The sequence below is a fragment of the Centropristis striata genome, chromosome 5, assembly GCF_030273125.1.
Source record: "Centropristis striata isolate RG_2023a ecotype Rhode Island chromosome 5, C.striata_1.0, whole genome shotgun sequence".
Classification (NCBI taxonomy): Eukaryota; Metazoa; Chordata; class Actinopteri; order Perciformes; family Serranidae; genus Centropristis; species Centropristis striata.
The window spans coordinates 15,719,895-15,824,749 of record NC_081521.1 but is presented as its reverse complement, the minus strand read 5'-3'; the positions used below and the strand labels follow the sequence as shown (position 1 = coordinate 15,824,749).

Here is a 104,855-nt window from a genome sequence, read left to right as displayed (position 1 = left end):
TAAGTGCCGACTCGGAGGCTGGAGAATCGGAAGCCATGACCTGCTGACTGTAGATTATCAGGTCAAGTCAACGTTATTTATCAGTGCAGCCATATGTACAGGATATACATAGAATTGAAATTGTGTTTCTCTCTTATCCCAGCAAACAGCAATAATATGAAATATAAGTACAAGATATAAAATATAAATGTAATAACATATACAAGCAAGAAGACATCGACGACAAGACAGTGGAAAATCTGGAAGATGTAGATAGTATCAATATATTCTAATTATTAATAGTTTCGTCTCATCAATGTTTATCAGCATTTTGTAACAACTGAGATAAGATAAATAAATAACATAAGAGATAAGATAAGATATGACACAGACAGATATGGAAAACAGAATAAAGAATATAAACAATAAGACACATGTACAGGTGCATCTCAATAAATCAGAATTTCATAGAAAAGTTTATTTATGTCAGTAATTCAATTCAAAAAGTATAAATAACACATTATATAGATCAATTACACACAGAATGAAACATTTCATGTCTTCATTTATTTAATTTCTTCTAATTATAATGATTATGGCTTACATTTAATGAAGACCTACAATTCAGTGTCTCAAAAAATTTGAAGATTACAAAAGACCAATTTTTAAAAGTATGTTTAATATGGAAAATGTTGGCCTCTGAAAAGTATGTCCATCTATATGCACTCAATACTTGTTTGGGGCTGTTTGACTTGAACTGCTGGAAATTGACTTTTATATACTATTTTATTGAGATGATCCTGTATAATAAGACATATATAATGTCAAATCCACTCTGTCAGAGTCGGTCAAATTAAGAATGTGCTAATTAAACCATTTGATTCCTATCACAGTTTTATTTATTTTATATGCATCCTCCTAATTTCATCTTACCTTGTTTTTACATTATGTAACTCACACTCTCAATCGAAAATAGCTCAATATATTTGCTGAAATAAATTTACAATGTGGATGCAACATGCAGAGGTGGGACTATATTTTACTACCTGCCAAGATATGAATCTTTCCTTTCTCAGGTGAGTATTAAATATCTGAACTGTCCACTCAAAACAGTCTAAAATATGAGCTGGTAAAAGCATTTAACTCCTCGATGTCTAGAGACAAAGTTATGCATCCATTGCTGCAGGTCGTTGTTCAGGGAAATTAGTTTAGTCTCCAACCAATGGCATAAGTGGGAAGTTTAAACCAGTTTACTGAAGTGGGAATGTTAACAGTGGTGGAGTGGCTGCTGTGTGAATCCTGGAGATGAAGTCAGAACACAAACAGGAGTAAATGTAAAGCCTGTCCTCTCGTCTGTAGTTTCCACATGGATGTAGGAGTGATGAAAGTTAAACTCGTGATGAAGCCAGATGGATTTTTTTGGGTTGGATTCTATTTTTTTTTTCTGGCGGCAAGAAGAGAAAAGAAACAGAAACAATCCTGGCAGCACTTCAAATTAAAAACAAATCAATGTTTTCTTTTGGCCAAGTGAACTCAGATTAACACACATTCAGGAAAATAGATACAAACTCTAATTTATTAATCAGATAAAAATGTATTTCTTCTCAATAGCAACTGAATATCTTCCAGTTTCCTTCAGACTCATCAGCAGCAGCATAAAAGCTGCTCAGACACTTCAAGGGAAAAGATCTTTTTTTTTTTTATGGAGAGGTCAATTTTGTTTCCATAAAATGTCTGCTTTCAGACAAGGGGAAAGAAAACATGAAATTTAAGTGATTATTTTACTATTTACACTTTTTGTGCGTGATTGTAGATTATTTCCTAAATCCACCACATGTTAACATCAGATAATGAATCATTTATATATTTAAACAAAGTTTAAGATGATCTACATCTTTCTATGCATTAGTTTGAATCTGATCTAGTTTTACCTTCACAGGACGTTTTCTCTGCACTTCAGCAGCACTTTCTCTATATTCTGGATATTATTAAAGAGCGGTTTGTTCTTATAACAATCATAAACTGATTTAAATCAACACTTTATTCTTTAAAACATGGCCAGAATGGCTTTTTTATGGTCGATTTGTGGAGTGATAATAAGAGATTCTCAAAATGTTCTCTGTAAAAACTCTAATATGACTCAGGACATCAGAAAAAAAACTTTAAATAGTAAGTAAATATTGGGGGGGGGGAAGGTGTCTTCCTGTGATGCTTTAAAGTTACATATTTTACCTTTAAGGATGATAAAAGTCCAATAAACTGAGACTTGCAACGGTCTTCTTCTTGTGTGTTTGATGATCTTATTTCTTACTTTTTGATCTGAAATGTCTCCCTCTGAAACAAAACAAACAGACCTCAGTGGGTTTAATAAAGATGAAATGAACTGATGAAGGAATCATCCTCTGAGGAACATGAATGTTTATATCAGCCCTTTTTATCTCTCTGTGTTTTTTTTATCTCTGTGAACAACACGTCCTCTCTGCAGCAGAACATGAAAATCCATAATTGTTAATCTAACTGCACACACACACACACACACACACACACACACAGCGTCCTGGTGCTTGACCATCTGGCCGACTGGATCTGCAAAAACACAACAGACACAAACAGAAACAGAAACGTGAATCTTTCAGAGGACGACCTTGTAGCTTTAAACAGCCTCCTGAGGCTCTGAATGACTTTTACTTTCTATCAGTGACATTAATGTTATAGCTGGATAATTATAATGCTGTGCACTTTGCTAGTGATTTTATCATCTTCTTATCACAGATTTACAAGGCAAAGTTTGGGTTTTCAGCTCTCATGTTTAGGCTTAGTAACTCAGATACTGTTAGAACAACACACACACGCACGCACACGCACACACACACACACACACACGCACACGCACACACACACACACACACACACACACACACACACACACACACACACACACACACACACACACACACACACACTCACTCCTTCACAAACTCACACACACACAGTCACACACACACAGTCTGAGACACACACACACAGTGAACAGCTGTTACCGGCCAATAGATCGGTGTGGGTACGCCCATCTTTGTACGGGGGGCAGGCCGAGCCCAAGAAGAAAAACATGTAAATTATTATAGTGATTAAGACTCACTCTGATTGAATTCAGCTGCATAACTTTACTTTGAATCATTTATATTTGAATTTCAATTGTGAGAACTGATTGTTCAGTTACAAACTAATAAATTCAAATTCAAACGAGGCCTGCAAGCAGGACTGAACGGGACCGAGCAGAGTGGAGCCGTCGGAGGAGGCCACGTCGGGCGCGGTGCTCTGGGCTCAGTCCCTATGCGTCTCAAATGGCGTGTCTGTGTAAAACATGTTACTTCCTGTAGCCAGTATGTGGGCTGGCATGCCACGCCCACATATTCGAAGGTCAGTAAAGGTGTTGATAAGTTATGTTCCCAAAGGGATTGTTATGGTATTGACCAACTTAGAAGTCAATGGGATAAAATTTGTAGGCGGAGTTTGGTAAAGTATGCAACGTGGTCATTTTATGAAAGGAGGCGTGGATTAAGCATAATGGGCGGGGATTTATGAAATATTGTTATTTAGAAGTGTTAAGCGCTGGACTCTTATGAAGCATGAGAAGTTTTGACCAGATGGGACAAAGTATGTAAAAGTTGTGTGGCAAGACGCCATATTTTGCCTCCATGCCACATCCACATATTGTGACAGTCGGTTAAGCTTTCAATAACTTTTGATCCCAAAGTACAAAGCCCTTGTGATACTGACCAAGTTTGAAGTCCATGGGGTGAAATCTGTCGGAGGAGTTCGTTAAAGTATGTGAGGTGGAAATGGGAAAAAGCGATGAATTGTGTGATATTCAAACCAAGAAAGACTTCCAGTTGGGTTTGAGGTATGGGTCCAAGAGGCTTTTTGGTGCGTCTCCACATGATTCATGTGTGTACCAAATTTCGTGTCTCTACGTGAAGCCTGCTGCTAGGGCTAAGTATAAAACATGTGACTACCTGTTGCCAGCGGGGGGCACTCTGACTGAGTGTCAATATTGATATGTGGGTGTGTTCAGGGCTGGACCCTCATCATGTATGAGAAATTTGGGACAGATTGGACAATGTATGGTCAAGTTATACGGTCTCGTGTGTTGTGGTGAGACGGCATAATTTGACGCCATGCCACGCCCACATAGTGTGACGGTCAGTAAAGCTTTTGATAACTTTTGATCCCAAAGGCCTTGTGATGGTACTGACCAACTCTGAAGTCAATCAGGTTAAATCTGTAGGAGGAGTTCATTAAAATATGAAATGTGGTAATTTAATGAAAGGGGGCGTGGATATAGCATAAGGGGCGGGGCTTTATGAAATATTATGATTTAGAAGTGTTAAGGGCTGTACTCTGATGAAGCATGAGAAGTTTGGAGCAGATCGGACAAAGAATGGAGAAGTTATGATGATCTCGTGTTTTATGGCGAGACGCCATATTTTGCTGCCATGCCACGCCCACATAGTGTGACCGTCGGTAAAGCTTTTGATAACTTTTGATCCCAAAGGCCAATCTCTTCTTGCTGCCTTCTCATCTTTGGTCTCAGCTGAATAAAGCTCTTTCTATCAGACCAAGATCCAATCCTCATTCTCCAACCCCAAGAAGCTCTACTCCATCTTTACAAACCTCCTGGTCCTCCTACCTCCTACCGACCCACTTTGTCAACCACTTCCTGAAAAAGATTGAGGACATATGCTCTTCATTTACCCATCCAGTCTTACAACCTGCCTCTCCTCCCTCCCCATTAGCGTCTCCCTCCCTCTCAGCATTCACTCCACTGTCTCCTCCTCAAGTGCTCAGCCTTGTAACCTCTGCCCGTCCTACCACTTGTCAGCTGGATCCTATTCCCTCCCACCTGTTCTCTGAAAGAAGCAAGGGTGAATCCTCTCCTAAAGAAATCCACCCTCGACCCATCCTTAGTGGACAACTACAGACCCGTCTCTCTCCTGCCGTTCCTCTCCAAAACTCTGGAACAGGCTATCTTCAATCAACTATCCTGCTATCTTCATGGGCACAATCTCCTTGACCCTCACCAGTATGGTTTCAAGAAGGGCCTCTCAACAGAGACTGCCCTTCTCGCTGTGACTGAACAGCTTCACAAGGCGAAGGCGGCCTCTCTCTCATCTGTGGTGGTTCTACTGGACCTTTCTGCAGCTTTCGACACTGTGGATCACCAGATCCTCATCTCCACCCTTCACCACCTGGGAGTATCAGGCTCTGCCTTGTCTCTGCTCAAGTCCTATCTCAAGGACCGCACCTTCCGTGTAACTTGGAGGGGTTCTGTTTCAGAACCCTGTCTACTCACCAGCGGGGTCCCTCAAGGCTCTGTCCTTGGTCCGCTCCTCTTCTCGATATACACCAACTCCCTTGGCTCCCTCATCCACTCGCATGGCTTCTCCTATCATAGCTATGCCGACGACATCCAGCTAATCTTCTCATTTCCCCAGTCTGAAACACATGCATCAGCACGTATCTCTGCATGTCTGGCCGACATCTCCCAGTGGATGTCTTCACACCACCTCAAACTCAACCTGGGAAAGACTGAGCTACTCTACCTCCCAGGGAAGGGCTCCCCCACCACTGACCTCCACATCACTGTCCAGAACACGGTGGTTGCCTCCACAGAAACCGCCAAAAACCTTGCCGTAACTCTTGACAACCAACTGTCCTTCTCAACAAACATCACCGCCACTACCAGATCTTGCAGATTCTTTCTGCATAACATCAGGAGAATCCGCCCGTTTCTCACTCAGAAGGCAGCTCAGGTCCTGGTCCAGGCACTGGTCATCTCACGCCTGGACTACTGCAACTCCCTCATGGCAGGTCTGACTGCCAAAGCCATCCGACCTCTACAACTTATCCAGAATGCAGCTGCTCGATTGGTCTTCAATCTTCCCAAATTTTCACACACAACACCCCTCCTCCACTCCCTCCACTGGCTTCCGGTGGCTGCGCGGATACGCTTCAAGACTCTAGCTCTGGCGTACTAACGTGCCACGCCCACATAGTGTGACGGTCAGTAAAGCTCTTGATAACTTTTGATCCCAAAGGCCTTGTGATGGTACTGACCAACTTTGAAGTCAATCAGGTTAAATCTGTAGGAGGAGTTCATTAAAATATGAAATATGGTAATTTAATAAAAGGGGGCGTGGATATAACATAAGGGGCGGGGCTTTATGAAATATTATGATTAAGAAGTGTTAAGGGCTGTACTCTGATGAAGCATGAGAAGTTTGGAGCAGATCGGACAAAGAATGAAGAAGTTATAACGATCTCGTGTTTTATGGCGAGACGCCATGCCACGCCCACATAGTGTGACTGTCGGTAAAGATTTGAATAACTTTTGATCCCAAAGGCCTTGTGATGGTACTGACCAAGTTTGAAGTAACTCGGGTAAAATGGGTTAGGGTTAGGGCTAGGGTTAGGGTTAGGTTCAGTTAGGGTTAGGTTCTGCTGAACCTAAACCTAACCCTAACCCTAGCTGATTCAAATCTTTACCAACAGTCACACTATGTGGGCGTGGCATGGCGGCAAAATATGGCGTCTCGCCATAAAACACTAGATCGTTACAACTTTTCCATTCTTTGTCCCATCTGCTCCAAACTTCTCATGATTCATCAGAGTACAGCCCTTAACACTTCTACATAACAATTTTTCATAAAGCCCCGCCCCTTATGCTTTATCCACGCCCCCTTTCATAAAATGACCACGTTGCATACATTACATAACTTCTCCAACAGATTTAATCCCATTGACTTCAAACTTGGTCAGTAGCATCACAAGGCTTTGGGGAACACAACTTATCAACACCTTTACTGACCTTCACAATATGTGGGCGTGGCATGGCGGCAAAATATGAATTTGGAATGACAAATGTTTTTGTGTAGGATTTATTCTATATTTGCATCAACGTCAATAAATCTTATAAAATCACCAAAACCATCACAGTTAGTCTGTCTATTAAAACGTCTTTATATTAGTTTAGTGACACGAAGCTTCAGCCAGAGAATAAAACGCTGCATGTCTCACTTACAGCATCCTTAAAGGTCAAATATGTCGTCATTTAAAAAAAAAAAATCTAAAAATTTTGAGTATGTCGAAATATTGAAAATATGTGTCATTTAAGATTCAATTTAAAGATTAAGATCAAAGTAAAACTTTAAAGAGTTTACTTTATTCTTGAAATGCATAAAACTTGTCTCGTCATTTTTTCCTTTTGTTTCGCTCTGATAGTCTCATGTTAAAGGTTTTTAGAGAAGAGATATTAAGAATCTGTTATCACTCCATAAGTAATTAGATTACTCACTTCAATTAAAGTACTGACACCACACTGTTAAAGGACTCCACGGCAGTAAAACTTACTGAAGTTGAAGTTCCAAACATTCTGCAGATTGTTTTATATACTCCAAATATATTACTGGAATATTTATGCATTTATATTCGCAGTAATTTAACTTTCTCATGTTTTTCATGTTAAATCTCAACCTGAAAAGCAACTAAAGCTCTCAGCTAAAAGTTGTGGAGTAGAAGTATAAAGTTACATAATCTTAAACTTGTACTTAAGAACTGTACTTGAGTAAAAGTATTTAGTTGGTATAAGTCAGTAATATCAGACTTTATTGACCCTCACAGACGTCAGAATCAGGAGATATTTGTCAGATATCTTCGGGCTATAAAACACACATGTATTTATTGTTTTGGAGGAGAGCTCTGACTGAATCCTCACAGACTCCATGTAGGTTTTTCAGTGTGTTAAACTCTTAAATGTGCTGTAATTAATGTTAAGTTATTAACAACTCATGACAATAATGACATCGTTCAGATTATTTTTGCTGCTTTGTTTGACTGAATGTGACGACTCAGCAACACAGACGGCAATTTAAACATTTTAATCAAAGCTAGAATTCCTCAGAAAACTTTTATTCTTCATGCTTAAAAACAAAAATAGAAAATGAAACATGGAGTTTGTAGCTGGATGTTTCCTTCAGACGAGCAGCTGCAGGTGAAATGAAGAGGAAGTGAAACAAACGGACAGAAACTCCTTCTTCTTCTTTTGCCAAAACTCTGTCTGTCAGCGTCCTGAAACACCGACTGGACTCAGATCAAACCTTTCTATGAAAATAAATCTACAGCTTTATACAGTTAGTTTCCTATACAAGTGTATAAAACATCAACTCTGACATATTTACACTGAAAGTTTTGCTGGTTAATCTGACTGGAAACAGTTTGTCAGACTGGCCTCGATAACAAACTAAGATGAATTATTCCTACGTACAGAGTGAGTATGTGAATATGTTATTACGAGTCCTCTCTAAAATCTAAAAGATGCCAAAAGCTCAGAAACACTAAACGTAAAATGTTTGTTACAGATATATCCTGAAGATCAAAAATTAACTCCAGCGCTCGTTAAAATCTCCTTTTAGAGAAGACAGAAGTCAGAAAGAGACAAATTAAAAAGCCCAGATATAAATCTAGAAAAGTAGAAGAATTCACCAAAAACCTGAAGAACTAATATCAAAAGATAGAAAGATATGAAGTGAGGAGCTGAAACACAATAAATGGTCTTTACATGGAGCTGATTATCAGGTGAAGTTAGAGATTAAATCTGGATGAGTTTCACTACTGCAGCGTGCACAGTTCATCTGATCACACAGCAACAATCGGCTGCACAATCTGTTCAAAGGATCTGTTCAGTCTGACAGCAGCAGTGAGGATGCAGAGGAGCTCGTTCTCAGTTTGAACCTTTAATTTAACTATGCAAACTTTTTATAGTGACCGAGCTAACGGATGTCTCACAGGGACAGTTTGAGGCTGTATGAGGTGAAATTTCACTGAAATATTGTACAGAGAAGAGTTTAATTCACATTAAAGTGATTATTATTATGCATAATTATTATAAACCTGTCAGAACCTGCCTAATATATGATTCCACGATGGTTCTTTCTGCATAATAAGTACTTTTACTTTGATACTTTAAGTTTATTTTAATGCCAATTTGTCCTGCACTTCTTAAAGCATTTGAAGTTGTTAACAGTGTCACTCATTAAAATATGTGGATACAGTGACTGTAGCACCTCATACAGCCCACTATGAATCCCTCCTGACAGACAGTTGGAAACCTGCTGGTGAATGAGAGGAAACGACAGAGAGAGAACCTTCAAAGAAACAGCAATCCCCCCTGGAAAAGATTTTAACGTCTGTCACTCGCTGCTAAAACTCTTCCAGTCTCACAGTTATGGAGACCTCCGAGATCCTCACATGGCAACTTTGTTTTTGTGGCGTTTAGTGAAACGTTTTCTGCTGTTTAACCCTCTGAACCCCAACAAGACGTTTCAGGGTGTTTTTCTCTCTGTGTCCTTGTGTTTCACTGCAATATATATAATCTAGATAAATCTACAGTCATGGAAAAAAATAACAAGTTTCTTGTTCATTTTAAATAGCTGATAAGAGTTTAATTTAAGAGCTGATATCTAGACATTTTCCATGTTTTACCTGATAATAACCAAAATCATTTTAAAGAAAACCATGGAAAATGTCTAGACACAGCTCTTAAATGAAACTCTTATGAGCTATTTTTGTTATCATTATAATTATCCAAACAAAAGTACCTTTAGATGTAACAGGCATTAAAGTCCTGCAGCTCTATCGAATCAGCACGATCAGACCAACTCAAACATGTCTTTGTGCAGAATAACACAGTTAGAATGACTGAAACCAGAAATAATTAGTTGATTTTGTCTGATAACTAATTTTTTTAAATTATAAAAAATATGGAATTTAGATATAAACACTTAGTCTTTTAAATGAACCATTCAGAGGATTAACATGTGGTTAATAAGTGTAAAACATATATTATACACAGGATGACATTTGTGTCTCTGCAGGTTATGCTTCTCTAAAAGTGGCAGCAGACTCAGTGGATGAAACGACAGAACGTCTCTCTCCCAGAGGGGATTCTCTGTTAGGGGTCACACAGATTTGACAACTTTATGAAATTAATTTTACTGTGAGCTGAAGTTCTCAGACAGACGTGAAGATAAAACTAAAGTTCTGTTACGAATTGTTTCCCGACAGCGTGGAAGCCAGCAGCCGATTAAAACCAAATCACATCAATCAGTAATCAAACCTGTGGCCTCCGTGTGTGAGACGCCCGGCGTCCTGCAGGAGGCGCTAGAGAAATGTCTGTTATCGTCCTGGTCGTCTGCTCCACCAAAGGGCGCCGTGCTGCGACCGGACTCAGAGTCGACTCGCTCTACGACTCGCTCTACGACTCGCTCTCCACTAGTCCGTCCGGTCGCTGCTCGCCCCCTAGTCTGTCCACAGCAGGGTCAAAGGTCAGGAGTCTTTGAATGTGAGACGTGTCAGCGCCACACAGACAGGTGTCTCACAGTGCACAAGTCGCGCAGCAGCCGCCTGATTCGCTGCTTGAGCTGCGGTAGGCGGGACAAAGGGTCCGGAGGCTCCAGCTCCCCCGAGTGGTCCAACCAGGACTCCAACACTGAGGAGGGAAGAGACACTCTTTTAAAAACGCACACACAGAGAGACACACACACACACACACACACACACAGTGTGTTAAACTGTAACTGAAGTTAAATGTATTTACGATGTGACAGTAATCAGATCTAGAGGAGGATGCTCCACCATGACTTAGTTTTGCTCAGAAAGAAGCAGAACTAACTGCAGAACACCAGACAGGCAGAAACACTTTCCTTATCTTAACATTTCACCAAAAACAATAAAAATATACTTTTTTATTGTTATGTGGCACACACACACAGACACACACAGACACACACACACACACAGAGACACACAAAAATGATGCCCTAATTTTGTATATTTGACTAAAACTGACAAATAAAAAGTAAACAAATATGAAAATTATATATCAATGTGTTGGTAATCATAAAATTGTTAATCATAATTTTCCATGTCCTAAAACCAGCCTAAGGTCATGGTGTCTGTGTGTGTGTGTGTGTGTGTGTGTGTGTTACCGTCCAGGTCGCGTTCGATCAGGTCCATCCTGGCGCTGATCTGATGGTGCAGAGACTCAACGTGCTCCAGCAAGTTCAACTGACACTCGGCCTGGGACACGGGGGGAGGCTCCGCCCTGTGAGCGTGTGTGTGTGTGCAGCAGTCTGTGTGTGTGTGGTTCTCTCTTTTGATGCTGGGTGTGTCCGTGTGTGTTGCGGCTTCAGCTGGTTTCTGTTCGTCCACATCTTCGAGCTTGATTTCCTACAAAATACACAATCAAAATATTACACTTCAAAGACCAACAAATCAGAATCTCTTTATTCTACATGTGTCATTTAAAATAAAGCGTTTGCACTAACCAGATCATGTTAAATACATTAAATTCTGCTCCTCAGAGACACTGAAGACATTCTGCTGAGACCAACGGTCACGTGACAAATATTCACTGAAAATCTGTTTACACAGAGCAGAGAGGAGAGGACAGGAGAGGAGAGGAGGTTTACACAGAGCAGAGAGGAGAGGACAGGAGAGGCCCGAAACATGACAATACTTCAATATGTGGAGAAAACTGGTTATTCCAATGTTTAATTAAAAAAATATATATAATAAGATAAATTTAATTTGTTTTTTCTTTTCTCTGATTTCTGTCATTATGGCCACGGGCCAATCGCACCGAGCACTATTGTTATACTGTGGATTTTTTCTTCTTCCTCCTCCGGACGCAATTTCGTCTCGCTACTAGTCCTACAACTTGAAGAGTTGCAGGACAAATTATATATCAAAACGTGCGGTTTGATCGGGATCGGTGTGCTATTACTTTTCCCTACAGAATACGAATTGCCCAAAATTTTGCATTGAAAGGAATGGGATGGCCGAAAAAAAATGAATGAAAAAGAACAATAATTGGAGATTTTTAAACGTCTACTTCTCCGGCATAATTTCACCTAGAGACTCCATTTAAACTTTAAACAGTAGACACAAGTCTTGTGTATCGGTGTATTAATCCACGTTTCGATAGGTCATATAGTTTTTTATCAATCCCTGTTCAATGACCATGATCATTTTTGGAGAAATTCTGAGATTATAATGGGTGTGTATTGCACGGAATGTTCGTGTCACAGTGTGTGACATCATTGCCAGAGTGTAGAGGGAGAGAAAAAATTGTCAAAAAATAAATTTGAAAACTGCGCTCCAGGCCGCAAATTCCTCTACAGAAATAATTTATACATAGAAACGTAGGAAAATTTGTCTTCTCACTCACAATCCTCTGATAAAGCTGTCAGAGTTATAGTTTGGGCATAGGACGCACAGATGCGCCACCAACACGCACCAACAGCCTCATTGGCTCCCATATTACAAACGCAGGAAGATTTCTGAAGAAGGGAGATGCAACAGTTTTTTTAGATCACTCTAACAAAGCTATTTTTTCATTTTTCTTAAAAAAAACATATGTAGAGGTTCAGGAAGAACTCAGGACGCTCAAAGTGAAGTCGGATCAATGATAGGTATTATGGTTTTGCCAAAAATGCTTTTTGTTCGAGGCCAGAAAGTCTGTTCACCTCTGGCTGCTGTCACTCTTCCGGGACATTGGCAGGGGTCAGTTAATTCTGTTGATCAAAATTATCTGCCAATGGAAAATTAAAAGGATCTAGAAAAATCTAGAAAATGATCTAGAAATGCACTTGTAAAAACTAGGAAAAAAATCCAGAAAAAGATTTTACAAAATCTAGAATATGATCTAGAAAACAAATCCAGACAAAGATCTTGAAAAATCTAGAAATGCTTTTGGAAAATCTAGAGGATTAATAAAAATCTAGAAAAATAATCAAGAAAAATCTAGAAAAGCTCTAGATCTCTAGATTTTTTTCAATATCACATCTAGAGTTTTCTAGATCCTTCTCTACATTTTTCTAAAGCTTTTCTAGATATTTCTAGACTTTTTTTCAATTTGTTTCCTAGTTTTTCCTAGAGCTTTTCTAGATTTTTTCTTGATTATATTCTAGATTTTTCTTGATCCTTCTTTAGATTTTTGAAAGCATTTCTAGATATTTCTAGATCTTTTTCTGGATTTTCTGGATTTTTTTCTAGAATCTAGAAATGCTTTAGAAAAATCTAGAGAAAGATCTAGAAATGCTCTTGTAAAAACTAGGGGAAAAATCCAGAAAAAGTTTTTTTTAGAAATCTAGAATATGATCTAGAAAACAAATATCTAGAAAATCCATAAAAAGATCTAGAAATATCTAGAAATGCTTTCGAAAACTCTAGAGAAGGATTAAGAAAAATCTGGAAAATATTTTGAAAAATTCAAAGGATCTAGAAAAATCTAGAAAATGATCTAGAAATGCTCTTGTAAAAACTAGGGGGAAAATCCAGAAAAAGATTTTTTTAAAAATCTAGAATATGATCTAGAGAACAAATATCTAGAAAATCCAGAAAAAGATCTAGAAATGCTTTCGAAAAATCTAGAGAAGGATTAAGAAAAATCTAGAAAATAATCAAGAAAAATCTAGAAAAGCTCTAGATCTCTAGATTTTTTTTTCAATATCACCTTCTAGGTTGTTCTAGATCCTTCTCAAAATTTTTCTAAAGCTTTTCTAGATATTTCTAGACTTTTTTCTCAATTTCTTTCCTTGTTTTTCCGAGTATGTTCCTGTCACAGTGTGTGACATCATCGCAAGAGTGTAGAGGGAGAGAAAAAATGGTCAAAAAATAAATTTGAAAACTGCGCTCAAGGGTGCAAATTCCACTCTACAGAAATAATTTATACATAGAAACGTAGGAAAATTTGTCTTCTCTCTCACAATCCTCTTGTACAGCTGTCAGAGTTATAGTTTGGGCGTAGGGCGCACAGACGCGCCACCAACACACTCCAACAGCCTCATTGGCTCCCATATTAAAAACGCAGGAAGATTTCTGAAAAAGGGAGATGCAACAGTTTTTTTAGATCACTCTAACAAAGCAATTTTTTCATTTTTCTTAAAAAAAACAACATATGTAGACGTTCAGGAAAAACCCAGGACTCTCAAAGTGAAGTCGGATCAATGATAGGTATTATGGTTTTGCCAAAAATGCTTTCTTTTTGAGGCCAGAAATTCCAGTCTGTCCACCTCTGTCCCGGAACATTCGGCATCTCATCATAGTGGACACACACCGGCAGTAGCCCCAAAGGCCCTTTCAGAATTTCCCCTGAAGAAATTTTCTAGTTCTAACTGTTATTCTGCACAAAGACATGTTTGAGTTGTTTTGATTGTGCTGATTCCATAGAGCTGCAGGACTTATAGATTTATAGAGATTTTATATGTTGCAGTGAAACTCAAGGACACAGAGAGGAGAATGTAGAATGTGGAATTTCTTAGTGCAAAAATAAATAAATAAAAGAATTGAGTTCTGCAGGAGGAAGAAGTGAAGAAATGGAGAGCAGGAATTGTTTTCAGAAGAAAACACAGTGTCTCTTTAAGCCCTAACACTCAGCAGGTAAAAATAGTTCCACATCGATGAGAATGAGCCTCAAACTGGTTCTCAGCGTCTCATAGCAACAGCAGCATCCTGCTCAGCGCTGCACCACTGAAGCTCTGAGACGAGCTGCAGTTTGTTTTACAGCTTCCCTGACGTCACCTGACATCCCCCAGAGGAGAGAGTGAAGATCACTCCGTGGTTCATGTGAAGGATCATTAAAAACCTTCATAAAAATAAGCTCTCTAAACTAACTGACGAATGGATTGTTGACACAAATAACACCATCATCCACAAAAACATTTAATATTCTGTGGTCATGGTGTCAAAGTGCGACATCATGGTGCAGGATTTTAGGATTTTTTTGTTTTTTTGTGTGTTTTTGTGTTAAAAAGTGAACAATAAGGATCAGGTCATAAAGGTGAGGCTGTGCTGAAAAAATGATTCCAACATGGGAAACATTTTTCAGGCAGGATGATGTCAACAGGAGACATGAGAGTAGATCGCTGCAGAACATCTGAACAAACACACAGAATTATTCTCTGACGTTTGTCACACGTGTTCAACATTCAAACTAAAGCCACCCTAACACTGATATTATCCTATAAACCTGTCAGTCATTTCAACTGTCATTGATTGTGTTTGTTTTAAAGCAGACTTTTCCAAACACAAGAGAGACGAGAATCCCTCGCTCTGTTTCCAAGTCAAAGCGCATTTGAAGCAAAATGTTGAAAATTTGCAGAACAAGTAAACAAAGCTGCAGTAACGTCCTTTGGTCAGCAGGTGGCAGTGTGATATGTTGCTGTAGGCTAATCAGTCAGTAAACAGGAGAAGAAGAAGAGAGAAAAACAACAACAAAAAGAGAGAAAATGGAGAGAAGTCTTCAGAGGAAACAGCTGATTAGTCATGTGAGAACTTATTCAGAAAAAATTTCCATCTCCTGTTTAGAGCATTGGAAATACTCAAGTGCATCAAAATTATACTTAATTACAGTACTAGTAAATGTATTTAGTAACACTCCAGCAGGTGTGACAGCAGCAGAGAGTCAGACGTGTTGTTTCATTGCTCATTGTTTTTACTATTTTAAAACCACATTTTTAACACTTTTTTTTCCTGATTCATATTTGACCAAAATGACCAAAAAAATATGTAAAAATGACACGAAAATACACAAAATTACAAAAAAAGCCAAAACATGTCAGAAAAAGATGAATAATTACCCAAAAAGTCATTAAAAAAGCAAACAAAGACAGAAAATGACAAAAAAAGATGTAAAAATGGCCCATATAAAACACAAAATTCGACAAAAAAAATACCAAAAGTCATAAGAAGCAACAAAAGACTAAAAATTACCCAGAAAATACAAAAATAGAAGACACAAACTTACAAAAAAGACAAAAAAAATACCAGAAAAAGAGAAAAAATGAAAGTCATTATTTATTTATTTATTTAATTAAAGTCATTAAAAGTGACAAAAAAATGAGAAAAAATTACCAAAAAAAGAGAGACAATAGACATGAAATGACCAAGTAAATATTTCGTTTTAGCATTAACAGTTTATATTTAGCTCTTCCACAGTCAGATCTGCTCCCTGCTGGTTTCAACAGACAAAGATGGAGACAGACATAAGGCTGAACTCTCCAAACTTCCACAAACCAACGGGGGAAGTCACCGTTACGACGGCCTTTACTTATATTCAAGCAATAGCTCACCTCAGGCCGTGGTATGTTGGGACTATACCACGGCTAAGAGGCACTGTTCGGCCCAATGTGAAGTGGAGGCAAATATCGCTGAGTAAATTACAGCTATCAGCAAGTCGGTGCTGCTTGACGCTGTCCGCGGTGCTGAACTGGGTGACGGCCGAGACGCTGACAGGAGATTTCTCTCTAAGAACATTCAGTGATACACAAACAAAGAGTGAAAGGATCTAGATTTTTTGGAGGTCCCTCTCCATTTAGTCCATAGCTAGGCCATCACGAAGGTTGAAGTTGTCCATAAATGTTTCCATTGTGTAGCTAGAAAACCAGTTTGATACTAATGCTGTTTTGGTTGCTTAGTAACAGCAGGAAGTCCCAAGCACCTCATATAAAAACATGAAAGTCGAGAGCTGTAGAATAGTGACAAGGAAGTGGAAGTCATAGCTAACAACGAATCAGATTGCTTGATTCGAGCCATCTATTTTATAAATACTAGTGCAGTGCCTGTAGGAAGTATGTATTCGTACATTACATGCACTACAACGTCTGCAACTCCTTAAAACACTTATTTTCATAAGGTACGCACACCATCCAGCACATACACATTGAACATTGATATTCGCTGGAAACTATTCGAATATTATTGGAAAATCGAACCTTGTAGCGCACTTTAAAACTCTGAAAGATAGGTAGGCTAAATAGACGGATGAGATGAGTCAGGCGTGGAAATCCAGAGTGAATTGTGTTACTGACCAGGTGTAGGCCTATCACACAATGGGGCAGAGCTCCCCTAAAAGGCCTCCGATCAGAAACACGTCGACACAAGAATGCCGCAACACGTCCTACGTAAATAATGATATTTTGAAAAATGAATTCAAAAATCTTCAAAATCGAGGATGCACACCTTCGTGCCATGCGCAAGCCACATACGAAATCTGAGGTCAGTCTGACTAACGGTCAGCGAGATATGCCCTAGACACACACGCTTCTTGCTTTTATAGATAGATATAGCATAACTGTATCCCAAAACGGACATCGTTCTGCTAAGATTCTATCAAAAGTTCACATTAACTATAATATAAATTATCATGTTATGCTTCCAATTAATTAAATGGTGTGAAACTAAAGTTTAACTTCTTTTCTTTGGAACCGTATATTGTTTTTACCGTGTCTGTTAGCCTCGGGTTAACCAGAGTCCGCTAAAGGATGCTAACGGCTGTGAAATAGCTATGCGCTAACTGTATCCCAAATCGGACACTTTCATCTGTTTGGTGAACAACTATAAAACAATAAAACAATGGGGGCTGCTGAGTTTTTTGGGGGAAATTGGATGTTTCTGGGTAAGCCAAATAAATAACACCGTTATCAACCAGCATTACCAACACCCCTGGACAGTACTTCTGTCCTTCACAATAAAAGACAGTACAGTAAAAATAAAGATACACTTTTAAGATCATTGCCCGAGCGTTCTTACTGCTTTCTCTCATCAAAGTTACTTTCCTTTTATAATTAAACATGTAAATCTGCATGTACATAAATTAAATTTCACACATAGATTGTTAAATATGTAAAAATCAATTATACCTACACTGGTGGTGGCGATCTTATTTTAAATGACTGTGAAAACACCAGAAAGTGCGCGTTTGTAGATGTGTCCGATTTGGGATACAGTCTCTATACAGTGTGTGTTTTTACCTTTTGCTCCGCGTCCGGCTCCTGCTTCACTGCAGCCCTCTCCTTTTCTTGCTCCTCTGCCTTCTCCCATGATGCTCCAGGCTTCTGGTAGCAGTGCTCGCTGCTGACATAGCAGACTGGAGCGTCCCCGCTCAGGCTGGACGTCAGCCTCGGCCCCTCCTCCTGTCTCCATGGCAACCTCCACAGCTGCAGGTCAGGGTGGGACGGAGAGCTGCAGGACAGACGGAGGGACAGACTGAGTTCATGTCTCTGTGGACAGACACAGATAAAGAGACGTGGCGGCGTACTCACTGCAGCAGGCTGACTTTGAGCTGCAGGCCGCAGAGCACCTGGTGCAGGCCGTGGGCGTGAGCCAGCAGGCTGCTGGTGTGAGAGATCTTAGAGGAGTTCACCTCAGAGTAGTTCTCCTTCACACACGACAGGCCGAACATGTGACCAGAGATCAGCAAGTCAGGCTCCGACAGGAAACGCTGAGCACGCCTCCATCCTACACACACACACACGGAGAGAAAGAGAGAGAGACAAAGAGAAAGAGAGAGAGACACACACACACAGAGAGACACACGGAGACACACACGGAGAGACACACGGAGAGACACACACGCGGAGAGACACATGGAGACAGACAGACCCACACATGGAGAGACACACGGAGAGACACACACACGGAGTGACACATGGAGACATGGAGACACACACACACACACACGGAGAGAGAGAGACACACACATAAACAGAATTTAGTTCATATAGATTATACGTAATAAAAAACGTGCTTACATGTTTAATCGTTACATTTTAATGTCCATTTGTGTTTGACAGATCGCCAAAAATCCAGCATTTAACGTAGAAAGGAACTGTAAAAACGGGCATTATCGTCACTACTTTCCGATGGTGACCACCTTGTTTTTTCTTCAGTTTCTTGTTAATTTTAATGGCTGGTACAACTAAAGGTACATTTGTTTGGACAAATATAATAACAACAAAAATAGCTGATTAGAGTTTAATTTAAGAGCTGATATCTAGACATTTTACATGGTTTTATTGATAGTAACCAAAATCATTATCAAGAAAACCATGGAAAATGTCTAGATATCAGCTCTTAAATTAAACTGTTTTTTATATTGTTGTTTGTTATTCGTCCAAACAAATGTACCTTTAGTTGTACCAGGCATTAAAATGAACAAAAAAATGAAGAAAACAAAGACGGTCTAATAATTTTTCCCATGACTGTATATACATTGTCTTATTCCCATTAAAAAAAACAAAAATTATCAGAGAAATGCAGCTTATTTTTTCTGATTTCTGTCATTTTAACTGCGTTATTCTGATTCCATAGGGCTGCAGAACTTATAGATTTATATAGATTTTAAAATGTTGAATATATAAATGTATTCAACATTTTCTGTCTGAAACATAAACTGTGTGTTGTGATAGTTACAGGGTGAGATGAGTCGTACCTGCAGTGTGTCTGCAGTAGTAGCAGGTGTAGCTGTGAGGGACGTTGTCTTCATATAAACCCATACAGGTACCGTGCTGCCAACACTGACACGACTCACACTGCACACACACACACACACACACACACACAGAGGATGGAAACAACTTCAGACTTTAAGACAGATTTTAAATTTCTTTTGTGTGTGTGTGTGTGTGTGTGTGTGTGGGTCGTACCTGGATCATAAAGTCGTTCTCCTCTTCCACCTCGCACACACACCTCACCACCTCGCACTCCTCCGTCTCCATAGCAACAGGCCAAGAGGGCGTGTCCCCGCCGCTCTCTGCCGTCAGCGTCGACCAGTCGCTGCCGTCGTCAGCTGAAACCACCAGAGAAGAACCACAACACACTGATTATGGTGTGTGTATAAGTTTGTGTGTGTGTGAGAGAACGTGTCAGTGTCTGTGCTTATGAGTGTGTGTGTGTGTTTGTATGTATCTGCATCTGTGTGTGTGTGTGTGTGTGTGTGTAAGTGTGTGAGAACGTGTGTGTCTGTGCTTATGAGTGTGTGTGTGTGTGTGTCCACCTGGTATGTGTGTGTCTTCGTGTCCTGTGGACAGTTTCAGCGTGATCTTGGGTCGGTCTGAGTTTTCCTCGTCGCTGCTGCAGAATCCTGATGAGGAAACAAAAAGACTCTTATTCATCAGGAGGTTTTACAGCGATAACACGTCACATTTCTGCATTAAAATGTCTAAAAACAGCTACAACTATATTGTAATGTGAAATTAACTGAAATAATAATTATGATCTTACAATAATAACAGTGATTGTGATTTGCAGCTTCTTTATGATCGTGCTGAAAGATGTTTATTCTATTTGGACATTTCCTGTAAATTTTGAGGGATTTTAAGTGTTTTAAACTCTCACCAGACTGACTTTTCTTCTTCTTCTTCTTCTTCTTTTTCTTCTTCTTCAGTTTGACTCTTAAGAAGTTCTTCCTCTCCTTCCTGTCCTGTTCTCCTGGTTCCTCCCGCTCCGATTCCAGCTTCACTACTGCTGACAGACAAGTCCAAAAAACCTCTTTATGTTACACTTTTAAAAGATTAAAATATTAAGTTTGGGCATCGTTCTGTTTATCAAATTTAAATCTATCACAGAAGTTATCTTGTTGATCCTGTTTGTCAGAACACAGATTAAGAACTCCACATATTTATTAAAACAAAAACAAACAAACAAAAATATACACACACACACACACACACACACACACACACACACACAGTAGTGTTCAAAATAATAGCAGTCCAATGTACCAGATTAATCGAGGTTTTTAGTATATTTTTTATTGCTACATGCCAAACAAGGTAACAGTAGGTGCAGTAGATTCGCAGAAAACCAACAAGACCCAGCATTCGTGATATGAACGCTCTTAAGGCTGTGCAATTGGGCAATTAGTTGAAAAGGGTGTGTTCAAAAAAACAGCAGTGTGGCATTCAATCAGTGAGGTCATCGATGTAGTGAAAAAACAGGTGTGAATCAGGTGGCCTCTATTTAAGGATGAAGCCAGCACTTGTTGAACATGCATTTCTCTTTGAAAGCCTGAGGAAAATGTGTCGTTCAAGACATTGTTCAGAAGAACAGCGTACTTTGATTAAAAAGTTGATTGGAGAGGGCAAAACTTATAAAGAGGTGCAAACAATTATAGGCTGTTCAGCTAGCATGATCTCCAATGCTTTAAAATGGAGAGCAAAACCAGAGACACGTGGCAGAAAACGGAAGACAACCATCAAAATGGATGGAAGAATAAGCAGAATGGCAAAGGCTCAGCCAATGATCAGCTCCAGGGTGATCAAAGACAGTCTGGAGTTACCAGTAAGTGCTGTGACAGTTAGAAGACGTCTAACGCAAATCAAAATAGTTTTGGCTCACTGAAAGATGACTACAAAAATGGAAGCGTCTGTCCTTTTGGTTGTTTAACACGGCTGAAAATTATCATCTATTAATGGTGATCCCGCTCCTGCCCGCTCCCGTTAATTGTTACTCCCGTCACGTCCCAATCACGGGATTAATAAAACTTTGACTTCCATCCCGTGGTAATCCCGCGGGATTCATGTGACCCGCTAGCCTGGCAAACGCCAGACTAATCACAAATGAGATTCGTCTGGAAACCAGCCATTCATTTCTCCGTAGGGGAGGCGTGGTTTACGATCCTCCAGAGCCGTTTATTGGGCGCTATGAATGTCTATCAGTAGGTAGCTCTTAGCCAATCATATCAGTTATACCAGATGACGTATGTAGAGCGATATAAATTGATGTTTACATAGCCGGACTAGCCCATCTCTACTTTGAGACTAAAATGCTCAATTCTGCTTCTGCAATGTTTTTCTGCAGCATATTCTGGCTCTGGCTGCTCACAGTCTACCGGCAGTGTTGGTGTGTGTGTGTGTGTTTGTGTGTGTGTGTGAGAGAGTGTTGCTTGCTGCTTTGCTTCTCCAGTTCTCGCTTTCTGCAAGATTATTTATTTTTACGCCTTATTCCCCCCTCATGTCATTCAGCCACACACATCCACTGATTTCATGGGCAATAGATGAGCTGCTGCGGGTCTCTGGGCGGCTCCGCTGTCCCCCGGCTCGTATCGAGATCTCCGGCATTACAGCAGCGAGCGGTAGCGGGGCTAGTTGGTAGATTAGGCTTTGGCCAAATCCTGTCGGAAGCAAGGCTAAAACATCCTTTTTCGTGGTGAAACAGGAGTTTATAGTCAAACGGTATTCTTCTTTTAAAATCAACTTTCGCTCTAAACTATTTAAAACGCCGTCTAAAGCTAAAGAGAGCTTCGCATCTTCTGCAGCCATGTTGGATCCGTAAGAAAACTACAACTACAATCGTACGTCGAGTAGTACGCATCATGCGTCTTGCCATCCCTCCCCGTTCTGTGATTGGATCCCTAAAACAGGGCTAAGAAACGGCCGTGGTTGCCAGACCGCGTGCAGGTTTGAAATGAAATCGAGCACACAAGGCAGTCTGGGTATACCCAGGCTAGTGACCCGCGGTAATTCCCGACAAATGTCATCCTCTAGTGTGTGTGTGTCCGCCTCACCTGTCCCCACGACGCTGTGCTCTCTGTCGTCACGGTGACAGGTGCTGTTCAGGTCCTCGCTCCTGCTGTCCGACAAGAAGTCGCTCCCTTTAGAGGAGGACCTCTTCCTCCTACAACAGAGTCCCCAGTCAGCGTCAAAACAAACCAAAAACACATAACTTCCCTCCAGCTAACTTCTTGTGAAGCTGTTTTTTTACGGGACTGGAAGCGTGGACCCACCTCGCTGCCTCCTGCTCACCGCGGTGCTCCTCCAGATGCTGGTCGGAGTGGTAATACTTGATGTGGTAGTGAAGCAGACTCGCCTTCCTGAACGACTTACTGCAGCCGGACGATGGACACTTGAACGGGTTATGGTCCAACTCGATGGAGAGAATAGGAGGAGGCTGATTCTTTATCACTCTGTAGACTAAGAGAGTAAAGAAGGAGGGAGGGAGAGAGAGAGAGAGAGAGAGAGAGAGAGAGAGAGAGGGAGGAGAGAGGATGGAAGGGAGAGAGGAGCAAGGGAGAGAGAGAGAGAAGAGAGAGGGGGAGAGAGGGAGGAAGAGAGAGGGAGAGAGAGGGAGAGAGAGAGGGAGGGAGAGAGAGGGAGAGAGAAAGAGAGAGAGGGAGGGAGAGAGAGGGAGAGAGAAAGAGAGAGAGGGAGAGAGATAGGGAGGAGAGAGGGAGGGAGGGAGAGAGGGGGAGAGAGAGGGAGGAGAGAGGGAGGGAGAGAGAGGGAGAGAGAGAAGAGAGAAGGGGAGAGGGAGGAAGAGAGGGAGAGAGAAAGAGAGAGGGAGAGAGGGGGAGAGAGGGAGGAAGAGAGGGAGAGAGAAAGAGAGAGAGGGAGGGAGAAAGAGAGAGAGGGAGGGAGGGAGGGAGAGAGAGGGAGGAGAGAGGGTGGAAGAGAGAAAGAGAAAGAGAGAGAGGGAGAGAGAGGGAGGAGAGAGGGAGGAAGAGAGGGAGAGAGAAAGAGAGAGAGGGAATACAGTGTTTGTAATGTGTGCAGGATATGGTTTACAGCTTAATAAAACTATACGTAAGGGACTGTGCATGTGTCAAACAGGAATTTACAGTGTGTGTGTGTGTGTGTGTGTGTGTGTGTGTATTCCCTTACGAGGCTCTCTGCTGAACTTGTGTGTGGTGGGCAGGTGGGCCTGACGCTCCAACAGCACATCTGACAGAAAGAGAAATCGAGCTGTTAAAGGTTTTTAACAGGATCTCGTTAGTGCAAACACTTTATTTTGAGAAGTGATTCTGACAAAAATATCAACATTTTAAGCTTCATGTTGGTCACTTTTTATAAGATTCTTAACTGATGATCTGTTAAAGGACCGTCGGGAAGTTTGAATTCAGCCGTTTCAATTTTATTACTCTGGCCCAAATATAGGATGCATTTTTGCTTCTTTTGTCTCAGAAACTACACTTCAAAAGTTGCAAACTTCTCACTCAAATTGAAACATTTATATTGATGCATCTTTGCCTCAAGTCACACCACTCAGACTGATTTTACATCTTTTTTTATATTCTAGCCAACAGAATATTAATGCAGCAGATGATGTTTACCTCTGTCGACGTGGGCGGGGTTAGCAGCTGGCTGGGAGGAGTCTGCTGTGAATGGCCGATTGTGACCTCCGCTGTTTCTACCTGAGAGAAGAGATGTTCACTACTGTATTTCACTGCAACATTCAAAATCTATATAATCTATAAGTCCTGCAGCTCTACAGAATCAGCACAATCAGAACAACTCAAACATTTCTTTGTGCAGAATAACACAGTTAGAATGACAGAAACCAGAAAAAAAGAAAATCAAAGTGAATAAAATTGAAAGACTTTTCTCCACACATTAAAGTAATGTGATGTTTCCAGCCTCTCCTGTCCTCTCCTCTCTGCTGTGTGTAAACAGCCTCTCCTGTCCTGTCCTCTCTGCTCTGTGTAAACAGCCTCTCCTGTCCTGTCCACTCTGCTCTGTGTAAATAGCCTCTCCTGTCCCCTCCTCTCTGCTCTGTGTAAACAGCCTCTCCTGTCCTGTCCTCTCTGCTCTGTGTAAACAGCCTCTCCTGTCCTGTCAACTCTGCTCTGTGTAAATAGCCTCTCCTGCCCCCTCCTCTCTGCTCTGTGTAAACAGCCTCTCCTGTCCTGTCCTCTCTGCTCTGTGTAAATAGCCTCTCCTGTCCCCTCCTCTCTGCTCTGTGTAAATAGCCTCTCCTGTCCCCTCCTCTCTGCTCTGTGTAAACAGCCTCTCATGTCTGGATCTTAACACAAGTTTGGTCACTTTTTGTAACAGAAATACTCATAATGCGTTCAAGGATCGTTGGAAAGTTTGATAATGCTGCCTTTTTTACAGTTTCTATGACATGGTGTGTTTTTGCCGATTATTAAAAGAAAACAGTTTGGGGGTTAGAGGGTTAAATCTCAGCATGAAGAGGACTTGTGAGGCAGTGACAGCTTTGTGCTGTTTCATGTGACTTACTGTCATCTGTTTTCTTCTTGGCTGGTTGATGTGAGGATGAAGGTTCTAACTTTCTCTTCCTCTCCTCCTCTCTCTCCTCAGCTCCTTCTTTCTCTTCTGATGTCACTTTCTCCTCCATGTCATGCTCCTTCCTCTCCTCCTCCTCCTCCTCCTCCTCTCTCTCTCCATCCTCCTCCTCCTCCTCGCTCTCCCCTTCCTCCCATCCCTCGCTTCCCACCGCAGTCTTCTCAGATCTGGATTTCTGTGTCACCACAAACAAACAAACAAACACTTCAGATGTGAGGAGCTGTAATTGGTGAAGTGGATGAGATGAGGACCAATAGGAGCGCAGGATCTTTTACCTCCTGGAAAGGTTTGATCTTGGTTGGTTTCACAGTCAGAACCACGCCGTCGAAGAAACGCACTGTGTAGGACTCTGGGACACAGAGAGAGAGAGGGAGAGAGAGAGAGAGAGAGAGAGAGCGAGCGAGAGAGCGAGAGACACACACACACACATAGAGAGACAAACACACACACAAACATATATATATATATATATATATATATATATATATATATATATATATATATATATATATATATATATATATATATATATATATATATATATATATATATATATATATATATATATATAGAGAGAGAGAGAGAGAGAGAGAGAGAGAGAGAGAGAGAGAGAGAGAGAGAGAGAGACACACACACACACACACACACACACTTATATAACTGGCAAAAATACAAGAATTTCATGCATTGGCCTACAATGGGAAAATGGTAGAATTTGGTGATATACAGTGAAAATGTCAAATATCACGTTTCTTCAAAATAAAATGCTGACATTATAGAATGCATGGGTTCATATCAAAATGGCATTGAGATAAAAAAAAAAAAGTGGTTTGAATGGAAGTCAATGAGGCATTTTTGGCCACGAGGGTGTCCAGCTCCCTACTATTTATCATGTGGAAAATTCTTTTTTTGTATTTTCTTGGAAGAAATTATGGAATAATTCAAATATATAAACTGCAGGGTTCGTACACTTTTTCAGTGGTCAAATTCAAGCACTTTAAGGACTTTCAAGGTCAATTTTCAAGCTTTTCCAGTACCTTTCAACGGTTGTAAATGGCATGTTTTAGATCAGCTATACTCAACCTTGGGGTCCTACCCCAGTTGGGGTCACGAGATGATTTCTGGGGGTCGCCAAATCATTTTGGAAGTCAGCTCTGTCGCCACAGTGTTCATGTGTTAATGTGTTTTAGTCTTTTTGGTCATTTAATGTCTTTCTTTTAGGTCATTTTGTGTCTCTTTTGATCATTTTATGTCTTTTTTTTTTTTTAATCATTTTGTGGTCAGTTTGTGCCTTTTTGTTCCTTTTTTTTAGTCATTTTGTATCTTTTTTTGTCATTTTGTGTCTTTTTTGGTCATTTTGTGTCCTTTATGTTCATTTTGTGTCTTTTTTGATCATGTTGTGGTCAATTTGTGTCTTTTTGGTCATTTGTGTCTTTTTTTGATCATTTTGTTTCCTTTTTTTTTGGTCATTTTGTTTCTTTTTTTAGTAATTTTGTGTCTTCTTTTGGTCATTTTGTTTCTTTTTTGTTTGATCTGAACTGTGAGATTCTGTTCAGTGAGTGGGGGTCGCGGACAGCATGCATGTTAAATTGGGGGTCGTGACTCAAAAGGTTGAGAACTACTGTTCTAGATGAGTACTTAGATACTAAAAGGGGTAATTTCACTTAACCATACCACCAGCAATGGCATTACAATGGCATAAAGTAGTTTGCTAATCTCATAAAACAGACTCGTATTGGAATCTAGGGGCTAGGAGCAAAAGTAAGCTCACAAAAATCATCAACCAGCAGCTGGTGGAACTATACACTAGCCAAACTAGGAGGAAAGCCCCACAAATAGGCCTACTTCAGGACCCCTCACATCCATTATGAATTTGAAAAACTCCCTTCAGTAAGAAGATACAGTGTAGAGCAACAAGAAACACCTCAGAAATAAGAAGACATAGGCAAGACACAGGCGAGACCCAGGCGGAGCGGTCTTCATTTCAGATAGGCTATAGGCTATTTAGTTTGGGGTTTTTTTCCATTAAAAACGCAGTTATCTATAGTCAGATTGCAAGAGAAATACAGTAAGAATTGCAAGCATTTACAAGCACTTAATCCAAAATCCAAGCACTTCTCAAACCTTGAAATTCAGCATTAAAATTCAAGCATTTTCAAGGATTTCAAGCACCCGTACAAACGCTGAAACTGGCATATAAAGGGTTAAAATGCTGAAAATGATTGAATGTTGGTAGTTTTGAACACGTCTGAAGTTGTTTAAGAGATTTTTGGAAAAAAAGAGAAAAAATATTGATTTATGGTGATTTAACAGCAGTTGTTGTGTGTGGACATTTTTGGCCACAAAGATCCCCGGAGGGAGTAAATCTGAGTAGGACAAAGGGTTAAAGAAGTTCATTACAAAATTGTTCATAATATTTATCCCACCAATTCATTTATCTATAAGATTTGTGGTCATTTTGTGGTCGGAATTTAGTTTTTAAGTATTTGGAGTTCATAAAAATTATAGAAAATAAAAAACGTGCTCATATGGTTAATCGTTACATTTTAATGCCTGTTTGTGTTCATTTATTAAATAAGATTACCCTTTTCTTTTCTACTTTGCCCCTTTAACATTATTTACAACCTGATGCTATGATGTCATGCAGGTCTAAACATCAGTCATGCCTGTTACATCACTGTATTCTTGCCTCCATTGTCTAAAATGCAAGAAAAATAACAACAAAAAAAAAGCCTGTGATGTCTGACAGACTGTTCTACGCCTCACCGTCCCTGTTGACTCGCAGGATTTTGGCCGGGTAGAAACGACAGTCGGTCCAACACGCCAGAACCTTCGTACCTGAAACAAACATCTGGTGCAGAGATAGAGATAGAGAGAGAGAGAGAGAGAGAGAGAAAAGAAAAGTCACACAGAGTAAACACAGAAGACAGACACTGCAGCATGCACGCTGGGGATGTAATGATGTATCGAGAGTCGGTTAGAAAAAACGTACAAATGTGTGACAGTTGAAGTCGGTTGAGATGAAAAATGAATGGCGAAACCCTTTTTAAACAGCAGAGGGGGCAATCTACTTTTCATTTCACCTGTACGAAGGCATACGTCACTGTCAAAAGTTGGGGAATCCTGCACAGCCGGAGAGCTGCAGTTTCAGCCCCTCATTCTTTTGCTACAGCACCATGTAGTTTGGTGGATAAACAAGTGCATTTCTCCAGAAAACATGGCTGAAATTCAAATGGCAAGCCAAGGTGAATTGATGTGTATTATAAAAAAATATATAGTGTCTTAAATTGCACAGTAAAATTAATGTTTTACAAAAGACCATTTTGTTAAAGAATAGCCTTCTCTTTGAACACAAGAGAAACCTAGGTCACAATCGCTAAACACCAGCTGGTGTTTTTTTTGTTTTTTTTAACAAAGATTTCAGCTGTTCCAATGTCTAGTTGACATCTTGCAAACCAAAGGCCATAGCATTTTATGTGAACTTTATTTTACCAGATCATGTTGTGATTATGCTTATAATAAATAATGATAAATGGAACTACCAACTAACTAATACTAACAAAAATAAAATGATACATTACTGCATTTCACCTGTTAACACTTGTAGATATATAACCATATATTAACACAATGTATCCATATAATAGTTATATCCATATATTATTATAGTTGTTATTGCTATGATATCATAGTATAGTATAGTATAGTATAGTAGGTCGAAAGAATGAGAGGCATTAAACTGCAGCTCGCCGATTGTGCAGGATTGTACATTGACCACATCTCAGCCCCGCACCACTGCTCTCTGTTAACTCTGAATCTGATGATCTGCTGATCTTCATGTAAAAAGAAAAAAATGTAAATAACAAATGAGAAACACATGCAGGCCTTAGTTTGTTTATTTTAGGAGAATTTATGTGAATGTATTACTCATTTACCGGTAGTAATTTTGATGTGAGGTTAGTTTTAAGAATCTAAATAATTTTTTTGCTATTTAACATTAAATATTATTTTGAGTTGCAATTTTAAGAGGACATGTGCTTTGTTTTGCACAGTTCACCTCTGAGGAATAAAAAGGGATTCTCTTCAACTTGTTAAAGCTGAGAGGAGATATGTTTTGTAGTTTCTATATTTATATAGATTTAGTTGGCGTTTTGCAGTTACACTCTACCTCAAAATGTTGTGGAGTTTTTGGTCTGAAAAATAATTAAAAAATCTTTTTCAGTCAGAATTTATGTGCATTCTGTTGGGAAAAAAATAAAATTGTGAGAAAATCGTAACATGAGCACCGAATGCAAAATCGCGTATCGTTACATCCCTAATGCACATACAGGCACAGATTAATGAGGAGGTTTCTAAACATTCAATCCTCTGAGAGCACACTGTTAAAAATCAGGACACACACACACACGCACGCACGCACACGCACTCTCACACACACACACACACACACACACTGACCGGCTGGGAGCAGGGGGGGTTCAGGCCCTGCCTCCTCAGGCTGACCCGCTCCTGTGGACGCAGGTATGGTGAGCTCCAGTGGAACCACTCATTGTGCCGGCGGCTCCACTTGCGGTAGCGGACCTGGATCCGCTCTTTGTCGTAGTCGATTTTCTCGATGGTGGCCGAGTACCTGACAGGAAGAGATGTTACCAACTGTCCTGAAGATAGAGTGAGCAGAGGTTAAATTAACCATCCTCTTATCCTTGGGTCCAATTCAAACAGCTTTTAAATGTTTTTGTATCAGAAATAGGTTGTTGTTGTTTCTAGAGTTTCTACTGATGTTTCTACTGTTGTTTCTAGAGTTTCTACTGTTGTTTCTAGAGGTTCTACTGTTGTTTCTAGAGTTTCTATTGATGTTTCTAGAGTTTCTACTGATGTTTCAAGAATTTCTACTGATGTTTCTAGAGTTTCTACTGATGCTTCTACTGTTGTTTCTAGAGTTTCTACTGATGTTTCTAGACTTTCTACTGATGTTTCTAGAGTTTCTACTGTTGTTTCATGAGTTTCTACTGTTTCTTCTCGAGTTTCTACTGTTGTTTCTAGAGTTTATAATGTTGTATCTAGAGTTTCTACTGCTATTTATGGAGTACTTTTATTAAATGTCTTGAGTTTCTACAGTTTCTGCTGATGTTTCTAGCATTTCTACTTTTAGTCTAGATTTTAAAGTTGTTAAGTAGAGTTTTACTGTTGTTTCAACTGATGTTGTATTTGTTCATAAAGCATAAGATGGCAGGCACTATATGAAAGAATATATATATATTGTGTGTGTGTGTGTGTGTGTGTGTATGGTCCGCACCACTTCTTGTGGCGGTCTCGAGCTTCTAGCTGAGCTCCGACCTCAAAGGTGATTCCTAACCTGTCCGGGGGAGTCTTCATCTGCAGAAACAGAGAAAAAAAGTTACTACAGTCATTGCTCTTTTTATTTCGTTACATTTACAGTCATTGACTTCCATACAATGTACCTTTAAACGTTAAATATTCCTGTTTCAGTGGGGAAGGGTTAGGGGTTATTAACTCAAGCACAAATTTAAGGTACTTTTTACATTTTTTTAACTTACATTTACTGCAACGCTATTACTGGACTCAACATCTCTTTAAACTGCACTACATGTCTGTGACAGCTTTAGTAACTATTTTTAAATGACAAGGTGAAATGTGTGTTGACAAAATTCTTCTCCTTCATCAGCTAAATAAACTGTTTAAAACCACTCTTGTCTCAGCTGGAAAGGTCCACGTCACAAAGCTGAAAACAGCTGTTTGTGTTCTTACAGGACAGCCACGCTACAAACATGATGATCTTATAGAATATGATGCATCACTGCAGTTTAAACTACCCAACAGGATATACAGATGCATCTCAATAAATTAGAATATCATAGAAAAGTTTATTTATGTCAGTAATTCAATTCATTATACATACATTATATGGATCCATTACCACAGAATGAAACATTTCATGTCTTTATTTAATTTCTTCTAATTATAATGATTATGGCTTACATTTAATGAAGATCTAAAATTCAGTGGCTCAAAAATTTTAATCTTACAAAAAAACAGTTTTAAAAAGTATGTTTAATACAGAAATGTTGGCCTCTGAAAAGTATGTCATCTATATGCACTCAATACTTGGTTATGGCTATTGACTTGAACTACTGGAAATGGACTTTTCCATCATATTCTAATGTATTGAGATGATCCTGTAAAAAGGGAGTTCATACATCTACAGCAGCAACAAACACATTAATGAAGCAGGAATATTCATCCAGAAACATCAGATAGAATCAGGAAACATTTTTATTGCACACAATTTTACTGATTACATACTTTTACTAAGTTAGCTTTTGTATGCAGAACTTTTACTTATTGTGTAGTATATAGTGCGGTATTAGTATTTTTATTTGAATAAATGATCCTAATACTTCTTCCAAACCTGCACTGTTTCATCTGGACCAGATCGGATTTCAGATCAACATGCATTTATATCAATGATTTCCCCTCAAAGCGCGCGACCTGAAACAGCTGTTACATGTTGGCCTCGCGAGCACGCGCATCGCTTTACTTCGTCCTCTTGTAGAAGTTAAAGGAAAGCTGCCGTTAGTAACGGAGAAAACTTCTACAGGCATACCGTATATAGTTTTAATTTGTTGAAAAAATTTAAAAAAAGACTGTATTAAATGCCGCTTATGTGAGTAACTTAACGGAAAAAGATAACGGCTGTAGTCTAACTTTTTAGTTAACTTTATCATAAATGACCATTAATATGGCCTGAATTTGAATTAAACCTAAATATATAAAAACTCAAGCAGCGTGTAATCAATGAAAAAATCTATTTATTTATTTTTTTTTACATTTTTGTTGCTGAGCCGTTAACGTCCCCTATGAACGGAGCTAATTGGCCGACGAGCAGTTTATCGACACCGTTATCAAATTCTCATTGGGTGTTGCTGCTGTCAGTCAGAGAGAGTGTCACGCCCCCCAGTAGCCACTCAGATATTTGACAGTGGCTGAAAAATGCTAATGCTAATCTGTGTTAGCTCCCAAAAAAAGCAGCAAAAAATGACAAGAAAACGGAGCGCAAAATGCATCAAAGTAACGGGTTTGCAAACTGCGCCTGCTTCGGAAAGCAGACAGCGCCATGTTTGAAGTTGTTAATGTAAAGCTCGTCCAGTTTAAACACAGTAGTTGTCCTTCTCCATTGACTGTGAACAGACGAGCTAGCGCGGCTAACCGTTAGCCTCCAAACAGTCCCAGTGACAGCGGGTGTTTAAAGCCGCCCGCCTGGCTGTCAGGGCGGCGAACACCTTCAGTAAACTGTCCCCGCTGTCCGAGTGTTATTACGACCATTAAATGTGTAAACGAGAGTCAGAAAAGCTTGTTTACCTCTGGCGCTGCTGGGACACTGCACTCTTCATTTTACTGTCAGGGCCGCAGAGCGCATGCGCGACCAGAGACGGCCGTCTGGTCTGTTTATCCGTCAAACAGTTTCAATTAGAGACAAACATCTGAAAATATAAACAACAAACAAACATGTTTCAGCCTCTTCAGATAAAGACTGGACATGAAAGTATAGTTCATGTTTTTTTTTCGGATGTAAAGATGTTTCACAAAAAGAATAAAATCATAATAAAAATATTATATCACTCATTCTAAAATGTGCTAACCGTTTATTAGCTACTGTTATTTGTTTGTTTCGTTTTAGGGATATTTCAGATTCATAAAGCTACATTTTTAAATGTAATTTATTTTTATGCATGTCAGATATACACAAAATATAAATAAACATGCATGTTTCAGCCTTTTCAGATGCAAGACTGGACATGAAAGTTAATTCATGTTTTTTAAAGACTTTGAGATTTATGTATTGTACAAAACAACAATCATTTTGAAGGTAAACATATTTTCACTTATTTTAAATGTGATGAAAACAGTTTATGAACTACTGTTAACTTTTGTTTCGTTTTTTGGGAAATTTCAGATTCATAAAGCTATTTTTTTTATTCAACACTATATTCTAGGTTGTTTTATTAATTTAAATTGAATGTTGTTTGGAGTCAATATAACAAATGAGAAATGTATGTCAGATATACACAAAATATAAACACACATGCATGTTTCAGCTACTTCAGATGCAAGACTGGACATGAAAGTATAATTCATGTTTTTGAAAGACGGAGATTTATATATTGTACAGACACACAAAAACTAAACTTTCTAATTCGACCTTATCTTTTCGGTTGTTTTTAATTTAAATTGAATGTTGTTTGGAGTCAAATGTTACAATGTCAGATATACACAAAATATAAATAACAAACATGCACGTTTCAGCCTCTTCAGATAAAGACTGGGCATGAGTGTATAATTCATGTTTTTAAAGACTGAGATTTATATTTTGTACAAAAACATAAAAACTAAATGTCCTAATTCAACCCTATCTTTTAGGTTGTGTTTAATTAAAATGGAATGGGAAACACAGAAAATAGATGGATGGATTAATGTTTATTGTTTTGCAGAAGAAGAAAAAAAGATTTGTGTGTAAAAGACTTCTTGCTTGTGGTTTGTTCCAAAGGTGTTACAAGAACAGACTAAATACTAAAAACTAATATATATTTAGCACGCAGTGTGGTTATAGGAGTTATTCTCTCGGTGTTTAAACTTAACAAAACATATCCAGCTGATTCAGTCTGGTCTTATTTTCACACCGTGGAACATCTGTCAACACAGAGCAGCTGGAGATGACTCATCCAACACAGACGGACTGCAAAATAAAGACACACAACACAGGGAATCGAAGGAAAAAACAGAAGATTTCTCAAACATTCTCGATAAGAAAGTGCGTACATGTTAAATTTTGACACACTCCACATTGTGTTGATAAAGAGGGCAGGTGTGTGGCTCAGCGGAGCAGGTGAGGGGCCAGACGGGGATCTTGTTTCAGCTTCAGATCAAGACTTTGGTACTTCTGAGGAGCTGATTCCTTGTGCCTGGAACAAACACACATAGATCATCACAAATAATCATAACCACACTATTTCTGAAGTGACAGTGAGCCAGGAATGCTTTAGCATCATCATATGACTTTAACAGTGGTGTAGTGGTTAGCAGTCTAGCAGTACCCCCGCGTGGGTTCTCTCTGGGTACTCTGGCTTCCTCCCACAGTCCAAAAAATTGCACTTAGGTTTAATTGGTGACTCTAAATTGCCCGCAGGAGTGAATGAGAGCTATTGTCCGTCTCTATATGTCAGCCCTGTGATGATCTGGAGATCTGTCCAGGGTGTACCCCGCCTCTCGCCTAGCCTGGGTATACCCAGACTGCCTTGCGCGCTCGAATTTGATTTCGAACCTCCAGCAAGTCTGGAAACTAAGCGATTTTGCTAGCCCTGTTTTAGGGATCCAATCACAGAGCGGGGAGGGACGGTGAGACGATGACGCGTACTACTCGGCACTTGGAAGCTTTCCGGATCCAACATGGCTGCTGCAGACGCGAAACTCTCTTTAGCTGTAGATGGTGTTTTAAATAGTTTAGAGCGAAAGTTGAAAGGCGAAAGGTCTCTCGGCAGCTCCGCTGTCCCCCGGCTCGGAGCCAGATCACAGGTAGCGGGACTATTAGCGCCGCACGGGCGGTTTCTGCGGCTCGTTGCGCCGAGCTGCCGAGACCGCCGGTCACCGCGGGTGATCTGGCTCCGAGCCGGGGGACAGCGGAGACCCGCAGCAGCTTGTTTATTGCCCATAAAATCAGTGGATGTGTGTGGCTGAATGACATGAGGGGGAATAAAGCGTGAAAATAAATAATCTTGCAGAAAGCGAGAACTGGAGAAGCAAAGCAGCAGCAACACTCTCTCATAGACACACACACAACAAACATCCATTTCTGTTGCTCTACTACGTCATCTGGTATAACTGATCTGATTGGCTAAGAGCTACCTACAGACGCTTTGATAGACATTCTAAGCGTCCAATAAACGGCTCCGGAGGATCGTAAACCACACCTCCTCTACGGAGAAAAGCATTGAAGGTGTCCAGACCTAATCTCCAATGAGATTTGGTCTGGTGTTAGCCAGGCTACCTCTCGCCCACTGTCAGCTGGGATCGGCTCCAGACCCCAGCCAGTGCGGATAAGCGGTTAAGGATAATGAATATGACTTTAAAAGCTCTGTCTCACTCCCAGCTCATCAGATCCTGACGCTCAGTGTTTGATACCGACGCACCCGGCACCCTGTGGTGCTACAGCATTTCTCCCAACTTAAAATGCCAGGTGCTTTTCTGAGAGTTCCCAGCTGGCGGCGCTTGAGACAATTTGAAGGCACAGTGTTTGCTGTGACACAGATTACCATGGAGCTGGAGTACGTGACTGTGTGGAGTAAGAGATGCTGAGACGCGTAGAAAGAGAGGGAGCTGCATTCTACCAAAAATTCCAGCAGGGGGTGTTAAGTGTGGCTGCAGAGGCATTTGTGTCCATTAATTTCAATACAACATGAGAAAACTTCTCACTTGATTTATTAACTCCGTCATCAGGAGAGAAGCATAACAATGTGTATCCACGGCAACGTGTCAATAAAATTATATTTAATGTTATATACATATAAAAAAAGGATGTTTAGCAGTTTGATGTTATAACTTTGACCCTTTCACTGTATTTTCACTTAATGACAGTTTATTTGAAAGTTTTGTTCATTAAATGTCTTGTTCAGCATTTGGTTGGACTAAAAGACACTCCAAGGAGTCGCTGTCCATTTTTTTGAGGTAAGTAACGTACATTTGTTTTTGTTTTTTTGCTAGCCAAAATTAACATCCCAGTTAATGCTCCAGTTAATGCTAACATGAGTCAGTCAGGTTGAGGTGTAGAGAGGCGTGTAGTCAGTGATCAGATCCCTCTCGCTCCTCCACAGTCCAGATATGGTCTGCTCCCCGTATCGGAAACAAGATGGCGACGAATGTAACGCTGAACTCGATGCTTCCAACGGGCCACAAACCAACTGGTGACGTCACAGTGACTACGTCCATTATTGATACAGTCTATAATAAAGTATTTCTGATTCTGAGTGGTCAAACCAACCCTGGACTGTGACTCAGTTGCTGCTGTTTGTGTCCCACGTGGAACCCAAACTGCGTCCAGTAGTTCAGTGCACGAGTGTTTGTTTTTCAGCTAGATTTGAACCTGAGACGCTTTTGTTGTGAGGCAAAGTGCTAACCACCTGTACTAGGCATGGGAATAATTAATTGATGATGGTCGATAAATTAATCGATAAATGGTCGTTAAGAATTTGGTCGATCACATGGAATTTTTAATCGATCTGTGTATTTTTTAATTTAAATTTGATTTAATTTTCTGAGCTGAAACACGGCAAGCGTTCAGTTCTGAAGAATGAAGAGTATTAATTTGAGCAAAACTAGCTCACCTTGCTAGCATGGATTACTGAGTTTAATTTGATCCAAAAGTTATTTTTACACAAAAAACATTTAAATATGAAGATTACTGTGAAAACTAACCTCATGTCTCTTCGGGGGCTAAAACATAAAACACTGAACTCCTTGATGTTATCTTTACAGTTTAATCTCACTGAGTTAGTTTAACCATCAACAGGATCAAGTCTTTTTTTGTCCTTTCAAAATAAAAGTCAAAACAGGCTTTTGTACAGTACCGTATATATATATATTTTATTTTGCCCATGTATGCATGTTTTTATGCATACTGGAGTATGTATAAAAACAGCAAATAATAGATTAATTGATCATTAATGTTATAGATGCTGAGTTGGCAGCTTTCTTCCAAATGCATGTCTGTGTGTGTGTGTGTGTGTGTGTGTGTGTATGTGTGCGTGCGTAGGTTTGTGTATGTGAGTGTGTATGTGAGTGTGTGTGTGTGTGTGTCTGTGTCTGTGTGTGTATGTCTGTGTGTGTGTAGTACATGCTGAGGCGTTTCCTGGCGACCCCTATCCTCAGCATCTTGTCGGAGCAGTAGTTCTGGTACTCTGTCCTCTGCAGCTCCGTCATGTTGACCTGGTTCTTCTGGTACAACTGCTGTTTCTTCTGCAGCTCCTCAGTCTCCTGAACACACAGTTTGTGAATATGTTAGCATGCCCAGGAATTAAATTTTTTTTAAGTCATAGTTGTTGTATTGTCACTATATCCTTTTGTTCATTCCAACTCCTTTAATTTCCTGAAGTCCTCTGTCCATCCACATTTAATAAACTACAATATTTCCTGCGTTGGGTTGGTTCTCATGCAGAGACTGAGGTTAAATAAACTCCAAAGATAAGTATCCTTTAAAACGTTACTTTGGTACATTTAACCCTCAGATATACATAAAGCAGCAGATTAAATAAACAGACAACATGTGACTTGGAAAACCCATTTTGTCTGCAGGAGCAGAGTGCCGAGTCCCACACGGTTCCTCTCATATGTTTCAGGTGTGGACATTATACATCATATAACAAGGACTTTAAAGAAAAGTTTAATTCATATCATGGACATTCAACTATTAGATTAGGTTACAATATTATTATTATACTTCTTGTAGAATTAGATTCCAGAGGTGGCTGTGTAGGATCCTGTGAGCCAAACATTGTGAATAACTCCAGAGCAGGAAAGATCAAAAAGCCTAAAGGGCTTATCAGCGACCCTACCTCTTAAACCTATAAATAAGTATACTTTATACATTATATTATTCCCATATTAAAATCGACCTTTACTCTTAGTAAGAATTCAATGTTTCTTCCCCAGCTTGGTCTAGTTAAATGATAGAATATAATTTAACGTAAGATCTCATAGTTTTCATTGTCTCTGAGTCCAGCATCTGCAATCTCCACAACAGCACGATCAGCATCGCTAGTCAGACTGAGCCAGAAATCTGTTTGTTTATTAACATTATTCTTTATTCATTTCTCATATATTTTCTGAAATGAGCCGTATGGAGCTGAGAGCTGCATCCTATCACTGATCCCTAAGTTGACCTTATATTCGTCCTTATAATCGGCTTTATCTACCTGCAGCTCTCTGCAGACACTAATAATCTCTCTCTCACTGCGTGTGGCTGTCAGCGCTTTTTGCTGTGAGGCTCACTTGCATAGAAAAGGGCTGATATTGCACCAAATGTTTGCACATCCTTTAAATATAGAGTTTCTACAGTTGTTTTATAGAGTTTTTACTGTTGTTTCTAGAGTTTCTACAGTTGTTTCAAGAGTTTCTACAGTTGTTTCTAGAGTTTCTACTGTTATTTGTAGAGTTTCTACTGACAGTTAGAGGTGCAGTTTCCTCTTTGAATTTGTTTGGTGGCCGCAAAAGCTGCACAATCCTGTGAATTTACCCCAGAGAGTTTTTACATGTTCCTGCAGTTGAAAGAGGACATAATATAAATGTTGAGTAAACATGTCTTGAACCTTTTCGTAGCGTTCCTGGATGAGGTCGGCTTGCTCCGTCAGTCTCTGTTTGAACTCGGCCAGACAGTCACGGTGGAGCTGCTCGGCCTGTTGGGCGCTCAGAGGCTCTGGGCCGTGCCGGATCAGGAGCGGAGCCAGGAGGTCCTTCTCCTTCTCCTGCAGCCACCGCTGCTCCTCCACGGCCCGACGCAACTACAGCGAGCAGAGGAAGCGCAGACAAAAAATAACAACTACACTGCTTTAACCATATTTAAACATCATCTTTTATTCGTGGATTTATATTTGAATTAATGATTTGAATATTGAAAAGTAGTGGAAAGTAACTAGAAACGAAACCTGCCAAATCACTGCAGTGGAGGAAAAAGTTCACTATTTATACTATACTATTTATCCATTTCTACAATAAGAAAATTAAAATACTAGTACGAGTAGGTCTGAGTAAATGTTTGTTGGGTAGAGAAACAATTCATAAGTAGTTTAACTAATGTTTCTAGAGCTTTAACTGTTGTTTCTAGAGTTTCTCTAGAAACTAGCAGAAACTTTACAAATATCAGAAGAAAATCTAAAAAATATATGAAGCCCTACAAACAACAGTAAAAACTCTATAAACAACAGTAGAAACTCCAAAAACATCAGTAGAAACTTTAAAAACATCAGTAAACACTCTATAAACAACAGAAGAAACTCTATAAACAACAGTAGAAACTCTAGAAACAACAGTAGAAACTCTAAAAACATCAGTTAAACTAGACATGTACTGTTTCTCTACCCAACTGTTGTTTCTAGAGTTTCTACTGATGTTTCTAGAGTTTTTAAGCGTTGCTTCTAGAGCTTCTACCAATGTTTCTAGCACTTCGACTGATGTTTCTAGAGTTTCTACTGTTGTTTCTGGAGTTATTACTTTTGTTTCTGGAGTTTTTACTGTTGTTTGTAGGGCTTCATCTATTTTTTAGATTTTCTTCTGATATTTGTAAAGTTTCTGCTGTTTCTTCTGGAGAATGTTGTTTCTTCTGTGATAGAGTTTCTATTGTTATACTTAAAGTACTGCGTCGATGCTTCTTGAAATTCCATTGTTATTTCTAGCGCGTGTGTGTGTCTCACCATCTCCTGTCTCTTGCTGCGAGCTCTTGCAGCTCCGACTGTCGTCCAGGGGGAGAAGATCAGCTGAACGTCTGCCTCCTCCTGCTCTCTGCACCTCACAATCTCACTCACCTGCTCACACATGAGTGGTGGAAGAAGGATTCACTCCCTGAACACTTACTGAAGTAAAAACAGCAACACAATGTCCTTATTTCTGAAAGAAAAGCTTTTTTTTTTTTTTTAATTAAAACAACAGACATACATTGTAGACATAGTTAATGTGGTAAATGACTATTAAAGCTGCAAATGGCTGATTTTCTTATGGAAGATCTATTATATATAGTCCTGTGTTCCAGAAGCACATTGTGTTAATCATGTTTATAGTGTTAAAGACTCATTGATCATTATGTTAGCACAGATGATAACTGAGCAGCAGTGAAATGATGCTTCCTCAGGCCCCGTTTACACGAGGAAGCTTGCGGGTAAAAACGACAAAATATTTCATCGGAAGTGCCTTTCGTTTAGACGTTGACGGCGTTTTTGGGGCTTAAAACGCAAAAATCTGAAACCACTGTCCAAAGTGGAAAAGTTTAATCCGCTCCGCCGTAGCGTGTCCGTCTACACGGCCAAGATGCAAAACTCTGCTCAGATCTGCTCACGTCATGTACGTGTTTACGTCACATACATGCTCCAGTACAGGAAAATAAACAAACATGTGGGATTATTTCCATGCGTCGGACCTTCAAGCTGCTCTGGCAGCTCTAATAAACTTACAGGAGTCTTTCCACCAAATGTACAGGATATGTACAGATAATTTCAACCAGATGCGTTTGTATCTACATGCATGAACAGATATCTATTTATTTACTAATGTTTCATCTTATTATTTTATTAAGCTGTGAAGCCTTGGATGGGAGGGTGGGAGGGATAGAAGGATTGAAAGGTATACATTTGTAAAACGAAAAACTACAAATAAAGTATTTAAAAAAGGGAGAATAAATTTTTTTTTTTTAAATTATTATTCTTTAAAAAAAGAAAGAGCAACACCACAATACTCTTACAAGTATCAGAGAACTTTCCCAGGCTCATCACAGTCATTCAGTTTTAGTCCAAATGCACCAAAAGTTTTAACCTAATTTCAAGAAAATAAGCAAAAGAAAGGTCAAATGAACACTTGTTCCCATCCACAGCTCACAGTCCCTCCACGAGCAGGACAGAAACTGAAACAGTGTGAATGGCAAAAGACTGTTTATTTGAAAATAAAATGTGAGGTCTCTCTCATCTGCAGCCTGTTGGACTCTCAGTGTCTCTGGGTCGGTTTCTTCACTCTGAGCTTCATGTAAACAAATGTCCACAATCTGTGAGGGAAAGAGCTGACGCTTTTTCTCATTTTTTCCCCCGTAAATTTGTGATTTATTTTTTTCAGTAATTTGTGGGTTTTTTGTGTAAATTTGTGATTTATTTCTCGTAAATTTGTCATTTTTTTTCTCGTAAATTTGTCTTTATTTTCTGGTAAATTTGTCATTTTTTTCTTGCAAATTTGTGAATTTATATCTCATGAATTTGTATATTTTGTTCTCGTTAATTTGTCATTTTTTTTCTGGTAAATTTGTGAGTTTTTTTTTAGTGTAGTGACCTTTGATGTCACAACCCCCGGTTGTGACTTGTCTGTGGCATGCATTACTGCTGGGGGGCGTGGTCTCGGCAGCTCCAGCCTACACACCTGCAACGCATCTCATCAGTCCTGCACTCCGGTTTCTCATTCCACAATCAACACTCCTATAAAAGACCAGACCAGCCTTCCAGTCCCCGCCGGATCGTCGAATCAGTTTGTATGAGACTCACCAGCAACTTAGTAGGAACTCTGTTTTTGTGCCTGTTCCTAACCTTGTTTTCTCTGCCTCGCCTCAGACCATCGTGCCTCAACCTGTTCCCAGCCCAGCTCACCAGCCAGCCGAGAGCTCTGGATCCGAACCCGCTCCTGAATTCCCAGCGCCCCCTCTTCGACCTGTTTTTCCTTTGTGAAAAATCCAAATAAATCATCCATATCTCTCTGATCTCTGGTCTGCGTCTGAGTTCTGGTCACCGGTCCTGACATTTGACCTTTCCTGTTGAATGCACTGATGGTGTGTTTTAAATCTTTGTTGACACTTTGTTGTGTTTTTATTTCATATATAAACATAAAATTAGATGTATATATATATAGTTAAATAGTGAGTTTATGTAGACCACACATGGCACAATTTTCACTTAAATGTGCAATGGTCCGTCTGTACTGCATATACTGTTGCAATTTTTTTATATCCTCTCGTTTAAATTATAACTTTTTTATATTTTTTGTTGTTTATGTTTTTTTACTATTGTTATTTTTATTGATGATATACACTTTTGCTGCAGTTTTTTTTATATATATATTTTTTGATTACAGTAATTTAACATGTAAGTGATCACATTATATACTTGATATAAACACATTAGTTATAATTACTGTATTTTGGAAGACAAAGATAATTGGTATTATTGGTTCCCACACCTTTTTTGGAAGCGTAAATCAAATCAACAATCAATCTATTTTGTGTATTATCATTATTTTCAGTATGACCAGTTTGCTTTCTTTTTACATGTTTGAAATAAACTAGAATGAGTAAATCACAGTTACCTCTTTCTTAGACTCCTTGACTTGGAGAAGCATCTTCTCCTCGTCCTTTATCAGAGCGTCCAGCATCGAGCACAGAGCCAGCGTCTGGAGAGGCTTATCGGCCGGCTCCACCTGAACACACACACACACACACACACACACACACACACACACACAGTTAGTACATGACACAAATTTGTGAGGTTTTTTTGTAAATTTTTTTTTTTTTTTCTCATAAACAAGTCATTTTTTTCTCGTAAATGTGTGGTTTTTTCATAAATTTGTGAGTTTTTTTCTTGTAAATTTGTAAGTTTTTTCTTGTACATTTGGGTTTTTTTTCCATAAATTTGTGAGTTTCTTTCTTGTAAATTTGTGATTTTTTTCTTGTAAATTAGTGATTTTTTTCTCATAAATTAGTAATTTTTTTTCTTCTAAATGTGTGATTTTTTTTCTCATGAATTTGTGAGTTTTTTCTCGTAAATTTGTGAATGTTTTCTTATAAATTTTCAAACCCCCACACACAGACACAGATGTTGTTAGTACATGACAAGACTTAAAAAAAAAAAAACCTTATTTTGAAGGGCTGTGTTTGCTGCTGTCTGTACCTGGAAGCTGGAGACCATGTCAGGTGTGAACTCCTCCTTCTTCTTGTTTTCCGTCGACTCTCGCGGTTTGATGAAGCTCATCTTTGACGGGACGACTCGGTAATCCTCTAAGTGGAAGGTCAACTCGATCCGCCTCTGATCCACCAGGAACACTCGCTCAGCCACGTCTTTGCTCGCTGGTTTGGATCTGTTCCTGTGGAAACACTCCACCACTTTCTGTAGCACGCACACACACACACACACACACACACACACACACACACACAAACAGACACAAGCATTTTCTCTAGTTTATAAACAGGACATATATATATTTATGTACAGATATGTTGATAGATGTTTTTCTGTTGTATTTGGAACATTGTTTTAAAAAGGGCTGAGCAGCAGAAGGTGCTGAACTCCAGTGACTCGACCATTCAAAATTACTGATTTTTAAAACTATGTGTGTGGAGGAATTTTGGAATTCAATGTTTCTTCCCATCTTGGTCCAGTTAAATGATAAAATATAATTTAACATAAGATCTCATAGTTTTCATTTTCTCTGAGTCTAGAGTCTGCAATTTCCACAACAGCATGAGTGTGACTGTTTGTCTTGTTTACAGATGTTTACCAGCAGCGGTCGGTCTTCCGGAGTGTCTGCAAACGAGACGCGTTGATCGAACTGGACGTGCCGGTAGTACAGGAAGTCACTCCGGCCCTCGAAAAACTCCGTCAGTTCACTCGGTGCATCCACCCGCCGCACCAGGTCATCCACACGAGCGCTGCTGAACTCCATCTCATGCTGCAAGTCGCTGCTCAGGGACGTGAACCTGTGGACTGAGTCACCAAGACAACACCGACTTCACTAAATATTTGTTTGTTAATATCATTTCCCCTTCAAAAAGTTGCTCTGGTGTCCTTAGAGGACAAAAATGTCTGTAACATTTTTTTGATATCAATATTATTTTCCACTTTCACTGAGTAAAATCTTTTACCAAGAGTACTGTACTGGGTCACATTCCTACACTGCTGATTATAGAGGCTCACTTTCAAACCTTTGCAAAAATGTATGCAACATGCATGAATACAGCCTAAAATGATTGAAAAATGTAAAAGCCAATAATGCCCCCAGTGAGGCACAAAGGTTCCTTTTGATACTAATAAATATTTGTTTTCAAATATCCCCATCTGTGAGATTTTATGTAATGTAGCAGCTGACAGGAGGAGGATGACGGTGAAGGAAATAATCGAAGGGAATTTGATCCCACACCTCTGTCCTCCTGCACAGGCAGTGAAAACATGTTAATGGAGATGTGAGGTTTTAACAGGACAGCAGCAGAAAGCAGATTTACGTAAAAGGTTGAAGGGTCGTCCACGTCTGAAGCGCTCTGTGGTGAGCGTGTTGTCCATCTCCCTCTCCTCCAGGTGGTCCTTTCTGTACTGATACCACTCCTTCACCATGGTGACCTCGGTGCCTTCAACACACACACAAACACACTTCTATGAGCATTGACGCAAAACTCTCGATATAACTATAGAAACTCTATAACAGTAGAAACAACAGTTTCCAGAATCAACAGCAGAAACTCTACAAATATTAGAAGAAACTCTAAAAAACTGGAAGAAACTCCAGAAACAAAAGTAAAACCCCTGACGCAACGGTAGAAACTCTAAAAACATCAGTAGAAACTCCAGAAACACCAGCAGAAACTCTAGAAACAACAGTAGAAACTCCAGAAGCATCAGGAAAAACAACAGTAGAAACTCCAGAAAGAACAGTAGAAACATCAGTAGAAACAACAGTAGAAACCCCCGAAGCAACGGTAGAAACTCCAGAAAGAACAGTAGAAACATCAGTAGAAACAACAGTAGAAACCCCCGAAGCAATGGTAGAAACTCTAGAAACATCAGTAGAAACTCCAGAACCAACAGTAGGAACATCAGTAGAAACTCCGGAAACAGCAGTTGAAACATCAGTAGAAACAACAGTAGAAACTCTAGAAACAACAGTACCAAATCCAGAAACAACTGTAGAAACTTTAGAAACATCAGTAGAAACTACAGAAAGAACAATAGAAACATCAGTAGAAACTCCAGGAACAACAGTAGAAACATCAGTAGAAACTCCAGAAACAGCAGTTGAAACATCAGTAGAAACATCAGTAGAAACTCTAGAAACAACAGTAGAAACTCTAGAAACATCAATAGAAACTCCAGAAACATCAGTAGAAACTCTAGACACAACAGTAGAAACTCCAGAAACAACAGTGGAAATATCAGTAGAAACTCTAGAAACGACAGTAGAAACTCTAGAAACAACAGTACCAAATCTAGAAACAACGGTAGAAACTCTAGAAACAACAGTACCAAATATAAAAAACAACTGTAGAAACTCCAGACATAAAGGCAGAAATTCCAGAAACAACAGTAGAAACTCTAGAAACAACAGTAGAAACTCTAGAAACAACAGTAACTGTCCTTATCCTAAAAGCTTAATGTGTCCTTGTATTTCTTCTCCACGCCACAGTTTTAAACTGAAACTGAGAGAAGCAGTGTTTCGTCATAATATTATGTTGCAATAGCCTTCTATGAAATTAGGAAATCATGTTAAGTTAAACTCAAGCATGTTAATACATCTGCATTGAACATCATGGTACATTTTATGCTTACCTCGTATACTCTTCTATAATCATGTAACTCTTTTATAAGCATGTCTTGTACTACTTAATATATATTATAACCATGTTAATATACATTATAATCACGTAAGGATGAATGACTTCATGTTATTCTCTGTATAAATGCTGTAATGATGTAATTGTGTAATAATTGTTTGATTTAATGTGGAACCCAGGAAGAATAGTCCTCATCTCTATGAAGACTAATGGGGATCCAATAATAGATAGAATAAACAATAAACTCCACAAAAGTTTGTCTTCAACCACTCACAGTCCGCGTCCTTGTATGTAGTCTGCCGTGTGACCAGTCCGTCTTTCCTCAGATACGCTGCAAACGTCTCCAGTTTTGATTTTCTGTAGCGGGTCACCCTCTGTCCTCCGGGCCAGCAGGTCTCCAGGTCTGAACAAGGGAGGAGATGTGGAGAGATGGAGAGGTAGGTAGGTAGGTCGATGGACAGACAGACAGACAGACAGACAGACAGACAGACAGACAGACGGACGGACGGACGGACGGACAGACAGACAGGAAGAGGCAGCGTTTGGTTATCTGACGGCATGAGTGTCAGACTCATGCTGGATATTGGCGCTGATCTATGTATGCATCTCTCTACACTTCATGTGTTATTAGACTTTTTATGCCATCACTCAGTGCTTTTAGTTAAATATTTTTGACCCTTTTCAGGGGGCCACGGTGTTGTTATTGTCACTTCCTATACAGACATATCAGATGGAGCACGACACGTCTCCTGAACACGCAGCAGTCAAAGCAATTCACCATAAACAGATGCACAAATGAAGTGATCATCTCCCTGAACCTTCTGGAGGAGTTTTTGAAATGTCTCTTAAGCGAGCCTAGAATAACCGGGCTTCATGTGATGGCAGCACCACGGCCAGGACGTTCAGACCAATGTTGGTCTCTTATCTCCGCTGTCAGACTGAGAGGTGACCAGCTCATCCATATAACATATCAAGACAGATATCCTCCAGTTATTGCAAGACAAACAAAAACGACAAAACAATAACAAACAGGACAAACAATGCTACTATTCATAACAATAACTACACGGTCGCCCATAAAGTTGTAATAAAATATTTTTTTTACCTTTTTCCGTGAAATGATTGTGACAATGTGATTTCTTCTTGACACATAAAGTGTATATCTTCTCAAAACTTTATTGATCAATCTCTTCCAATCATTTGGATAATAATAATAATAATAGTCCAGGGGTTTCTGCCTCGTTGTGATGTGTTTTTAGGTTTTGTGTCCACAGTTAAAGGTCCCGATGGACCATGATGTTGCTGTAAAGGCTGTAAAGGGGGGTTGGGAGCCGTCCGTGATGATCTGGCTCCCTCTGCACTTTCACTTTGTGTTCTGTGTTGTAATATATTAGTGGAGTCAGAAAAGTCAATTGTTGACTTGCTCCTATACACATTGTTACCTTATACACATTGTGACCTTTAACCACCTCAGGATGAGGATTCTGCTGACACTGAAGTTTGAGTTAGTTTGAATGAATTCGCTTTGACTTTGCAAGCATAATGGTGGGGAAAGTGACAGCACTCTTCCCCACCTAAAGCAATCCGCACACTGTTGATGAATGGGAGTTGGTACTTTTTAAGCAATGATCATATCACGACGTTGGGTCGAGTGGTTGACAGCTGTCAGTGTTTGATGGACACTGGGACTATGGGTGTGCCATATCATATTGTTCACGATTATACCGGTATTTTTTTTTATGAGTAAAATGCAGATCATTATATTAGCAACATTCCTACTTCTTGACGTAGAGACGTAAGGGTTTCCCATTAACTACCTAGACTGTGGCGGCCCACCAGAGTCTCTTATGCTGCACTAACGTCACATTTCAAGCTACTGAAAGTATATTTACACTATTCATAATAAAAAACTTATTTTGCGATGTGTCTCTGCTCAGCAGAGTGTCAAAATAAGATGCCTTAAATAAAACATACAAGAACCTTAATTCACCTTTACAATATTTCATTTAAATATGCAATGATTAAGATCAGTGTTTATGATGGAATAGTGGAATAGTGTGAGAGGCACCAAATTTGGGCTTTTAATGGAAAGAAATCCTGTGAAAGATGTTATGTGAGGTGATCTGTCTCATTTAGCTCTCAAAGTGCACACGATTGATGCATTTTACTTAAAAATATACCAAATTTGGCAGGCCCCCAGACCCCCTAGATGGTTATTTTTTATTTGCTAATACTCAAGAGACAAGAGTACATTTTTTGTATTTGGCAAGAGTAGAGACTTGCAATTTACACTACATTTTAGATTTATGATTGATTTTTTTTTTTGTTGAACATTTTTTATTTATTTATACAGACTAAAACACCATATTTTCCTATATATTTTTCAGTATTTTGTAATATCATCAAGAATATCGTTATCGTAAAAATACCCTGAACTATTGTGATATTTTTTTAGGGCCACATCGCCCACCCCTAACTGGGACTTCAGGTTGTTTTACGATTCTGTCTTGACGCTTTTACATTTTATCAGTTTTTATATCTTTACAGATGTCATGACAGATAAACATTAACTGGACCTTGAGGTGTCAGGACAATGTAGCATCACATGCTAACAGTGCTCAGGAGGAGTTACTGTACCTTTCTTTGAGATCGTAATGTAGCTGACCCAGGATCGTGGCATCTGAAAAACTTTTGGCTGCTCTTCATCCTTTAAAAACAAACCACAGTCCAGGACCTCAGCTGGAAAATCAGGATCACTTTAGGTATTTACAGATTCTAAAGGACAATGAAAGAGGAAATTCTTGTAATCTTTGAAAAGGCCTAGAAAGATGCCTCTTATCAAGAAGTAATTTCTATATCTTGCCCTCCAAAATGTAAAAAGAGACCATACTCTAAATATGAAAGCCAGATGAACAGCAGGGGGATTCAAATAATTCAGCTGGACGAATGTGACTCGACTCTTTCACTTTAATCTGTGACCTGTGGAGATACAGCAGCAAAGGCAGTCAACAGATAATGGATCAATCACCGACATCCCTCATGGCACGGAAGAAACATGTGACCCTGTGCAACAGTGTGGCTCAGCGGCTGGGATACACACACGCCACCTGTTAGTCCAGACAGTCACTGTTGGTTTGGCACTTTTAATGGGATTAACAATAATACATATATAATATACATATTTATGTCATTTATCTGTTTGCCTGCCTGCTGCTTTAGTCGTACCTGCTCTACGTCTGCGTCCTGCTGCTGAGTCTAAATATCCACTCCTTACAAATATAAACATAAAGATTGAGATTTAGTTTTGCACACACACACACTAAAACAGCGAACACACACACACACACACACACACAAACACACCTCCTCCTCATTGATTTTTTTGCTGATCATCTGTCTCTCCTTTTTGTCTAAGACATCAAGAATCAGCTGCTTCTTGCTGGTTGCACCGTACAGGACTGGCTCCCACATCTGTAAATCTTCCAGATCATACACCATACCCTACACACACACACACACACACACACACACACACAAAAACAGGAATGCACAATGTTATTGGCCGATCAAGAGCATAATATATAATGCAGAAACACTGCTTGTGGTGATTTAAACATTTGCGTTAACTATTTAATTATTTTTATTTACTATTTATTTAAATGTTCAGCAGTTGACTGACGCTGATTGAAGAGGATGAAAGTTTGAGTTATTTAACACATTTGGCGCATTATTTGGCCATAAATGAACTGTTTTATCACTGTTGTAGAGGAAAACCTTTAATGAATGCATTTTTAATTTGCTATGCATTTAGCTAAAATGTGTGTGTTTGTATTGTCTGAGACCGACATCATTTGTGCTTACGAAGGGTCGAAGGCAGTTCTACATTTCTTCGCAGAGTGCAAACAAAATCAGGGAGAAAAATACTGATTAATCCAGATTTGTGTGTAAAACATTTGTACATAGACTTGTGCGTACAGGCTGTTTGTGAATGAGATGTGTGGAGATCTGTGAACTCACAGCGCAGCCGTTCCTGCAGTCCTGCATGTTGACGTAGTAGTTGAGATTGTTCCACACGCTCTCGATGCCCAGAAAGTTGTCATGGTCGGTGGCGTAACCTTTCCCACTCAGGGGGTCGATGAAGAAGTTCTGCCGGACGCTCCGACTCCCTGACAGCACCAGCACCCAGCAGTGCACCCGCAGTCCTCGCAGGGGGTCGGCAGGTCGCCGCTCACTCTCCTGTTCATAAAGACGGTGTTGGTGTTGACAGGGGAGGGGGAGAGCTTTGAACTGTTTTTCAGTAAAAACATGGCGTTACCTCGTGTAGTTTTTGTTTCTGCAGCAACGCAGCCTCTGCATCCTGTTTCTTCTTCTCTTGCTGCGTCAGAAAGTGACTCTTCAGCTCCCTTGGAGGTTTCACTGTGTATTTATTCTCCTGTAGCTCCTGCGCTGAGATCACACTCTGCGCATACAAACACAAAGCACAAGCAAGCACACACGTTCATATCTCTGCATGTTTCCTCGCCCTTTCCTGTGGAAGTGAAAGTCCACAGTAACATGTTCTTATTCTAATATTGAGACTGAGAACACACTTGTTCTCGGAGAGTTAGCCGTCCCTCAGTTTGATTATAACTAACCTGATGTGTGTGTTTCAAACCACACATTGACCTTTGATATCAAGTTATATTCCTTTATGTCTTTATATTTAGATGATTACGATTACTTTTTTCTTGTTGTGTCAGATTTCTGTCTTAGTTTATTTTTAAACGTCTTCATCTACTGTGCACTTTATTTATTGTCTACTTTAGTGTTAGGATAGGTTTGTCCCCATTATAAGTTTGTTCTGTGCACTTTACTTTTCTTACTGTTAACTTTAAGTGTTAGAAATGTCTTGTCTTGTGTTCATTGTGGCATAGTTAGAAACATAATTTTGATTCTTTTGTATGTCTGCTACATGTGAAGAAAATGACAATAAAGCTGACTTTAACTTTGACTTTTACGTTCTATCAGTTTTTGCGCTATGGTCCGTGACATCTCCATCTTTACAGATGTAATGACAGATAAACATTAACTGGACCTGGAGGTCAGAGAACACACACCGACCTTTGATATCAAGTTACATTCCCTTATGTCTGTGATATTTAGATGTTACTAATTACATTTTTTCTAACTGTGTCAGAATACACTTTAAAGTAACCCTCCCAGCCCTGTGTACAGTAATGATGCAGTAATGTACATTGCACAGGGAGCAGCACTTACATTGAGCTCAGTGTCCAGCAGGGGGCGCTCCTTCAGGCTCTGCTCCAACACACACAGCTCTTTGACAGCATAGCCGCTGACACAGTACGCGTCGTAGTGCGAGCCCAGCAGCAGGCTGCACAGCAGGGTGGCAAAGTCAAAACATGTGGCTTTCTGACTCTGCAGCACCGAGCTGGAAGAGAACAGGTACCTGGGCTGGGACCGCAACACACACACACACACACACACACACACACACACACACACACAACAAAGTGTCAACAAAGATTTAAAACGCACCATCAACGCATTCAACAGGAAAGGTCAAAGGTCACCACACTAAAAAAACCTCACAAATTTACCAGAAAAAAAAATCACAAATTAACGAGAACAAAATATACTATAAGATATAGATAAAAATTCACAAATTTGCAAGAAAAAAAAACAAATTTACCAGAAAATAATGACAAATTCACCAGAAAAAAATGACAAATTTACCAGAAATAAATCACGAATGTACACAAAAAACCCACAAATTATCGAAAAAAATAAATCACAAATTCACACACACACACACACACACACACACACACACACCTTTCCTTTCAGTGTATGTGTGTGTATTTATGGATGTGTGTGTGCATGTCAAGTCTCCGTTGCACAACGTTCCTTTCTTGTCTTTCATCCACCTTTCTGCTGAGCATGACCATGTTGCTGAGGTGAATCATTTCATAGGAGCAGTACACTCATTGTACATCTCCACTGACGGCTCCACTGTGCTCCCTTCTCCTCACATCCGTAACCTTGCTGCCACCTTCGACCAAATTTACTCCTTCGACAAAAGCATCAAAAACATCACTAAAACAGCCTTTTTCCACCTCATGAACATTGCCTGCCTCCGTTCATCCCTCACCCTTCCAGCTGCTGAGAACCTTCACCCACGCCTTCATCACATTCAGACTCGACTACTGCTACAGCCTACCCCCCCCAAAAAACCCCTAAAAACTCACCTCTTCAAATCCGCCTACAACCACTGATTTTTAAACATTTTTATTCTCTTCATTTTTTAAATTCTCTTCATTTGTTTATTTATTCCGTGTAAAGCGCCTTTGAGTGTTTAGAAAAGCACTGCTTATTTACAGCTTATTTATGTTCCTTTACCGATATGAGTCTGTGAGAAAAGTCTTTCTGGGCCAAATACCAACAACACCACGTGAAGCACCTGGAAACTGTAGTTACACCGTTTCACCACTTTGTCAAATCAGCATCAACACACAATTTTGACTGTTTTTTAAATAATCTGTCTCTCACAGTTCCCCAACTTTAGAGAAATCCTAAACAGCTGTAGCACCATTAGAAGGAAACAACTTGTGATCCGTCATTTGACAATTAAAGACAGTTGTATGATTGTGGAGTTAGTGGTGTCGGGGTACAAACACACTGTGCGTGGGCACTATAGCACTATATCCATTTTATTTTATTACTTTTAACAGTTATTGTAGTTATTGTAACTTCTACATGGTCTGAATGTGGCATGATGAAAGAAACCCTCTCTGCAGCCTTTTGCCACAATGCCATCATCCACTGAGCAGAAGTCCAAACAAAAAGTCTGTTTAGATCATCAGGAAGTTAAATGACATTCCAACAGCTATTGAACTAAAGTGGATCAAATGATTATCACCAAACTAGTGTAAGCTTCCTCACCAGGTCCACGGGCGGCTCCAAAGGGTCCAGAGACAGGAAATTAGCCACAAAGGAGGCACAGCCCTCCCAGGTGAAGAGCTCAGGGTAGACTGTCGGTGTGGGCCGAAGAGTCGTCGACACAAACTTCTGAATATTACAAAAACATACACAGTAACATAAGCCCCTTTCATAGTGCAGTTCCGCAAAAGTCCCACTATATTGCCGGAAAGATCTATGGTGGCTTTTTTCGCCTTCGGTCATTCATAGTGATCCAGCGAAGGCAAAGTGATATTCTGCCCTTTCATAGTGCGGTCTGGTGTCGCTGAACGAGGTGGAGGAGACGCACAGTGCTAATAGGCTAACAGTTAGCTCTGTAGCAGTACAGTGTGTTTGTGCTGCAGCAGCATGTGTTTACTAGGCGACCTCCGTTTGTTTACAACAAGCACTGGACACTCCGGTTTGTTTACGATCAGTGGCGGACACCACGTGTACAGTTAGCCATGCTGGTTTATTTACAATAAGTGGTGGACGCTGTGCACAGTTAGCGACGGCGGCCGCAGTTGTTGTGCAGCTGAACAGTGATTGGATGACTGTCGGACCAAGTGGGAGGTGTGTGTTAGACGTCAAATATCCCGCTTTGCCACGATGGCCCATTCATAGTGGCCCTGCTTCCAACAGTCTCACCACTGTTTCTCCTCTGTGATCTCTGGAGGCGGAAAATTGGTGGGATCTTTTGATCCCGGCATCACGCTTCGGGCGCGTTCATAGTGGAGGTGAGATGTTACAGAGCTGTAAATGTCCCGGCATGAAACGGCACTATGCAAGGGGCTTTGGACAGACATCTGTATAGCATGTGAACTGTTTGAGGATCTGAGGATGGCATGGTGTTTCTCTTCCCAAAGAAGGAAAAAGAGAAGAAAAAAAAGGTGAAAACGGAAATGGAAACAGTCCAGTGAGTCGAGTCGAATCGTTGCTGTTACCTGAACACCACATTCGTTGAAAGGGCAGAGCAGAAGCGGTTTGCGGTCAGGATACAAGTGTGAATACTGACGCTGGAAGTTGTCGGCTACGGCCAACAGTCGAATCTCTGCTGGGGAGTTAACCCTGTAGGACTCAGGACTCAGGTCGTCTGCATTGTCCAACTTCAGGCTGGTGAAGGACAGAAAGACAGTGGACGATTACAGCCACAAAGTCTGGTAGCACCATCACTGACTTTATGTATGAGATCAGATATCTGGACCCTGAGGAGCCCAGAGGGTGGACACTGTGGAACATTTAGTTCATTCTGCCTGGCAGAACATTGAAAACTGACTTGCTGTGAATCGGATGAATGCTGCTGAAACAATTCATCACTTAAAAAGCAAACATCTGTTGATTGTTTATTATTATTATTATTATTAATAATAATAATAATAATAATAATAATAATAATAATAATAGTAAACTTGATTTGTAGAGCACTTTTCATACATGAAATGCTGCACAAAGTGCTTCACATTGAACAGACATAAAACTGAAGAGATTAAAAACATAATAAAAGCATTCTATTTATAAAAGTCATCTTTAACACTTAGTTTTTAAGTCTTCTTTCAAGCAGAAATTAAAAGAACTCTCTGGTTCCATCTTCTCAAATGTGAGGATTTGCTGCTTTTCTTTCTTATGGAATTCATCGTCAATCATTATCACTGAATAAATAAACTAAACAATTCATGGCAAACATTTTATTAAGTTATAATTACTTTAGACCTAACTGACAGTACTATTAATGTTGCAACTCAAACAGTACATTATGAATATGAATTGTTGTCAATTAATTTAAGCCAATCAATTAAATGACTAATTGTTTCAGCCATAAATGTATTAATAGATCATCTGAATGAACGATGTGCAGACAAGCCCTGTCCTGTGTCAGTGTGTGTTTATGAGTCATGGACACTCACACATGCTGCCGAGGAGCTGAAACATGGAGAGGTCCCTCCAGCTTCATCGCCTCTCTGTCCTCCTCCTCCTCCTCCTCCTCCTCCTCCTCCTCCTCCTCCTCCTCCTTCCGTGTCTCTCCTCCTCCTTGCTCCTCACTCTCTGACTCCAGAACAGTCTCCATCTTCTATAAGAATATTAAACAGATGTGATCATGTTTGCAGATGTGGACACAGTGAACCCGATGAGCAGCTCATGATGATTGATTACTGTCCTGTCACCTGTTTGTGAAGCTATTCCAGGTATAGTCTCTCTCATTTAAAGAAATGCCACGGTGAGGATAAAGACATGAAAGATTCAAACAACAAACTATTCAGCAGTGATGTAAATATCACTGGTCCAAAGAGAGTTATATAGTAAAACCCAATAACACAGTGTCATCTAGTAAATGTAGGGTTAATACTAAGTGCTTACTGGCTAACTTTACTGTCGCCATGGAAGTGCAAACCAAGACAAGAGATTAGTAATACAGTTTTTTCCAGTGAGTCCGGTGATTGTTAGGTTAACGTGACAGATAATATGGGGTCAGAGAGCCAATACTGTAATTGTAGTCTTCAGAATAATATGAACAATACAGATAAATACACTGTTAAGGGTTTAAATATAATACTAAGCTGCTAATTATTAAGTATGAATAGTGTCTATCACTGCTGCTGGGGAGAACATTTAGCTTTAAATCCTATGAACCCCAATGAGTCGTTTTCAGGGCGTTTTTTGATAATTTTACATCTTAATCATCATGGGTTTGTAATTCACTGCAATATATAAAAGTTGAATTTCTTTGAAAAATGATTTATTTAAAAAATTGAATAACATCGAAAAATAAAAATCATGAATGTTGCAAAAAGAAGAAAAAGGTTTGATCCACATAATGTACATATTTAAGTATTGCCACGTTCCCAGCCTCTCCTGTCCTCTCCTCTCTGCTCTGCTAAAGAGATTTTTGCTAACTTTGTGTTACGGCTACTCTTGCTTTCAAAAAAGGTAAAAAATATCAAAGTAGTCTGTGAGGAGGAGGTATACAACTCACTAAATAATAAGAACTCATGGAGTTTCAGTTTTAACCAAAGGTGGTGGGATTTATTTACAAAACAGAAATATACTCCGGGTTGACTTCCAACAATAAGCAAAAATAACAAAAGTAGTGGTTGATAAATTGTTTCACTCCTCACTCCCTTCTCTCATTCAACAAAAAAACAATTATAATCAATATTAATAGTTAACCTACAATAGTCATCAGCATTCCCAAAATACAAAGAATGAATAGGCTCCAACACTTTGGTTTCTTTGTATGATAAACTGTTGCAATCTTTGACAGAAAACCATAGACTGTATGAAAACACACTTTTCAAATGTGACTGGTTGGTGGGTTTCAAAGAGTGCGACTGAAAACTTGTTGGCATTTTTAAAAATGGTATGACAATTAAATAGTTATGTGGTTTTGGAGTCCACTGTAAAGTCCATATGTTGATTTTTTTTAAATCTACCTTAGCTGTAACCGTTAGCGTTTATTAACTAACTGTGGATGTTGTTGAATTTAAATCCAGTCAGTGCTCAGTTCACTGACCAATCAGCTCCTGTACCTGTGTCAGGTGGGTTCAGATCCTGCCACGCCCATTTAGGAAACCAGCAGCAGGTCATTGATTCCAATGGGAGAAATGAAGGCTCAGGTTATGACCGAGTCTTTTGTCCCAGAGTCACCAAGTCTCCAAGTAAATGTTGGACCCATTTTTTTACAGGACACATGTCTTCTGAACATTCTGACACAAAAATGTCATTTTTCTGACGGACAATTCAGGAGAAAATTAACTGTTCCAGACCAGGCGGCAATCTCAGTGACTGTACATAAATGCAGATACTGCATCCCCATCTGACGTATATAAATTAATTAACAATAACTTTAGCGACTGAGACGGCATTAATTAACTTAACCGGCAATGCATCAGCTCACTCTCGCGAGATCTGCCAACAGAAATAGTCGCCCAGTCTCGCGAGACTGTGTCATGTCAATGCTTGTAACGCTAAATGTGATTGTTAGTTCTGTAAATATCTCATGTTAGCGAAGGAAACATGAATAAATAATTCTTGACGTCCACGTTTTATCAGCATTGTTGAAGCTCGTAATACGCCATCTTCCTTATATCCAGTATCTTTGACCAAGCTTCGCTAATGTAGCTAACAAAGGGTTAGCGTCAAGTTAAAATAAGGCGTAAATGAGAGACTGGCCTTCAAAAAAACACCTTCTCAAATATATTAACTTTTCAAAGCTGTACTCACCCAGTTCTACAGAAATTAACGGGTTTTGTTTGAGAATTTGTTTAGTGAACTAACGTCAGCTCCTGTTGAACCCTGTATCCATGGTAACAGACAAACGCGATCACGTCACATCAACGTCTCCGTTCACGTCTCCTCGGAAAAAAATAGTATTTATTTATTTATTTACATTATTGACACACATTTACACCAGACAAACTCTCGCAGAGCACACAAATAAAACAATAAATAAAAGTAAAAATTCTTAAAAAACAGTTAACATATTATATATATATATATATATATATATATAGAGAGAGAGAGAGAGAGAGAGAGAGAGAGAGAGATAGATAGATAGATAGATAGATAGATAGATAGATAGATAGATAGATTCAGGGGTTATTATTACAAATAATCAACCATATTCAATTAAAAAGGCAACTATAAAACAACAAAAAGGAAAAAAGGAGCTAGGACTCAAATAAAGACAATAAATGAAAACAGCTGGAAGCAAAACGTCTCCACACAAATCTTTCCTGCTTTATTACTAACATGCATTTTATTTAACTGATGAGAAAAATGATTTATAATCATTCATAAACAGCAGGCACAGTTAGTAAACTATTATAACCCTTAATAAAGCCCCAAATAATTTAAGTTTATAAAAGATTAGAGATCAGAGGCCATTTATTGTTAAAATCAGCAGTATTATGTGTACTCTATTATCTCCATGATAAAGAAAATACCAAATAAATCATCACACAAGTAAACTGTGACAAATTTAATTAAACAACAATATGTGAATTAAAGAAATGTATTAAATTCATTGCAGACATTATTGTTATTTCATCATACATTTTCACAACATTATTTTGATGAATATTATTTTATCTCATTATGAACTAATTTCTATTAAAATATGTATTTTAATATATTTTATTTCATAACCGTATTGTTCCCAGTGACGCTTTAATTTCTAAACCAAAACATATTAAATTGAAGGAACCAGATATCTTATTGCCGAATTACTTATTAAATATATTTATTGCACCTTCAATGTTAAAATTATACTATTTATACAGGTTTATACATCTAATTTATTTAATTTATGCATTTTAACCACCTCTGAAACTATTTTTAATCACATTTTTAACGAATAATCTGATTTAAATCAAATATCAACAATAAATCATTTCTACCAATCCCTCCAGATCTAATAAAAATGTTTCTAGCGAACAATCTTCATTTTTACAATATCTTGTCACCTGAAATCTGTCATTTAAATGTATCATATATATATATATATATATATATATATATATATATATATATATATATATATATATATATATATATATATACTACTGCCCCTGTGAAGAAGCCCTTGGCCCCTGCTGTGGCCCCTGTGTCAAATTAATAATAAAATGATCAAATTCTAACGATTTTTTACCTATTTTTTGTTCAAACAATATCTAATTGTACACAAAAGGAACCTAGTATGTGCACATTACATAATAGTTGAATTATGCAATAAAAGCTTGTGTACATATATATTAAAAAAAGATAATTCTCACTGTACTGCACTTTCAAAATAAAAAAGTGATTGTGCACAAAAATGAGAAATGTCACTGTCGTACAAAAATAACTGTTATTGTTGGTGAGTCTCATTTTTTCAATCAGTGTATTTGTATCTTCCAAATATACTTAAATGAGATTTAAACAAAGCTAAAATAAAGGTTTTGATTGCTTAAATATCATCTTTGCCGTTTTTCAATGTGCCTCTAATTAAACACTGACCCCTCCTCGGCCCCCATAGTAACACTAATCTAGAACGCCACTTGGCAGGATTATTGAGCTGCACAAGCAAGGCGTTTCTCAATATGGTCTGTTCTCACCATCCACTCCCAAAACTCCTGCATTAAATGTCAGGCTTTGTCCTTTTGTCCACTGTCCAATGATTCATCATTCCAGCGGTGGAGGTTGTCAGCAGCACTAAGTTCCTGGGGGTGCACATCACAGACAACCTCGGCTGGTCACTCTGCACTACATCCCTGGTGAAGAAAGCTCAGCAGTGCCTGCACTTCCTGCGACGGATGAGAAGAGCCTCCCTCCCCCCTCCCATCTTCTCCACCTTCTACAGAGGGACCATCAAGAGCCTGCTGACCAGCTGCATCTCAGTCTGGTCTGGGAGCTGCAAGGCCTCATATTGGAAGTCTCTGCAGAGGGTGGTGAAGAGGGAGAAGATCATTGGATCATTTAAAGTGCGCTACAAGGTTCGATTTTCCAATAATATTCGAATAGTTTCCAGCGAATATCAATGTTCAATGTGTATGTGCTGAATGGTGTGCGTATCTTATGAAAAGTAAGTGTTTTATGGAGTTGCAGATGTTGTAGTGTGGCATGTAATGTACAAATACATACTTCCTACAGGCACTGCACTAGTCACTATGACTGTTGACCCTTGACCTGGTCAAGACGTAATGTTGTTATGAGGTTGTTTTAGGTTTGGTTACATGAACTGCGCATTGTGTTTAATTTTTGAAAGGGGGCGGAAGTGTATTACGTTAATTCTGTGTCGGATTTCCTGTCTGGTGCGATGTGCTCTGTTGAGCTTCACAAGGTTCAGCAGCTGCTCGCTCAGAGATAGTAGAGCAGCAGAGCGGAGAGCTGCTGGATGGGACCGGGACCGGGACCGGGACCAGGACCCGGTGGGACGCTCCCCAGGGTCAGAGGGCAGCATCCGCTCCAGTGTTTAATGTAATATTTAGGTGCAGTTGTGCTGTTGAATGGGCTGCAGCTGCGACTTGAAGAGTCAAACAAGTGAACAAAGTGATAATATCACAGTTTAATAGATAATAAACTAATAAATTCAATATTAAAAACAACCCCAGGTGAATAAGGTTTATTTGTGTTATCTCTCACAGTTCATTCAGTTCGTTGTGCTGTTTATTTTTAAGTGTTTTATTCACTTTTGGAAACGTTGCTAAAATAAAAACCGGGTTGCTCTTGAACGAAGCGCACCGGACCACGCATGCGCAGTGAATTCTCTTCCTGACAGCTGACACACTTGTCATCGTGTGTTTCTTTCGCCTTTTTCTGTGTTTTTCTGTGTTTTAGTGTCCGTGTTCACCTGCGGCGCGCTCCCGGGTCTCCTGGTGTGCATCCATGCGCGCTTCCGTGTGCGTGACGCTGTTTTTTTGTCTGCTGAGCGACGTGACAGCACGACACTTCACCGAGGAGGAGATGTCTGCTGTCAGGTAAACAGGAACACACCTGAGAGGAATACACCACGGATTTAGAGAGAGAGGGTATATATATATATGTACTACAGTAAGAAGTGCTGCTCTGTCTCCACCATACATTATATATATATATATATATATATATATATATATATATATATATATAATGTATGGTGGAGACAGAGCAGCACTTCTTACTGTAGTACAGACCAAGACTCTGCTTCCAGAGCAGACTAAAATGCAGCATGTACTTGGTGAACATAGTATCAGCGCCACAGATGCAGCAAGATATGTGAGCGCCTGTCAAAGCCTGAGAGACCAGACAACACATACAGGTGCATTTCAATAAATTAGAATATGATAGAAAAGTTTATTTATGTAAGTAATTAAATTCAAAAAGGTGAAATTACACATTACATAGATCCATTACACACAGAACGAAACATTCAATGTCTTCATTTATTTAAATTCTTCTAATTATAATGATTATGGCTTACATTTAATGAAGACCTAAAATTCAGTGTCTCAAAAAGATTTGAATATTACAAAAGACCAATTTTAAGAAGTATGTTTAATATGTAAATGTTGGCCTCTGAAAAGTATGTCCATCTATATGACTCAATACTTGGTTGGGGCTGTTTGACTTGAACTACTGGAAATGGACTTTTGTCTCACACATATATTTTATGAAATGGATCTATTTTGTTTTATTGATTCTTATATCTTACTGTTATTATGTTGTCCAAATATTTGGAAAAATTTGTACTTTGGTAAACTTTTGTAATTTGGCAATATTGTTGTCATTTGTGCCAATAAAGCCTTATTGAATGTGGCGAGGGAGAGAGATCTCTCTCTCTCAATTTCACAATATATCTATATGAATGTGTAGATAAATGATGTTGTTTTCTGTGCAGGCAGCGCATCAGGTCCATGTTCTACCATGCCTACAACAGTTACCTGGACAACGCATTCCCCTACGACGAGCTCCGCCCACTCACCTGTGACGGACAGGACACCTGGGGCAGGTAGGAGACATCTGGAACATGAATACAGAAAAACTCTATAAAAATTTTGCACTTGTACTTTGACTTTAAATTACCTCTTTAGATTCATTGAATTTTAGTAAATCTTTGTATTTCGAGACCAATTTCATTATTTTATCGTTTTAGGTTTTCTGCTTCACAGAATTAACTCACAACTCCACAAATATCTACAGTCATGGAAAAAATGAATAGACCTAGGGCTGGGCGATATGGCCCAAAAATATTATCACGATATTTCAGTTGCTTTATTTAATGCATAATGTATGAAATGCAATAAATTGATAACATTTTCAAATAGTTAATTATTATTATCATTAATCCCTGCTGTATCAAATATGATACACAGATGTTCAACACGGTTTTACTATAAATTAAAGTTATTTACATTACACCACCCATTAAATATTCCTATTGAAGTATTAGTAACAATTTGAAAGTTTTTCTTATCTCATTTTTTTTAAAATTGACAAAAATATTCCAATTAATTTATTATTAAGGCCCTCTGATGCATTCATTCCTGATCCCTGGTGGATTATCCAGCTACTGCATGTATCTGATTGTATACATCAGGTTTTTCACATATCACACTGATGACGTAGAGGTCTCAAATATGATACAATCGGCTTTGTAGGAGCTGATATCTAGACATTTTCTTGGTTTTCTTCATAATAACCAAAATCATTACAAGGAAAACCAAACAAATGTAACTTTACTTGTATCAGACAAAAAAATTAACAAGAAATTGAAGAAAACAAAGATGACTAATGACTAACCAAGATGACTAATGACTAATATTTTTTTCCATGACTGGATTTCAGTTTGTTCTTACTTTATCAGTGTGTTTTGAGTTTCTGGTTTTGTGTAACATCAAGTTGTTGTTCTCTTTTATGCACCATATTCATTATTCAGTCCAAAAAAACACCAAAAAGAGTCAATAATGAAATGTTTTCTCGACAGTTTCTCTCTGACTCTGATCGATGCTCTCGACACTCTGCTGGTGAGAAACCTTCCTGTAAATAAACAACATGATGTTTGTGTCTCGTGCTGCGTTCAGGTGTCATTTCTGAATGTTTCTCTGAAGGTTTTGGGGAACGAAACAGAGTTTCAGCGCGTGGCGTCGCTCCTCCAGGACACCGTGGACTTCGACATCGACGTCAACGCCTCCGTGTTTGAAACCAACATCAGAGGTAAAGGAGAGGAGGAACTCTACCCTTTCTGCTGTTGTTTCTTCAGTTTTTGTTGTTATTTCTTTAGTTTTTCTTGTTCTTTCTGAAGTTTCTGCTGTTATTTCTACAGTTTTTGTTCTTATTTATTTAGTTTCTGCTGTTATTTCTTCATTTTTTTTATTTATTTCTACAGTTTCTGCTGTTGCTTATAGAGGTTTTATTGTTTCTTGAGGTTGCTAATGTTTTGGGGATTCCTGATCATTCTACAGTTTCTGACATTGCTTCTTGACCTTCCACAGAACTTGTTCCTACAGGCACATCTAAAAAAAATATTTTTTGTCAATCATTTCAGAAAGTGAAACTACATTCTACACCGTCCTTGAATGTTACTGGAGTTTTAGCTGTTATTTCTTCAGTTTCACTGTTATTATTTCCAGAGTTTCTGTTGTTGTTTCTAGTTCAGTGGTAGGCAGCCTGCGGCTCTGGAGCCTCATGAGGCTCTTCAGGCCTTCTGCAGTGTGACAAAGAAATTATATGAAATGAAACAAATGAATGAATGAAATGAATGAATTCCTTACATTTTAGTTTTCATTCATCATTGGTGTAGGCTCAGAGCAATTTGTATTCTAAAATTGTAAAAAAATCAAATAAAAAAAAGTGTAGCTTATTTACAGCAATAAAAAATGTTTAAAAAACAACTAAAATGAGCATCATAGCTGACAGAAGTCTGAAGCCAGGTCCTGGCTGCATTCTGACAAAATCAAGTCAAAGTTTATTTATAGAGCACATTTAAAAACAACCTCAGTTGACCAAAGTGCTGTACAGTTATTGAAATATAATAAAAATCATACACAATTATAGTAATTTAAAAAAATCAAAACAATAAAATAGTAATAAAAACTCAATCTAAAAACAGAGTTAGAGTTACAAAGGAAATAAAATAATAAAAGTTTTTAAATAATCATATTAATAAATGCTTATAACAACCTATTAGTAATATTAGGAGGCTAATTTAGACTTTATATCTTCATTGTGAGGCCCAACATTACGTTTGTGGCTCCATGCCGATTTCAGTTTTTCTGGCTCTTTAGTTAGTAAAGGTTGCCGACCCCTGAACTCGAAGATCAACTGATGTTCTATATCTGTGTGTGTGTGTGTGTGTGTGTGTGTGTGTGTGTGTGTCTGTGTGTGTGTGTGTGTGTGTGTGTGTGTGTGTGTGTGTGTGTGTAGTGGTAGGTGGTCTGCTGTCAGCTCACCTGTTGTCAGGTCGGGGGGGGATGCAGCTGGAGCCTGGTTGGCCCTGTTCAGGACCTCTACTGAGGATGGCCGAGGACGCAGCCAGGAAACTACTGCCTGGTAATACACACACACACACACACACACACACACACACACACACACAGATAGATTTATATAGATGTTGTGTGAATATTTGTATAATTTGTAGTGTTATAACCTTTGTTAGGTTCACTTTACATTTGGAGAGGTTAACTCCTCTAATTTCATTTAATTTTATTTCGAGTCTGAGGTCTATGTGTCCAGTCTGCTCCTGCTGACTCAGGTTTCAGCTCATCGGTAGTCCAGCAGGATTATGTTTTGGTGTTTGCTATAAATTGTAAAATATGCAAATGCTATTTCCAGGAACCATCAGTGTGGGTTACTGGAAATGAGGCTATGAAGCAAGTAAACAAATGCAGCTTTTATGTGTCAAAGCTGCAAAGTAATTTTATTTTAATAACCTTTCGTTCATATATGTGTGTGCTGTTTTGTGTTATTTCCTTATGTATTGTTCTTAGCAGCTGTCTCCCATCACATTCAGAAGACAATGCTTCATGAATTTCTGTCAGTGTGTATTTTTCTTATTCTAATATTTCTATCAAGTCAACAGATCTACCATTTAACACTGTTAACACTAATATCCTGTTTACCATTTGTGACATGTTATGTTGCCTTTTGAGTTTAAGGGTTTATATAGAGAGCTTAACAGATGTATTAGAGCAGCTGTTTGTGCCACAGCAAATTTCCTTTTTTTTTCCACATCTTTTTTTTTCCACATCCTTTTATTGAGGTTTTCCAATAAAATGACATATAGTGGTATCTAACAGCATGGGGAAAAGACATTCAGTATGACAATGTATTGTATAACAGTATGACGACAAGAACTCTAAGCCCAATCCCACCCACATCAGGTCTGAACCACACTGGGACAAACAGCGCACACATACACACACACACACACACACACACACACACACACACACAGAAAATGAAAAAAGAAAGAGAGAGCAAAGTAAAGAAAAAATAAGTAAATAAATAAATAATAAAAAATATATTTAAATAATAATAATAATAATAAAATAAATACATTAAAATACATCGAATCAAAAATATGAATAATAAAAAATAATAATAATAAGAGGGAGCTGAGTTTAGTCCTCCCCTGCGTCTAAAGATAGGCCAGGAGAGCCAACAAACTCCAAGAAGGGGTGCCAGATGTCATGAAATCTCTTGATGGGGCCACAGAGTGAAAACCTAAGTTTTTCAAGTTTCAAGTTATAAAGGACTTCTTTAACCCAGCGATTATATGATATATAATATGGGGGCGGGTGAGCTTCCAATCAAGAAGAATCAGCCGGCGAGCCAGCAAGGTTGAGAAAGTCAGGGCCCATCTCACCGCAGCCGAGAGATTATTGTCAGGGGGGGAGCCAAAGATAGCTGATATTGAGTTAGGGGGTATAATCTCGACCAGGGGGCACGACCAGAACATGTGACAATGAGTAGCAGGGGATTGGTTACACCGTGTGATAGATTCTGGACAATTTTGAATTCGTTTAGTGGATTCTGTGGAGAACTTTACATTGAATCAGGCCATGACGGGGGCAGATGGAGCCACAGCAAATTTCTGGAGGAAAGCAGAGGTACCAGTTTCTTCTGATTGCTCTAAAAAAATAACTTCATAATTTTTCTTCACAAAACACATATGTAGATGTTCAGGAAGAACTCAGGATGCTCGAAGTGAAGTCGGTTCACTGATAGGATTTTACGGTTTGGCCAAAAAGGCTTTCTGTTCAAGGGGAACTTTCAGCTGTTTCTCTCTCTTTCAGTGGCGTCAAATGTCACAGGAGCAGCTGCGGTTGATTGCTCTGCTCTGATTGGTGGCTGCCACCTGGCCCTGGTTGCTTGGCTACCAAAGCCTGTTCAAATTGTAATCTAATAATGTATGGGTAGAGTCACGGGCCAGAGTCAAGCACACTCAAATGCTTCTAAAGAAACCGAGAAAGAAATATAGTTTTTTCCCCGGCAAATCGTGCTGCCTGTCAAACATTTGCAGCTTTACTTTAAACACAACACAGAAAAGCACGATAAGTCAAAATATTGGGTCCAGAAAAGAATATTTGGCCATTTATTGTGCTCTTTAGAAATTTTCTAGTTATTATTGTCATCCATGAATTTTAAAATTGACTGTTCTGCAAAAAAACCTGTAAAAATAGTACACAATTCTACTCCTCGAAGAATCCTCACCAGCACTTATTGCTGCACTAACACCTCTTATCACGGTATACCTTCATTGTTTCCCTTTTTCTTTGAGCCGCCTTGGATAAAAGCGTCTGCTAAATGACTAAATATAAAATGAAATGCCTGCAGCCTTCCAGACTCCAATTGGGATGCCGTATGGGACGGTGAACCTGCTGCACGGTGTCAGCCCCACAGAGACACCCGTCACCTGCACCGCCGGCGTGGGAACCTTCATCCTGGAGTTCGCCACGCTGAGTCGTCTGACGGGAGACGAGACGTTTGAGAACGCCGCCCGCCAGGCGCTCAGAGCGCTGTGGAGGACACGCTCCGACATCGGCCTGGTAAAGAGACAACAGACCAGATTATTACAGATGTTCACTCTGTCTGTCTGTCTCTCTCTGTCTTTTTCTCTGTCTCTCACCTGTCTCTCTCTCTCTGTCTTTTTCTCTGTCCCTCACCTGTCTCTGTCTCTCTCTCTCTCTGTCTTTTTCTCTGTCTCTCACCTGTCTCTCAAATGTCTCTCTCTATGTCTGTCTCTCACCTGTCTGTGGGGCGGCTGTGGCTGAGTTGGTAGATCGGCCATGCATTGATCGGAAAGTCAGTGGTTCGATCCCTGACCATGGCAGCCTACATGTCGAAGTGTCCTTGGGCAAGATACTGAACCCCAATGTCTCCGATGCTGCGTGTGAATGAACTCCCAATGGTGGCAGGTGGCACCAGTGTGCCCTGGTAGCCAGTATGAATGTGTGTGTGAATGGATGAATGAGTGCAGTCTGTAGTGTAAAGCGCTTTGGATAAAAGAGATATATAAGTGCAGTCCATTTACCATTTACCACCACTCTGTCTGTCTCTCTGTCTCACACCCGTCCGTCTCTCACCTGTCTGTCGCTTTGTCTCACACCCGTCCATCTCTCTCTCTCTCTCTCTATCTCTATCTCTATCTCTATCTCTATCTCTGTCTCTCACCTGTCTGTCTCTCTGACCTGTCTGTCTCTGTGTCCAGGTGGGTAACCACATTGACGTCCTGTCCCAGAAGTGGGTTGCTCAGGACGCGGGCATCGGGGCCGGGGTGGACTCGTACTTTGAGTACCTGGTGAAAGGCTCCATCCTGCTGCAGGACCAGGAGCTGCTGCACATGTTCCTGGGTAACACACACACACACACACACACACACACACACACACAGAGGATGAAAAGCAGATTGTTATTTATAATAAGTATGGTTCTGTCCTTAGAGTACGATCGAGCCATCCAGAACTACACCCGTTTTGACGACTGGTACCTGTGGGTCCAGATGCACAAAGGGACCGTGTCCATGCCCGTGTTCCAGTCTCTGGAGGCCTTCTGGCCCGGCCTGCAGGTACAAACACTCTGATAATGAAACATTAATGTATATACTAAAGGGTTGGATCTTCTTCTCTCTCCTTTTCAGACATTATTATTTCTTTTGTATTCAGCTTTTCATTGTTTGAAACTGTCACTTTCAATTGGTTTCCTTTTTTCTGCTTGTTTGTATGATAATCACAATTCACTTTGACATGTTTAAAATAAAATTTAAAACAGCAAGTGTAGCTGTAATATCCACAGAATCTGAAATTCATTTTCGGTCCAAGCAGCAGCTAAAAGGACTGTTTTTGTCAGTGGAGTCTTCAAAGAGAGCATGGATACTTTAGGTGTCTGGAGCAGGTTTCATCAGATCAGTACCACACACTATCCTTTAGTCCCCTGTGTGTGTGTTCCAGTCTCTCCTGGGGAACCTGGACAGCGCCGTGAGAACCTTCCAGAACTATTACTCTGTGTGGAGACAGTTTGGAGGTCTGCCGGAGTTCTACAGCATCCCTCAGGGCTACACCGTGGACAAGAGAGAGGGGTACCCACTGAGACCAGGTCAGTCTACCTGACGCACAGTCACCACATGTTACATGTAAGATCAATCACGTTTAGTCACTTAACCCATTAAAGCCGGGAAAGCGGATATGTCGTTTTGTAGTATTTGTATAAGCTCTCAAATACTTTTTGAATTTCATTTCTATCTGCTACAGAGGCTGAAAAATCTATTATTTAGTAGAAGCGTTGACACTTATGTTGAATTTCCAGAAAAACTTCAGGTTTTAGGGGCTTATTTTAAAATTGCCCAGAGGTTTTACAAGCATTTTTTCCAGGAGTTTTAGGCCTCAATGGGTTAAAATGTGTGTTTAACTAGGCCTGTCACAATTATTACTATATCGACTTATTGTTCCATGCATAAAAATGGACACAATATTCTTTTCTGGACTCAATATTTTGACTTATCGTGCTTTTCTGTGTTGTGTTTAAAGTAAAGCTGCAAATGTTTGACAAGCAGCACGATTTGCCGGGGAAAAAACTATATTTCTCAAGCAGCCATTCCAGCTGTTTATATGTTAATTTAATAATAATATAATACATAAGGTTTGTCTCATTGCAATGTTTTGTATACAGCCTGAGAGTCTATTTTATTTGTTCAATTCCAATGTTCAATATTCTCGAGATTTAAAAATTCATTGCTGTGGTAAAAGGATGTTTATCCGTTTAACCTGGGGGCTTTTATTTTGAAAGTAAGGAAGACTTTTCTCTTCAAAGCAGTGGATGATTCAGTTGAATAACTCAAAGTAACACAGTGAGTGTTGAATGTGTTGCAGAGCTGATAGAGAGTGCCATGTACCTGTTCAGGGCGACAGGTGACCACACCTACCTGCAGCTGGGCCTCGACGCGCTCGAGTCCATCGAGAAGATCACCAAGACGCCCTGCGGATACGCCAGCGTAAGACCGTCTGTCTGAGCACCAAGCAAAAACTAACTTTATACGGTCAGAGATAGAAGATGTTATCAGGAAAAAAGGTCCTGGAGGAGCAGTCTGATCTCTCCCCCACAAAGCTTTATTTAGAGTCCAAACAGCGTTCAGACGTCAGACGAGAATCAAACTGAGGCTGAAAACTAATGTGGTCTAAAATATTTTAGTTATATGACAAAATGAAATATGTTTTCTTTTCTGAACCCGAACGAGCTGTTTCAGTTCTTCCTACATTCTCCTCTCTGTGTCCTTGTGTTTCTCTGCAACACATAAAATCTCTATAAATCTATAAGTCCTGAAGCTCTATGGAATCAGCACAATCAGAACAACTCTAACATGTGTTATTCTTTGTGCAGAATGACAGTTAGAATGACAGAAATCAGAAAAAAAAGAAAATCAAAGTCAATAAAATGGAATTTATATATAAATAAATTTCCAAGTGCTCACAAGTGTCACAAATCTTGTAAAAAAAAACAACCCAAAAAACCCACAATATTACCAAAGAAAAAGAAAATCACCCCAACAAAAAAATGACAATAAAGACAATCACCAAAAAAAGACCTAAAACGACCAAAACCAGTTTTCTCTACATATGGTGATGGAAACATGACAATACTGAGAGTATTGTCATGTTTCCAGCCTCTCCTGTCCTCTCCTCTCTGCTCTGTGTAAACAGCCTTTCCTGTCCTCTCCTCTCTGCTCTGTGTAAACAGCCTTTCCTGTCCTCTCCGCTCTGTGTAAACAGCCTCTCCTGTCCTCTCCTCTCTCCTCTGTGTAAACAGCCTCTCCTGTCCTCTCCTCTCTGCTCTGTGTAAACAGCCTCTCCTGTCCTCTCCTCTCTGCTCTGTGTAAACAGCCTTTCCTGTCCTCTCCTCTCTGCTCTGTGTAAACAGCCTCTCCTGTCCTCTCCTCTCTGCTCTGTGTAAATAGCCTCTCCTGTCCTCTCCTCTCTGCTCTGTGTAGAGCTAATGTCTGACTTCCTGTCTGCAGGTTAAAGATCTGCGGGATCACCAGCTGGACAACAGGATGGAGTCTTTTTTTCTCGCTGAAACCATCAAGTACCTGTACCTGCTCTTTGACCCCGGCCACTTCCTGCACGGCGGCGGGGCGGAGGGCGACGGGTCCTGGGAGGAGGGGGGCGAGGGGGGGCGGTGCGTGCTAGGGGCGGGGGGGTTCATCTTCAACACGGAGGCTCACCCTCTGGACCCGGCGGCACTCTACTGCTGCGGCCGCCACGCTGAGGACCGGCAAGAGCTGAGGGACGTCCTGCTCAGCCTGTCGCAGCACGCCGACAAGACACCTGTCGGCCAATCAAAGATGCCCGGCGGCCAATCGAAGCCGCCCACCAAACAGACGGACAGCCCTCTTCCCGGCCAATCAGAGAGCATCGCTCTGAAGCCGGGGGAGAAGGCGGCGGCGCCCGTCCTGTCCTGCCCTGTGCAGCCGTTCAGCGCCCGGCTCTCCATCCTGGGGCAAGTCTTCTCCGACAACACCTGACGCTCCGTCACATGACGCTGGGCTTGTTTTCTTTGCTGTGTCTTGTTTTTTTTAAGACACGTCAGCTTTCAGGCAACCAAAATGTGCTTAAACCACAGCTGGAGTTCTGTGGATCTGATTTCTAAACAGAAAAACTAATAATGAGTGAACAGATTCATCAACATCCACCGTTCCTGCTGGGACAGACTTCTCTGCACAAGTGATTGGGGGAAAATGTTTTTCAATTGAAGATATGCAATTTCACATCAGGTTTGATCATTTTTACCACGTGGGTGTAAAAATGTTTCTTTTTTAACTACAACCATTAAAACTGGAAACATTTTATACATTATAATAATAATATTCCATCATAACCTGCCTGGTTCTGTCTGTTGTTGTTCGAAGACACTGTTCTCATTTAAACTGAAGGTTAAATATATTTTTATTTATTAGAAATCTTGTGGTTGTTGTGATTTGTCAGAATGCAGCTGTCGTTACACTGAAACTACAAAAAACTTTTTCACAGATTAGAATAGGAATAAAAAATTAAAATGGATCCTTTTGATTTTTCACCAACATGACGACATAAAATCTTGTTGAGTTCTCTGATGAAACGAGTTCCTGCTACGACTGAAGCTTAATGAGACTAAAAATAATTTTCTAATAAATAAAAAATAGGAATACAGAAACAGATCATTAAGCTGAAACAAACAGAGAGAGGCTAATAATGGTGAACCTGCTCATCCCCAGAATAAAATATACATTTCTCTCTCCTCCTCCTCTTTTCTCCTCCTCCTCCTTCTCTTTTCTTCTCCTCCTCCTCTTTTTTCCTCCTCCTCCTCCTCTTTTCTTCTCATCCTCTTTTTTCCTCCTCCTCTTTTCTTCTCCTCCTCCTCCTCCTCCAGGCCATTATTTTTTATAAAGTTTAAACTAGGAAAAGATGAAAGAAGAAGGTTATTGCACTCAATACCGAAGGGCTGAAGTTTTATATTGAGTTATTCAATAAGTAATATCTATGCTCTAAATGACATGCTCTAATTATTGCTTTAAATTACAACTTACAAATTTTTTTTTGAGCAAACACAAAGTGAGTTGCACGCTATTATTAATATTATATATATATATATATATATATATATTTATATTATTTGTGAGTATATTTCTTCATGTCAGTGTGTCCGTGTCTGCAGGTGTAACTGCGTGCAGTTGCCAGCAGGAGGCAGCACGTCACCACAGAACAGAACAGATCTATATCACATTGTCCAGTTTTCATCTTTCTCTGACTGAATGATGAATAAAATATGTGCAACTTTTGACCAGCAGAGGAAGAAAACGCTCATTAATGAAAGTCAGGTTACTAGTTACAATTTACACAATGAGCAAGTAAATCTGCCACGCTTTAAGGAGAAACAGCAGCTCACCTGGAAGATTAAAGTCTTCTGGGAATATCTAATAATAATAATCTATTTAAGCCTCAGGCATTTTTCTACATTGAGAACTTTTCTCTTTAGCAAATTTTTTTAACTCTGTTGAAGCATGCAGCAGCCTCTGGACACGCACAATGTAAAAAAATGATATAAAATCTTCAAACATCAACATTTTTTCTTTAAACAGTGTGTGTGTGTGTGTGTGTGTTTGACCTCAGGATCTGTTTGTCGTTTAGCTCCAGCAGAAATCCCCTCCTCCGTCATTCAGGGTGGGACTCACCTCCTCCTCCTCTCCTCCCCCTCCTCCTCCTCCTCCCTTTACATCACCTCCTCCTCCTCCTCTCTCTCTCCCTCCTCTCCTCCTCCTCCTCCTCCTCCCCATCTCCTCCTCCCTGGGTGTGTGTCTGTATTGATGACTACATCATGACTAAATGCTGTGAGTGTTTACTTGAGTTCGATCCCATAAAGTTTTTAAAACATATTTTAAATCTCTCACTGTTCCCTCCACTCGGCTGATTATATTCAAACATTATTCTGAAATCTATTTGACATCTGAAATGCTGCTGGAGCTTAAAAACCAATATGAGTGTGTTGGTGACGAGTTAACAAGCTCTACAACCATTAAATCCAAACTGTGTGGTGACAGGATCAGTGACCCTGTTAAATGACCAAAACAATGCATAAAATGACCCAAAAATACCATAAAAGACAAAAAATGACCCAAAAAAACTGTAAAATTACCAAAAAATGACCAAAAGAGAGAGAAAATTACCAGAAAACATAAAAAGATGATCTAAAAAAGAAAACACAAAGTTAGCAAAAAAGATGTAAAAGTGACCCAAACCCCCACAAAATGAGCAAAAAAGACACAAAATGAGCAAAAAAGACACAAAATGAGCAAAAAAGACACAAAATGAGAAAAAAAGACACAAAATTAGAAAAAAGACACAAAATGAGAAAAAAATAGACACAAAATGAGAAAGAAGACACATAATGACAAAATGAGCAAATAAAGACAAAATGACGAAAACCCAAATAGCAAAAATAGACACAAAATGACAAAAAAGACAAAATGAGCGAAAAAAAAGACACAAAATGAGCAACAACCCCCCCCCCCCAAAAGACACAAAATGAGCAAAAAAGACACAAAATAAGCAGAAAAAGACACAAAATGACTAAAATACACAAAATGAGCAAATAAAGACAAAATGACAAAAACCCAAATAGCAAAAATAGAAACAAAATGACAAAAAAAGACAAAATGAGCGAAAAAAAGACACAAAATGAGCAACACCCCTCCCCCCAAAAGACACAAAATGAGCAAAAAAGACACAAAATAAGCAGAAAAGGACACAAAATGAGAAAAAAAAGACAAAATGAGCAAAAAATACACAAAATAAGCAACAAAAAAAAAGACACAAAATGCGGAAAACAGACAAAACATGAGAAAAAATAGACACAGAATGAGAAAAAAAGACACAAAATGAGCAAAAAGGGCAAAATGACAAAAAACCCAAAATGAGCAAAAAAGACACAAAATGACAAAAAAATACACAAAATGAGAAAAATAGACACAAAATGAGAAAGAAGACACATAATGACAAAATACACAAATGAGCAAATAAAGACAAAATGACAAAAACCCAAATAGCAAAATAGACACAAAATGACAAAAAAGACACAAAATGACAAAAAAGACACAAAATGAGCAACAACCCCCCCCCCAAAAGACACAAAATGAGCAAAAAAGACACAAAATAAGCAGAAAAAGACACAAAATGACTAAAATACACAAAATGAGCAAATAAAGACAAAATGACAAAAACCCAAATAGCAAAAATAGAAACAAAATGACAAAAAAAGACAAAATGAGCGAAAAAAAGACACATAAATGAGCAACACCCCTCCCCCCAAAAGACACAAAATGAGCAAAAAAGACACAAAATAAGCAGAAAAGGACACAAAATGAGAAAAAAAAAGACAAAATGAGCAAAAATACACAAAATAAGCAACAAAAAAAAGACACAAAATGCGAAAACAGACAAAACATGAGAAAAAATAGACACAGAATGAGAAAAAAAGACACAAAATGAGCAAAAAGGGCAAAATGACAAAAAACCCAAAATGAGCAAAAAAGACACAAAATGACAAAAAATACACAAAATGAGAAAAATAGACACAAAATGAGAAAGAAGACACATAATGACAAAAATACACAAATGAGCAAATAAAGACAAAATGACAAAAACCAAAATAGCAAAAATAGACACAAAATGACAAAAAAGACAAAATGAGCAAAAAAATACACAAAATGAGCAACACTCCCCCCCCCCAAAAAAAGACAAAAGACATAAAATGAGCAAAAAAGACACAAAATAAGCAGAAAAAGACACAAAATGACAAAAATACACAAAATGAGCAAATAAAGACAAAATGACAAAAACCCAAATAGCAAAAATAGACACAAAATGACAAAAAAGACACAAAATGACAAAAAAGACACAAAATGAGCAACAACCCCCCCCCCCCAAAAGACACAAAATGAGCAAAAAAGACACAAAATAAGCAGAAAAAGACACAAAATGAGAAAAAAAGACAAAATGAGCAATAATACACAAAATACGCAAAAAAACAACAACACAAAATGCAAAAACAGACAAAAATGAGAAAAAATAGACACAGAATGAGAAAAAAAGACACAAAATGAGAAAAAAGGCAAAATGAGCAAAAATAGACACAAGATGAGCAAATAAAGACACAAAATGGCAAAAAAGACACAAAATGAGCAAAAACGACGCAAAATGGGCAAAAAAGTAATAAAAGACTAAAAAAGGCGAGAGCAGCAGATCAGTGTTGGTGTCCATGTTTTACCAAAGTGCAGCATTTATTTCCTCTTTAAACTGTCTTTTAGAAGTGCTGACGGAGCACAAATTCAACCAAACCAAAGCTTTTTGTTCCAGCAGTGAACCTTACCATGTCCTATGAGTCTATGGGAGCTGTGCTAGAGACTCTCATAGGAGTCTATGGGAGCTGTGCTCGAGACTCTCATAGGAGTCTATGGGGGCTGTGGTAGAGACTCTCTTTACCAGTGAAATATGGGACTCAGGAGAACCAGAACCAGGACTGTGAGACCGTGCTACAGCAGAATGAGGTTTTCTAAAGGGAGTCTGAACTGTCCGTAGGACGAGCTGTCTCTGAGGTTCTTTCTAACTCTTCAAATTATTAACTCGTTGGCCTCGTTGATTTTAAGAACAAACGCCAGGAGATTTATTTGGGACACAGGACCACACATTTGGGTGGCGATTCCACAGACACACAACAACAGGCCGGAGAGACTCGCCTTCAGCTGGCTGCAATTACACTGAAAAACACAAAGTGAAGAGAAAGGGAGCTGAGGGGACCGACTCAGCATGACTTTGCATTTTGCAGCACAAGTCGGAAATAAAGTTTTGTTGTTATTCTCAAACAGGAATACTGGAAGCTAATGCTACAAGCTAGCGGGACAGTGTAGAGGCTCTGGTCCAGATAACAACCATCGGTGCTGCAGCCCCGCCCCGCAGCAGAGCACTGATCCACATCAGCTGCTTTTTATTTCAGCTCACTATTCTCACCATTACGTAACAACTAACGTCCACTCACACTTCAACTCCTTTCACTTTAAACTGCAACTCCCATACGAAGATTTCAAGAAAACAAAATTTTAAGGCATTTCACCGTGTTAAGACATGAACAGCAGATCTTTCTATACCTCCTCCTTCATCTCAGGTTTACTGGATGCTTTTTGAAAACTTTTCCAGCTCTGGCACTGTGTGCATCACTTAGCAAAAACTTGTGTCTGAAAAGTGTAATTCAAACTGAGCCTGAGGCTGTATCTCTGCTCTGAACAACAATAAGAGAAAGAAGAACATGCGGTGATGCAATCTGCCTCAGCTGCTCTGCTTCCTGCCCGAGTGAAGTCAGTCAGAGGGGATTCACTGACAGGCTGCACCGACAGGCTCTGTAACTGTCAAAACTCTGAAAAACTGATTTTGGGGTAATTTTCTTTTTAATTTTGAGTCTTTTTTTTGTAATTGAATGTCTTTTTGGGGTATTTTTGTGTCTTTTTTGATACTTTTGTCTTTTTTGGGGCAACTTATGTATTTTTTTTGTCATTTTGTGTCTCTTTTTTTGGTAATTCAACATCCTTTTTTGGTAATTTTGTTTCTTTTTGTCATTTTACGTCTTTATTTTTCCCGTTCTCCTGGTGAAAGTCCTGGTGTATCTGACCCGTCCTCCGTCCCGAACTCACTCTTTGTGCTTCATACTCTGAATCACTGCGGCCTCTAGAGGGTGCCACTAACTCCAGACGGAGACATGAAGGTGATCAGATGCAGCAGGATGGATTCTGTGTCTGCAGTGCACGAAATCTGAAGGTGTGAAGTCGAGTTTTTTGTGCATGGATAGAAGAGAACGAGCTGTAAACCAGTGAACCCAGTCAGACCTCCCAGTGAAACCAGCACCCTCACGATTTGCAGCGCTGGGCGAGGTCGATATCGTCTCTAAGGAGGGGCCGACTTCCTGTACCCATGACATCATCACCGAGCATGTGCAGTGCAGACAGGTCCAGGAACAGATGATGATAATGGGATGGACACACACACACACACACACTCTGACCATGTTACACTCATTTCTGCTCTGCTCAGATGTTGCATAATGTTAGCGTTTGGCTCGAGGTCCCTGAACTAATCATACCGAAGAGGGTCCACACCCTACACACACACACACACACACACACACACACACACACACACACACACTCATCTGTTAGCCATTAGCAGCCAGTCAATGACAACAGACTCACATGGGCTGGGCTCACAGTGCTCACACACAATCACATACTCTTCATATGATGTATGGATCGTGTGTGTGTGTGTGTGTGTGTGTGTGTGTGTGACTTTGCAGCTGTGAGGTATGGTGCATTGAGCACTAGTCTAACATCAGTCCCAGTATCTGGACTGGAGGGGAATTCCAGCTGAATCTCTCTCTTCTTTCACTTCATTCTGGTCTTGTGTCTTGGTGTGTGAACTGTCCTCTTGTCTCCTTAATTCCTGTCTCAGTGTCTCCTGACGTCCAGAAGACCCTTCACTCCTTCAAAACAATCCCTCAACTCGTTTTGTGTTAACCCTCTGGGCCCACTTTAATTTACTACCCTTTCAGACCCTTCGGACTGAAAATGTCTACTTCCAAAAAAAGATTAATATTTTTTTCAACTTTTTTCTGCATAAACCTCTTAAACAACACTGTTTTTCAAAGAAAAAAACACACAAAAATATAGTTATTTTCCATATAATAAATATTTTTTGCTGGAGCATTGGTTTTTATCACAGCATTGGATATGTCAAAGATTAAAATCAAAATTGATTTTGATGCATTTTTAGTTTTTGTGTAGTGTCAGATTTAAAATGGGTTTATTAAAGGGTTGAAATCTTCAAAATCTTTAAATGTTTGGTAGTTTTGAGCAGGGCGGAAGTTTTTTAAGAGGTTTAAGCAGAAAAAAGTAGAAAAAAATATTAATCTGTAAAGTTTTTATAGCATTTTTTTTGGAGGTGGACATTTTCAGCCCGAAGGGTCTGAAAAGGTAGTAAATATGTATTATATACATATTATAAATGTATTATAGACCCATTAGAAAGTTAGAAATTTGAATTTCAAAATATAACAAGAAAAAACAAAAATCCAAAAATCATGTCATTTGCAGTATCACAGCCAAAATTATTGCCAAAACAAAAGTTAAAAATGACAAATATGTCCCTAGTGGTCCCAGAGGGTTAAAGATTAAATCCACACTTAAATTCTTTGATCAAACCTGTGTTTCAGCAGGTGGATATATTGCTGTATTGCTGTGGAGGTTGGGTCCCTCTGACGGGTGTCCTCCCAGTTGGGCGTGTCCACTGTCTGTCCTCAGTGAGGCGTCCTTCCTGCTCCTCAACTTGTCCCTCAGGTTTTATCCGTAACGTCTCAAAACTCATTGGCCTCAGATTTATAATCTGTGAAAATAAATTAAAAAATACAAAAATCTCCTGCAGCACCCACACCCACCTGCTGCAGGTCAATTATTAATAAAAACAAAAAAAATAGGTCTGTTTACATTTTTTTTAATTTGTAAAGCTACGCTCTCAGACTCTCTGCTGGACCCTAACCAGTCAGCAGCTGAACAACTGAAACAGGCTTCATTCATTTTATTTGATCTGTTTAACTGTAATGTGATCAAAAGTCTAACACCAACATGTCAAGTTCAGTGTTAATCAGAATGTGTCTCCGTCCACAGCAACGAGACGTCTCACAGTGTTCAGCTGGACGGTTCCTTCAGTCATTTCATCTATTTCAAATACATTTTCATCTCTTTATCTATTTTAATTATCTACCCAGACTAATACAGGAGACACAGCGGGCAAACGGACGATCGTTAAACAGACACTGTTATACACTGAAAAAAGAACCAACTTAATTGAATTGTTTCATTTGGTAACACCTAAATGAATTAAGTTCTTTCAAATTAATGTAATAAGTTAGATTAACACAATTGATTTTAAATTAATTTGAAAGAACTTAATTCATTTAGGTGTTACCAAATGAAACAATTCAATTAAGTTGGTTCAAGTATTTTCTTTTTTCAGTTTAGATTTTATGGTTTCTAGGTTTCATGACTTCCTCTGCTGGTTCCCTGATTAGATTATTGATCAGTAATAATTGATCAGTGATTATTGATCAGTGATTATTGTCACAGACCAGCAGCCTGCACAGGAAAATTTTTCATTATTCTCACCTTATATATTCTAATGATCACTGTTATTTTATCTTTTATTAAAGTTTCTCTCCTTTCTGCAGCACTAAATTACTAGAAATTTTATTTTATTTATTTAAATGCATTATTATAATTATAATTAATTATTTTTTTAATAATAATTATTATTATATTTGTTGGATGTATTCTGAACTGTTCACAAGCCAATTTTGAATTTAAATTGAGAATTGTTCTTTTTCGAGTAGGATGGGATTGTGGAGGGATAAAAAGTAAAATTGAAAGAATGGAAGTCCTCATTTTCACATGACACTGCTATGTTGTTGACTGTAAAATTGCTTTCAGTAAAAAGGTCAATAAAAAAAAAATATGAGAAGGGATTATGTCACATATGTCGCTTTTTATTTAAATATTACTTTAATAATAAACTGTCTGTATTAAACTTTACAACAAACTGAAACAAAGCAAATATGAACGCCTCAAAGTCTCACAGCGAACTTGAGTTTGGTGTGTGTGCGTGTGTGTGTGTGTGTGTGCGCGCGCGCGCGTGTGTGTGTGTGTGTGTGTGACAGGGAGGTCAGGACACACATGTGCCGTGTCTCCCTGCAGACTGACAACATGAGGTCGGTGTTACAGAGCAAACAGTGACCCGAGGATTCAGTTTCACAAATTCACCCTCTCCGCTTCCTCCAGCGCGCACACACACACACACACACACACAGGAATGTGTACAGTGCAGTACAGTGAAATGTGAGCCTGTGGGTACAGCTGGGTGTGTGTTATGATGTGATGTACTTGGCTGAAAGTATGAAAACACAGCTTTAAGAGAACACACACACACACACACACACACACACACACACACACACACACACACACCAGGGTTGAATTCTTGACTTTTATGAGTTTGTGCTCATGTTAATTGACTGATTGATATTTAACAGCGACAGTTGCACGAACCTCCAAGACTCAATCAACGACTTGATCATCGACTCGCCGTCTTGCAGGGCATCTTAATTCCTTAACTGCACTTTTTAGTCATTTACTGTTTGAGGAGTTTAGTTTTGTTCTCTTCATTGTTTTATTATGGTTTTAAAATTGGATGCACATTTTAACCATTCCGTTTCCATAAAACCAGTCAGAGGAAATGTAAATGAATGAACTACAGATATGAGTTCTCATATGGTTGGTATATCTGCTGGTGTGTATGGTGTGAACAGAATGCGTGGCGACGCCCTCGCCGCGGCGTCTCAGACGTCAGCAAGCAGCTCTGGGCTGCTGCTGCTTACTCACAAATGTGTCTCCTCCCGGTCCATGATGTGCTTTTCTCTCCTCACTCATCACACGTCGCCATGGCAACGGCTACAACAAGAGAGCTGTAAAACAGAGAGCAGCATCTTTCAACATCACTGCTTCATTTTCTATAAACATCTGTTTTCACCACATCTGACTGTCGCCATGGACGGCTCACTGCTCCTTCATGACAACAACAAGTTAATCAGAAACCTTTTGTTCATTAAACCTCTGAACCCCCAGGTAGAAAGAAACTGTAAAAACAGGTGTTATCGTCAGAATTTGAACTCTCCGACGGTCCTTGAACGTATCATCAGTTAACAAAGTTTCCATTTAAAAAAGTGACCAAAATGCAGCTTAAATTGTGATATTTCTGTCAAAAGATCCTATTAAAAACATTAAACTCTGCCACATTTCTAAAATCTGGTTAAAAAAAAAAAAAAGAGTTAAAAACCACCAGGATCTAAAGATCTCCAGATCTCCTCATGCTCACATTTTGCGCTCGCACTCAGATTTCTGCTGCTTTCTTTCAAAATGTGTGTGTGCACTTAAAAATCACATGCTTGTGCTCACATTTCTTCTTCTTGGACACAAACATTTTGCTCGCACTCAAATATGTCCTGTGCGCACTCAAATCTAAAGTCTACGCGCTCAGATCTCAACTCTGCGCTCTCAAAACTTTTGTGCTCGGACTCAGAACACGCACGTCCTCTCAGGTTGAGGTGTCTGCTCAGACTGAACGATGTCCCGCCCTGCGCTTAAACTAGTGTGTTTCACCAGCCAATAGGGAGACAGCTAGATTGTGGCCCGGTCTTAGGTGCGTTCCCTAGCCTTTTTGAGCGCTCCGTCGGGGCGGGTATATGGTCTGTTTGTAAAACTGCTTCTCTCTTAAAATACACCAATTTACCATACAAGCCAGCTATTTGAATCGTCACCTATTTAAAACGCAGCATATTTATGTAGAATAAATCTTAAATAGGCCTAGTCCTAAAAAGAGTTATGGTAGTTTAGATTATATAGCCTATATATTTTTCAAAACACATCGATCATATACAGTAGTTTCAATAACAGTACAGTAATCATTTTGACACTCGTACTTATCAACATATATAGCGGGCCTTAAATGTGACATGTACAACGAAAGTACAATAATTGGCAACGTATGATCGTACCAGCGGCAGGTCGGCACACATAATGATGCACGAGCTGAAGGGAATCCCCGCTGACGTCACTTCATTCATAATGAGTTTCTGTCCCTAGTGCCGACAAAGGCCCGCTATGTATGTTGATAAGTAGGCTACAAGTGTTTTGAGTTGTAGCAACATTTAGCAATGAACTTACTTGAGGTCTTTGGCCATCCATCTGTCTCCCATTCATTCGCTGCCGCGCTCCGAATCCTGCTCAAAGTCTTCTTCTTGTGAAAGTGAAAGTATTACCAACATTAGCCTAATTATGCGCCCCCTGGCTTTGACCGCGTAAATAGGACGGTGATACACGTTGCAATAAGAGAATCAGCTGGTTACACGGATTGTATTACTGTTACATTAATTTCTCAATTAAAATATTAAATCATAATAAGACATGCAGCAAGAGTGCGGTGGACGGGATGCGAACCGGCGTCCCATAGTTTAAAATGCAACAGTTGGGCGTGTACTTCACCACTGGACTATCATGACACCACTGTCACTTCTGATAGTATATATATATATATATATATATACATATATATATATACATATATATATATATATATATACATATATATATATATATAAATAATAATAGAAAAAAATATATATATATAATCTAAACTACCATAACTCTTTTTAGGACTACTTAAGATTAATTCTACATAAATATGCTGCGTTTTAAATAGGTGACGATTCAAATAGCTGGCTAATATGGTAAATTGGTGTATTTTAAGAGAGAAGCAGTTTTACAAACAGACCATATACCCGCCCCGACGGAGCGCTCAAAAAGGCTAGGGAACGCACCTAAGACCGGGCCACAATCTAGCTGTCTCCCTACTGGCTGGTGAAACACACTAGTTTAAGCGCAGGGCGGGACATCGTTCAGTCTGAGCAGACACCTCAACCTGAGAGGACGTGCGTGTTCTGGGTGCGAGCACAAAAGTTTTGAGAGCGCAGAGTTGAGATCTGAGCGCGTAGACTTTAGATTTGAGTGCGCACAGGACATATTTGAGTGCGAGCAAAATGTTTGTGTCCAAGAAGAAGAAATGTGAGCACAAGCATGTGATTTTTAAGTGCACGCACACATTTTGAAAGAAAGCAGCAGAAATCTGAGTGCGAGCGCAAAATGTGAGCATGAGGAGAACAAATCTGAGCACGAGAAAGACAAATTATGCTCTCAAACTGAAAATCTACGCTCTTGAATAAAGATAGGATAATTCTTCCATAGATCATTAACAAGTGGCTTACATGAGCACAAATCATCATTTTATGACAACTTCTGTCAGACAAGGTGCAGACACAAAGATATGAAGGTGATACGAGCCATTGACAGGATGGAGAGGCTGTTTGCACAGAGCAGAGAGGAGAGGACAGGAGAGGCTGTTCTAGCTGCAGGTGGACGTCAGGTTCTGATTGGACGAACACCTGCGTCACATGAGAGTGACGATGTGCAGCTGGTGCAAAGGAACAACAATAAAAAATAAATCTTTGAATAAACATGAAAACATTCGCAGTGATTCAGAGAAAAATGAGTCACAAACTGCTCAGTGACTCAGACGTCTCTGTGAAAGACAGAAAAAAGATGACATATTACACATATTTTATTATTTGCAATATTCCCTGTCCTTATAGTTGTTAATGGAAACGAAATACGACAGTATAGTTTTTTTCAGCGAGGACACAAAAACCACAACAACAACAACCAGGAATCCGGTTGGTCCGGCTGAAGGAGTTCAACAGTAATGACAAATGAAACACTGAGACTTTGATCAAAATCAGATTTCTTTGTTGTAAACATTTCAACAAAATGTAAAACATTAATAGAGAAAAGTTACATATTAAAGCTTTGAGTTCAGGATGAACTTCTACAACAGTTTCAATATAAATATGAACATCTTCATGTTGTTTTAGATCAAATCTGAGTCGACAATTTCCTCTGAATGTTGTTCCAGACTGAAGCTGGAGGAGAGAGAGAGGACGAGGAGGATCTGGAGTCAGAGGACTAAGGGGGGCGAGTTTGTTTTGCGTACCAGTCGGTGCAGTGTGTGAAATGTGAACTGAGGAGTGTGTGTGTGTGTGTGTGTGTGTGTGTGTGTGTGTGTGTGTGTGTGTGTGTGTGAGAGGAGGGAGGATCCTCTCTCTCTTAAAGCCGGGTCAGAGCCAGAGATCTGCAGAGCTGAGAGTGAGAGGCACTGAGGAGGGAACACACACACAAACACACACACACTTTCACTGACTCTTAAACACACACAGAGACACACACACTCACAGACAAAGACAAGCAGCCTATTGTACACGCACACACACACACACACACACACACACACACACACACACACACACACACACACACACACACACACGTAGCTGGACTCTGGATTGACCTCTGGAGGATACATCCCTCAGGACTCCGTTTCCCATCATGCACCGGTGGAGCCTCTCAGAGCTCCAGGGGGTCTCCTCCCAGCAGGGGGTCTCCTCCAAGCGAGGGGTCTCTCCCCGAAGGATTACCCAGGATCAGGACCGGTGGAGCTCCGGGCAGCGGAGGGGGTCCGGGCGCCGCTGCACGTGCCCGTCGAGGGGGGCTCCTCTGTGGGCGTGGCTGCTGCTGGGGGCCCTGGTGGTTCCTGGAGCCTGGAGCTTCCTGAGCGAGGAGCAGGAGGAGCTGCTGGTGGAGCTGCACAACTACTACAGAGGACAGGTGCAGCCTAGCGCCGCCGCCATGCTGCCTCTGGTAGGACCAACATCTCATCTGGCATTTCTGTTCATCCACATCGGCTCAGATTAATTTCTACCGACAGAAAGACACAAACAGGAGACAGTGTTTCAAACATAATGACTTAATGTTAAATTAATCTGACTCCTTTTAGTTATAAATAGTCTTTCAGTTGTGGAATAATTCCACATAAAAAGGCTCCAATGTTTCCCTGAAACTTAGTGGATCAGCGGTGGAGTCGCCCCCTGCTGGCTGTCAGACAGAATGCAGATTCAACTGTTCAGACCCAGAAATAAATATATATTCAAATTTACTGTGTTTAGGATTATCAGATTAGTTTATGTCATGGGACAATAACAGGGAAACATCCAAACTGTGTGTGAAGGAGTATATGATTATTAATGATATAGTCTAAATACAGCTGCTCTGCATTAGATCACCACATTGTTAATGATTCTAACCAGAAACATCTCTGTGGTTTTCTGTCCAAATATGAAGTCAGAGATCATCAGTATTCTGAAGGAAAAGCTGCCGGCAGTTATGAATTCAGACGAGCAGCCACTTGGCTTCTTATTGAGGGCTTTTCCTTCCATGGTCTGTTATAGATTTATTCAGATGAATTCACAGTGCATCTGCACTGAAATCCTAAAAAGCTTCTCAGTGTGTAATTTAAAATGTGTTTGCACTAACCAGATCCTGTTAAAAACATTAAATTCTGCTCCTCAGAGACACTGTGAAGACATGATTGATTCTGCTGAGAACAACGGCCACGTGACAAATATTCACTGAAAATCTGTTTACACAGAGCACAGAGGAGAGGACAAGAGAGGCTGTTTATACAGAGCAGAGAGGAGAGGACAGGAGAGGCAGTTTACACAGAGCAGAGAGGAGAGGCTGTTTACACAGAGCAGAGAGGAGAGGACAGGAGAGGCTGTCTACACAGAGCAGAGAGGAGAGGACAGGAGGCTGGAAACATGACACTTCTTCAATATGTGGAGAAAACTTTTTTTCTGATTTCTGTCATTCTGTTCTATTCTGCACAAAGACATGTTTGAGTTGTTCTGATTGTGCTGATTCCATAGAGCTGCAGGACTTATTGATTAATATAGATTTTATATATTGCATTGAAACACAAGGAGACAAAGAGGAGAATGTAGAAAGAGTGAAGACACACCTTGGAACAGCTCATTGGGGTTCAGAGGGTTAAATGAAATGAAAACTTCAACAGTTAGTCTGTGGTTTTGTTCCTGGGGATGTGACTGATGCAGCTGTAAAGATGAGTTGTAATTTCACTAAAGGTTTAGCTGCTGAAACATGTCTTTGTACAGTAAAGTAAAGGAGAGTAAAACTATCAAATAAATGTATTTCAGCAGTTTTTAATGTACTAGCAGGAAGTTTCAGTTGTGAATGAAGCTGTTGACAGCGAACTTCATGCTGAGTCGTCAAACTTTCATTATTCTGGAAACAGACGCTGCTGTTGAGTTTCACTGATCTAATTCTGCAGCATGTGAAGCTCCATGAATCACTGAGATTTATCTCCAACAGGTCACACTGAAACCATCAGCAGAGAACATGTTTTTAATAAACAGTTCACATGAAAACTTCCATTTAAACAGATTGTTATGCAAATCAGTGTGAATATGTTCAGATTTGTGTATTTCTCTTTATGTTTTATTTATAATATCGTCACAACTGTTCTCAGCTGTGCTGCTAAACACTGCAGACTGAATGATTTATTGGTTCGTACAAGCATGTCATATTTAGTTTGACAGGAATGAAGTATGAGAGGATTTTCATGTATTGTTAACCTCTTGGAGACTTCTTGGACAGTTTTTCATGCTTTGGGAGATTGAAGCAGACTCAATTTTAAGACAACAGAGAAGGTTTTAGTATCATATGAAACTAGAAGATCTAATGACCGTAAGGAGGTGAAATAATGTGCCAAAGTTTGACTATTTTATAGTGAGGACATGAGGATTTTTAAAGCGGCCCTCTCTGAAGTCTCACCTCAAGATATCAGGATGAAAACTGGCTCCACAAGTCTCCTCTTTACTGACATGCCCACTTTATGCTGATAATCCACGAGCCTCCTCTTTACTGACAAAGTGACACTTTGATCACTTTAATCAAACTGGACTTTAGACTGCATGCTGATTCTGAATATAAAACTCAACAAAGAGAAATCAGGATGTTTTACCAAGACGTAAAAAAAAGAAATGTAGATTCTGTTTTTCGAACATGTTTTTTTGGAGACGTCTCTCCACTGTCCACAATTTATTCTAATTGTCTCCAGCTGGGAGCCACTCTCCCATTCTGTTGTGCATTGTGTTGAAGGAAACAGCGTCCACCAAAAGCATGCCACAAAATAAAGAGAATTCAGTCTCTGAGTTTACTTCAGTTTGTCTAAAATATGACAGGTGTGTTAGAGTCAGAGACGTCAGGAGGACGAGGTCCGGGTCAGATGTGTCACAAGACAGGAAGGAGACAAGAACAGACAAGGAGACGAGGACAGAGGAAGCTCAAAACTGTCTGACTCATTTATGAAAACACAGTTTATCCATCACCCTCTCAGTTTCTTCTCATGTTTCTGTTTCCCAACTGTTCCTGGAACAGTGCGCACACACGCACGCACGCACGCACGCACGCACGCACGCACGCACGCACGCACACAGTCTTGACCTCGCTCCGTCTTGTTCTAATTATCTTTGTTTGTATTCATGTTTTTTGTTTCTTGCTGATGAAACATTTTAACATATTTGTCTTGATTTTTCCTCTGTGGACACTCCAGTCCTCAGTAATTATATATATGTATATACAGTCATGAAAAAAATTATTAGACCTTTTTCTTTCATTTTATTGCCTGGTCGGCTAAAGTTACATTTGTTTGGACAAATATAATGATAACAACAAAAACAGCTGATACGAGTTTAATTTATTATTTTTAAGAGCTGATATCTAGACATTTAACATGGTTTTCTTCATAATGATTTTGGTTATTATCAAGAAAACCAAACAAATGTACCTTTAGTTGTACCAGACATTAAAATGAACAATATTTTTTTCCATGACTGTATATGTATGTATTTATACTTACTGAGGAGAAAACTTTTGTCGTTGTTGTTTAGCGCTCCAGTCAAAATGAAACCAACATGTAGACACCCTCGAGGCTCTGACTCTAATTAAAGACCAAAAACAACTTTACTTCTCAGAAAAATGAGGAAACAAAACAGAGACAAGATGGATCACACTGTCACCCAAATCCAGAGGGTGTAAACTCTGTACAGTCTGTTTCAGGACATCTCTGCTGCTGTATGTTGTCAGCTGTAACTTTTAGTTTGGTGCCTATTCAAAAGTTGGAAGTTTTGGTTAGTAAGTTCGTTTGTTATGTTAAAGTGTAAAAGAGTTTAGAACATTATGATATGAATATATATAGTCTATTCTCAGGCTCAGTTATGTCTCATATGTTATTGATTATATTTGTTACACACATTTAATGCTGAATTCAACAGTTATTGACCCTCAAGACCTTAAGAACAGCAGAGAAAAACCCATGCTATGATCTGGTTTCAGAAACTTTTGATATTTAATAGATTTGTGTATTTTGTGTGATTGTATGTTGGCACTTGTGTTGCGTTGCTGCTTATTGTGAATCTAGTGTCTCAGCCATCCATCCTCAGAATGCTCTAGGTCTCTAGTTTGTGGTTGTAAAGTTTCATGAGGCTGTGATTATCCTAGAGGTCACAGCAGCTCATTTTATACACTGAGCTCAAGTTTCACTCACAAACATCATCACACATGAAGAACACTGGGCTCATTGAATCATCAGTCATTAGTATTCATAATCTGGGGACCATGAATATCTGCATAAAATGTCTCAGAAATTCAATAAGCAGTTGTTAGATCCTGTATCTCACTGTGGACCACCGGTAGCTGTTCTCTGTCCGATATTAGAGTTCAGTGTTTGTGTCTGTCGGTGAGCTGGAGGTCAGGTTTAATCTGTTTTGGTTTGGTCTGTGGAGCGGAGCTGCTGCTGGTTAACTCTTCATGAAGCCCTGAAAGACTTTTATGGTGATGGATCTCAGAAAAGATTCAAGTTTAACCTGTGTCTGAGTGTGGCCCTTAATAAAGATTTTCATTAAGTTAAGTAACACTGAAATATTTGAGCTTCACAGGCTCAAACTAGAAGCCAGAGGCCCGAGCACGTCGGCAGGAGACACAACTCTCCATCTGAACATCTTTGTTTGTTTTCATATTTCATGGGCGCACAAAGACGTGTTTCAACATCTCACAGAGATGTTTTCCCCACTTAACGACCACAAAACCATGAATATCTCAGATCGTCTAATTTTAAGATTCAGCCGCCTGTGTCCGGACACGTCTGCACTGATTCATGTGAGCATCCAACCGTCCTGCAGGGCTGTGCTGCTTCAGTTGCCACATGAAACAAACAAAACAACAGAAATGGAGGAATGTTTTGCCTTGATACCTCCGGCTAGAAATATCTCCTGTGTCTTCAGTTGTTGTCTGTTTGTCAGCAGGATTTTGGAAAAACTTCTGATTTCCAATAAACTTGATGGAAAAATGCAGCTCGAGCCAAGCCTTTGTTAACTTCTGTCAGTGGAGGTCCCTCCTTAACTTGTTGTTTTGAACGTTTCTTTGTTTTGTGACACATAAACTCCGTCTAAAGCTGCCAGCGGCTCCTCACACGAGCCGGTCGCTCCACAAACGTCCCAGTGGAAGATCTGATCTGCCGTCTGGGGATCCTGCAGCTCCTGCATGATCCAGTGAGATTGCAAAAAATCCAGCCACAAAAAAAATGTGACCAAGCTTCACAGTAAATCACTGCTCAGCTGCAGCACAGAAACATGGTCAAGTACTTTCTGACGGCCCCCTTTGGAGGAATAAACATTTCCGAGGCCCCCCGCCCCAACAACACCGTAACTAGGACAATATGGAGCTACCAGCTTTGTAGGCTGGCAGAGGGGAAATTCTAGCTACTTACTTTGCAACATATTTATATTGTATACTCAAACTGCTTTGTAGATTTCCCCCCTTTTTTTGCTTGAATTCTATGGAAGCTTTTTACCTGTGTTGCTGGCTACCTGTTGTTGCTGGCACTGTCCTACACCACCAGCTTGGACTCAAGCCGTTCCACCGGAGTTTCTGCCGCTGCCTGGTGGATCCTGCCGTCTTGGCCACTATCCACCGATACCAGCACCAATACTTTCTCCTTCCTGGACAAACAATTCACTGCCCTCGTCGGCTGGACGCTGTAGCATCATCCGGCTTAGCAAGCAGCCACTTGCTAACCTGCCGTACAATTAGCGGGCCGCGGCTAGCGGCACTAGATACCACTGGATACTAGGGATGTCACAATTACAGATTTTCTTGGTACGATTATTGTCAGAGAAATAATCACAGTATTACGATTATTTTTGCATTAATTAATTTCACACTACAATGAATACGTTAAATCACTTGAACACTCCTTATAGGTCTTATTTTTTTTTTTTATTTATTTCCCTCTTTGGATGCTCTCATAACAAAATAATATAGCAACAATGTCAAGTAACCAAAAAGTATAAGAAAAATTATAATAATCCAAAGGGGAATGTCCTATATACTTAATGTTCAAGCAATTAGAATCATTTTAATAATTTGTCTAATCTTATATGGCCAGATAAAAATATGTATCTATTTTTTTGGTCCTTTATTTTTATTTTTAAATTATATTGCCACAAACAAATGAGTAATAAATGAAAGGGACATCCCATAGAGCTTTACTGCTTTTTCAGAAACAAAAGGTGGTAATGATAAATGTTCCCTGACTGAGGACCTTTAGAAGATTACATTACTTTTTCTGATACAGGTCAGTACACGGTGACACTGAAACTGTTTAAGGACTCACTCACTACTATGAGACATGTTTGGCTTTACGTAACGTAACGTGATGTGGCTTAACTCGCCCCATTGACTGTATGCCCAATCAGTGTCGCACACAATTAATGGCAAATGACACAGAAAGTATTTTCTACCACCATTGTTATGTTAGGGAAACATTGACATGACTTAACCCATTTTCTATTTCCCTTTACCTTGTCATAAAACACTGGGTGGTTATCCCGCAGGTGTTGAAACATGTTTGATGTGTTGCCTGTTTTAACGGCAACTTTTTGTGGCATGTTTTACACCTGGGCAGACACACCTTGTTCATTTTTTGGGTAGCCAAAACATTCCCACACAGATGATTTTACATGTTTTTTCGAAGGTATAGGTTATAGTGGAGCGGCTAAGTGATATAATCTTTCAGTTTATGATACAAGCGTGAAAATTGGCATGAACACTCTCCATGGGTCACTTGACAAGAAAATTGTCCGAGACATTTAAAATTTTAAGATGAAGGCCATTTTTCAAGATGGCCGACACCTAAGTGGAGCAGTTAAGTGATATAATGGTTTATTTGGTGATACAAGCATACAAATTGGCATGAGCAGTCTCTGTTGGTCACTTGACAATAACCCACCCACAGTTACTTGAAATTCCAAGATGGCGGCCATTTTTCAAGATGGCCGACACCTTAGTGGAGCAATTGAATGATATAATGGTTTATTTGGTGATACAAGCATAAAAATTGGCATGAGCAGTCTCCATGGGTCACTTAACAAGAAAATTGTCCGAGACATTTGAAATTGTAAGATGGCGGCCATTTTTCAAGATGGCCGACACTTTAGTGGCGCAATTAAATTATATAATGGTTTATTTGGTGATACAAGCATAAAAATTGGCATGAGCAGTATCTGTAGGTCACTTGACAATAAACAACGCACAGTTACTTGAAATTCCAAGATAGCGGCCATTTTTCAAGATGGCCGACACCTTAGTGGAGCAGTTAAGTGATACAATGGTTTATTGGGTGATATACACATAAAAACTGGCATGAGCAGTATCTGTGGGTCACTTGACAATAAGCCAGCCACAGCTACTTGAAATTTCAAGGCGGCAATTTTTTTTTCAGGATGACTGCCCCCTGCCATGTGGACCTTTAAATTATGAATTATTTTCATAGAAATGTATTGGGTTCCTCAAGAGAGGTTGTTTGACTGTGCTTTGTCTGACTCCTTGCCCATGACCTGTCCAGTTTGGTAAAACCTGACAGGAGTTCCCTCCCACTGGCGTAGCTCTCCAGGTTCACCGAGGTACACAGGCTCCCTTACCATGAGGGCTTTTTTAAATACTTTTTTAAAATACTTTTTTTATAACTAACCATTACTACTGCCATTAAACATGCCAAATAAATACTAAGGGGTGGGGAAACACAGTTGTGGTGCTGAACGGACAGTGCTCCAAAATAATAATTGAGCAATGGTTAATACTGAATGGCAACAGCAGCTCTGACACGGAACCATGACAAACAGTATCTGAAACTATACTAGGGAACAAAACTGAAAATGTGAAAGCAATGTTACAAAGTAAAAACTGAACATGTCACAGTAATAGGCTGGTGACAAAATAGAACATAATGCGCCGATGTGGCGAGGGGAAGCCACACTTGAAAACACAAAGGACAACAAGGAATAACACTGGCAAAAGAAACAAGCAAATAAGTTCTAGCAGGGGCAACTGAGTCCATATCTGTAGCACTTACACTTTCCAGTACAAGCCTTGGTGCACCCACATTTTGTCAACTCCCAACAACTCTCTGCAATAGGTGGAAGTGGAGTCCAGAAGACTTTCTACTCCTTGTCCTGTTTAACCCATCCTGTCGGACGGGCTCGGCATTTGTGGATGTCTCTTCAATGCCTGTCCCCACACATATCCAGCCTCATAAGAAGTCTGGGATCTTCTTGACCTCTTGACATGGATATCTTTGGTATCTTTGGTGTCTTTAGCAGCAGTAGATACCTTTTTTTGTGCCCTTTCCAGCTGTGTGTTGTTGAACATAAGTTTACAGCTTGAATGATATTTTGCTCTGTTTCTTGTCAATGTGCTTTCTATGCCATCACCTTCATCTAGTCGGGTTGGACTACGTAAGATAGGCAGAGCATTTATTTTATGAAATAATGGAACATTTCTTGCAATGGTATCATAACCAGTATGATCTTGGTGTCCTGCTGTTTGTTTTCTCAACTGTTATGATGGCTTCTGCAATGTCTGCAGCAAATTCAAAGGCAGAGGCCGAGGGTTTAGCCTTTTACCACCTTTTAATAAGCACTTTGATGTATGGGATACAACTAAGTTCATGCCTTAACCCTACACTTAGTCTAATCGTTCATCCAATGCCATTTTTACCCTGTAGGATCTGTACAACACCCGGTTAACTAAAACTACTCAGAGAGTTGTCGTCTCTTCTTTGACTAACTTTACAATTGGCTGACATTGAACCCCACTCTGAGTTGAACAGCAGTCATATATCACCAGTGTGCCCTGGTAGTGCAGATACTCACTCTTGTCTAATCTGTCTATGATCAACAAATCAACACAACTGTATTATGATGTGTTAAAACTTGTTTTCCAGAATAATCCAAAACCCAATACATTTCTTTGAGAAAATTGATCTTTTGAGGATCCAGGGGGCGGCCATCTTGAAAATAGAAGTGGCTGGGAGTGTTTTTTTGTCAACCTAAGTAACTGTGGGTGGCTTATTGTCAAGTGACCCATGGAGACTGCTCATGCCAATTTTTATGCTTGTATCACCAAATAAACCATTATATCATTCAATTGCTCCACTAAGGTGTCGGCCATCTTGAAAAATGGCCGCCATCTTGGAATTTCAAGTAACTGTGGGTGGGTTTTTGTCAAGTGACCAGCAGAGACTGCTCATGCCAATTTGTATGCTTGTATCACCAAATAAACCATTATATCACTTAACTGCTCCACTAAGGTGTTGGCCATCTTGAAAAATGGCCGCCATCTTGGAAATTCAAATAACTGTCGGTGGGTCATTGTCAAGTGACCAACAGAGACTGCTCATGCCAATTTTTATGCTTGTATCACAAAAGAAACCATTATATCACTTAACTGCTCCACTTAGGTGTCGGCCATCTTGAAAAATGGCCGCCATCTTAAAATTTCAAATGTCTCGGACAATTTTCTTGTTGAGTGACCCATGGAGAGTGTTCATGCCAATTTTCACGCTTGTATCATAAACTGAAAGATTCTGGCAAAAATTAGCACTTAGCCGCTCCACTATTATAGGATGCCAGTTGTTTACACATGCAGTTTGTTTTAAGCAGTTTTGAAGAACTCCAGTGGCATACTGGTGTAACTGGAATGTCCTCTAAGTGTGCTCAGTTTGTTAGGTTCATACAGAGAGTTCTCTCTTCATCCACATGAATCCAGACTGAGACACGCCTCGTCATTTCTTCTCATCTTGGATTTTGTTGGTGAATCATCGTTCACATCGGCCGACACTGTCTTGTTAGTTTCGTCATACGTTTTTCTTTTTGCCCCAGGAAGAAACTTGTCCATTCTCAAAACCCTGTCACCATGGCAACGGATAGATGATAGCATACCGTCTGGTGGGCCCATAAATGGAGAAAACATGGCTGTGAACTTTTAGAGTTTAGATCTCCAACCTAAAGGTCAGAACAGACCATCTGTCAGCACCACCCATAGACTTCTATGGGCGTTTGGTGGCTCACGGTACAGATCGGAGCGTTCTAAAAATAGCACACAGGTCATTATACAGATACGTACGGTTATAAAAAAAGCTGCAGTTACTGTGCAGAAAAAAAAGGGCAGAAAAAAAGACAGTTTAAACAGGAAATAAATGCTGGAAATGCTGGAAGTGAAGTAGTTACAAGGATGACGTAAAAGGTTGTTGACTCTTGTTTTAAATGGGACACCAACGTGGTTCTGGTCAGTTTATGTCTTATTTTGTGAATTTGTGTCTTTTTGTAGTTATTTTACGTCTTTTTGATCGTTTTGTGTCTTTTTTTTTGTAATTTTGTTTGTTACTCATGATTACAAATGTTCCTACAGCCTTTATTTATTATAATTGTGTCTCTGAGAGTGAGAAAGTAGAAGAGCAGAACTGTTATAGGTCCACAGGTGGTACAGGAGATCACCTGACATGAAACACTGATATTAAACTCCTCCTGCAGGTGAACAGGACAATCATCACAGTGAAATATGAAAACGGATGACTGGAATTAATTTCATTTCATTGTGCAGGTCAGTAGATCTTTTTACGGGACAGTCACATTAAAATGCAGCAGAAATGCTGAGTAGATCTCAGCCCGCGTTCCAGGAAGACACGGGTGTTTCCTCTAAAGAGGGTCAGAGAGGAGGAGGAGAAGGAGGAGGAGGAGGAGGACTATTGGGAAAGAGACGAAGAGGGGAACACAATGTTTAGAAAGAGACAGAAATGAAAATTAGGTGGAGAGGAATGTGTGTGTGTGTGTTAATGTTTGTGCATGTATATGAGTGTGTGTGTGTGTGTGTGTGTGTGTGTGGACGGATGGAGGTCTCAGCCGATATGGAAGCACCACAGGGACATTTCTATAGTCATGTTTTTCTTTCTACAGAATGAGAGAAGAAGGGAAGGAGAGAAGGAAGGAAGGAGAGATGGAAGGAGGGAGGGAGAGAAGGAGGGAAGAGGGAAAGAGAGAAGGAGGGAAGGAGAGAAGGAGGGAAGGAAGGAAGGAAAGAAGGAGAGATGGAGGAAAGAGAGAAGGAAGGAAGGAGGGAAGGGAGGAGGGAAGGAGAGAAGGAGGGAAGTAGTGAAGGGGGAAGTAGGGAAGGAGAGAAGGAGGGAAGAGAGAAGAAAGGAAAGAGAGAAGGAGGGAAGGAGAGCAGGAGGGAAGGAATGAAGGAGAGAAGGAGGGAAGAGAGAAGGAAGGAAGGAGAGAAGAAGGGAAGGGACTAGAAAGAGAGAGTGAAGAGAATAGAGTAGATCGGAGCGAGAGACGAGGTCAGCATGTTGAACTGGAAGGAAACAGATTTCTGTTTTATATTGACAAAAAGTGTAGAATGAAACTACAACTGGACTGAGACCAACACGAACAGCAGTGAAACCAGTTTAAACTATCAGACCAGTTGATGAGAAACCAGCTTCACCAGTTCAGATTAGATCAATAAAAAACACAGAACCAGTTTGACCACACTGTAACAAATTGCTGTAAGAAAACAGCCAAATTGTGACAGTAACATACTGTTTTCCATTAAAAAGGTATTATACTGTAGAAAACAATGCATTCTGGGCAATATTTGTAGGTAGCTTGCCGTTTCCCATAAAATATATGATATATATCTGTGATATTTGTGATATGTGAAGTCTCTTCTTGTACACATTTTTCTTGGCTGTATTTTACTTAAAAAACTCATTATTAGTATATGGTTTATTAATTTATGTACTGAGGTTACAGTGAAGACAGGGCTTAATTCATAGTTATTGGCTTTCAGGCAGTAATATGGCTCTATTTACAAAAAATGACTGCATTGCATACTGCAACAATATTTCAACTGGCTTCAGCACTTTACTGTGTTTTAGTCTACTGTAAAAATCAATGAAATGCAGGATTTTACTGTAAATCAGTATGTGGTTTTATCACAGTAACATACTGTAAAGTCAATAACAGTAAGGGAACTGTAAAATTAACAGTAGAATGCTGGCAACCCTGCTGCCAGTATTTTACTGTTAATTTACAAGTGGACAAAACTGAGAAAACCTGAGAAACAAATCAATCCTGTTCTGTTCAAACTGGTTTGTGCCATGATGAGACAGCAGAGAAACCAGTCTGCCCAGTTCAGATCCAACTGGTGACACCTGATTTACCAGAATGAATCTGTGGGTTGAAAGTTTCCTGCTAAGCTAAACTAAACCAGTGAAACCAGTGGAGTGGTGAAGAATGTAAATGTGCTCAGCAGGAGAAACCAGTTAAACAAACACAGAGGAACATCTGCCCCATGACAAATAAACATATTCAATTACATTCAACAACATAATTATATAAAATTGTATTAAAATAAACAGATGAGGGGTTCCACTGTTTAAACTCTGATCAGCTCATTATTAAATATTATATTAACCCTTCGAACCTCAACGAGCAGCTTCTTCCTACATTCTCCTCTCTGTGTCGAAAATAAGTTTTCTCCACATATTGTACATGTTGAAGTATTGTCATGTTTCCAGCCTCTCCTGTCCTCTCCTCTCTGCTCTGTGTAAACAGCCTCTCCTGTCCTCTCCTCTCTGCTCTGTGTAAACAGTCTCTCCTGTCCTCTCCTCTCTGCTCTGTGTAAAGAGATTTTTAGTGAATATTTGTCACGTGACCGTTGTTCTCAGCAGAATCAATCATGTCTTCACAGTGTCTCTGAGGAGCAGAATTTAATGTTTTTTAATTTAATGTTCTTTTTATAACTGATGATCCGTTGAAGTTCAAACACTGCAGATAATAAATGTTGGATTTTTGTCGATTTTCTAAAGAAAAAAAACTTTTTCGGAGGGTAAAATGTCTCTTAAGAACTTGACCTTCGTTAGGTGTTTAGATGAGTTTTTATTTACATTATCCCAAATGTTTCTAACATTTTTCAGAGAAATCATTTCTTTTAATCAGAAACCTGTCAATGGCTCATATCGCCTTTCATATCTTCCGTACTGTGTCTGACAGAAGTTCTAAAAATAAATTACTATTTATGCAGATTTCAGCCACATTTTTATGATAACCTGGTGGTTTTCAAACCCTTTATTCTAACCAGATTTTAGGATTTTGGCAGAATTTTATAGTTTTAACAAGAGCTTTTGTCAGAAATATCACAATTTTAAGCTTCTTTTGGTCACTTTTTCTAATAGAAACTTCTGATAATCTGCTGACTGTTGGAAAGTTAAAACTCTGACGATTACGTCTTTTTACAGCTTCTTTCTGTGTATTTTTGTTGATCTTTAAAAGAAAAATGTCTAGGAGACTATCAGGACACAATAAACTGATAAATATATATATAATATAAAATATATAATATAATATAATCGACTACGACTATCAGGACTCAATAAACTGATCAATATATATTATGTACTATAATATTATCTATGTATCAGAATCAAACTGTCGCCTGTCACTTTTGTGTTCACACAAAGAAACAGAAATCAGCTGTTCTTAGACCGGCTGACCTCTGGTAGGGCTGACACAGGTCACAATGTGTGTGTGTGTGTGTGTGTGTGTGCGTGTGTGTGTGTGTGTGTGTGTGTGTGTGTGTGTGTGAGTGAGAGAGAGAGTCATAACACAGAGCAGATGTTGAGAGCCTGGAGAGAGACCGGAATGTGAAGGAGACCCCTGACTATTGTTTGTGTTGTGTGTCATCACTGGACAAATAAACACACACACACACACACACACACACACACACACACTCCTGCTGTTCATTATTTTGGTTTCTCAGCAACAGGGACAAACTTCAGACTGAAACACGAGTTACAGACGTCAGCGACGAGGCTGCTGCTGTTCTTTTATATTTTCCTTTTTTTTAAATTCCTCCGTGTAAATATAAATAATTGTTCTTTTTACATTTAAAAAAGTATTTTATATACATTATTATTTTTATTTTCTTAAAAAAATATTTTCTAGATATAAGCATAAATTATTATAATAAAATATTTTAATATATATATATATTTTTTAATTGCTTTCTTTTCTTCTAGATATAAGTATAAGTTATTATTCTTTTTAATTCAAATTTTATTTCTTTATTCTATTAACAAAAAATCTAGATATAAATAACAAAAAAATCTTTTCATTTTAAAAATGTTATTTTTGGGGTAATTTTGTGTCTTTTTAAAAAAAAACATTTTTTTGTCTTTGTTGTCATTTTGTATCTTTTTAACATCTTTTTCCGTCTGTTTACATCCTTTATTTACGTCTCCTGTAACTGCCTCACTTCCACTGGTTACATCCATTTTATTGATTTTATTTTTTTTATTATGATTTTATTAGTTGTTTTCTGAGTCTAAACCTGTATTTTTCTTCCTGCCATTTTCTTCCCGTTTTGTTGCCTAAACGTAACCAAACTGTAACTGTTTCATGAGGACGCGTTTAAATGGCGTCTGTCACATTCAGGTACGAGAACGTTTATCTTGTGATGTTGAACTAAATGGAACATAACTCACAAGATAAACATCATGCTGTGTTGACTGAAGACTTTAAACTGATTACAGAGACTATAAACTCATTTTTTCGATTTTTTGGAGTCACTCCCTGCTGGCCGTGAGACAGAATGCAATTAAACATTGGATATTTAGATGTATGATACACAGGGTTTCTCTTCCTATGACTCAGAGATCCCTGCAGCTTTCACCACATCAGCTTCTAGAAAGGAAGTTAAAAATTCCTTCATGGCGGGCAATAAATACGTATCTCAGGCTGGTGATGGGGTCAGAGGTCAGGGATGAGTGGGATATGCATGTTGTGATAAAGTATCACCTCCTGGTTTCATCAGGAAAACAGACGACAATGTGTTGTTTACTAGTCGAAACGTTTCCTTCCTTTTTGTTGCATGTCTTTTGCACATTCCTTCTTTGTTATGACAATAAAAGTCTAATAATTGTTCAACAATGTGTTTTCCAACAAGAGGCTGTCTCTCTGAAGCCAAACACCAAATCTTAATGTCTGAAACATCAGAAGTTACAGACCTGCGGTTGATGTTATAATATGGAGACATGAAACCGCTCAGCAGCGTTTGTGCTGCATGTTCACAGAGAGAACTTCAGGCCTGAAAACATCATAAATCAGCGTCACAATAAAATCATCACGCTAATTAAGAGCAGGTTTAATAAACTCAGGCGGGATATAAACTGCTACAGAACTCATCTTTAGTCTAAAAATCTGACACATGAACATCAGGATTTACAGAAACATTTCACATGAACTCGTGTGTTGTTTGTGTATCTTGTTTTTGCAGAATGACTCAGGATATTAAACGTGATGTTTAAGATTCGTTGGTGTTAACCAGCTGCAGCTGGGTGGAGAGCTCCACCCCGGAGACCCTGCTTTCACTTATCCCTTCAAAAAGTTAGGAATATTTAGTCGGCAGCAACATTTAAGTGTCTTAAACCTGCACCTCCACTGGCTGCAAGTCAGCGCAATTTTGAAATTGAAGAAAAATGTGAATCAGTGAGTTTCCATCAAATAAACAAAGCTGCAGTAACGTACTTTAGTCAACAGGTGGCAGTGTGATGTGTCGCTGTAGGCTAATCCGTCAGTAAACAGACTCTTAAAGACTCTGTGAGGAGTCATCTAGCTGTTCACTTTTTGTACCTTGCTAACTTAGTGCTACACTTCTGACCATATATGGTCACTTCTGAATCCAAGAAACCAAGATGGCCACGGCCAAAATCCTAAACTTGAAGCTTCAAAAAAGCTGAACGTGTGTTTATCAGCACATCCCATCAGTATTATAGTAGCAGCAGGTTGTTATCAGCTCATCCAATCAACTGTGAAAATCACATGTATGTCCTGCAGCACCCTCAGGTGGTCGGAGTGTGAAGGGCAGACACTTCATTAGGGCGGAGCGATGGTGGTGGATCAACAAACCAGGACTTTCACCAGGAGAACTTAAAAAAAGACACAAAATTACCAAAAACTGACAACCACCCCCCACAAATTACCAAAAGAGAAAGAAAATAATCAGAAAATACATTTTAAAAAAGACCAAAACCCCCACAAAATGACCAAAAACCCCCCACAAAATGACCCCAAAAGATGTAAAAATGACCCAAACCCCCCACAAAATGACCAAAAAAAGTAATAAATGATAAAAAAGAAAAGAAATAAAAGACCATAAAAAGACAAGTTGTCCATGTTTTACCAAAGTGCAGCTTGTGATTCGAACATCTCATCACTTCCTGCATCAGGTTTTTACTGAACTATGTGACTTCCAGTAGTCATGTCGTCCTCCTACTTCACTTCGTGCATTTACATGATTTATTTTCTCTTTAAACTGTCATTTTGAGCTGAACCAGGAACTGTTTGGCCCTAACCTTAGAGAAGTGAAAGTGATCAGCCATTGAATAGGCTGATAACAACCTGCTGCACCTACTAGGAGGTGGAGTAGGCCCTCCTTGCCTATAAGTATGAGAATATAAACCCTAATAAATGTCCATTTAATGATGTGAAAATTCAAAACAGATACATTTTTCATAGATTAGATTCTTAGATTTCAAGAGCTTTTTTTTTTTTAGCAGATTCGGTTTACCCTGACTTCCTCTGGTTCTCTGCAGAAATGGGACCCGAACTTGAAGTTGATCGCGGAGGGCTACGCCGCTAAATGCATCTGGAACCACAACCCAGAACTGGAGGACACCGGAGAGAACCTGTACAGCAGCACCGGAAAGCTGGACCTCCGAGAGGCTGTGGAGAAGTGGTTCATGGGTGAGTGAAACGTCTTCAGAAAATACACTGTTTAAAATCAAAAGAAACTGAATTATCATCAGAATTTGAACTTTCCGACTGTCCTTTAATGGATCATCAATTATGAAATGTTGATATTTGTGTCAGAATCTCTTTATTCTACATGTGTCATTTAAATAAAGCGTTTGCACTAACCAGATCCTGTTAAAAACATTAAATCCTGCTCCTCAGAGACACTGAAGACATGATTGATTCTGCTGAGACCAACGGTCACGTGACAAATATTCACAGAAAATCTGTTTACACAGAGCAGAGAGGAGAGGACAGGAGAGGCTGTTTAGACAGACCAGAGAGGAGAGGACATGAGAGGCTATTTACACAGAGCAGAGAGGAGAGGACAGGAGAGGCTAGAAACATGACAATACTTCCAAATGAACAATATGAGGAGAAAACTGGTTTTGGTCATTTTAAGTCCATTTTGTAAAATCAGCTTTCTGATGTATGTATAATGTGTAATAATATAAAGAATGTGTTGTACTCTCATTGACTCCTATAGAAAATCTGCACTATGACTTTCAGAACAACAGCTGTGACGAAGACCAGATGTGCGGACACTACACACAGGTCAGACACAAATACACATATATACTGATACACACTTTTATTTCTCTCTCTGGACTAGATCTGAACTCTGTGTGTGTGTGTGTGTGTGTGTGTGTGAGTGTGTGAGTGTGTGTGTGTGTGTGTGTGTGTGTGTGTGTGTGTGTATGTGTGTGTGTGTGTGTGTGTGTGTGCGCGCGCGTCTGTGTGCAGATGGTGTGGGCAGACACACACAGACTCGGCTGTGCCTTCTATCTCTGTAACAACATGGAGGGTCTGGATTGGGAGAGGATCTCCTTCCTCGTCTGCAACTACTACCCAGCGTCAGTACTTCTACTACTACAGTACTTATACAGTACTACTAAAGCACCATTACAGTACCACTACAGTACTACTACAGCACCACTACAGTACCACTACAGTACTACTACAGTTCCACGACAGTACAAGCACAGTACCATTACAGTACCACTACAGTACTTCTACCACTTCAGTACCACTACTTTACTACTACAGTACTTCTACCACTAAAGTACCACTACAGTACTACTTTAGTACTTCTACCACTACAGTACTTCTACAGTACCACTACAGTACTACTTCAGTACTTATACCACTACAGTACTACTACAGTACCACTACAGTACTACTTTCGTACTTCTACCACTACAGTACTAATACAGTACAACTACAGTACTACTTTAGTACTTCTACCACTACAGTACTACTACAGTACCACTACAATATCACTACAGTACTACTTTAGTACTTCAAACACTACAGTACTTCTACAGTACCACTACAGTACTACTACAATACCACTACAGTACCACTACAGTATTACTTCAGTACTTCTACCACTACAGTACCACTACAGTACCTATACAGTACTACTACAGTACCCCTACAGTACTACTTCAGTACTTCTACCACTACATTACCACTACAGTACCACTACAGTACTACTACAGTACTACTACAGTAACACTACAGTATTTCTACCACTACGGTACCACTACAGTACTACTACAGTACTTCTACCACTACAGTACTACTACAGTACCACTACAGTACTACTACAGTACTACTACAGTACTAGTACCTCTCCTGTTGTAATACTGGTCACTGTTTCCAGCAGCATCACTGTCAGTGCTGCAGCTGGAACCACAGCTCCCCCTTGTGGTCTGTAATGCTTTTCTTCACATAGTGTTTGAATGGACAGTTTAATTATATTTAAGGTTTATGTTCAGTATGTTGAGTGAGACTACACGCCCTCCCCCTCATCATATTAATATAATAACTGTGTGTGTGATTCTCTGCGTCCTCAGAGGGAACTATGAGGGCATGAGGCCGTTTGTTGAAGGTGAATCGTGCTCCAGATGTCCTGAAAACCTCGAGAAATGTGAAAACAGCCTCTGTGGTATGACACACTATGTCTCCCCCCTGCTCTCTTCCCTTACCTCACTTTATCCTCCACAAACTGCAGTGGGTTTCAGTTTTAAAGCTATGTGACTGGTTCCAACAGTGTCCTGAATAACGCTCCAAAGATAGACTTCTTTTTTTTTTAGTGAGGGCATATCTGCATGAAAATGAGTCTCACGAGTCTCCTCTTTACAGACATGCCCACTTTATGTTGATAACCCATGAGTCTCCTGTTTATAGACATGCCCACTTTATGTTGATTACCCATGAGTCTCCTGTTTATAGACATGCCCACTTTATGTTGATAACCCATGAGTCTCCTGTTTATAGACATGCCCACTTTATGTTGATAACCCATGAGTCTCCTGTTTATAGACATGCCCACTTTATGTTGATAACCCATGAGTCTCCTGTTTATAGACATGCCCACTTTATGTTGATAACCCACGAGTCTTCTCTTTACTGACATGCCCACTTTATGCCATTCAATTTCCCTAAGTAAAGGGCAAAAAGCTGGGTGGTTAGGCTGAATAAAAAAGTGAAGTTGCTGTACTTCAAATAACATATTTTACTTTCGGTCTACTTTTGGACATTTTAAAGATTAAAACCAAATTAATTAGTTGTAAATAAAGGTGAGTTGTAGCCTTAAAGTCTGAGAAAAAATAATGTGTTTGTTTTGTTTTTTAGTTGCTGACACAGAGGACGAAGAGGAGGAAATTGACGAATTGGAGGAAGAGGAGACGACAGTGTTTCCTCCTGCAACAACAACTGAGCTCTCTCTCCAGCCTAAAGAGGAGAAGGAGGCGGAGGAGGTTGTTCCTCCTCCTGCAACCACTGAATCCTACATCCAGCCTTCCACCCCCACCATCTCCACCTCTGAGGATTCTGAGGACTCTGAGGACAGCCAACCAGCAGAGACTCCTGCCCCGGGTACCCAGCCTCCAGACCTCCCCTCTGTACCACAGGGAGAGGGGGAGAAGACTGAAGAGGTGGTGGAGGAGAAGGAGAAGGCAACTGAAGAAAAGGTGGAGGAGAAGGAGGAGGAAGGCCAGAAGAAGAGGGAGCCTACAGCGAAGACGGAGGGAAAAGATGTTTCACGAAAAATATACCAGAAAAATAAAATTACTGTCAGTCGTTCAGAAGGCCTGTCTGCCCCTTCTGTTCTGTTAGTCTGTCTGATTGGGATCCTGACTCTGAGGAGGCTGTAAGGAGGAGCAGAAGGAGCAGGAGGAGGAGGATCAGGAGGAGGAGGAGGAGGAGGAAGAGGAGCAGGAGGAGGGGCTGGAGCAGCAGGAGGCCCCTCCCCTCCCTCCCCAGCGCTGGCTGTATTACCTTGCTAACCCGCCCCGCGGTAACAAACGTCTCCCTGCAGAGTAAAATGGGTCAATTAATAATTCACACTCGTCAGAAAACAGCTGCCGCGTTCACAACATCTGCATGAAGTCTGGGCTGAGATCTGGGTCGGATAATGTGTGCATAACCTGCTTCCACCTGCTCCAAGAACAGAAATATTACTGCCAGGCACTAATGTTTTTATGAAATGGTTATGGTTTCTGGTGGTGATGGATGTCAATCAGAGCTGCAGTCAGTTAGCCTAGCTTAGCATAAAGACTGGAAGCAGAGGGGAACAGTTAGCCTGGCTCTGTCCAAAGACACAGACACATATAAAGATTATTAAACTAACATCATGTGATTTTCTGCAGCAAGGACTCAACCAGAAACAAATCCCTTCAGTAACCATCGTTCAGCAGCAGAATCATCCTCAGAGTTTTTAAAATTGGTAAAACACTGAATAAAGCAGGTTCATCTTACAACTCTTTGTTTCTCTGATGCAGTTTGGTGAACACAGGACATCCTGAGTGACTTAAAAACTAAAACATTGGCTCAAAAGTGGATGAAAATGACTGATATCTCTGAGTTTGAAAATTGTTAGAAACATCTGTGTAATATATTAATGTAAGTACACAACTCAACAAAATATAATAAATAGGTTAAGTTGTTTTCAAGACATTTTAATGAGATCTATACCTTTAGACCTTTAAATAAACTTTTTTTTTATAGTTGTCATAAAGTTTGTGGGGGATTTCACTTTTTGTGCCGCAGAGGATTTTTTTGTTTTTGTTGCCAACATCACACAGCGGTGAAACGGTGGAGTTACAGATTAGTTACAGAGTTACAGAGTGTCATGTGACCGCGTTGGGCCCAGGAAGACTTTCCCTTCAGACTTCAGACTTTAATCAGAACAAATGACTCGTTTCTCTGTCAGTTTGATCTGTTTGGACCGTGAACATTTGGAAAGTATAGCAGAGCCGTAAGATGAAATCCTTTTATTATAGAAGTGTTTAGTGAAGGATGGGGGCAAAGGATGCTGAAGACCTTTCATAGGAATGAACAGAGCCCCGATTCCAACACCAGATCAGCTCTCTATATACAGGTGCATCTCAATACATTAGAATATGATGGAAAAGTCCATTTCCAGTAGTTCAAGTCAAACAGCTCCAACCAAGTATTGAGTCATATAGATGGACATACTTTTCAACAACATGGACAACATTTCCACATCAAACATACTTTTAAAATATTTTTTTTTTGTTCTTTTTTTTGAGCCGCTGAATTTTAGGTCTTCATTAAATGTAAGCCATAACCAGAGATGCACCTGTACATCCATTGACTGACTGCATGGCTCTGATTGGTCCGTTGTTTCTCTCCGTCACAGACTCAGATCTGAAACCAGGCTAGCTGTTTCCCTTTGTTTCCAGTCTTTGCGCTAAGCTAGGCTAATGACGTCCCACATGTCACTCTGAGAACGAGCAGGTTTCCTGATCGGCTGTAAATCTGTCCAAGTTCCCCAGAGTGTCCTCATTCTGTGCACATTTAGTGGGTTTAAAATCTCTCACTAAGTTTTGTTGTGCCAGTAACAGCGTCAGTCACACAGTGAAACCCTGAAACAGTGAGACAGTGAAACAGTGCAGCGCTCTGATTCTGTATTTAGAGACGCAGGATGCTAAAAGACATCAACATGTTGAATGAATCAGCTGCAGGTTACTCACAGGATGTTTGTGTCTGCAGGGTGACAGCATCATCTCACATGGACGAACCACTGTAAAGATAAAAGCAATATTTGTATGATTATTATTGTTATTATTGTGTTAGTAAATGCAGGAGAACTGATTTGTGTTAAACTGACGACCCTGCTTCTTCTTCTTCTTCTTCTTCTTCTTCTTCTTCTTCTTCTTCTTCTTCACATTATATATCCTCTGAGCTTCGTATACTCTCAGACTGGACATACAACTGGACAGAGTCTAATAATTTACTTTATCTCTGTTATTACACTGTGTCAGAAAGCAGGAAATTACCATAACTATCATCAATAACTTTAGCAAAGATTGCTGTAGATGTCTGTATATGAGATTAATAAAGAAATAAAC

General features: G+C 39.6%; 4 protein-coding genes across 5 annotated transcripts in view; 2 read left to right on the top strand and 2 right to left on the bottom strand.

Annotated features, from left to right (window-relative positions):
- Window positions 1-7,901: 7,901 nt before the first annotated feature.
- Window positions 7,902-32,338, bottom strand: LOC131971640 (PHD finger protein 20-like). The gene is made up of 18 exons (XM_059333168.1): window positions 32,280-32,338; window positions 30,196-30,275; window positions 29,358-29,529; window positions 27,666-27,750; window positions 25,175-25,248; window positions 24,834-25,074; window positions 23,927-24,007; window positions 23,478-23,537; window positions 22,604-22,790; window positions 22,385-22,494; window positions 20,215-20,340; window positions 19,874-19,960; window positions 19,524-19,666; window positions 19,310-19,409; window positions 18,141-18,336; window positions 17,850-18,060; window positions 11,025-11,265; window positions 7,902-10,525 (listed from the first exon to the last, which is right to left on the bottom strand). The coding sequence occupies exons 2-18, from the start codon at window positions 30,273-30,275 to the stop codon at window positions 10,389-10,391; spliced, it is 2,331 nt and encodes a 776-aa protein (XP_059189151.1). The 5' UTR covers window positions 32,280-32,338; the 3' UTR covers window positions 7,902-10,388.
- Window positions 32,339-33,378: 1,040 nt separating this feature from the next.
- ccdc135 (coiled-coil domain containing 135) lies at window positions 33,379-54,271 on the bottom strand. Its single transcript, XM_059332555.1, has 18 exons — window positions 54,247-54,271; window positions 54,111-54,186; window positions 53,151-53,319; window positions 52,192-52,317; window positions 50,509-50,703; window positions 49,568-49,711; window positions 49,270-49,488; window positions 48,616-48,753; window positions 47,890-47,959; window positions 45,527-45,655; window positions 43,930-44,052; window positions 43,209-43,414; window positions 42,599-42,814; window positions 42,015-42,125; window positions 39,377-39,487; window positions 38,276-38,467; window positions 36,805-36,944; window positions 33,379-33,880 (listed from the first exon to the last, which is right to left on the bottom strand). The coding sequence occupies exons 1-18, from the start codon at window positions 54,269-54,271 to the stop codon at window positions 33,793-33,795; spliced, it is 2,478 nt and encodes an 825-aa protein (XP_059188538.1). The 3' UTR covers window positions 33,379-33,792.
- A 4,355-nt stretch (window positions 54,272-58,626) lies between these two features.
- On the top strand, window positions 58,627-70,111 carry edem2 (ER degradation enhancer, mannosidase alpha-like 2). 2 transcript variants are annotated; one of them, XM_059334230.1, is made up of 12 exons: window positions 58,627-58,673; window positions 59,518-59,657; window positions 60,557-60,667; window positions 61,643-61,682; window positions 61,767-61,872; window positions 63,082-63,207; window positions 65,497-65,708; window positions 66,371-66,512; window positions 66,603-66,727; window positions 67,110-67,254; window positions 68,028-68,149; window positions 69,170-70,111. In XM_059334230.1, the coding sequence occupies exons 2-12, from the start codon at window positions 59,566-59,568 to the stop codon at window positions 69,674-69,676; spliced, it is 1,728 nt and encodes a 575-aa protein (XP_059190213.1). In that variant the 5' UTR covers window positions 58,627-58,673; window positions 59,518-59,565; the 3' UTR covers window positions 69,677-70,111. The 2 variants fall into 2 exon arrangements, with proteins under 2 accessions (XP_059190213.1, XP_059190212.1); XM_059334229.1 differs by lacking the exon at window positions 58,627-58,673 and adding an exon at window positions 59,170-59,291.
- A 12,563-nt stretch (window positions 70,112-82,674) lies between these two features.
- The window catches only part of LOC131971774 (peptidase inhibitor 16-like), a 22,202-nt gene continuing 21 nt past the window's right edge, over window positions 82,675-104,855 (top strand). Inside the window, exons 1-7 of the mRNA XM_059333372.1 lie at window positions 82,675-83,083; window positions 99,276-99,426; window positions 99,962-100,029; window positions 100,219-100,328; window positions 101,334-101,425; window positions 102,115-102,518; window positions 102,643-104,855. The exon at window positions 102,643-104,855 is cut by the window's right edge and continues 21 nt beyond it. Of these exons, the coding sequence (XP_059189355.1) occupies window positions 82,772-83,083; window positions 99,276-99,426; window positions 99,962-100,029; window positions 100,219-100,328; window positions 101,334-101,425; window positions 102,115-102,518; window positions 102,643-102,804 (1,299 nt within the window). The 5' untranslated portion in view covers window positions 82,675-82,771 and the 3' untranslated portion in view covers window positions 102,805-104,855. The remainder of the gene's footprint in view (window positions 83,084-99,275; window positions 99,427-99,961; window positions 100,030-100,218; window positions 100,329-101,333; window positions 101,426-102,114; window positions 102,519-102,642) is intronic.

Bases quoted from the DNA above. Each gene is read 5' to 3' on its own strand.
- edem2 (XM_059334230.1), top strand. From the start codon at position 59,566: ATGCGCGCTTCCGTGTGCGTGACGCTGTTTTTTTGTCTGCTGAGCGAC. The intron at 65,709-66,370 runs GTAAAGAGACAA...CTCTGTGTCCAG, and splicing joins CACGCTCCGACATCGGCCTG to GTGGGTAACCACATTGACGT. The intron at 67,255-68,027 runs GTCAGTCTACCT...AATGTGTTGCAG, and splicing joins GGGGTACCCACTGAGACCAG to AGCTGATAGAGAGTGCCATG.
- LOC131971640 (XM_059333168.1), bottom strand. From the start codon at position 30,275: ATGAAGACTCCCCCGGACAGGTTAGGAATCACCTTTGAGGTCGGAGCT. The intron at 20,341-22,384 runs GTGAGGCGGACA...GTCTGTCAGCAG, and splicing joins GCACAGCGTCGTGGGGACAG to TAGTGAAGCTGGAATCGGAG. The intron at 18,061-18,140 runs GTGAGTACGCCG...TCTGTCCTGCAG, and splicing joins CTCAAAGTCAGCCTGCTGCA to CTCTCCGTCCCACCCTGACC.
- ccdc135 (XM_059332555.1), bottom strand. From the start codon at position 54,271: ATGGAGACTGTTCTGGAGTCAGAGA. The intron at 50,704-52,191 runs GTGAGGAAGCTT...TTGCGGTCCCAG, and splicing joins TGGAGCCGCCCGTGGACCTG to CCCAGGTACCTGTTCTCTTC. The intron at 42,126-42,598 runs GTACAGACAGCA...GTGTGTGTTCAG, and splicing joins ACATGGTCTCCAGCTTCCAG to GTGGAGCCGGCCGATAAGCC.